The sequence below is a fragment of the Bufo gargarizans genome, chromosome 7, assembly GCF_014858855.1.
Source record: "Bufo gargarizans isolate SCDJY-AF-19 chromosome 7, ASM1485885v1, whole genome shotgun sequence".
Lineage (NCBI taxonomy): Eukaryota > Metazoa > Chordata > Amphibia > Anura > Bufonidae > Bufo > Bufo gargarizans.
Genome location: NC_058086.1, coordinates 3,608,186 through 3,752,364, shown reverse-complemented (window position 1 = coordinate 3,752,364; position 144,179 = coordinate 3,608,186). Strand labels below are relative to the sequence as shown.

The window sequence follows — 144,179 nt, the reverse complement described above, 5'->3', positions numbered from 1 at the left end:
GTGAGGAGAGGAGGGGAGTGCTAGTGAAGGCAAAAATGGGAGTAGTAGGTGTTTAATGAGTAATGTTCATGCAGAAAACTCCATATTCCTATAATTTTAGAACTGAAGCAGCTGCAGAGCTGTGGGCTGCACCCCCTTCAGTTCTTCCCTGCACAATGATTCCAAACTAGGTGGGAATGGGTGTACATGGACAGGGAATGAGTGAGATTAGAGACAATGTAAAAAAAAATGTGCGCAGTACTTGTGTCTCCTACATTTTTCATTTTATATGACAGTTAATTAAAGTAACATAAAGTAGCACATTGGCAAAACCTGAACTGGAGGAAAGTCTGCATAACCTCTCCACCCTGTCCCACATGTACAACTTTTCTCCCTTGTTTTAAAAGTGCCATTGCTGTGGCTGAGGTAAATCTGTATTAGGCTAGGGCTACACATCTGTCGCGTGACAAAAAGGGTACAACTACACTGTGGCATGTTTTGCGCAACATCTTTTGTAATGATAGTCAATGGTGTTGCACTGCGAAATACTGTAAATGCAACACGATAGTCGCACAAAAATCCAACTATAATTACAGAAAAATGTTGTTGTGTAGCCGTACCCTTAAACTTCTAGACTACTTTCACATCTGCGTCTGGATGTTCCAAAAAATAGGAATTAGACTTACCGGTAATTCAATTTCCACAGATTGCCTCATGACAGCACCACAGGAGGTTGTTCCTCTTTGACCTTCTTGGGACAGGAAATAGAGAGGTTAAAAAGGTGTTTTCCAGATTAGGCTACTCTCACCCTAGCATTTTAGTTTTCCGGTATTGAGATCCGTCATATGAGCTCAATACTGGAAAACAACGCTTTAGTTTTGTCCCTATTCATTGTCAAAGGGGACAAAACTGAACTGAACAGAACCGAATGGTTCAAAATGCCTTCTGTTCTGTTGGGTTCCCATACCGGAGAGCAAACCGCAACATGTTCTAGTCTTTCCGTCCTGGGATGCGGAGCAAGACGGACCCGGCATGACCCCCAAATGACCCCAAATGCAAGTCAATGGGGACGGATCCGTTTTCTCCGCCACAATAGAAAACGGATCTGTCCTCCATTGACTTACAATGGCGTTCATGACAGATCCATCTTGGCAATGTTAACTATAATACAACCATAAGAAAATCTTATATGCAATATTTACATAGTAGTTAGTAAGGGAGGGAATGTACGGGTGCTGTCATGAGGGAATTCCTGGAAATTGAATTACCGGTAAGTAGTGTTGAGTGAGCACTGCTGTTCGGCTCGAGCATCGCTATGCTTGGCACATGGCGGTACTTAGCTGAGTACCGCCATGTGCTTGAGCGCCATGCTCGAGTCTCCTTCCCGCACATTTTGTGGCTGCTATGCAGCCAATAAACACGCAGGTAAGTACTGCCATCACTGTAATGCCTGAATGGGAGAGGCAGGTGGTATTGGGTGTGAGGGGTGAGCCTGGGCTAGTGTTGGAATAGTGGTTGGCAGGGGGGGACAGGCTGGGATGTTGGGAAGGGAATGTGGCGTGTAGAGTGATCAATGGATCAAGTGTGAGATCTGCAGGGGTGGGCGGGGAGGATGGTGTGGACTGTTGGGAGGGTTGGGATGGAGGAGCCTGATTTTGGAGTGAGGGAAAGGAGGTCGGGGGAAGGTTGAGAGGTGCGCAGTTGGACAAAACATCTGGATCAAATAATTCCGTTGTGGTTTTGGAAAGTCCAGGAGAGATGTTGTCCGTGGGGGGGGGGGCTGTCGGCAGAGCGTGTGTCGGAACTGGTTTAGATTGTGAGATACTGGCTGGAATTGGTCTGGATTGAGAGGTGTTAGCCAGAGGTGTATAAAAGGCAAATTCTGGTGAGGTGGGAGGGTTAGGGGTGGTGGACCCAGATGGAAAATGGTTATGGGTTGGGTTTGGATGTGATTTCTTGAGAAGAGATACCTCAGGAACTGGCGGTAGAGATGACGCAACATCATCAGACTCCTCCATCCCAACCCTCCCAACAGTCCACATCATCCTCCCCGCCCACCCCTGCAGATCTCGAACTTGATTTATTGATCACTCTACACGCCACAGCCCCTTCCCAACATCTGAGCAAGCCCCCCTTCCCCCCCGCCAACCACTATTCCAACACCAGCCCAGACTCACCCCTCACACTCAATACCACCTGCCTCACTCATTCAGGCCCGGTTTCGTTTTTATCTCTTCCTCCCATCCTCACACCCACCAACATATATCCCATATTAAAGAGCCCCAACACAGTCGCAATAACCAATTATTTCCAATCATTGGGGAAAAGACCAGCCAAAAGAAAAAATACAGAAGGGGCTGCAGGGGAGGTAAGAGCAAAATGAAAAACATAGGACATTCAAACCCAACAGTATCAGAAGTCAAAATCTTTAACTTAGCCACACATAAACTCAACCCTGAGGAGACCTCATTGTTATCTAGAGGTCTCTCTTTTTGCCCTTCTTTAAACGTCAAAGGTTTCGACCTATTCCTAGACCTCCATCATTTCACCAGAAAATTTACTCTTAAAAGGCACTTCAATATCCTGGAGAATTTGAGCAGGAAAACAGATAAGAAGTGTATGGATGTCCCTTCCACCTCAGGAGCCCCCACATATATTTCCAGCGGCTTAAAACCTCCATCAAACTTCTACCCCACTCAACATAGGGGCATTGACATCTTTTACAATTTAGTTCTGGAAGACTTCCGGACTATCCACCAAAAACCAATACTCAACAGTAACCTAAACCCCAGTGAAAAGTTGGCAGTCAAACATCTACAAGAAAATACTGAAATTGTAATCCGAGGTGCAGATAAGGGTGGAGGTGTCGTGATTCAAAACAAAGAGGATAATGTGAAAGAGGCACTTCATATTCTTTCTAATACAGATTACTACCTCAAAATCCGCAAAACATATATTAGACAAGAAGGAACAAGAATACATTCTAGGTCAAGACTCAACCATCGCCACCTTTTATCATCTACCAAAAATCCATAAGGACAAAGAAAACCCCCCAGGCCGCCCAATTATCTCAGGTATCTCATCTCTTACCTGTAATCTCTCACATTACGTTGATGTTCTCCTACATAAGTATGTCATTAATTTACCATCATACTTCAGAGACTCTTCCTCCTTGATACAATCACTTAAGGAGATCAGATGGGAAGGTACTTACAGGTTGATGACATTAGACGTCACGGCCCTATATTCAAACATTAAACACGAGTTGGGTATCAGTTGCACCAAACAATATCTGGACAATGACCATCTTATGCCCACTGATCAGAAATCCTTTATTCTTGAATCCATCAGGTTCATTCTTACGCATAACGTGTTTCGTTTCCAGGACCAGCTTTATCTGCAAACTAGGGGGACCGCCATGGGTAAGCAATTTGCACCAAGTTTTGCAAATCTGTTTATGGGGGCCTTCGAAACCAGATTCAGATATGATTCCAGTTTTTGGGTGAAAAACATAATTTTTTAGCGACGGTATATTGATGACCTTTTATTTGTATGGAATGGTGACATTTGTTCTATCAATAACTTAATTTCACATCTCAATTCCACCGACTGAGGTATCACTTTACCCGGAACTCATAATCAGGCAAAAATTGAGTACTTGGATCTGGAACTCAACGTCATCAACAATAAATTAGAAACATGCACTTTTTTCAAAAAGGTGGATTGCAATAGCTACCTGGACTTCACCAGCTCACACACCACAAAAAATGAAAAACCAATATTCCCTTCGGCCAGTTCAAGCAAATAAGAAAAAACTGCTCCTTAGACAAAGATTTCATTACCCAGAGCTAAATCATCCGCAAGAGGTTTATACAAAAAGGCTATCCATTCTCCATTATAGAAGTGGTCTTTAACAAAGCAAAAAAACTCTCACAGGAAAACTGCCTACCTATCAACAAAAACAAAAATGCAGATACAAAAAAAAAAAAAAAAGAAATCTGAAAATTACTGAAGAACCAATTTTATCACCACATACAGAAACAATCATAAAGACATTAGGAGCATCCTCTCTAAACACTGGCACATCCTTAGAAGTGATCCATTTTTATCAAAATCGTTACCTATCCACCCCCCTCTGACGTTCAGGAGAGCTAAAACACTAATAAAATGTACTAGCTCCAAGTAAACTGGGTGCCTATGGACCTGATCATAATCCCTCCACCCCCACTGGAACACATCCCTCTGAACCACCAGGTAGTTTTTAGATGCAACCAGCCCAAATGTCTCTGTTGTACCGCTATAAGGGTCTCCACCTCATTTCAAGGTAGAGCCAATGGGGGAAACTTTTCTATTAGACATTTGGACTGTGGATTGAAGAATGTCATCTATCTTTTAGAATACCCCTGTGGATTGCAATATGTTGGGCGGACGATCCAAACCCTGCGAAACAGGCTTAACAAAGACTGGTCCAACATTAAAAAGAGTTTCTTACAGCACAGCGTGTCTAGACACGCAGCCATCCGCCATTAGGGCGGCTAGCCGCAATCACATGATCGGGTTCTGTGATAGGGTGACCTTCCCTTCAGTACGAGAGATCCCGTACTCAGGGACGCCGTCTTAGTGCTGCAACTTCGTCATTTTCAGTATAAACACTACACCACCAATGTTATTACTTCTCCAATGAAACCTTCATTTTGATCATTATATCAGTCCACACATTCTGGGGACCCATCTCCACAAACGACTCCCCCTCCAGCCCTGCCCCTCTTGTTTTGCTGTTTTTTTGAATGTGTGTATATTTGCTGTGTGTTTGTTTAGTTTGTATGCACTGTTCTGTACCTGATTAAGGGGAGTCACTCCCCAAAACGCGTTGTACTTCTGCATTAAAGATTTATCCTTACCATTACCATCTGGATTGGATTGTGGTCGGCTTTCTTGCGCCCTGGGAAATTTTATTTTATTTACCTTTGGAAATGCAGTGACTAGTGACATCTGTCCAATACCTTCTGTGTGTCAAGGCCAGAGATTGGAGAAATATAACTGAAAAATACTATATTTTTTGCATCATTTTAAATAATTTTCATATAGAGGGTGTCTGCAGTGACATCTGTCCAATACCTTCTGTGTGTCAGGGCCAGAGATTGGAGAAATATAACAGAATAATACTATATTTTTTGCATCATTATAAAAAAAAATTATATAGAGGGTGTCTGCAGTGACTAAAGACATCTTTCCAATACCTTTTGTATGTCAGGGCCAGAGATTTGAGAAATATAACTGAAAAATACTATATTTTTTGCATCATTTTAAATAATTTTCATATAGAGGGTGTCTGCAGTGACTAGTGACATCTGTCCAATACCTTCTGTGTGTCAGGGCCAGAGATTGAGGAAATATAACTGAAAAATACTATATTTTTTGAATCATTTTAAATAATTTTCATATAGAGGGTGTCTGTAGTGACTAGTGACATCTGTCCAATACCTTCTGTGTGTCAGGCCAGAGATTGGAGAAATATAACTGAAATCTATTTTCCTTTTTCCTTATACTGTGCTTGCTGTGAACTGTGACATCCATGCCCCATCTAGTGTGTCAAGCGTGAATATAACATTTAATATGCGCAAGGTGAGCAGTAAGGGACAGGGAAGTTGCTGCCAGAGCACAAGAAAAACAATCATCCACGATACCTAGCTTCATGTCCCAGTTTGCAGGGCGTTGCAGGACAAAACTCTTAAAGTCGGACCAGTGCAACCAGGTGGTCGGTTGGATTGCAGCGGATAATGCTTCCAGTTGGTTAATCACCACCCTGTCTTCAACCAAGTCCAATCTCAATAGCCAAGAGTCTGGTCAACAGAATCCTCTCCCTTATCCTCCTTCCTCCCACCATGGAGATCTGGCCAAACAAGTAATCCCACACTCGGAAATTCTGAGGAGCTTTTTTCATTGCCATTACTTGATTTGGCCCTCTCGCCAAGCACGCTTGAAGAGGATCATGAGATCTTGTGCCCTGATTCCAAACCTCTTGAGCATCCACAGTCACAAGAACATGATGGTGGGGAAGGGCAATTAGTGTTTAATGAGTTGGATGATGATGAGACACAGTTGCCAATGAGTTAACTGCAATTACTGTCTCAAGAGGTTAATGAAGAGGATGAGACACAGTTGTCAATCACTGAGGTTGTGGTTAGGTCAACAAATCTAGAGGATGATTAGAGTGAGGAAGTGGACGAGAAGGTGGTGGGCGACAAGGTCACTGACCCAACCTGGGAAGGTGGAAAGCCGAGCGAGGACAGCAGTACAGAGGGGGAAGGATATGCAGCACCGCAACAGACTGGAAGAGGCAGTGGCGTGGCAAAACTGAGAAGGCAGGCCACACCAAACAGGCCCACAACTGTCCCACTGAGCACCCCCTTGCGTAAATTTCCCTTTGCCAAGGGGTAGGTGTTCTGCAGTATGGCGCTTTTTTGAGAAAAGTGCGGACGACAAAAGAATAGTAGTTTGCAACCTGTGCCACACCAAAATGAGCCAGGGCGTAAACACTAGCAACCTCACCACCACCAGCATGATCCGCCACATCCAAGCACCGTAATAAATGGGACGAACGCATGGGTCCACAATCTGTGTCTGCGATTCACACCACTGTCTTCTCTTCCCCTATGGTATGTGCTGGCCAATCACCTGTCAAAGGCGCAGGCGAGGATGCCTCCCGCCCTGCACCTTTACAAGCACCATCAGCGACCACATCCACTTCCCTGGCCCAGCATCCAAATGTCATTACCCCAGGCATTTGAACGCAAGCGCAAATACACACCTACACACCCACAGGCCATAGCACTAAATGCGCACCTTTCAAAATTACTAGCTCTGGAAACATTGCCATTTAGGCTTGTGGACACTGAGGACTTCCGCAGCCTGATGTCAACGGCCGTCCCACGGTGTCTCCAGCCGCCACTATTTTTCGAGGTGTGCCGTGCCCGCCTTACACCAACATGTGTCCCGAAACGTCACAAGTGCCCTGACCAACGCAGCTACTGGGAAGGTCCACTTAACCACGGACACATGGACAAGTGCATTTGGCCAGGGACGCTACATTTCCCTGACGGAACACTGGGTGAACATTGTGGAGGCCAGGAGTGAGTCATACCCTGGGATATCACAGGTGCTACCGATCCCGAGGATTGCAGGCTTAATTACATCAGGGTTTCTGCCAGCACCTACGTTAGTGGCTCCAACCCCCACTTCTCCTCCTCCGCTTCCACCCCAGAATTATCCGATTGCAACACCAGTCAGCCATCAGCCGGTAGCTTGAAGCAGTTTAGCACTGCAGTGGGGAAGCGTCAACAGGCTGTGCTGAAGCTGATATGCTTAGGGGACAAACAGCACACCGTCGCAGAGCTGTTGCAGGGGATAAGAGACCAGACTGAGCTGTGGCTCTCGCCACTCAACCTATAACCAGGCATGGTTGTATGTGATAATGGCCGACACTTGGTGGCGGCTTTGGAGCTCGACAAGCTCACACACATCCCATGCCTAGCCCACGTCTTAAACTTTGTGGTTCAGCGGTTTCTCAAAACCTACCCCAATTTGCCTGAGCTACTGGTGAAGGTGCGCCGCATGAGTGCACATTTCCGAAAGTAATTGACAGCTTCAGCCGGTCTGTCAACGCTGCAGCAGAGCTTGAAATTGCCAGCTCACAGGCTGTTGTGCGACATAAGCAGGCGCTGGAACTCCACGTTACACATGTTGGCCAGACTTTGCGAGCAGCAGAGGGCAGTAGTGGAATACCAGCTGCAACATGGTCATCGCCTTTCCAGTCAGCTTCCGCTAATCAGAAGCAAGGAGTGGGCATGGATGTCTGACCTCTGTGAGGTTTTAATAAACTTTGATAAATCAACACAGATGATGAGCGGCGATAACGCTATTATCAGGGTCACCATTCCACTTCTGTGTCTACTCAAACGCTCGCTGCTCACAATTAAGGACGACACTTTGCATGTGGAAGAGGTGGAAATGGGGGAATAAGACATTACACAGGGTGATAGCCAGACCACCCTCCATTCGTCTTCTCAGCGCGAATTGGACGATGAAGAGAAGATGGAGGAGCAGGAGACGGTTGCCTCCGCTACAGAGGGTAGTACCCATGGAAGTTTAATTCCATCTGTTCAGAGTGGGTGGGCAGAAGAGCATGAGGAGATTGAGAGTGATCCCCCTGATGACGACACCGAAGTCTTGCCTGTTGGTACTCTGGAACATATGGCTGACTTCAGGGTAGGCTGCCTTTCCCGCGAACCGCGCGTTATACTCATTTTAGACAACACGGATTACTGGGTGTTCACCCTTCTCGACCCCCGCTACAAAAAGAACTTGTCATCTCTCATTCCTCAGGTGGAGAGGACGAGCAAAACAGTGCAATACCAGAAGGTCCTTGTTTTACAGGGTCAGCTCAACTGCAGGCCCTCGCATATAATGTTTTACAAGGTCAGCTCAACTTCAGGCCCTCACATATAATGTTTTACAGGGTCAGCTCAACTTCAGGCCCTCGCATATAATGTTTTACAGGGTCAGCTCACCTGCAGGCCCTCGCATATAATGTTTTTCAGGGTCAGCTCAACTGCAGGCCCTCGCACATAATGTTTTACAGGGTCAGCTTAACTGCAGGCCCTTGCATATAATGTTTCAGCTCACCTGCAGGCCCTCACCTACAATCTTTTACAGGGTAAGCTCACCTTCTGATGATGACATCGAAGTCTTTGCTGTTGGTACTCTGGCACGCATGGCTGACTTCATATTAGGCTGCCTTTCCCAAGACCCGCACGTTATACGCATTTTAGACAACACGGATTACTGGTTGTTCACCCTTCTCGACCCCCGCTACAAAGAGAACTTCTCATCCCTCACTCCTCTGGTGGAGAGGACAAGCAAAACGGTGCTATACCAGAAGGTCCTTGTTGAAAAATTGCTCCAAAGTTAATAGGGCAGACATCTGAATGATTCGTTGTAGTCATGGGGACATGCGATCGCCTAGAAGTTATCTAGAGTCAACAAAGTGACAGCAGGCCCTCACCTACAAGTCTCAGTAGTCAAGAGTCTGGTCAACACAATCCTCACCATGATGGCACACTGGGTGAACGTTGTGGAGGCCAGGAGCAAGTTGGCTGCTGGCACCAGACTTGCCCTCCAATAGATCCTCGTTAACTGAAAGTGTACTCATTCCAATAACAGGGCTGCTTAGGAGTGCTGTATTATTATTTATAGTCACTACCTCCCCGAGTCGGGAGTGGGTAACTGCCGCGTGCCTGCTGCCTTCCCTGGATGCTTGTGCTTTAATAACTTGACCCATCCTCTCTGGTGGTTCACAATTAGTAGAAAAAAAGAGGCAAGGCAACAACAGCCAATCAGATTTCAGCCATTGACCTCCCTTGGATGTGGTAGCCCTTTCTCAGGCTCCCTCTGCAGCATCGAACCCTGATTGCCCGTTACCCGTGATCACCATGGTAGGCGCAGAAAAGAACATTGAAAGTTGATAGGGGAGACATCCGAATGGATCGTTGCCATCACGGGGACATGCAATCACCCAGAGGTTATCTAGAGTCACCAATGTGGCAGCAGGCCCTCGCCCCTAATGTTTTAGATGGTCAGATCAGCAGGCCCTTGCTCCAAATGTTTTTGAGGGTCACCAGCAGGCCATCAATCATAATTTTTCAAGGGTGTGTATGATGCCCTCCTTTATGTGTAAAAAAAAAGGTGTTTTGGAGTGCCGGATCCTTGCAATTTTTGGCAGCCCTTTCACTTAGGCATAGGCTTTATTAGTGTAGGAATCCCACTACCTGAACTATTATACCATAAAGTGAATAGGCCCTCCATTATGTGATAGACAATTTGTATCGGAGTACCTCTTCCCTGTAATTTTTAGCAGCACTTGCAATTTATATGCAAGTAAATATACAGGAAAGAATGTTTCTAAACAATTTTTCCTCTAAAATTGATTTTATTTTCCCGGTTTTGTGCATATTATTGTCAGTCTGTAAAAGTGGAGTACTACTCAGACAACATGGTTCCCAGCAGCGACCTGGGAGTCAAAGATGCATCAAGACATGCTCCCCATGCTGTTCCCAAACCATTTCGGTGGTGTTTCCATAAATTTCTGACCTTTTCCTATGAACCAGGCACCCTCCCCTCTTCAGAGCAGGGGGTGCTTGGTTTAATGCTCGGGTTCTCCTATTGACTTTCATTATACTCGGGTGCTCGGTAGAGCACCCGAACATCCCGATGTGTTTGGCCAGAGCACACGAGCACTTTGGTACTCGATCATCACTACCGATTAGTCTCATCCCTCATGACAGCACCACAGGAGAAGTGCCAGATTATAACCTGTATGACAACCTGTGTTCACACTTCTGCTCCAGCCCTTCACAGTGCAGACTCACTGACAACCTGTGTTCACACTTGTGCTCCATCCCTGCCAGTCTCTCTCCTCAGGCAGCATGTCCTGTGTAGAAGGGGCATGTTTGAGTCTCTGCAGCAGCTGGTCTCATGTGACTCAGAGGGCCCACCAAAGGGGTACTGCGTAAGTGAAATGATAGCAATGAGAGCTTCCATCTGTATTATATCTGTAAAGAATAAATCAAGGCAACTGGACGTACTGTAGATTTCTTGAAAGCGTTTCACTCGTTCTTCCAACGAGCTTTCTCAATTCTGAGTGATTGTACAAAAATTCACCCAAAAGACCCAACGCCTAAACACAAGATGGACAACATTGTGTATGCAGTCCAGTGCAATGAGGAATGCTCAGAACTGTATATCGGCGAAAAAAAACAACAACTACATCAGCGTATGGCTCAGCATAGAAGAGTCAAAACCTCTGGTCAAGATTCAGCCGTGTACTTACATCTAAAAGGAACAGGTCACACCTTTGAAGACAGTCAAGTACGTGTTTTGGATAAGGAGGCCAATTGGTACAAACGAGGTGTGAAGGAGGCCATCTACGTAAAAATGGAGAAGCCAAGCTTGAATAGAGGTGGGGGGGGGGGGGGTTAGACATCTATTGTCTGCCACATACAATGCTGTCTTGACACCTTTTTCTGGGAAGTCTTTATCACCTACTGACTCCAATTAGGATAATGGAATCAACACCTTTGACCCAATGCTGGGTATAATTACCAGATGTGGATTCAGTTACATATTTATTCCCAGAATTTTTGTACAATCACTCAGAATTGAGAAAGCTCGTTGGAAGAACGAGTGAAACATTTTCAAGAAATCTACAGTACGTCCAGTTGCCTTGATTTATTCTTTACAGATATATACCATGACCTGGATAAATGAGAACCTTCACAGACATCTTCCACCTGTATTGATGGAAGTGCTCATAGCAGCTCAGTGGGCCCCCCAGGAGCATTGGGCCCCATTACTTGCCCGGGTTTGCAGGGTTATGACACTGGTCCAGCTAAGATATATGTAAGAAGCTGAGCCAAACTGACAGCACTGGCGCATGGCAGGCATGGACATCAATGTTGAGGTAACCGAAACTGTACCATTAACTTCATACCGCTCCAGGACAAGCTCGGAACCCCGTACCAGGAGGTGTTAGTATGAACTCAAGGGAGAAAAAGGGAGAAAGAACCCTCCTGATGAAACCAGGCCAACTGAGAACCCACCTGCCCATATAGCTTCAAGGTCAGAGGTGGTCTTATGGGTTTCACAAGATCTTTACATAGCACTAGCCAGAAGACACAGGAACTGAGGAGTGGCAAGAAGTTACAGGACCTATGCAGCGTACATAGCTGCAGCTTATATGTGTGAGCATGGCTGCAAGTGTGAATGTGGACAAAGGAATGCACAGTCTCTTATTGACGTTTTGTAGCTCCCTGGGTTGGCGTGCAGTGAGCGTAGTCTCCTTTCCGTGGCGATAGAGGTGCCCCTGATGTTATGGGCATCAGGTGCAGGGAAGGCAGGGTCCCTAATATTGTGACACCAGCACCCGTAGGTGCAAATAGATATAACATAGAGAAGAGTTTAGATCCTTTAACTTCAGGCTGACCCATACTATCTATCTCCAGGTGTAGAGTATACTATACTCTATAATTTATATGACCAGTATATGTCTTGTACTCCTTGAGTTACTTACAATTTTCATTAATATTGTCCACATTGTTCAAGGAGGAATGTGGCTCCAAATATAGCTTTGCGCTAAACTGTAGATCGTAATTAGGCACTGTAGACTACACCCATTCACCAAATGCTAGAAGAGTCCATCGATTGAATTACAAGTCATCTCCACTAGGTTTTCCCTAATCTTTCTGTCAAACTCGGTCCTTACCTGAGTTTCTTCACCTTAGGATACCTTTGGTCTACGCATTTCCCCGAGGAAAGTGGCAGCTGTCCATGCCGCGAGGCACGTGGCAGCAGGCCACGCACAAAAGGCACGTGGCAGCAGGCCATGCACAGAAGGCAAGTGGCAGCAGGCCTTGCACAGAGGCAAGTGGCAGCAGCCTTAGCACACAGGGCCCATTAAACAATTCCAGACATAGCAGCAACAAGCCAGGGACAGAGGCCATGAGGCAACCTGCCAGGCACTGAAGCCATAAGCGGCCCGTCAGGCACAGAAGCCATGAGGCGGCCCGCCAGGCAAGGAAGCCATGAGGCGGCCCGCCAGGCAAGGAAGCCATGAGGCGGCCCGCCAGGCAAAGAAGCCATGAAGAGACACACCAGGCACATAAAGCCAAGCCCATGAAGTACAGGGCCATGTCAGGAGCCCACTCAGTATAAATTTTTCCTAGATAAAGGAAAACTAAGAGAGTTTGCTAGACCTGAAAGCTTTGTCAATTGAATGCAGCCTAAAAATTTTAAATCCACAGCCAGTCTTCATTAAAGAAACAGGTGATAAAACTATGGCCTGAGTACCCAATTAGATCTACACACAGATTCTCAATTAAAGTAATTAAAACTGTTGAGGTAATCCAGCTGGTTAAACACATACATGGTTTACTTACCTGACAAATAGTTTGCATGGTTTACTTACCAATTTTGGAGTATGTGCTGCCAAAACAAGCACCAATATTGTCATGCAGCTTCTGCCAACACTTGCATACGAGGCGTTGGTAAAGAGGAGAAAATGGCCCCATTCCAGATGCTGACTGTTTCAGGCACACTGTGGCTTGATCCTGCTGAACTATACCCAAGGAACAGCGGATCTAAGCTCCATGAACCCATAGCCATCCATAGTGAGGTAACCACCAGCTGTATTACTCACTTCATCAGGGTTAGGAGCAAGCCAGAGGAACTCCACCTAGGAGGTACTGGCATGGCCACTTATAGGGTAGGAATGATGAGGATGAATCCCCAATCGAACCCAGGCCATCAGAGAACCCACCTATAGGCTCTGACACCGCAGGTGGGTTCTGGGCAGCTAAGGGACCTCTACCTCGAGAGGTATTAGCAAGGCTATTCAAGAACTGGAAGGAGAGGTCATACACCCCCTGATCCTAGTCCTAGCCTTAGGCTCTGAAAGTTTTAGAGCAGGGCACCTCTCTGCATTTATCCCAAGTAGGAACAGGTGGGAGGGACCTTTTTTACTTGTCTGTTTCCTGTCCCAAGAAGATCAAAGGGGAACAACCTCCTGTGGTGCTGTCATGAGGGATGAGCTGGAAAACGCAGTTTTTGGCTGTCTGATTCTCTGCATATTTGCCGGGTCTCTGCCAGACCCCATTATGGTCAAAGGGGTCCAGAGGGAAGGTGGTAGTATCCAGCAATGCGAGATCCAGAGATCTCTGACGCAGATGTAAAACTAGCCTTAGTGTTGCGTTCACATTGGCTCTGCTGGATCCATCATATAGTGGGTACTAGCAGCCGCTATAAACCACATTGACTTATAGTCGGGTCCTTTGGGGTTCACAGATGTCTTCTGTCATTTTGCCAGAAGCATGCTTACTGAAAGATTAATATGGACTGGGTGCTATATTTACTTCACTGCATCATACAATGCTTGATACAGTATAGTGCTTATTCCAAACTGTAGAAAGAGACATGGATTTCACATCCACATGTCATGCATTGCAGTAGTTTATAAATATGTACATGTGCACTTTGTATATGTTTTGATCAAAATGTATAGGCCCACTCACATCACAGTGGCCTCATTCAAATGGGTCCTTACAGTAATTTGGCGCAGCACCACATGACAACCACTGCCACCGCAACAAACCACTGGCCCAGCACTAAAGCAACAACAGCCACCATGAAGCACTGCACCACGTGAATAGATCTAAAAAGCTCACCTTTCTATATGGCCTCTAAAGCCAGACTAATAATTATTTAATATAGTTGGATGTAGGGTTGTCACCCAGCCAGTAAACCACTGTCCCAGCCAATATTTACAACCAGAGGCCAGTGCTGTAAAATGTTAACTGTCAGTAATTTTCTGTGGCACCTACTTCAATTGAATCTGTGGTCCTCAGGATGCGGATACAGCTGTGGTGCAGTCAGCTCCCTGATATACTATTCCCCTGCAAATGGTAGTTAATGCAGTGACATCACCATGCCAACTAAACCAGAGCAAATGTGTATTTGGAGATCTGTTTCAGTCTGCACCGTGGCACCATGAATGGATGAATGGTGGAGCAAGGAGCTGACAGCTCCCTGCTTCAGCTTTGCACTGAATGTAAGACTAAAGGGATAGACTCTCAAGGTGATGCAAAGATAGTCTTAGGCTTCTTACACACGAACACTGCGGATTATGTGAGGATCTGTTCAGGGAAAATTGATGGTTTTGCACACAAGTTCAATACGCTTTTTCTGTGTTTATACGTTTTCATGCACATAAAGAAAATTAAATAATAACTATCTACATCTCCTAGCCACTATCAGTAAAAAAGACATCGCATCCGGAGGCTTTCCATTTTTCATGCAAGCCCGCCTGATTCACTTCTATGGAGCTAGAGCTTCATGAAAAGTGCTAAATATAGAACATGCTACGACTGTACAACTGTATGTTCGGCCTGCATTCGCATTTTTTGTGGATTGGATTCAGACCCATTCATATGGACCGTGCTGTCTGCATCCGTATGTCCGTTCTGCAGCCCCACAAAAAAAGAAAGAACATGTCTTATTCTTGATCATTTTGCAGAAATTAAATAGCAGCATACACTCACTCAGTCAGTCTAATTCTAAGGGCTCATGCACACAACCATAGCTTTAATCCGCTTTTTTGTGAATGGATCAGATGTGAACCCATTCATCTCAATCTCAAAGGATGCAGACAGCTCACCCATGTGTGGTCCGCATCTGTATGTCTGTTCTGTGGACAAAAAAAGGAGTAAAAAAAAATTACATTGGCATGCTCTCGGCTTGTATCAGTGTTTTGTGGATCAACAATTTGCGGTAGGCAAGATTGATTTTTAACGGGTGGGTGCCTGGATAGATCACACTCTCGGACAGGCAATTATTGGGTGCCAGGGGAGTAGCTATAGGGGTCTCAGCTGAGACCAAGCCCACAGGGCCCCCTTTGCCAGTGGCGCACCACCAATTATGTATCGCTGTCCTCAGGGCAGCAATAGTTAGGTGATGAGGCAGGGCAAAGGAGTGATGTCTATCTGCCCCACCTTTCCATCTCATAGGCTTCAGGAGTGCCTGTAGCCTATCACAGCCCAACACAGGTGGCACAGTGACTTAATCACTATTGCATTGCTTGAGCTGGGCAGCATACAGGGTAGGACACAGGCTGGAAAAGGCCAGCACCACATCGCTAACAGCCACATGGAGGTAGGTATTTGAGTTTATTGTGAGCATGGCTCACACATACCTTCCATCCATGATGATTCCAGGTACCTTCTTACAATACATATGTACTGGGATATATATATATATATATATATAAACCTATACCCCTACTGGCCATATAGGGCCAATATATATTTATATATAAATATATATATATATATATATATATATATATATATATATATGTATATATATTACACTCACCGGTTATCCGGCTTCCTGGAAGTTTCCATGACAGCACAACCTGAGATTGACTTCCTCTGATAGGACAGGAAAAAAAAACTGAGAGGTTAAGAACCCCACCCCTTCCTCTCATCACCAGTGTATTTTAACAGAACCGGGAAAGGGAAAAGGAACTATTAAAGGAATCCTAAACCAATAAAGAAAAAAGGGTGGGATATATGTGTGCTGTCATGGAGACTTCCAGGAAACCGGATTACCGGTGAGTGTAATACTCATTTCCCCAGTCGTCTCCATGACAGCAGAACCTGAGAACTAACAAAGTAACCTTATTTGGGGGGGACAACAGCACCCAGGACCTTGCGCCCAAAGGTCATGTCCTCATTAACAAAAACATCTACTCTGTAATGTTTAGTAAAGGTATGGGCCCCCTTCCACGTGGCTGCTCTGCAAATCTCCTCTAGTGATGCAGAGGCCCTCTCAGCTCAAGAGGTGGAAACAGATCTTACAGAATGGGCTTTGAGAGACTGAGGTGGCTCCCTGCCGGAAGCTATGTAGGCCTCAGAGATGGCACACCTGATCCAACGGGATATAGAGCTTCTTGCTGCCTTTTTTCCCTTATTGGGGCCACAGAACTGCACAAATACATTTTTATCAATTCGCCAACTTTTTGTGACCTTCATATAATGAAGAACACATCGTCTAGGTTATGATACTTTACTTCCTGATCATTCCTAGGACTGGGAAAAAATGAGGGAATAACAATATCCTGGGACCTGTGGAAGGTGGACACCACCTTGGGGAGGAACCCAGGGTCTAATTTAAAGAGGAGTTTGTCCTCTAAAATGGAAAGAAAGGGTTCTTGAATCGACAGGGCCTGAAGCTCACAAACTCTTCTTGCAGAATAAATGGCCATTAGAAAAATGGTCTTGAGGGTGAGACATTTAATGGATAGGGAATCCAAAGGCTCAAAGGGAGTATCTGATAGGCCTGATAGTACAGTGTTCAGGTTCCAGGGAGCGACCAGGTTTTTAGCTGTGGGTCTCAACCTATCAGCTGCCTTTAAAAATCTAGACACCCAGGCATTCTCATAAAGACTGGTATTGTAAAGGGCTCCTAAGGCAGAAATCTGTACTTTAAGAGTATTAGGGGAGAGGCCCATATCCAACCCATCCTGGAGGAACTCCATCTGGTGAGGATTGGTTAAACTTTGAATTCGCCCAGGCAGCAAACTTCTTTAAGGTAGGTATTTTCCTACTAAGGCCTCATGCACACGACCGTTTTTTTTTTAAGGTCCGCAAAAACGGGGTCCGTAGTTCCGTTATCCGTGACCGTTTTTTCGTCCGTGGGTCTTCCTTGATTTTTGTAGGAGCCACAGACATGAAAAATGAAAAAAAAATCTAAGTCAAGTTTGCCATTGAAATGATAGGCAAAAACGGACATGGATCACGGACACGGATCACGGACGCGGATGACAATCTTGTGTGCATCCGTGTTTTTTCACGGACCCATTGACTTGAATGGGTCCGTGAACCGTTGGCCGTGAAAAAAATAGGACAGGTCATATTTTTTTCACGGCCAGGAAAAACGGATCACGGATGCGGCTGCCAAACGGTGCATTTTCCAATTTTTTCCACGGACCCATTGAAAGTCAATGGGTCCGCGAAAAAAAACTGAAAACGGCACAACGGCCATGGATGCACACAACGGTCGTGTGCATGAGGCCTAAGTAGGAGAGTATCCACTACCGCTCAATTAGCATTAGATCGATAAGATGGGTATCACCCCAAAGTATGGTGTCCACATGGAGTCCCTCCTGGTTCCACAGTTTCCTTGCCTGGCTCCATACCGTGTCCATCAGCTCAAAGGGCGGTAGCTTGTTTCTACTCAAAATTCCAGCTTCAATTAGTTGAGATATATTAAATTTCTCTAGTCTTTTATTTATACCTGCAACCATAGGCTTATATCTTTGCGTATTACTCCACATTATCATGTTTTTTAATTGTCTGGAAATAAAATAAAGTTCTACGTCTGGAACTGATAATCCGCCCTCCCTCTCATATTTGTGCTTTTATGTTTTTTCTCTCGCCAGATCGAGTCCATTAATATACTAGTTATTATTTAAAATATTTTTGGGGAATTATTATCGATGAGTTCCATAGGATATAATTAAGGGATGGTAACAAGCACATTTTCACCAAAGATATACGATCTTCCATCGAGACATACAGGGCCAGAGTTATCATTAGCTCAGGTCAAAATAATGGAGTGAAAAAGTCCCCCAAAAAGTCCCAAACGCTAAAACTGCGCACAAATTTGGGACTTTTTTCTGCTCTGCACTATGCTCGCCAGTTTTCTGAAAGTGGGCGTGTTTTTTTATGTAAATGAATCTCTAGACAGATTTACTATTGGGACTATTTAAAAAGTCACAAAAAAGTCGCAATTTCACTCCAGTGAGGACCATGCTTATCTTATGAGACTTTTTAATAGAACATGCGACTTTTTCATAAAAACCTGCAACTTTTTCGTAAAGATGTGCGACTTTTGTAAAACTGCTACCGTCAAACCACATTTATTACAGTCTTAAAGGGCCGATCATAAATCTGACTTGGCTAAAACTGACTTTAGCCATATGTTAAAGTGGAGTGAGCTGTCAGAGTCATGATAAATCTGGCCCACAGTCTTTTCCATATCTCAATCTTTTTCTTTATTTCTTTTATCTTTGGGGTCACATTCAACTGAATATAATCCTTGGGGTTCGGGGTTATTTGAATGCCTAGATATTTAACTGGTCCGTTGTTATTCATTATTTGTAGTGGACCTGGAATAAAATCCTTCAAGGGATCAATCGGGACGCATGCTGACTTTTTATCTTAAGCCCGGAATATTCTCCATATTGATCAAAGACCTCAAAGATCCTTGTCAAAGATTTATGTGAACCAACAAACAGCATAATGTCATCCTCATATAAAGAAATGTTTTCCTCATGTTCACCAAACCTGAAGCCCTCAATTGCTGCATCTTGCCTAATCATATCCGCTAACGGCTCCGTAGCTATAGCAAAGAGCAGGGGGGAGAGAGGACATCCCTGTCTAACCCCCCTTCAGATGCGTATATTATCAGAGTATTCACCATTCAGTTTTACTTTTGCTGAAATTTCCGTATATAATAACGCATGACATTATCCGTTTTGGTCTTGCCCGACGTGAAGCCCGTCTGGTCCTCATGTGCCAAATCCGATGCCACACTTCTAAGTCTAGTTACCAAAATTCTTGCCAATATCTTATTGTCAGTATTTATTAACGAAATGGGGGCGATATGAGTCCGGAGAGGTTGGATTTTTCCCCAGTTTTAAAATCAGTGTAATTAATGCCTCTCTCATTGAGTCTGGCAATTTCCCTAGCTTTCTTGATTCATTCCACATAGTCAACAATTTTGGAGCCAGCACTTCCCTGTATTGAGCAAAGACCTCAAACGGAATGCCATCTGTTCCTGGGGATTTATTTTTCATAATATTAGATAGTATTTTATCCACTTCCAGGGCATTCAGAGGGGTCTCTAGTTTCTCACTTTGCTCTGTTGTTAGCATAGAGGTAGTTATTAGCTCCAAAACCTGTTGAATCTGCGCCGGGTTCTGATTTGTCTTTGTGTTAAATAAATCTTTAAAATATTCTTGAAGCAGATCTCTTTTCGCCTCATGTTCAGCAATTTTATTTCCTAGATTGTCTACTAAGCAATGTATATAATTATTTTTTTTGGTCTGCGTCGCTACTAGGGCCGCTAACTTTTTTCCCGGTATATGCGTATAAATATAGTTGTCCCTCACATAGTTTTCTTTCTGTTGTTCTGCTATTAAAAGGTGCCTATCTTCTAGTTTTGATGCTTTCTCTCTCCAGACCTCATCATTACTTTCTATGGGATTCTTAATATATTTTTCCTCATACTTTTTCACCTCTTGTTGCAATTAAATTATTTATTCCCTTATCCCTTTCTTATATATTGCCGTATTCTTTATAAAAATCCCTCTCATATAGGCCTTAGCAGCTTTTTATAGACCAGGTTGTCACGGATGAGGCGATACCTACCTCATTTTTTGCAGAATGAGATGACGGTTTGATTGGCACTATTTTGGGGTTCATATGACTTTCTGATCGCTTGCTATTACACTTTTTGTGATGTAAGGTTACAAAAAATTGCTTATTTAGCAGAGTTTTTATTTTACATTTTTTACGGTGTTCATCTGAGGGGTTAGGTCATGTGATATTTTTATAGAGTCGGTCGATACGGACGCGGCAATACTTAACATGTATACTTTTTTTTATTTATGTAAATTTTACACAATAACAGCCATAGTTTTTTTATTTTTTAGGCGATTGTCTCAGGTAGGGGCTAATTTTTTGCAGGATGAGGGGATGGTTAGATTGGTACAATTTTGGTGGGCAAATGCCTTTTTTTTTTTTAAACTGTCATGTTTTATTGATTTTTCAGCATAAGGAAATTAGACAGTAAATATGTCACATGCATAAGCCGAGACCATGCTAAAAGTTTCAAAGTACAACTTTGACATTCGTATTGTGATATTACATAGTTAAACCAACATAAGAATGCCAGATAATAAATGTCACTTGTATAGTCCGGCACCTATTTCAAATATCTGCAAAGCATAGTTATGACATATACAGCAGATTGTAACATAGACAATCCAAGAACATAACTAATAGACTAAGTCCAGAACTCGCGATCCATTCCTGAAATATAATTTATTCTATACGTTAGTGTGTCCCTATATGTGTTTTACCTTATACCTTTATCCGCTCACCATCCTCCATCCACCGTTCTCTCCCGCCACGTACATACATCATATCTTTAGTTACTACAGAGCCAAACAGTCAATCTTAACTGCAAACGGGGAAGAGTCCCATAATTCCCATCTTTTATGAGCCCTTAAGCGTTCCGAATGAGAATCTGCATATATATATTCATGTTGCATATACTGGTTAACTAGTGAAATCACATCAGATATCTGAGGAGTAATGGGCATCTTCCAGGAGGTCGCAATAAGCTTCCTTGCAGCCGAGAGAATGCCCATCACAACCGATCTATGGGAATGAGGTAATCTTCCTATTCCGATGGACAGCACAGCTAATGGAGGGTCGAGGGGGATCTGGAAGCCCGCCACTGTCGAGATAAGGTCAAAAATCTTCCTCCAAAAAGGGAGAATAATAGGGCACGACCACCACATATGTGATAAACTTCCCTTTTCCCCACAGTTCCTCCAGCAGTTTGAACTATATTCGGGATCCATGTGAGCTATACGAGCTGGAGTCAAGTACCATCTAAGTTGTATTTTCCTATTTTGTTCAATGTGGTTAACGCATTTGGCAGTAGCTATCGTCCAGTGGAAGGCATCCCTCCACTCCTCGACCGACCAAGAGCTTTCAAATTCTTCTTCCCACTTCACCATAAAGTTCAGCTTTGTTTCTAGAGTAGAGTCTAGAGCATGATATGCAGTAGCCAAGCCCTTCCCCTGACCTGTCGTACTAGTGAAATATTTACCAAAGGGGGCATTTTTATTCAATGAAATAATAGGAGGTCTTGTTCTGTGCAGCATATGTCTAACTTGCAGGTATTGATAGAAACAAGTGTTAGGTATACCATAGCTTTGATGCAAGGTCTCAAATGTTTTCAAAGTGTCACCTTCATACAACTGACCTAAACGCATGATACCTGCTTTCTCCCATTCCTCTAAGGAGAGGTCGGGGACCCCATACGTAAGCGCCACTAGTGGGATCTCAGATCTCTTAGGTGAGAAAAGCAACCCTTTCTCTATATAATGGCACCAGGTCCAAACTGCCGCTTGCATAGTTAAGAGAGGGGGTGAAGATTTAGGCTTTTCCAGGGAGAGGGCGGCAAGAAAGCCTGTGAGAGAACCCCGTTTTGCGTAGGAGGATTCTAATTCATGCCATCTCTGTAGTGAGGAAGGCGCCCACCACTCTTTAGTCTGCTCAATGAGGTTCGCCTTGTAGTAACGACTGAGGTCCGGGACCCCGAGGCCCCCTTCTCTCAGCTTCGGGTATAGGGCTCGACGGTCCACTCTAGGTGTTTTGTTACCCCATATAAATTTTATAAGGTCTGACTGCAACAATTTTAATATTTTTTGTGGAATGATAAGAGGGATACATCTAAGTTTATAGAGGATCTTAGGCAGAATCATCATTTTTACCGCATTAATTCTGGCCAACCATGATAAAAACAGCTTAGAGTACTCAGCATAATCTGTTAGTAATTCTTTCCTCAGGGAGTCAAAATTACTTCTCACCAAATTTAGTATACGAGGCGTTAATAATATGCCCAGGTAAGTTATGCCTTCCTCTGCCCACTGAAATGGAGCTTTCGCCAGGAGCTCCCTTTTGAGAGGTTCTTGGATCGCAAATGGGAGAATATGCGATTTTGTAACATTAAGTTTGTAGAAAGAGGCTTGTGCATATTCTTTTAAAACTGTCATGACGTTGGGGAGAGATATCTCTGGATTCGTGAGTGATAACAGGACATCATCCGCGTACAGTCCTATTTTATGTGATGCCTTACCCACATGTATGCCCAGAATACCTGGGTCCAACCGAATTCTTTCTGCCAGGGGTTCCATCACCAGCGCAAAAACCAACGGTGACAAAGGGCAGCCTTGTCTGGTACCGTTCGTTATATCAAAGCTTTTGGAATAAAAGCCAGATGCTAATACTCGGGCTGATGGGAGGGAGTATAGATTTAAAATAGCTGACAAGATAGGTCCCCGGAACCCAAAATGATTTAACACCTCCGTCAGAAACCCCCAGTGCACCCTATCAAAAGCTTTTTCAGCATCAAGCGATATAAATATTGTGGGTGCACCGGAGGTATCCGCTATTTGGAGCAGATCAATTACTCTACGAGTACCATCTCTACATTGACGGCCAGGGATGAAGCCAACCTGGTCCGTGGAGACCAATTTAGGAAGAAGGGGCTGTAATCTCAGGGCCAACAGTTTGGAGAATAGTTTCAAGTCATTATTTAATAAAGATATGGGCCGGAAGTTTGCTGGAGTATCATGAGATTTCCCTGGTTTAGGGATTGTTGTGATAATAGCGCATAACATCTCTTTGGGTATAGTACCCGGGAGAAGGAATGTATTAAAAAGCCGCGTAAGGTATGGTAGTAAGCTTGCTTTAAAGGATTTATAATAGTCCCCCGAAAAGCCATCTGGGCCTGGAGCTTTATGTAGTTTTAATGATCTAATAGCTATATCTACTTCCCGTTCCGAAAAGGGGGCATTGAGCAATTCCAAATCTTGGGAGGCAACACTCGGAAGAGATACTGAGTTTAAAAAGTTCAGTATGGTATGTGAGGTAGGTTGTGGGATGTCGCCGTCCTTTTTCAAATTGTAAAGAGAACTATAGTAATCTGCAAACGCATCCGCAATATCTATTGGATGTGTGGTTATCTTTCCATTATTTTGCTTCATTGAATCTATACGGGAGGCTATCTCCCTTTTTTTCAGTCTGCGGGCTAGCATAGCCCCGGCTCTATCTCCTAAGTGATACCATTTTGCCTTTGATCTGGTTAGGGCCTTTTCAAACTTGCAGAGCAAGAGAGAGCGTAATTGAAAGCGCAAGTCTGTGAGTTGAACTGATAACGTATCTGTAGGGGTCTCCTTAAATCGCGCTTCTACCTCCTCTATTTGTGCTAAGATATCCTGCATCCGTTTATCCCTTTGTTTTTTAAGTTTAGACGCAGTCTGAATGAAAAGGCCTCTCATGAAGCTTTTATGGGCACACCATAATGTGGAGACGCTGATATCTGGCGTGTCGTTAAGAACAAAATATTCGTCCAGAGCTTTAGAGAATAATTGGTGCCGATTTTTATCCCTCAGTAAAAATGAGTTAAGGCGCCAGAGCGGTGGATTAGGATTAGGGTAATTATCTGAGATGTGTAGGTAGATTGGAGCATGATCAGACCATGTAATATTGCCTATGGCTGTGTGAGTGGTTTTATGCAGAAGGTCTTTGGAGATAAGGAAGTAGTCAATTCTAGATTGGGAGATATGAACCTGAGACATAAAGGTATAATCCCTTTCTGTCGCGTGTTGGTACCTCCATATATCATGTAGGGGAGTAGTTTTGAGAAGCTTACCCAACGCAGGCCGATGACTCCCCGTTTTTTTGGAGCAATCCATCAAAGGATCAATGGGCAGGTTAAAATCTCCTCCTAAAATGATGGAACCCCTGGCAGAATTCAACAACTTCTTAAAAAACCTCGTAAGGAAAGAAACTTGGTGAGAGTTAGGTACATAAACATTAGCTATGGTGTATTCAACATGGTTGATAGAGCAAAGGAGGATAATATATCGTCCCGCTTGGTCAATAATAGTTTGATGTGCTTTAAATTGGACCGAACGTCTAACCCCTATAAGAACCCCAGCTTTTTTAACTTCTGCCGAAGCACAATAAAGATGCGGGTAGTGCCTATTTGAGCACTTACCAACAACCTTAGTCAACAAATGAGTTTCTTGAGCTAGCACTATATCACACTTGGTCTTATTGGCATCATTCCACAGCGCAGAACGCTTGTAGGGGGAATTTAGACCCCTTACATTTACAGACATTAGGTGTAGTACCATTGTGGTTTTGTGGGGATAGGTAAGTACTTAGCGTTAAACTGGAGAGAACGGTGGATTTCAGACGGCGTAACGGACACATCGGATTCAGGATCACATTGAGTCTGGAAGAAATAACATGAGTTAACAAGATTACAAAGTAAAACTAGGCAAACATGCCTATATTGGTACACAAACCAGAGATAAGCGCCCATGAATTTTCAGGAGCGCAAAAGTTTCCCAATTGAACAGAAAGATCCTGACAGGATCACCTTAATCAATAAGAACCGTAAGTAATTTTGAGGTTAGAGTATTCAAGAAAGAAAAGAGAATTGGCATAGCAACTACAACAGTGGAGGTGTTACCCATTCTCAGCTCACTCTACCGACATTGAAGAAGAAATGTTAGGGGTTAGGGGTTAATAATAGATCAAATACAGAATAGAAGAACGTAAGTGTCCCCGTTTAGGATACATGAGAATTCCCCCATCATAAGAAAATTGGTACAACAGAACACATTCATGTTATCTCCTCATCAGGTTGTTTAGGAGACAACCGATCAGTCTTTCTTTTATTACTTCTCCCATGCCTGCCAGCTTGTGCAGTAGACCACGGAATCGGAGCTGGTATTACTGGGAATGCCTGTAGATTTTGGACACTGCACCAATCTTCAATGGAGATCATGGGGTCACCCAATGCTGACAAAAGTTCCGTAAGGTCCTCATGTCGACGGATAGAAAATCTTTTCCCCGCTACCATAGTGGAGAGTCCAAACGGAAACAGCCAACGGTATAATATTTTCCTATGTCGCAATAAATCTGTGAGAGGTTTCAGTTGTTTCCTTTTGTGCAAAGTTATAGGAGCTAGGTCTTGGTATAGCACTAGTTGGTGATCTTCAAAGGACCAAGAGGGGGATACCCTAGCCTTTCCTAGCATGTCTTCCTTGACTCTGAAGTCCAGAAATCTACAGATGATATCTCTGGGGGGATCATTAGGGTTGGGCCTAGGTCTCAATGCTCTGTGTGCCCTCTCAATTTCAATGGAGAGGGGATAATGATCTCCCAATAAAGCAATGGCAATCTGTTTCACCGTTGAAAGTAGAGATTCCGGAGTGTACGTTTCAGGAAGGCCACGGATTCTTAAATTATTGCGCCTATTGCGATTATCTTGGTCCTCCATTTGAATGTAAATCTGGTTCAGATGATCTTGACATGTTTGAAAATGAGTGGCAACTTCTCTAGAATGATGGCAGAGTTCTGCAGTGGTGTCCTCCAAACTATCTACACGATGACCAATATGGTGTAAATCTTGTTTAATTTCTTGCAGATTCTGTGCAAGAGGCGACAGGGCATTGGTGAGGGTTTGCTGAAAAAAGTCCCTTGATAGAGGGAGATCCGTCTGTGCTGCCGTTTGTGGTTCATCCTGCAGCGTGCCACTTAAAGATAAAGGTAAATTCACAGGAGCAGAGGTTTCCGCACTTGCAGACGCTTTCGTGATAAATTTTTCCATATTGCCTTTGCCATGCAGAGTTTTCTGAGGCATATTAGGATCTCTAGGGAGAGGCTGGCCGTATTTGACCATTGCGAGATAGACGGTTTAAGACCCTTAGTTGCTGGAGAAGTCACTTATGGGTGCTATGCCGTTATGTTCTGTAAATCCTCACATATGCTGTAAAGGTGTCCAGTCAGGAAAGATCATAATTAATGATCCGAAAACATTGAGCCTGTGGCTCTAATACGTGGAACAAAGAGACCTCCTCTCACAGAGTAAAAGAAGGGACTTTTAAAACATTAGGACTCAGTCCTCACACTAAATCAGTCCAGAGATAACTGGGGAGACCAGATGCGATATGTGCTAGTGGCGCTTCACTTTGAAACGGAAAGTGGAGTCCTTAGAGGCCTTAGTAATAGCGCTGGTTCCTCCAGTATAAATTGCAAAGATACAGACACAGTACCTTCGAATGCAAAGCCCGAAAAGGACCGAACAGCAGGCCTCCTTTCACCTCAGAGAGCCTCAGCTCCGCTCAGTGCAGGGTAGATCTTTAATCCTCCACCGGCGATGCCCCCTTTAAGATGGCGCCTTACTTCAGACGGTTCTGCCACGCGCCGCTAACACTCCGCGCAGCGGGACTCTCACCCCACACTGCACAGGTTCTTTATTTGCAGCGGGATCCCATCCAGGGAAGCTCCGATAAGCAGGGAAGCTCCGGTGTCTGCTGGGAGGCTTGTAAAATCAATGTCCCGGTCTGTGTGCCGGATCCGGGCGCCGCCTGTTAGCTAGGCCCCGATCACATCCCCGGCTCACCGGCACTCACAGAGCTCCAGGTAGGGTCAAATTGTAGCTGGCGGGTTACAGCTTTCCAAAATGAGTGATCTGTGGCTATAGAAGGCGGTTGTACGACAGGATGGCAGTAGATACAAGATCGAGTGGACAGAGCTCCCTCACCACACGTCTCTTCCTGTCCGCGGCAAGCCACGCCCCCCGGCAAATGCCTTTTTGATCTATTGCTGTTGTACTTTTTGTGATGTAAAGTGACAAAAAAATGGTTTATTTAGCAGTTTTTATTTTTTACAGTGTACAGCTGAGGGATTAGGTCATGTGATATATTTATAGAGTCAGTCGATACCTAATATGTATACCCCCCCCCCCCTATTTTGTACCAATTTTTTTTAACTTTATTTGGGGAAAATTACGTATTTGTTTATTTTTACTTGAAACTTATTTTTGGGGGGGGGGAACTTTTTTTTTTTACTTTATTTTTTTGTCCGACTTTGGGACTTGAACTTTTGGGGGTTGCATCCAATACTTCTGTACCTCATTTGTCCTCAAGTACCAGGACAACATGCCGTACTGGTACTGTCACCGCCAGTTCTGTGTGAAGGTCTGGCAGACGTTTTTCTCTACCTCTTGTATGATGTTCTTTGTTTTGGTTTCACTTTCTCATCTCTTTTCCTTCTGCCAGGTGTCACTTATTTAGACTAATCATCTTCCTTTATAGTCCCATTACCCATTCCTTCCCGTCCTTGGACGCATCTGTCCATGGACTTCCTTACGGACCTGCCTCGTTCCTCGGGGAAGAGTGTGATTCTGGTGGTAGTGGACCGTTTTAGCAAAATGGCACATTTCATTCCCTTTCCTGGGTTACCCAATGCTAAGACGCTGGCGCAAGCGTTTGTTGATCATATTGTTAAATTGCATGGCATCCCTTCAGACATTGTTTCTGATAGGGGCATGCAATTTGTTTCCAGATTCTGGAAGGCCTGTTCTCGCTTGGGGGTTCAGTTGTTGTTCTCTTCTGCTTTTCACCCACAGTCGAATGGTCAGACCGAACGCGTCAATCAGAATCTGGAGACATATCTGCGCTGTTTTGTGGCAGAGAATCCGGAGGATTGGTATTTTTTTTGTCCCTTGCTGAGTTTGCTTTAAATAACCTGTTGCCTACCGTCTTGATCTTCCTCAGACTTGGAAGATCCATAATGTTTTTCACAAGTCCCTAACAAAACCTTATGTCCAACCCACTGTACCCTCCTCTTTGCCTCCTCCTCCGATTATTGTTGATGGTAATCTTGAATTTCAGGTCTCTAGGATTGTGGCTTCTCGCATTATCCGCGGTTCTCTTCAGTACCTCGTTCGTTGGGAGGGTTATGGTCCTGAGGAGAGGATGTGGGTCCCAGTAGCGGACATTAAGGCCACTCGTCTCATCAGGGCTTTCCATAGGTCCTATCCTGAGAAGGTGGGCTCTGAGTGTCCGGAGACCACCCGTAGAGGGAGGGGTGCTGTCACCGCCAGTTCTGTGAGAAGGTCTGGCAGATGTTCTTCTCTACCTCTTGTATGATGTTATTTGTTTTGGTTTCACTTTCTCATCTCTTTTCCTTCTGCCAGGTGTCACTTATTTAGACTAATCGTCTGCCTTTATATTCCCTCACATACTGCCTCACTTTGCGGTTTATACTACTTCCTGGATGAAGTGTTCACTGCTGGAGGCTGCTTCTGTTGTTTGCTCAGATAAGTCCTTTACTTTATTGTGTTTGCTGGCTTGATTCTAGGTGACCCTGACTCCGTCCGTATAAAGTGCAGGGAGCCAGTGGTCGTGTCCCCTCACTATTACAGGATTTTCAGGTGTCACACAGGCTTAGGTATGCAATCGTCTGCCATCAAGACCCTTGCATGTGCATAGCAGTCGGAGAGCTCTTAGGGTTTTATAGGGCTCACCTATAAGCTCCTTAGTTTGGGATCAAGCCAGTCGCTCGTTTATTTAGCTCCAGCTATCTGCAAACTTCATCCATGACAGGTACGTCATATGTCCTGAAGAGGTTAAAGGGGGGGGGGGGGGCGCTGTAGATGTTACTGTTAAAGGGGTGGTGTACTGTAGATGTCACTGTTATGTTAGTAGATACTGTCGAAATCTTTTAATGACATACACAAACATTAAATGAAATAGATGAAATATACCTGTGCAAAGCTGGGTTCTTCTGGTAGTATGTATGTGTGTATATTAATATATGTATAAATATATATATATATATATATATATATATATGTATATACACACACACTATATACTAAACTAATAATTAACCCTTCCGCTACCAGCACCGTACATGTAGAGGCTGAGAGCATTGAAGCTGCACTTTTTTATTTTGGCCACCGGGTGGCAGGCCAACGTAAGAAATGAGCAATAGCCAGTAATAAATGCATTTAAAAAATCCATGATTGTTCAAAATAAAAAAACAACGCATTTTGTACACTCATATGAGCTTCAAAATCATTACAAAAAAGTTAAAAAACTGTAAAAAATATAAAAATAATAATAAAAATAAAAAAATAAATACATACATAACAAAAATCTAAACATCATGGGTATCACCGCGACCGAAAATACCCATAATAAAAACCTATTTTTCCAATATGGTGAATGGCATAACGGAAAAAAAAGGATCAAAATGGCTAATTTGCCATTTTTTTATTGCTTCTCATACCCAAAATAATTTAACAAAATGTGATAAAAAAAGCCACACACACACACTCCAAAATGGTATCAATAAAAACTACAGATTGTCTAGCAAAAAATTAGCCCCCACAGAGCTCAGTAGATATAACTATTTAAAAAAAGTTATGGGGGTTAGAATATGGTGACGTAAAAAAACATTATTTTCAAAGTTTAAATGTATTTTTAACTATATAGACATAAAAAAACCTATACATATGGGGTATCATTGTAATCGTACTGACCCGGGTAACGAATGGAATGGATCCGTTTTGCCGCAAACGGAGCGCCGTGGGAACAAAAACCATAAAACAGTGGAGCGATTGTTTTTTTTTCCCAGTTCCACCCCATTTAGAATTTTCTTCCCGCTACCCACTACATTGTATGCCATAATTAATGGTGGCATAAGAAACTGCAAAAAACAAGCCCTCATACGGTATTGTAAATGGAAATATAAAAAAGTTATGGCTCAAGGAATATAGGGAAGAAAAATGAAATCGCAAAACCCTCTGGTATCCTAAGGGTTAATAACTGAAGAAAGTTAATGTATTTCTACTGTATAATGAACGCCATAAAAACAAATCCTAAATCTTTTTTTTCCTTCCCCTCAGAAGCGAACCTATGGCTTTAGTTATCAGATGTGACGGTAAATGACAGGTCGCTCTAGTCGCCACAGCCTCACACAACGTGACAGACAGGGAGCCGAGACACAAGGGCGGGAGACGAGGCACAAAGAGGCGTGTGAGGGGCTGGAGCCGTGCGTGACACCCCGCTGACAGGAACTGAATGTGTACACAATAGGTACTGGTTTACATTCGCCCCCCGCACATGACGTCGTGCGGTATAGAGGCAGTTTAGGAGGCAATAAGCCAAGTACAGCCTTTTCCTGCAGAAGCAGCGTCTCCCGTCTTCCCCCTCCCCGCCCGTTCAAACCGTCCAACAAGGAGCGCGCTGCCGCCCTGAGTGACAGCCGGGCAGACCAATGTGCGGCCAGCGGGGGGTTATGGCAGACAGCTGCATCCTCAGATGACAGGACGGTGCGTGTTGTGTCCCTGTCACCTGCGCACACACGGGGTAGGCTGCTCTTCTTCTGCCTCTTTGTTCTGTAGTCCGCCTGGCATTGTGGCGCCCGGCACTTCTGCTCCACTTCATCCCAGACCATGACTTGCCTTTGTGATTTTATGGCCTCTTCAGCCTTGTATTGTATTGTAGATGATACTTTCAGGAACTCGTTCACACCTGCTGCGTATTCGCTGTGTAGAATGGTGTAAAATCCATTTTATTTCTGCAGATTGCTCACAAAGGACTTTGGAGAACATTTGGTGCCACCCATTGACTGGTCAGGTTGAACACAGAAGAAAAGTTGGAGGTCTTCCTTACCTTGTCTTTCTACATCAGGTATGTAATGGCCCTGGAGGGTTGTGGGGCCCGTGTACTAATATAATGATGTTAAGAAAGTTCTTAAAGGTACGTTCCATACGCAGAATTGCGGCTGGAAAATCTGCACCATTTCACAGTAGCAGGAAAGTGGGTGTGACGTACAAAAATGTCATCAACACACGGCGGGAAAAATGTGCGCAGACACTGACCAGTCAGGTGGATTGTAACCCATACATTTTCTTATAGTTTATCAGTATCTGATCGGTGGTGGTCCGACACCCCAGACCCCCGCTGAGAAGGCTCCTCCTGTGAGCGTTGCAGCCTTTTCTTTGCTTTCCCTAGACCAGAACGTGTCGTTCATCGGTCACGTGGCCTCGGAGCAGCTCAGTCCCATAGAAGTGAACGAGGCTGAGTGCGATGCCGACCACGCCAGCTATACAATGTACGGCGCTGTGCTTGGTGAGCTGCCAGACGGTGGAGTGACACTGCCTTTTCAAACCAGCTGATCGAGTGTCGCTCTGGATAGGTCATCAGTAAGAAAAATCCTGGAAAACCCTTTTTATGACCAGACACTATTTTGTGATTTAGCGCACGTGGTGGTTTAACAGTTGTAACTTTTGTTATTTGTCGGACTATCCCAATTGTGGAAGATGCACCTGGCAATACATTTTTCCTGCTACAGCCGACTGTGGAATACATAGACCAACTGGGACATTTTTCAGTTTCGTTGTGACGGCCATTTTTCAAAAGTCGCAACAGGAGGTGTAGCCACATTGGTAGTCACTAGGGATGAGCGAAGCGAGCTTCAGATGCAAGATCCGAAGTTGCTTCACTCCAAAATTTGTTTTACTGCTGTACGGAGATCCGTCTCTGAACAGCATTAAAATGTATGCGCTCTAGCGAGGCGTCGGTCAATAACTCCGGGATTTGATTATTAAACTTGAAAACCAATTTAAAACAGGTTTCTGAAGTCGGCTTTAGTGCCGATTGGTACTGTGGTTTGGTGCTTCGAAACCAAGTTTTAAAATGGTTATCAAGTTCACGAGACTCACTTAGTCCCGCTGGAACGCATACATTTTAATGCTGTACAGAGACAGATCTCCGTACAGCATTAAAATACATTTTGGAGCAAAGCAGCTTCAGATCTTGCATCCGAAGCTCGCTTCGCTCATCCCTAGTAGTCACCTTTTTATTGAGTGACTTAATTGATAGATGACATGATGACAAAACAACAACTTGTGGACCTCAGCATAAAAACATGAATGGTTAGCGTACTAAAATAATTCTTCAGGAAATGCATAGGTGAACATTGCTTTGCTGTTAGTTTTGTGTTAGTGACAAGTGGGGTGTGTGTCGTATTCATGACAGACATAGGTAAAAGTCCTCTCTACTGGTCTCCACCCAACAAAACTCATTCATATCAGTACAGGGCATAAAACATAATCATCAAAGGCAGCGGTTACATAGAATAAACGTCTCATTAAAGGGAGTCTTTCACCTAATCTGAGCGTTTTAGACCGCTCAGATCAGGTTATAGACTCTTTAACCCTCATTACGATCATACCTTTCTCTTATGTGTCCCTCGCCCAGATAATGAAAATAACACTTTTTTAACTTATGCAAATTACCTTCTGAAGGTGCCCAGGGGCGGCGTTACTGGGCGATGTGCCCAGAAAAACACACCTCCAGCCGGCGGACGTCACGAGCGGCACCAGAGGACGGCGGGCTGGGAACTGGCCCGCACCTGCGCACTGCTCTGCCCATTATGGGCAGCGGAACATCCTTTCATATTGCGCATGCGCCGGCCGGCTGTCTTTAGTTGGCCGGCGCATGCGCAATATGATAAACTGTTCATCTGCCCATAATGGGCAGAGCAGTGCGCTGGTGCGGGCCAGTTCCCAGCCCGCCGTCCTCTGGTGCCGCTCGTGACGTCCGCCGGCTGGAGGTGTGTTTTTCTGGGCACATCGCCCAGTAACGCCGCCCCTGGGCACCTTCAGAAGGTAATTTGCATAAGTTTAAAAAGTGTTATTTTCATGATGGTAATGAGGGTTAAAGAGTCTATAACCTGATCTTAGCGGTCTAAAACGCTCAGATTAGGTGAAAGACTCCCTTTAAATGTTACTACAAATATGTTATTTTTGGACATTGCATTCAACCTTAGACCAAGTTCACACCTCAGTCATTTGGTCAATTATTGGGAGCCAAAACCAGTAGTGAAGTCTACACAAAGATAATGGAAAAGATCTGCACCTGTTCTGTGTTTTTGACTCATAACTGGTTTTGGCTCAGAATAACTGATGGAAATTACTAACCGAGTAACTGAAGTGTGAACTCGGCCTTAGTTGTGCTTTAAAAATTGTTTTAGCCCATTAATTCCAATAACAGGCTTTTAGTCTAAATAACATGCATAATGTCATACTATACTGTAATGGTATAGTATAGGGTTGTGCTTTGTACATTGACAACTTTGCCCCTTTAAAGGGAATGTGTCTTCAGAAAATAACTCCTGATTAAATCATGTTTTTATGTTGAATTTGTTATGTGTTTTTTTTTTATTTGCCATGTCACTATATTTAAAAAAAATAAATACTAAAATTGTACAGTTTTTGCACTGGCCTTTAGGCCTAACAATATCTGAAGACTGTCTGTTCTGTACAGATAACTTTTCAGCAGTCATCTCATTATCACCATAGGCATGATTACAATGACAGATAACACCTTTGTGTAGATCAGTGTTTCCCAACCAGTGTGCCTCCAGCTGTTGCAAAACTACAACTCCGAGCATGCCCGGACAGCATTTGGCTGAGCGGGCATGCTGGGAGTTGTAGTTTTGTAACAGCTGGAGGCACACTGGTTGGGAAACACTGGTGTAGATAATACACGATCCACCATTCACATTAGGTGATATCACAGCTTATCAGCTCCCTCCTCTGCACAGGTCATAGAGTCCTCTCTGGTCTGTTGTGTCTATGGCCCATGCGGCTACTCTCATGAAGTCCTGGCATATTTTAGGCCTAGTGGCCACTGTGAAAAGTGCAGGATATGAGGATATTTTGTAAATAAAGTGACATGTTAAAGGGGTTATCCCATGATTAATGTAAAAAATGAAAACCCGACATCTAGGGCTGCAGCTAACGATTATTTGAATAATCGATTAGTTGCCGATTAATTTCTTCGATTAATCGATTAATCGGGAAAAACGACAAAATTACAAAACAGAGGTTTATATGATCTTACTTGAAAAATTATGTTCAAAGGCCATATTAAAACAAATTGTGGGCGACACTATTATGGGGGATCTGTGGGCGACACTATTATGGGGGATCTGTGGGCGACACTATTATGGGGGATCTGTGGGCGACACTATTATGGGGGATCTGTGGGCGACACTATTATGGGGGATCTGTGGGCGACACTTATGGGGGATCTGTGGGCGACACTTATGGGGGATCTGTGGGCGACACTTATGGGGGATCTGTGGGCGACACTTATGGGGGATCTGTGGGCGACACTTATGGGGGATCTGTGGGCGACACTTATGGGGGATCTGTGGGCGACACTATTATGGGGGATCTGTGGACGGCGTAGTTATGGAGAGGGGGATCTGTGGACGGCGAAGTTATGGAGAGGGGGATCTGTGGACGGCGTAGTTATGGAGAGGGGGATCTGTGGACGGCGTAGTTATGGAGAGGGGGATCTGTGGACGGCGCAGTTATGGAGAGGGGGATCTGTGGGTGGCGCAGTTATGGAGAGGGGGATCTGTGGGTGGCGCAGTTATGGAGAGGGGGATCTGTGGACGGCGTAGTTATGGAGAGGGGGATATGTGCACTGTTATGGGCATAACAGTGCACAGATCCCCCTTCCCATAGCAGTGCCATACACAGACCCCCCCCTCCTCCCCATAGCAGTGCTATACACAGACCCCCCTCCCCATAGCAGTGCCATAGACAGATCCTCCCCCCTCCCCATAGCAGTGCTATACACAGACCCCCCTCCCCATAGCAGTGCCATAGACAGATCCCCCCTTCCCCCTAACAGCCCCGGCCCCGATGCTTGCATCTTTATTTTACCTTTTTACAATGACGCTCCCGCTCCTGTAACAGCCAGGCAGAGCGGACGGCGGCGTAACGTCACTCAATCACGTGACGCGCCCGCTCCGCCCACTTCATGAATGAAGGAGGCGGAGCAGGCGTGTCACGTGAGTGAGTGACGTTACGCCGCCGTCCGCTCTGCCTGGCTGTTACAGGAGCGTCATTGTAAAAAGGTAAAATAAAGATGCAGCGCCCGCCCGCCCGAATAGCAACGAATCGGCGATTATTCGATAACTGGATTCGTCGACAACGAATCCAGTTATCGAATATAATCGATTACATCGATTAATCGTTGCAGCCCTACCGACATCGTATAGTAGAGGGCAGTCTCTTTCTAACAAAGCTAGAACCAGCCCTGTACCTCACATGGACCCAGAGATCTCCTCATTCATTGCGCTACTAGATTTGTATCAAGCTGACAGCTCAAGAGGCGTGTCCTTTCTGCTGCAGCTAAGGGGGCGTGTCCATGCTCTCCCTATCACAGCTCAGGATGCAGTTGAAGGATGAAACAGCATGTGCGCCCATCTCAGTGAGCAGGTCAAAGAAATTAGAAAAAAACAGCAAGTGGCGCTATACAGATACATGTTATTGAATAACTCAGTGGCTATACTAAATTTTTAATTACATGCATTTATAAATGTATTCCGATTCAGGAGCTGGCCCTTTAAATTAAAATAAAAACAGGTCGTTTTCTGATGACACATTCCTAGGTTTAATTTTAACGGTGTGACTATTTTCAGAACAGGCTTTGTTGGGGACTTGAAAAGTAAATTGATGGATTTATGACATTCCTTTGTTTTCAGGATCTAAGGTGTAATGATCCGCACAAATCCTGTAGCAGGCGTGAGGGAACGATACTCTTTTGTTCCCGACGCATAGATTGCTGACTAGCCGTGCAGTAACAAGCCTTGCTGTTAAGTCATTTACTAATAATACAAAAGGATCTTTTCACATCTGCGTCATGGCGGCCGTTTCCCAAATGATAGCATGTGAGGCAGAGGCTCTGAGTGAAGCCTCCGCTACAGATGTGCGCAGATCATTATGTCTATCCAGCCAGCAGGGTAAACAATAGGTGTTTTCATACAGGTTGATAGGACTACGTTGGAAATCTCATACGTGCTGTATTGCCACTGTAGCTGTTTCTTTTACATGTTTTACAAATGCCAAGTAACTTTTCTTTATCAGTACAGACTATTAGTGAAGTTGCGCAGCTATGATGATCAGAATGATAACACCCATTATTTAGATTACGGACCTGCATTCAGAGAACAGGAAATGATGCACAACAGTTTGGTGGCTACTTTTTTATTTCATGAACAACCCTTTATAGAGAAAAGGGTTAATAGCACCTTTTAAAGGCTATGTACAATTTTTTTTTTATGATTGCATTTTACTCATTTTGGGATAAGAATATTTTTTTAAATTATTCTTTATGTTGAGCTGTTCTGTCACAAAGGGTTAACTGTCTTTCTAGATGTGTGAATGTACTTTTTACTTTCACTTTGTGCAGGTGCTCTAATAAACCTTGTTTTTAAATTACTAAAAGGTAAAAACATTTATCTAAGCCAAATTCTTATCATTAAGATAAGAACTTAGCTATAATGAGTGTTTGTAAGGTCAGAGATTGGAGCCCCTCAGCAACAGAGTGAAATTCCAGATCCTGCTACTAGATAAACTCAAGGCTACAAAGAGACAGTGGTTTGACATAAAAAAGATTTTTAGTTCAAAATGAGTGCAATGCAATAATAAAAAAAAAATAGCCCCCAAAGGTGTACATAGCTTTTAGGCTAGGTCTACAGGCCAACATTTGTCGCGTGACATTTTATTGCACAATGTTGCGCAACAATTTTTATAATGGCAGTCTATGGTGTCGCACTGCAACATGCTGCAACTGGGACGCAACAGTCACAGAAAATCCATTCGAGATGGATTTTTCTGCGACAGTCGCAGCATGTCACATGTTGCAGTGCGACACCATAAACTGCCATTATAAAAATTGTTGCGCGACATTGGTGCAACAAAATGTTGCACGACAAATGTTGCAGTGTAGTTGTGCCCTATCTGTAGCACGACTTATTGTCATCGTGTAGACCTAGCCTTAGGGTTCAGAAATTGTGCTATTGTAAGGTTACTAATATACTGGGGCTGGAAGAGGCAAGTCTGACTTTAGAAGCCACAAGTAATTAGCTGTTATCGCTAGGAGAAGCCCTGTTCGGTCATACATTACCCCTTTAGAAGCTGCTAAGGGCAGGGTCCCATTAACCCCTTAAAGGGGTTCTGCAGTTTGTTCAAACTGATGATCTATCCTCTGCCATGTTTTGAAAGTCGTGTTTTACTTGAATGGAGCTTAGCCGCGCCCACGCTAGTTGATACTAGTCGTGACGTCACTGGGCCTGCAGTAAACAGTGAGAAGGCCGCGGTGCTCCTGGAGCGCCGCTGCCTTCTCAAACAGCTGATCGGCGGGGGTCCCGGGTGTCGGACCCTCACCTATCAGATGCTGATGATCTATCCAAAGGATAGATCATCGGTTTGAACAAACTGCAGAACCCTGAGCTTTAACACAGAATGACATTGGAGCACAATACCATATGACTTGAATGGAAGTCCAGCTGTTACAGTCAGACTTGTGCTACAAACATAACTTCTATCTTGGCCCTTTAACTACTTATATGATGCAGTCACAAGTGCCCTCTGTCTATTGTGCCCGATGGGGTGACAGAGGGATTGCATTGTATTATAGAAGTTATGAAAATTATGCTTGTTCAAGCCTCCTAGTGGGACTTAACAAGTGTAAACAAAATCCATAAAATATTAAAAAATGTTGGGGGGAAAAAACGCTTTACAATGTCAAAAAAATAATAAGAACAAAATTGGTATTGCTGCATCTGTAACAACCCAACCTATTAAATCAACCCATTATTTAACCCGCATGATGAACAATGAGAAAAAAAATACAAAATTGTTGGTTGTGTTTATTCTGCACGCCTCGGGATGTGTAAAAGCTCAAGTTCTCATGACTCTCGCGAGAACTTGAGCTCCTTCTCCCTGGCTAAGAGCGCGGCGCTCTGATTGGATGCGCTCTTAGCCAGGGAGAAGAAAACCGCGCCCTGTACAAATTCTAGTCACCGCCTACTCAAACCGAATCGCCTCATTAGCATATGAGGCGCCAGAACTACCGGAGACCACAGCAGACGAAAGGGGGGGTCCTCTGAAAAAATATTATCAGAAATACATCACTGGGGGCCGCACTATTAGGTAATGTAACTGTTTCTATATATGTTTTTTGGTGAAAGGTCCTCTTTAAGCCTATATTACACTGGCCGATTCCGCAAGCAATTGTTGGGAGGGAAGCTTTCCTTCCAGGCAATTGCCTGCTTGCTAGAGGAGGAGACCACTACTATTACATGCAGCGATCTCCTCTGCACCTATCGCTCATCCCCATACTATCTAGTGGTTTGCCAGCGGCGTTCACTATTAGACAGCACGATCTGCCTCCGGCAAGCTCTGATTTTTAATCATGCTTAAAAATCTGAGTTGCCCAATGAACGAGCGTTTGCTCCTTCATCGGGCAATTAGCAGCAGTATTACACTGCAAGATGATCGCTAATCAGGGTTCATGCTTTTTAGCGATTATCGACTGAAAAAATCAGACAGTGTGATTGCAGGCTTTACAGACACACAGGAGGCTCCTATAATCTTCAAAGGCTGTGCATTTTTTTTTTCTACCAGGCTCAGGATCTCGGCTAGCTCTGACCCCCCCGCAGCAAATTAGGTGGAAGTGAGAACCCTAGTGGCCGTGACTTTATAGCAGTTTTTTCAGGTGGATGCAGGCATACTTTTTAACTAAAGTGATTTAGAAATTTGCTGGTTATACTATCCTCTATTAAATGAAATTGTGTGAAAATATAGTGACTTATTATAGGACTGTTCTTATAGGTGAACATGTCAAGACGCAGCAAACGCCTCGGTGCCATTGATCTGGAGGATGACAGAATCAGCACCAGCAGCTTGGAGAGCCAACACCTATACAGAGATAGCCCTGTCAGGTCAGTATATACTGGTACTTAGAATTTTTATGTGGTAGTCTAAAGCACACTGCTGACAATATATAATGTGGGCACAAGACAGGATTCTTTATGTTTTTTCAGAACCATCTCTAGGATATCATTGTTTGTTCATGGAACTTCAAATCAAAGTCTAGCCTGTTAATGTTTTAGTACAACCCTACCTATCCATTTTTAGCATTTACAAAATTTTCAAACTTTACATTTCTAAATAAGTGTTCAATTTAACATCCGATTTATCTAAGGAGTCTTAATAATAGTAGTCTGTTTGCCATATTCTACTCCGATTTCATAGAGAGGAAGATTATTTCTTCTCTAATTCATAATAATAAAATTGTGCCATTTTCCATTGAATGCCATATTGTGTAGATTTACTGTACTAGAAGTATAATATCTCCATAATGAAAGCTAGAGCGCCGTAATCTCGCGATGTGCGAGCTAGCGCATGCGCAGTGTCATCATAGTGTTCCTTCCCTGTGCTGGCATCAGCCTCAGGGAAGGAACTGCGCATGCGCTAGCTCGCGCATCATGAGATTACGGCGCTCTAGCTTTCTGACGTCGGGGAGCAAGGAGGAGATTCTGAGGATGCGGGGTGGTGCTGGGCTCCTTCACGCTGGACTCATCTCAGGGACAGGACTCTTCTCAGGTTAATTTGCATATGTATCAAATCTTTTTTTTTTTTTTTACACAATATAAGCACACAGAGCTATGGGGACTGGATATTGCGGATGTTCTAGCGGCCATGTAGCAACCCATGTCCTCAGCTCTATACACAAAATCCCGGTGACAGGTTCCCTTTAAAAGGTGAAAATAACATATGAGATAGACTCATTACATGCAAAGCGAGATATTTCAAGCCTTTATTTGTTATAATTTGGATGATTATGGCTTAGAGCTTATGAAACCCCAAAGTCACAATTTTGAGGTACCCTTTGCTCAGTGGATATGTATTAATTAGCTGACTAGAGTGTGACACTTTGAGCCTAGAATATTGAACCTTTTCACAAAATTCTAATTTTAAGCTGCATTAATGCAATTCCTTATTTTTTTTAATCAGATCTTTTTTTATTAATATTATATGGACAGTGCAAATACACCATATAACAAGCGAAAATGCAATATACAGTGTTACAATTGAAATAACATACTTGGGTAAACGGAGGTACGGAGTATATGTGCAACCATACATAAATAAAAACAATGAATTGCAATTTCTTTTAATTTGCATTACTGAAATAAATGGACTTTTGCACTATATTCTAATTTTTCAAGTTTCACCTGTAGTGTAGCGAGTGTGCTTGGTATTGCAGCTCAGACTCACTTGAATGGTGCTAAGCTGCAACTAGGCCCTATGAGGAATTCTAGCAGGATTGGCTAGATTGCCTTCAGAAGTATAAACAATCTAAATAACCTGCAGACTAATTCGGACAGTATGGGGACGAGCGATGCATTAGCGATAACTCATCCTTGGGGCTGATGCACACTGCCATTGTTTGCGGTCCCCAATGCACGGGCAACATCCATGCAGCGGATTTAACTTCATTCAAGAGTATAGCTGTCACATGACATGAAGTCTCCTGATCTATGCAAAATGCAAAAATTCTCACCTTTTCTGAACTTTTATCTAAGTATGTGCAAATAAAAATTTGTCATATAAAATAACATTTGAGCAGCACTTCTTCACTATTATTTGCCCTTTTCTGTTTTGTATATCTACCCGTTGAGCTTTTTGCTTAGGTGTGTTTGTGTAACATAACATAGCTGACTGTTTTAGTCAGTGACGGACTCTGAGATGCGCTGGCTTCACATTGTCACATCCTGTGGTGTGCAGAGAGGAAACAGCATTGATACAGGAAGCTGCATGTTCTTAGTTACTTATTGTGCCTTGATGAAGAGTGCAAAAAATGTCTGAACATAACTTAGGCTACTTTCACACTCTCATTTTGGCTTTCCGTTTGTGAGATCCGTTCAGAGCTCTCACAAACGGTCCAAAGCGGATCAGTTTTGCCCTAATGCATTCTGAATAGAAAAGGATCCACTCAGAATGCATCAGTTTGCTTCCGTTCCGTCTCCATTCCGTTCTGGAGGCGGACAGCAAAACGCTGCCTGCTTGACGAAACTGAGCCAAACGGATCCGTCCTGGCACACAATGCAAGTCAACGGAGACGCATCCGTTTTCTCTCTGACACAATCTGACAATAGAAAAACGGATCCATCCCCATTGACTTTCAATGGAGTTCATAACGGATCCGTCTTGGCTATGTTACAGATTATACAAACGGATCCATTCGTGACGGATGCATGCGGTTGTATTATTGTAACAGAAGTGTTTTTGCAGATCCACGATGGATCCGCAAAAAAAATGCTAGTGTGAAAGTAGCCTTACCTTTCAGATGGCTAAAATTTATCTTGGAAAAAGTATAAAATGTCCAGTGCTTATATTCAAGCAGTTTAGAACAGTTTGGATTTTGCTGTGTTATGGAAATGTTCTCCCTTGGAAGTAATGCTTCTTTAACTTTGTAGTACGACATCGGATAAGGTACAGTTTTTTTTTTTTCAGCCAGATTTTGTAAACCTCCATGTGCAGGGCTCCAGATGGCGACCAAAATGCGACTTAAAATTGCTAAATGGCGACAAGACTTTGTAGTCTTGTCACCATTTGCACCTAGACCCGCCACTGCTCTGCTTCTCACACACTAGTTGAACTGACATGGGACGCGCTGCTGTCAGCGCAGGCCATGTTCTTTATGACAGCACAGGGGAGAAGGAGGCAGTACCTCCCCCCTGCACCGCTGCTGCCGCTGCCACCAATGGGCTGATAGAAGTGAGGAGGAGGGGAGGGGCTGAGGGCACTGCGCCACCAATGAATATAGTTTATGCTTAATACAAACGCAGGCTGCGGGTGCCGGCTATATCCCATACCCGGCACCCAGCCTCTATGACTGAGCGCTGCGATCCACCGCTATTAACCCCTCAGGTGCGGCATCTGAAGGGTTAATAGCGGCGGATGGCAGCGCGCAGACGTAGAGGCCGGGTATGGGATATGGCCGGCACCCGCAGCCTGCGTTTGTATTAAGCATAAACGATATTCACTGGTGGCGCAGTGCACCAAACCCCCCCATTCCTCCCCCAACCCTAGTATTATAAAGCAAAATCATTGGTGGCACAGTGCGTCCCCCCTTCCCCAAGTATTATTGTCATTGGTGGTGCAGTGGAAGTTCTGATCGGAGCCCCAGCAGTGTAATCCTAGGGCTCAGATCGGTTACCATGGCAGCCAGGACGCTATGTGCACTAAGTACAGGGCAGCAGGGAGAGTGTAAAGTCCTATTCACCTCTATCAGGGTGAATAGGACAAGGGATGAAAGTTTCCAGGTTCTAGCCCCTAAGGGGGGAAATAGTTCTTAAATAAAAAGTAAAAAAAACAAACACGAAAATATTAAGTTTAAATCACCCCCTTGCCCAATTTTACATATAAAATATATAAACCATAAAAAAAATACATATCGCCACGCCCGAAAAAGTGCGAACTATTAAAATATTTTAAAATATCTCCTATGCGGTAAACGCCATAACAGAAAAAAAAAAAACGTGCAATTTGCCTTTTTTTTGTCACCTTGTCCCAACAAAAATTAGGTTAGGACTGTTCTATTATGGTCTAGACCAGGGGTGTCAAACTCATATTCATCGGGGGCCGCATCAGCAGTTTGGTCACCCTCAAAGGGCCGGTTGTATCTGTAGGACTATGTGGCCACTCTTTATTATCATAAATTATTGTCACTGCATTCAATTATTACTGTTTTGGTGGGTTTTTAACTAATTGTGGTCTGTGGGTGACGCACTGTTATGGGGGATCTGTGGGTGACGCACTGTTATGGGGGATCTGTGGGTGACACTTATGGGGGATCTGTGGGTGACACTTATGGGGGATCTGTGGGTGGCTCTTATGGGGGATCTGTGTATGACAGTTATGGGGGGGATCTGTGGATGACACATATATAGCATCTTATGCTATGTGTCATCCACAGATCCCCTCCATAAGTGTCCCTGTAGTGAATGACCCTCAATACACGGGCTAGGGGCCGGCATCTGCTTTTATAATGACAGCGGGGCCCGTGCAGTGACTATTCTGCTCACTGTATAATCGTATCTCTAATAGTTAATGGTTACCGTATGTATATAATCGCATAAGGAGCGCTGTGTATTACCGGTACTTACAACTACAAGCGCTCGCCGAGAGGAGGGAGGAGGCAGGCCGGGAGGACAGGTGCTGGCAGCGTGAGTCATATGTCATGCGCCCACGCCCCCTGCTTCATTCATAAAGTGGGCGGCGCAGGCGCGTGACGTATGACTCGCACTGCCAGCGCCCATCCTCCCAGCCTGCCTCCTCTCGGCGAGCGCTTGTAGTTGTAAGTACCGGTAATACACAGTGCTCCTTATGCGATTATATACATACGGTAACCATTAACTATTAGAGATACGATTATACAGTGAGCGGGGCCCGTGTAGTAGAATAGTCACTGCACGGGCCCCGTTGTCATTATAAAAGCAGACGCCGGCCCCCACCCGATACAGGAGTCGGGAGGAGCGGGGGCCGCCTGCAGGAAGTGATAATAAAAGGTGAAGGCTGGCGGCTACGCGGGCCACATGACGAGGTCTGGCGGGCCTTGTGTTTGACACCCGTGGTCTAGACGTTCCATAAAATCTGGAATCGAGTATCGCAATACTTTTTTATGGTATCGAAATTGAGTCAAAATTTTGGTATCGTGACGTGTTTGTTTTTGCTTTTTGTTTTTTTTATTATACCATAATTATATGTATTTTAAATTTGACGACTAAAAATTTTAATTTGGCTCCTACATTTTTCAGGTTAGGAGCCAATGGCTCCTTGATATTTTTTTGTTTTGTTTTTGTCTGGAGCCCTGATGTGGAATCGGAGGCACAGTTGGACCCTATAGAAGTCTATGGGTGCCATATTGCACAGCTCTGAGGTTGATTTTCCTGCTCCAGCACCCTAGCAATATAATTATTAAGTTTGTTATTCTTCACCTTGTATCCCTTTATTTGTTAATAATATCATTTTGTTAGTTAATTCTGCAATGAAAGAGCAGAAAACAAATCAAATAAAAGTAATTTTTAGTAGTAATTTGGTAGTATGGACATATGACCTCACTTAATTTGTTCAGTCAACATGCAATAACATTTTCTTAACATTCCTGGTGAGAAGCCAGCCACAAGCTGAGAGCTGCAGTCCTGAGCTGTGACGCCTTCCCTGCAGATGATGGACAGCTCTCTTCCTGTACTGTGTATAGGATGGAAGCTGACAATTAGCACGGTTAAGGAATGGCGGGATAAAGATGAGTGAATCCATTCGTTCATCTACAACAGCCCCCCCATGTGCTGGACCCCTCTGTGGGAATATACTTTCCCCGCTGCTTCACCCTGTACACGGATGAAAATATCCAATGTCGGGGGCGGGGGGGGGTTGGGCAGCCAATGGCAGACGGGGATGAGCCTCCCTAGTACACACAAAATATGCATCGGCCAGAGTAAGAAAATATTAAAACACACCAGTAAGAAGGTGTTTGATACTGTATGTATGTAATAAAGTATATTACCATCAGTCTCCTTTCTCCTTACAGGAGTACTAGAAGGAAAGTGACCACCATCAGACGCGTTCCCACCTCGCAGAAGACGACTGAACACACATACTACAGTGAAACATCAAGCTATTATAGCCAAGACAAAAGTGGTTTGCCTGCAGCCCTGGAAGAAACAAGCTATGGAGGAACCACATGGGGTAAGACAAATGGAGTATAAAATGTTACTATAAAAGTAAGAGTCATCTCGCTACTTTCATCCTGCATGTTTCAGTGCGTTAATAAAGTATGTGCATCTTTATATGAAATGACACCAACTTTTTCCATAGCAGTGAAAGTCTTCTACATTATTTTCTGTAGTTAAGGTCATTTGTCAACGTCAAAATCTTCCTTTTAAAAATTCTTAGATCTTTCTTCTGTCTATTGACATACCAATAACAAGTACCAATTAATGATGTACAAGTTGATCTGTGCACATTTAAAGAACCTTTTACACAGCCTAATGCAAAATGGAAGGGGAGGACAAACATTGGTTAGAATTTTTTGTCTTCCATTGACATTTTTTGCATATGCTCTGCCGATAAATGAGGGTTTTTGGTGCTGCATGAAAGATGCGACCACCCGACAGTCTAGTGTTTGCTTGTTTGGTGTGTGATTGGCAGCACCAGTTATTGTGACTATGCATTCATATGCACATAATTGGCCCAATTCGCAGCCTGTGTAACGGGGAGCTAAGTCCCTGTTCATATCTTGTTAGAGATATACATCAGGTATATTTCCCTGAAGTATAGCTCGGATAAATGGTGGATCACGCCTTTAAGGCTGTGTTCACTTTGCTAGTTGTGGCAGTTTTGTATGGGAAGAATAGTGCTACATGCAGTGCTGTATATATGACAACAGAACCCAGCTGGCCCCATTGTAAATCAGTGGGGGATGTTAGGCGCAGTGGTGTCTGTTGCATGGCGGATCCACCAATACACAGTGGTTACTGTTATCAGTGGAAACCACAACACACATGTGAACAGAACCTTTCTCTTCCATAGATAGCCAGGGATGTTCACATTAACCCTTCCACTATGAGTGACCCAGCCACTACCATTTTGAATAGATTTTATGCTGGGGGAAGAGGAAGTTGTTGGGGCACAATTTGCCTTATCTGTCTAGGACACCAAATTGCTTTGTTCTGGTCCTATTCCCCCCGGTCAGCTTCTCCCCTGCCTGAAATATCTGCTATAGTATTATATTATATTATATATTTAGGTTTCGTGCCTCATTCACATATTCACAACACCAGTGGCGACTTTGTCTTTGCAGGAGAAAATGATTTGGTACGTAAAAGGATGGGGACAGATATCTCATATAATAGCAACAAGAACGGCTTCTCGGAAATACAGACGACGTACGACAAATCTACCTCATCTTCTGGATATTCCTCTGAGGAAGACAACACCAGTGAGAACCTTTTTCCCCATTTTATTCTTTATTATAGCCGCAGTTATAGAGGAGCTGTTGCCAGTCCTGACATGCTTGTTTTAGCAGATATCAGCATTTTCCATACAATTACAAGCCTGCAGATTCTTTTCTTTCGACTCTGCATTGTACCATTGGTGTTTTATCCCTCCTGAACATGTACCTGAATTTTACCATTCTACTTGTTAATGGGTTATGTCCCTGTCAGCTCTTAGTGGACAGTTTCCAAAGTGTGTAGTGATGCACCTCAATTTTCAGTTCATGCTTACTGTTTCCAGGAAGAATAACAGAGGGACGGCACACAGTTATAGGAAAAGATGCTCCAGAACTGAATAATTGGTTATATTGTAAATATTATTAAATGGGGAACTCGTGTATTTGTTAATACAGACAGGTCAGGAGTGGGAAGAATTACAGACACAGAATAGCTATTACCAGGTTAGCAGATACATTTGGAAACAAAGAAGATTACTATGGAGAACTGTTATTAATACCGTTCTCACGTCAGTAATCCTATTGCATAGCAATTGTGGATAATGTAGACTTTAGATTTAGTGATCAGATAATTTTGTAAAGCTGTCTCATTGACGCCGTGACACCAGCCATCTGTCTGACCTCAGAATCCCTGCTGCACCATCAGTTGCTGATCCTTTCATCTTTAAGAAAAGGGAGGGATGGATTCAATCATATTTGCTTCTAAATGAGCAATCAGTTTGCTGTTTTCCTGACTTTAATGCTTTTAATAATATTTGTAATATTATTTAATATAATTAATATATTTGAATCACTAAAGACAGATCAAACCTATACCGTTCACATCTGTAACGTTTAGACGAAAACGGTTGTTGGAGCTGTCAGAAACAAAAACGAAATAAAAAGTATACAGATGATGATCTTATTGCTTTGTGAGTCTGTGGAAGGAAATTGGTTAAAGTCCTGTTAATGCAGCAGCATTGGCTCTGATTATAACAACTATTCCCTGCAAAGTGATGGTGCCGCAGCTCTTCTGTATCTGTGACATAGTAGACTATGATAGCAATTTCCTGTTAGTGAATTAGGAGGGAGGAGCGGAACCCTGAAGGCTAGAGCTGCACATGAGTAACTAACCGCACGGTGAACAGGAGATATGGTATGCAAAAGTTCGGGCACCCCTGTTTGAAATTACTGTTACTGTGAACAGTTAAGCAAGTTGAAGAGGAAATGATCTCTAAAAGACACAAAATTAGAGATGAAACACACACTTCAACATTTTAAGCAATATCACTTTATTATTTTGGTTTTGTACAATTTTAAAATGGAAGGAGTAACTTTCAAAAGTATGGGAACCCAGGGAGATTTGAGCTCTCAGATAACTGTGACCGAGGTCTCAGACATTAAAAAGCCTGTTAGAGTTAAAGGGTTTCTGTCACCTGAAAAATGGGTATTGAGCTGGCTGACATTAGCGATGTGCCAATGTCAGCTGAACATACATATATTAGTGCCATCTCACTGCCTGAAGCCTTTATTGAGAAAAACAAACTTTTATAATATGCTAATTAGCCTCTAGGAGCGGGGGGAGGGGGGGGGGGTTGCACCTGTTCACGCTGCTCTCCTCCCGCTGGCCGTGTCTGCAGTGTAAATCTGTGAACAGTCCTTCCCTCACTGCGCCTGCACCGAATACTGAACGGCGCGAAATTTACACTGCAGACACAGCTGGCGAGAGTAGAGTAATACCCATTTTTCAGGTGACAGAAACCCTTTCAGGCTTGTTCACAATCACCGTTGGGAAAATCCAGATGATGGTAATTTCAAAGGTTTATTAATACCCAGAATCCTATAAATCTTGCCCCAATAAACGGCAGCCATGGGTTCTTCTAAGCAGCTGCCTAGCCCTATGAAAATGGTTGGTTGATGCCCACAAAGCAGGAGAAGGCTATAAGAATATAGCAAAGTGTTTTCAGGTTGCCATTTCCTCAGTTCAAAATGTGATTAAGAAATAGCAGTTAATGGGAACAGTGGCGGTCAAGAGAAGAAGAGAGGAGATCTTGAAGAACAAGAAAAAATCCAGAGACAGCTGCTCATAGTATTGCTAGAAAGGCAAATTGGAACCCCTGTCTGACTACAGAAATGCTTTGTGAAGATTCAGCAGACTCTGGAGTTGTGGTACTGTTCAGCAACACCTTCACAAATATAGCCTTCATGGAAGAATAATTAGAAGAAAACCTCTCCTGTGTCTTCACCATAAAGTTCAGTGTCAGAAGTTTGCAAAAGAACATCTAAACAAGCCTGATACATTTTGGAAACACGTCCTGTGGACCGATAAGGTTAAAGGGAATCTGTCACCTAGATAATCAATACTAAACCAAAAGTATGTCCTTACCTTCTTACCATATTTTTTTCTTTGTAGCTCATTTTATGTATTCATAAAATCCACCCATATCCATATGCTAATGAGGCATTAAAGGGGTTATCCGATCTTAGACAATGGGGGCATATCGCTAGGATATGCCCCCATTATCTGATCGGTGCGGGTCCCACCTCTGGGACCCGCACCTACAAGAAGAATGGAGCCGGGGAGAGTTGCAGCTCTCCGCCTCTCCCATCGAAGTGAATGGGAGCGCACTGCTCATGCGCTGCCATCGCTCCCATTCATTTCTATGGGGCCGACGGAAATAGGCTATTTTCGGCGGCTCCATAGAAATGAGTGGAGGGCGGCTGCGCATGCGCAGTGCGCCCTCCTCAACTTTCTCCTTGTAGGTTCGGGTCCCAGAGGTGGGACCCACACCTGTCAGACAATGGGGGCATATCCTAGCGATATGCCCCCATTGTCTAAGATGGGATAACCCCTTTAAGGTTCCCAGAGGAGTCTTATTTGCATTTAAGGGTGCCCAGGCCTGCCCCCCTACAGTGAACAAGCACACCTCTCCTCTGCTCATTCACCAGACACCATCACTACCAGCTGATATCCCCACCCTTTCCCTTTAGCGCAGCCAACAGGCGTAGTGCCGAACACTGCCTGCGCTTTTCCAGCTCAACTGAGGGCATCAGGCTCATCTGTTTCACTGGGCATTTGCTGAGCCCAGTGACATTTTTGACCAGTGAAATAGTTGAGGCTGATGCCCTCAGATTAAGGGTCCATTCTAACGTCTGTAGTGTTTTGCGGAACGGATCCGGACCCATTCCACGGACGTCTGAATGGACCCTTACTGAAAGAACACAGGCAGTGTTCAGCAGTGCGCCTGTTGGCTATGCTGAAGGGGAAGGGTGGGTGGAGTTATCGGCTGCTAGTGACGTAGCCGGTGGGGCGTAGTGTATGAGTGGAGGAGAGGCCTGCTTGGGCTCTATAGAAAAACATATGGAAAGAAGTTATGAAGTGCTGTAAGGACATACTGGTGGTTTAATATCTATTATTTAGGTGACAGATTCCCTTTAAAATAGAACTCTTTGGCCACAATGAACAAAGGTATGTTTGGAGAAAAAAGGGCACTTCACAAGTGTATGAAGCCGCCTGCTTCCAGCTCTGTACACTGTAGCAATATCATGACTGCGCCATTGCTCTTAGTAGCGTACAAGTGTATGAAGCCGCCTGCTTCCAGCTCTGTACACTGTAGCAATATCATGACTGCGCCATTGCTCTGAGTAGCGTGCATGCACAGTCGTCATATGTGATGCTCAGGTAGCAGAAGAGCCTCTGCACTTGCGCCGCTAATCGGAGCAGTGGCATTTGCAAGATGTTTGTCATGGGGGAATGCGAAATCTCTTGAGCAGCAGGGCTAGCCCCTCGCTGCAAAATAAGTCTGATTTTATGAAAAATTCGACACATACGAATTGAATTAGTTAATCGGTAATTCTGAGTATAGGTTATCAATATCTGTAGCTCCATAAATCTGATATAACGTATTTCTTCATCTAGGACATTCTTGTTCCCAGAAAGGTCACATTCACTTGTCTCAGTGGAGAAAATGGATTCATCAGTTGTTTTCCTATCCAGGTAGAGATATTTTATTACTGCAGTTATAATTAAATAATATGGCTGCCTAAAAAATAGGTTGTTCAGTTTCTACTGAAGCCTAAAAAATCTTTACGTACTTCTGCCCATCCCAAGACTTGGTGTGGAGAATACTGTACAAGACAGTAGCAAAAAAGTGTTATGTGGCAACTTTCTCCTCCGTGTCACTGGGAGAAACAGCAAAGACCTTGGATATAGCTGCTGCCACTAGGAGTCGGACACGAATATTTATCATTAGCTCAAGTCAAAATAATGGAGTCAAAAAGTCGCAAAAATTAGCGACTTATTGGCTCTGCGCTATGCTCGCCAGTTTTCTGAAAGCGGGTGTGTTTTCTTATGTAAATGTATCTCTAGACAGATTTACTATTGCGACAATTTAAAAAGTAGTAAAAAATTGTGCAATTTCACTCCAGTGAGGACCATGCTTATCTTATGCGACTTTTTAATAGAACAAGTGACTTTTTGTAAAGCCGCTTACTGACGGATAAACTGCTACCATCAAACCACATTTATCACAGTATTAAAGGACCATTAATAAATCTGACTTAGCCAAAAGTGACTTTGGACATATATAAAAGTGGAGTAAGATGTAAGTGTAATTTTGTCGCATTACCCCCCCACGGGTGGACTATTTGCAAGAGATGGTACCTGCTATTGCTTTTACCCCCCAACAGATGGCATATTGGCACTACCACTGAATACTGTGGCTACTATTGCACTATCCACTTCTTTGGATAGTGTGCTGGTGTTGAGCACCTCCGTAGCAGAATCTGCCTTTCCAGACCCCCACAACATTAATTTTCCTCGTGCCTTGAGTCCCTGTAAGGCGAATGCACTACTATGTTAGTCATTGACACCTTCAGTAGGTGGAGCATCTGCTCGTGTTGCCAGCTTTCCTCATAGAGTATTGACTTGCGCTAGCCCTAGATACTAAGATTACTATGGTATTGCTACTACTGTATGACCCCTTCTGAGGTGGTGTATTGAGTCACCGTAAAAATTGTGACAACAAACACATTCTTTGTGGCCTGATCCCGGACCCCCAAGCGGTAGCGACAGCCATTCTCTGGCACAGGTTCATACTCCAGTACATATTCTGGCACAGAATTCATACTCCAGTACGTATTTTTCCCCCTGCCACTGGCGTCCAGAGGGCATCCCAGCAATCATCATCGTTCTGGATTGACCCAGATGGTCGTGGCATGCTGATCTGGTTACTGTGCTAGCAGACGTTCCATGGCCACTACCTCCCAGGGAAGATCTCCTCTCCCAAGTTCCGTTCTTCCACCCGCATTCAGAGACATGCTTTGTTTGACAGCATGGTGGTGGAAACCACCATCTTAAGGGACTGTGTTTTTTCGGAATGCTGAGAGCACTGCTAAGGCTACTTTCACACTAGCGGCAAGACGGATCCGACAGGCTGTTCGGACTGCCGCTCCATCCCCATTGACTATAATAGGGACGGAGCGGCGGCACGGCAAAATAGTGGTAGGACGGATCTGACAGGGTGAGCAGCCTGTCGGATCCGTCCTGCCGCTAGTGTGAAAGTACCCGAAAAGCGAGGAAGCTGACTTCCTCCATGATAAACTATCATGTACGTAGGTCTTTCTTTAGCTGATGTGAGAGTAACCACCTTCATCTTTTTAGTTCTTCCATTCCTCGCATTCTCACCTTTCTCCAGGAAAGCTTTGATTTGGGGTCAGCCCTAAGCTCGCTGAAAGGCCAGTTATCGTCCCTTTCTTTCAGCGCCTCTTGGCTTACATCCAGTGGTGTATATAGAAATCACGGGGCCCCATGGCAAGAATCTGAATTGGGTCTCCTTGTGAGTGACCCATCGCACCCCTTAGGGTACATGCACATCTGCTGCAGAGGTTCCAGCAGAAGCCTTTGTTGCAGATTCTAGCAAAAATAAAGGGCAAAACAATCTTGAATTGACCCCATTATTGTGAATGGGATCTGGCAGGTGTCAGCAGTGTTTGGCATGCTGGTGATTCTGGAATTCTGCTGGTATGCTGGAACAGAATACCGAAATCTGATCGCAAGTGATTACCTAGCCTTACCCGATGAATTGTGCCCGCTGCTGCTACTTTTCTCGCCCATATTCATTGGGGGACACAGAGACCGTGGTATAGCTATGTCCTCTAGGAGGTGTTGACACTAGTAAAAGCTGTTAGCTGCTCCCCTGGCAGCTATACCCCTCCAGCCTGGAGAGAGAGCTTCAGTTTTTTCTAGCCTCAATAGGAGGCAAGATCTCCCTGCTCTGCAGGGATCTCCTGAAGATTTTTTTTGTTTTCGTTTATTTTTTTTCCCCTTCTTTTTCAGACGGGACAACAGTGGTCGCCTCGCCTCCCTGTTCTCCCGGGGTCGAGTTGCGCCAGTGCCGGTCGTCCGCACTGCTGCCTCCCCCACAGAAGACAAGGTGGACCAGGGCAGACTTGCTCCCCTGCATCCCACCAGCCAAGGGGTTACCTAGGTCCGCCAAAGAGAAGACCCTCCCGATATACCAGACTCCTGCCACTCCAGTGCCAGTTGCTGAGGAGGTGACCCTGCTGGAAAAAGGTACCTTATGGGCCCACTCAGAGAGGGTGAAGAGAAGAGGAGGAAGATAGGTGAGTACGGGACTAGGTGAGTATGTTAACCCCCTCCCCCCCCCCTTCCTATTAAAGGGTTCTACGGAAAGGCTCCCTCTTTGGCCAGACAAGGGCTTCATTTGTCACTAGCCCAGCTCCAACAGTCTTCCTTCCCTCCCCCTCTGTGACGTTGATATTCGGGCACATAAGGAGGTTAATGGCCAGCTCCCCGCAGGCGCTATTAGATGATACAGTGGGCTCCGTGCGCACTGCTTTGGTCGGGTGTGGAACATGGATGCAGAGTGCCTGCGCAACTAACACTGACACAGGGGTCGTTTATAACTTTTATGCTCCCCTGTGATATTCATCCCTGGAAGCGGGCGCCTAAGTGCGCAACGCTCCAGGAACCTAACGCCAGCTTGGCTCCGGACACCATTTATCTGGCTCCGCCTTCACTCCAACTTGCACTCCCACATTCGGGCGCATTTATCTACAGTCTGGCGCCATTGAAAAGCGCTACCTGCACTTGCAGCGATCGCTGGTGTGTGGTACGCGCCGAACCTTTTTTACCTGCGCATTCCGATTCGGCCGGCCACGGTCATACACCGTTATCCCCACAGCCCTCGGTGCGCCTGCGGTACAGTCGGCCGGGTTCCATAACTTCAGACCCCAGCTTGCGGCCTACTAGCCCACAATTCTTCTCCGGGGAGGGGGGCGGTCTGGCGTGAATTCTTCCCGCCTTGCCTTCCCCTCCCCCTGTAGCTCGCAGAGCCTGCCCTCGGTCCTCAGGCAGTTAACCCTTCCTGGTCAGCCTTCTCCTGAAGCTGACACAGAGTTATATGGGGTTCTGGCTGAGGGGCTTTACTGTTGAGGGACTTATCTCCTCTGCCTCTTGCTCAATTGAGGTGAGCATCCCAGTTAAAAAAAAATAATTAAATGAACACAAATAAGTTTATTCGGGTCCTCCCCCTAAGTCTGTGTCAGACTGGGCCTGGGTCCTATCATGGTCAACAGAGGACCCTTAATTTTTTCCATTCACCCTCCGGGTCGCTTTGGTTAACAAGCGCTGCTTGTGCAATCCAATGGTAGATCTCTGTCTTTCCACTCACCCTCTGGGGCCGTGTGGTGGCCATGCGCAATCCAACGGTGTACATACGGACCTTCCCATTCACCCTCCGGGGTCGCTTTGTTGATGGGCACCACCTGCGCAATCCGACTGTGTACATCTGGACCTTCCCAATCACCCTCAGGGGTCGTTTGGTTAATAAAGCGCTACCTGTGCAAATCCAATTGTGTTCATCTGGACCTTCCCATTCACCCTCCAGGGTCAGTTTGGTTGTTAAAGCGCTGCCTGCGCAACGCAATGGTGGATCTCCGGATCTTTTCAATCTCTGGACTTTCCCAATCCACCCTCCGAGGTCGTTTGATTGAAGAACTGCCGGTGCAACCCAATGGAGGACCTCAGAAAATTCCCAATTCACCCTCCGGGGTCTTTTGGTTGATGTGCCTCCACCTGCGCAATCCGGTGAGTGAGCCTCTAGACGTTGCCATTCCACCCCAAGTAATTTGGTTGATGGATTCCACCGGCGCAGTCTCGGCTGCCATGGGCGTATTCTTGTGAGGCAGAATTGCACATAGTGGGCCATAGCGGGATATATTCCCCCTCGGTCACCTCCACACCCCCACCCTTCCTCCCTGGGGTCATGCTCAGACGCACCCTCCCTCCCTGGAGAGGTTCTGTCTGAAGGGGGGGATCAGTGGTTCGGTCTCTGCCGTGATTCCGGTGCGATCTTTCAAGATGGCGTCCGAGGTAGACAGCAGTACTTGTCGTATGCATTACCCCCTATCCCCAGGCGGAGTATTTGCACTACTACTGGATGCAGTACTCCCTTGTTTGTTACCTTCCTCTGTTGGGGTCTAACCGCGCTAGCACGGTTTCAGTGCTGGCAGTAGCTGTTTCCCCTAGGGGAACTGTTTTTCCCACTGGGGACAGTACTTATGGTAGGCATTAGCCTTTTGCATAGGTGGCGCTATGGCATTGTCCCTGGTTCAGTGTTTACTATATGTATTACCCCTTTACGTGGGTGGGGTATGGATACGGGACTCTCCTTATGCCTTTCCCTAAGGCATACTCTCTCTACTTGGATTGTGTTCCAGCTAGATGCATTACTGCATCACCACCCTCATGATGGAGTATTTGCACTACCACTAGTGTAGTGCTTGCCGTAAGCATTACCCCCTTTTAAATGGTGGGATAATTGCAACATTGCCCTTTCCACGACTGATCCACTACCGTGGGGAATGAGTACACATCTTGGATGTTGCACTTCAACTATGCCACTGTTATAGTTGTCTTGGCTTCTTTTACAAGTGGAGCGTAGAGAGTATCGATACACGCTGGTGCCCTGTACTCTACTTCTCATGGTATTTCGGTGCCGCCAGGGATACTGTGGCTGTTTCCACGTTGTGTCTTGTCCTTGGTGCCGTTTTAGGGGATGAGTATGGCAACATCTTTCCAATATGGGTCTTCAACAATCTGTAGTGCGTACACCATGGCACGTAATGTTGTGATTCCGTTTCAGCAAGTCGAGTGTTACACTGACTCTATATTCCTTATCCACCATTTTTGATATGGGAAGTAGTTGTGCTGGCACTCTGGTTTAGCATGGCAGCGTGTTCTCCTCCGCTGATGCAGATTTTTTTTTTTTTTTTTTTTTTATGCTGATACTAGCGTTTGCGGTCGCTGCAGTGGGTCATTCCCTCAGGTAGGGATTCTACCCTGACGCTGGCTTGGCGGTTGTTCCGGTCTAACGCCCTTCCCTGGTGAAGTATTTAAGGTTAGCTCTCCGTCCTGAGGCAGTATAATGGCCTCTACCGGATCGCTCTAGTCTGCCCCTCAGCTTGTGCTGGCGGCGCACTGCGGCTACTACAGTACGGGGGTCCTGGAGTAGCCATTACATACTCTGGCTCCTCCTACACGGCTCCTCCGTCAGGTCACGAATTCTTCTATCTCTAGATTCGGTGGCGTACGCTGCATAGCCCCCTCCTTAGGCGGAGTGTGGCACCGCCACTATCATCCGGTGGCTATTTCGGTGTAGTGCTAGTCTCAGATGGGGAATGGATTTCGCATTGCTATTTTTTCTTCCGATTTTCTTTTCCTTTTCTGGCTCAGGGTTCACAGCCACTCCGCAAACCTTGGTAGCTTCTGCGTTACTACTTCCCCTCATCTAGTGGATGCAGGGTATTGGTTCTGTGTTTTTTTTCTTCCAAGCCCTGTTTCGGAACGACTGTTGGGCTGTGACGTTTTTTCCAACTCCTACCCGTTGGTCCTGGGTGTACTACCAGTATCTACAACTACCTCTCAAGACTTGACTAGTGACTGCCATGTCAGTCCGATGTAGTCATGCCTTTTCACGGCACGTTCCGTGACTAGACTACGAGACTCAGCACGCCAGGCTGAGCAGGGGTGCTGTCTTAACTGTTGATAGAGTTTCGTTTCTGGAACGGAACACCCCTTCTTTTCTTCCTCTTCAAGGCAGGAGCTTTTTTCTCTCGTCTTGGTCTGGTTCAAAATTTCCAAGCAGTGTTGTTACTCAGTTAATACACGGTTGTTGACGGAACTCCACCGCCGGTGATTCTCATATGGTCTCTGCTTTTACCTAGCCAATGTGTTGTTTCCTGGGCACATGCGGTTCCTCCATACCGTTCTCCTTTACCGCCTTGAGATTTGACCTTAGTCCTTTCAGCGCTCCGGAATTCTCCCCTTGAACCCTTGCCGAACAGGTCTCTCCGACTCTGGTTCTGGAAGGTGTTTTTTTTCATGTGGCTATCACATCCATCAGATGGGTGTCCGGGTTGGGGCGCTCTCTTGCAGAGAACCTCCTGGTTCTAACAGGGATAAGCGGTTCCCCGGCCCGTTCATTCTTTTCTCCGACGGTGGTCTTTGAGTTCCATTTCAATTAAGAATCTGTCTTTCCATCACTGTGTCCCTCCCCTTCACCCCCTAGGGATAGGGAGTTAGATCATTTGGAAGTCGTCAGGGTTCTGACAATTTATTGCTAGCCTCCAGTTCCTTCCGTGGTACGGACACTCCTTTTTTGTCATCACGGAGGGTCCTCGCAAGGTATTGGCGGCCTCCAGGGGGCAATTGCACATCTACATTTGCTTAAGCGTACTGCACCCGGGCAGGGTCCCGCCCTTTGGTGTCACGGTTCACTCCACCAGAGCGGTGGCGCTCTTGGGCTCGGAGGATTCATAGTTCGGCCGCGCAGTTGTGCAGGGCGGCTACTGTCCTCCTTGCACATATTCACAAAGGTTTGCCAGATGCATGCTTATGCTTCGGCGGACACCGGCTTTGGACCACTTGGTCTTACAGGCGGCAGTTCTCCATGGGTCTGTGGTTTTCCCTCTCTGTGGACTGCACTAGGACGTCCCACGTTCTCTGTGTCCCCTAATGAATATGGGCGAGTAAATAAGATTTTTGTAAAACTTACCTGTAAAATCTCTTTCTCGCTCTTCATTGGGGGACACAGCACCCACCCAGTATTGTTTTTCGACCACAGTTGTGGCTGTTGCTGGTTAGAACCTGGTTCGGTCCTTCGCATTGTTGCTGTTCCACGTTTTTTAGTTGGTTTACTTGCTTCTCACAAACTGAAGCTCTCTCTCCAGGCTGGAGGGGGTATAGCTGCCAGGGGAGGAGCTAATAGCTTTTACTAGTGCCAACGCCTCCTAGAGGACTTATCTATACCACGGTCTCTGTGTCCCCCAATGAAGAGCGAGAAAGAGATTTTACAGGTAAGTTTTACAAAAATCTCGTTTTTCTACAGTGTGTTATCCTTCCCCATGGACGGTGCCTGCTCCTGCTTCACCTCTTCCCCAAGTAAAACAAGTAAAGGACAATGTTGTTGAGAAGTACAAGTCAGGGTTAGGTTATAAAAAAAAGATCAAAATCTTTGATGATCCCCAGGAGCACCATCAAATCTCCACAGTGCCCAATGTGCAATCCACAGTGCCCCAGTGACATCCAGTGCCCCATGTGCCATCTACATTTCCCCAATGTACCATCCACAGTTCCCCAGTGACATCCAGTGCCCCAATGTGCCACCCACAGTGCCCCAGTAACATCCAGGGCCCCCATGTGCCATCTACATTGCCCCAATGTGCCATCCTCAGTTCCCCAGTGACATCCAGCGCCCCCATGTGCCGTCAATAGTGCTTCCAGTGCCCAATGTGCCATCCACAGTGCCCTAGTAACATCCAGTGCCCCCATGTGCCATCTACATTGCCCCAATTTGCCATCCATAGTGCCCCAGTAACATCCAGGGCCCCATGTGCCATCTACATTGCCCCCATGTACCATCTACAGTGCCCCAATGTGCCATCCACAGTTCCCCATTGAAATCCAGTGCCTCCATGTGCCATCAGTAGTACTCTCATTGCCATCCACAGTGCCCCATTTGCCATCCACAGTGCCCCATGTGCCATCAATAGTGCTCCCATTGCCATCCATAGTGCCCCCATGTGCCCCAGTGACATCTAGTGACCCCATGTGCCATAAACAGTGCTCCCATTGCCATCCACAGTGCCCCCCAATGTGCCAGTCGATGCCCCAGTGAGATCCACAACATAGCGATCAGCCACTGTGGATTATCACTATGCTGTTACTCCGCACAGCGCTTACATCACGCTGTGCAGGAGTCAGTACAGGCTTCACATAGAAGCCTGTACACTGCAGGGAGTGGCCGGCAATCCTGCGCATGCTTTGTGAGTGAGGACGGCCAGGCGGAGCTTTCTTGAGCAGGAGGCGGTGACGTCATTCATGACGATCCATCTCCTGCTCAAGAAAGGAAGAGAAAAAGACTGAGACTCACCAGAAGACCATAAAGCCTTGACAGGGGCAGTCACGTGACAGGGTAGTGGATCTTGGAAGGGGCTGCGCTGTGGAAGGTAAGTACCAGCCCAATATTCTTCCCTCCACAGGTTAGTATTTTGCCCCAATTTTAGGTTTAGCCTGGAGAACTCCTTTAATTCCAAGTTGTGAGGCACCAAAACACGGAAAAAGTCAAGGGGGGGGTGAATACTTTTGCAATGCACTGCATATCTATATTCATTTATTACAGATTTGTAACCACTACTCCATTGGATTTTATATCCAGTAGATACATAGTTGTTTTGTATCTACTAGATACTGCGTTGATCATTTGATAGATTTTTTATTTTACCTATTTACTATATTCTGGTATATTTTATTGTTAATATCCTTCTTCAGTAAAAAGTGTAACAAACACCTTAATAGCTCGCCTATTTGTTTTTATCTATACACTACCAACAAAAAGTTAGGGATGTTTGGCTTGAGGTCTGATATTTTTCATCAGACCTCATATCAGATACTCGCATCAGACCCCCAAATCAGGACCTCGCATCAGACCCCTATCTCAGGAACTCAGTTTAGACCCCCATATCAGGACCTCACATACGACCCCCATCGGACCTTACATCAGACTTCCATACCAGACCTCCATGTCAGACCCCCATCAGACCTCAGATCAGACTTCCATGCCAGACCCCTATCAGACGTCAGGTCAGACTTCATGTCAGACCCCCATCAGACTTCCATGCCAGATTCCTGTCAGACCCCCTTCAGAGCTCAGATCAGACTTTAAAAATAAATAACTTCACTTGCCTCTCCAGGTCCGGCGGTTTCTGCAGAAGTCATGCACTGCAGCGTCAGGTCATAGTGCACGCACTACGTTCTGACACTGTACGCAGTCAGGACCTGTGTTGCATCACGGCACCAGAGAAGAAGACCAGGGAGGGTACAGGAAAGGCTCATTGTGCCTCATTCCCTCGGTCTCTGCACCTAATGCATACTAGTGAGGAAAAGGTGGGGGAAAAGGTGCATCTTTTAAATCGAAAAATACAGTATTTTAAAACATGTTGATACAATGGGAAGACCCCTTTAAGAGATATGATTGTGTGGATAGATAGTTGTGGATTTGGGGAGGTATGATCAGAGAGTTTTAGAACAAACTACTGAGATATTGTATAATATGTTTTTGTATATGGAATAATTTAGTTAACTGATTTTAATGGTTTCATTTCAAATTTGTAGGCCGTGTGTTTGGACTATTGTACTGGTGGATTGGTACTACATGGTATCGTCTTACAACAGCCGCTTCCCTGCTGGATGTCTTTATCTTAACCAGGTTAGGCAAGCAAATGCATTCATAGTTGGTGGACTTTTAAGACAAATTATTTATTTGGGCAGCACTGTGGCTCAGTGGTTAGCACTATGTTAGCTTGCAGCGCTGGGGTCCTGGGCTCGAATCCCACCAAGGATGCACAGTGTTTTTATGTTCTCCCCATGTTTGTGTGGGTTTCCTCTGGGTACTACAGTTTCCTCCCACACTCCAAAGACATACTGATAGGGAACTTAGATCTTGAGCCCCAATGGGGACAGAGTGATGCTAATGTCTTTTAAACGCTGCAGGATATAACATAAGTGAGTATAATAAATAAAAAATATTATAAATATATACAGTATCTCACAAAAGTGAGTGCTCCCCTCACATTTTTGTAAATATTTTATTATATATTTTCATGGGACAACACTGAAGATAGGACACTTTGATACAATGTAAAGTAGTCAGTGTACAGCTTGTATAACAATTTTAATTTGGTGTGCTCTCAAAATAAATCAACACACAGCTATTATTGTCTAAACCACTGGCAACAAAATTGAGTATACCCCCAAGAGAATATGGCCAAATTGTGGCCAAAGTGTCAATATTTTGTGTGGCCACCATTCTTTTCCAGCAAAGAGGACCTTTCATTATTATTTATTAGCCTTCATCAAATTCATTTTAATCTCGATTACATTTTTGTTCTGGGAGGTCAGATAGACGTTTAACCAAGTGCTGCACTCCGTGGAAGCAATGATCCAAAAAAATCTAATTTCCCATCCAATACTTTTACTATACATCCTTTACTATAAGTGGTATACTGTATTGTAATACCATGGCAACTTGATACTATATTTGTGGTCAAGGCTCCGGGGGGAGTGTGGGAACGAAGGAGGAGACACCGGACGTGGTGGGACCTAACTGGCTGGTGGTGTGCCTTTAGCCAAGTGACGCGGGTAGCCAAAAAAGGGGGCTAACCCGGGGAGTCTGAGTTGAGGGTGAGACTGGAGATGAGGGAGGGTCGGGTGGGGCACTGCACGAGCCGCGATGCCGACACCTGGGAGGAGAGCGTGGGGCCGGCTAAATACCCTACGCCCCTCCCACAAATGCAGGCTGGGAATCCAGCCTGCCATACTTGTGGTCAAGGCTCCGGGGGGAGTGTGGGAACGAAGGAGGAGACACCGGACGTGGTGGGACCTAACTGGCTGGTGGTGTGCCTTTAGCCAAGTGACGCGGGTAGCCAAAAAAGGGGGCAAAACATGGATTTAGGCTGTTTATTGAAATGAGAATTTATAAGACCAAACTGGAGAAAGCTTTGGCGATCTCGACCCGTGGATGTGGGATGTAACGGGAGAAACATGTGGATTGCCATCGTCCCATCTTTCGTATGACGTGAGCGGGAACGCCATGTTTGGAAGCTGCGGATGCGGCCCCTATCCGGAAAGAGTGGCCGGAGATGGAGGCACCATGGAACCCCAGACCTGAAACTATGGAGCGAATGTGCTTGATGAATTGCGCGGATGTCATTGGAAGCACGGGAAAAGGCAGTAGGGGGCTGTCGGGAGTTCTCTCGTGGAGAATGGAGAGTAGCTGATTGAATACCGACACTGGGCACCAAGGATTGGACGAATTGAAATACTCGATCTGGACCGGTGGACCGACTTGGGAGGTTTTGGAGGAAAGTAGAGAGAGGGTGAAGTGGTCTGAACTACGGCTTAGCTGGCTGATTGCTGGCCCTGGGTTCTGGGCTGAGGTGCAGCAGAATTCCCCAGGCCTGAGGAACCCATAGAAGCTGAGATAGAGGGCAGCTTTGAGGATCAGACTTCGGAAAGGGCCAAAAGGACTGCCATCTAGGGCGCCAGAAATTTTTTGGAATAAGTCCCCTGTGACTGGTTGTCTGGAGGGAGTGGGAGGAGAAGAGAGCTTCTGGATGCCTCTCAAGGCCGCCTTGACCGCCTGGGAGGAAAAGAAAGAGGTATGACTGGGGTGACTAATCATGTGGTGGTGCTGGATGCCTGCTAGGTAAAGTCTGATGGTGTTGTGGGACAATCGGAGCTCTTTGTGGCAGTATGCCAGGAAGGCCAGGATGAAAGAGACTCTGTCCCTGTCCCCCCTGGGATGAAGGTGTGCGAACCGCCTGAAGGTGTTCCACCCCGTGAGATAGTTGCGGGCTGAATTGACCGAGAGGGACCTGCGGATGAGACCGTGGGCCGCGGAAATGTATTCCTCTAATCCATGATCAGGGCTTCGAACCCTGGTGGGTTGATCCCGACTCTCTGTGCTCCCGGCATGACCTGAAAAAACAAATTGAAATTTAAACGGGACAGAGCATCGGCTGCGGTATTTTTCTTTCCCTCTATGTGTCTGCAGGTGACATGAAAATTGTACTGGAGAGACAGCCAGGTGAGCTTACGGACCAGACGCATGACCTTCGGTGAACTGGACCTACCCCTGGCGAGGATGTCGACGACTGCCTGGTTGTCGGTCATGAAACGCACCGGCCTATTGCTCCATGACTGCCCCCAGATGAGAGCGGCTGCGACTATGGGGTAGACCTCGAGTAGGGGCGAGGACCTGGCAGCCTCCTGGTCCGAAGAGACCTGCGTGGGCCAAGGGCCCGCAAACCATTGATCCCCGCAGATGGCCCCGAAACCGAGAGAAGCCGCAGCATCAGAGAAAACCAAGGGGGAGGCATCGTCCCACTGAGGAACGAAGAGGGAGATGCCATTCCAGCTGGACAAGAATAGGGACCACATGGCCAGATCTGCCAACGCATCGCGTCCGAGGTAAATGAGGGCATGCTGATCAGAGGCTGTTGGGAGGAGTCTGAGCAGGCCGGCGGTGAATGATCTGCCCTGTGGCATGATCCTGGCGGCAAAGTTGAAGGACCCCAACAGAGACTGGAGCTCCAACTTTGACACCGTGCGGGTACCCACAAGCCTGGCCACCGAGTCCTTTAGCCTGCTTAGTTTGTCCAGGGGAAGGCTGGCCTCCATTTTGACTGTGTCCAGGGTGATACCCAGGAAGGTGATTACCCTGGAGGGGCCTTCCACCTTCGCTGGGGCCACCGGAACTTTCAGGCGATCGAACAGGCTGAGGAGGCTGACCAGCCTGTCCGGGGCATGCTCAGGCTGCTCAATGAGCAAGAAGTCGTCCAGATAGTGGATGACCCTCGGGCAGTGGACGTGATTGACCAGGACCCAGTGGAGAGCTTGGGCGAACTGGTCAAAGAGCCAAGGACTGCTCTTTGACCCGAACGTCAAGCGGGTGGCAAAATAATACTTTGCCCTCCATTTGATGCCGTAGAACTTCCACAGGTGGGGCAGGATAGGCAGTAACTTGAAGGCATCGGAGATGTCCGCTTTTGACAACCAAGCTCCTGCCCCGACCTGTAAGATGAGCTCCACGGCCTCGTCCAGTGAAGAGTACTGCATGGAGAATTCGTCCGACGGGACCAGGGAATTTAGGCTGGGGATGCTGGACGCATGAGGAGCGGACAGGTCGTAGATCAATCTCTTTTTATTAGATGATTTTTTGGTCACCAAACCTATGGGGCTGACTCGGTACACCGGGAAAGGGGACTCAGCGAATGGACCGATCATGAAGCCCTTCTGTAACTCCGCCTCCAGCAGTTCATCCACCGCTCCGGGATCCGCAAGAGAAGAGAGAAGGTTGGGGCACTCATGAGTGGACTGTGGAAGGGTGACTAGCCCTGTATGGAACCCCTCCGTGAAACCCTGTTTGAGGAACAGGACAAAACTGGGGTCATGATGTTGCTGGAGGAGGGAGAGTAACAGGTCGATGTTGACCCCGCCTAGTCACGGGCGTTTGGCCGTGCGTTGGGAACAAGAGGACTGAGGGTGGGCCCTAAAACAAATGGAGCAGATGTGCAAGGCTTTGCACTTATCGAAACTGCAGAAACCCAGGTTGAAATTGTTACAGATTTGATTCTTCCCTAGGAAGGTGATGGGACGACCTAGTTTGTCCGTGGCGGGGTTGGGTTTCTGCGCTCCGGAGCTGAACAAAGGCCTGGCCGGGGATGGGTTAGGGACATGGGGGCACCAGTCAGACGAATGGAGAACTGACTGGCAACCGGCACAAGCAGGGGATTTCAGCCCGGCGAAATGCCTGCAAAAGATCTCCATGTCCAAGACCGCCCAGTTGGTGACATGCTGGTGCTGGAGGAACGCTGCTGCCGCTTTGGCGGAGAAGGACCGGTGGTATTCATAAAAAGCGGAACCGCCATATTTGTATCCCAACTCAGTGACCTTGTACATGTATATGTCCAGTTCCTCCCTGCGGTGGGGATGAATGGAACACACGATGTCCCGGTACAGGCTGAAGGTCAGCATAAACTCAGGGATGGTTAGCTTCTTGTTTAGGCGGACGTCCTTGGACCTCAGTACCACTGACACATCACCGCAGGCGATTGTCCGGTTTTCGACCGTGTCATGTGTGGAGATCAGGATGGCGGCCAAATTGATGTCCTTCCCTGCCAGGATATCCCGCCTGATGTTTTCTGGAATGAAGAAAGCGGGGGCGATGTCGGGCGAAGCAAGGCTCGTACCTGGGGTGTTGGCGTAGGAGGTTGACGGAACAGCTTCGGGCTCAGCGGGAGGAGGAGGTGTGGCAATCGTGTTCTCGACGGCCTGGAGCCTTGAGTCGATGTGCGATATGGAAGATGCCAGGTTGTTGATGGTTGCTTGGAGTTGAGTTAAGGAGAGCTGAATCGTTGACATGGAGACCAGGTCTTCAGTGGCTCCGGGTGGTTCGGAAGCCCTGGGTGACTGGGGAAAGAGCAGGCGATACAATTCCGCCTTTCGCGCTGATGCCGAGTGGCGGATCCCTTTCCTTTTGAGCTCGGCGACCAGCCTGGGGACGGTCCAGTGTCTGTAGGACGCGCGGCTGGCTGCCTCGGAGACCGCTGATTCAGGAATGGACATTGAGTCCTCAATGTCCGAAACGTGGGACATGGTCTCGGGGAGAGGGCACGCCGTTTGGGTCGGACCCTTGGGCCCAGCGGAACTTGGGGTGGAAAAGGGGAACCTGGGAATGAGCAAGAAAGAACCCGGGAAGGTCCGCAGGGAGGGTGAGACTTGCACCTCGTAACCTGGGATTGGTGAGCGAGGAGGAAATTTAACAGGTACCTGCGTGGAGAGGTATACCAACAAAATTTCTGAAAATGGAACTTACGCGGATGACGATCAGGAAAAGAACGAGACCTGAATGGGGGAAGAAAGAAATGACAACCTGAGCGGGTCAGGAATTACACGAGAGTGATGGAACGTGCCGGCTGATCGGACTGAAGACCCCATGGTGTGCCAGGAGATGGGTTGCTGGAGAAGAAGAAGACGGTGCCATGGCCGAGTGGCCCTTGTGAAGCCGTGATGGCAAGATAAAAACGAGAATGAAGGTAAGTGAAAGATGAAACATGCAAAACAAAAAGGCCTGCGTGCGTGAGGAAAAGAAGAAGCAAGAGCTGGTTGACAGGTGACTGGAAGGAGTTGGGTCCCGTGAAACAAACCGAAGGCCGAGATGCCCCTGGTGATGAGGCCTCAAACGTACGCCAAAGTGGACTCCTACCAGAGCGACGGCCAGTGAGGCGACATGACCCGCGCATGGCAGCAACGGAGAGCCACACGGGACCCGCGTGTGAGAGGTGAAGAGCCTGACCGTGATACGTATACCTGAGGCAGGAAAGGCGGCGTGGCAGGATGGTGAGAGACAAGTTGAAACGTGGGTGTGACAAAGACAGGTGAAGGCCCTAACGGGGATGGCCATGGAAGTGAGTGAGTGTGGGAGTGTCAGGCAACCGGCCCTGAAAATCCGTGCGTGATGGGAAGGAGACAAGAACGGGGCCTGACAGGGCAGGTGGACATGAAAACCTGAACGTGCCAGGTGAACAGGACATGAAGAGTGACGGAAAACGACAAGAACCTGAACGTATCAGGTGACAGGACATGAAGTGAAACCGAACGTGACAGGAGACAGGACATGAAGCGAACCTGAACGTATCAGGTGGCCGGACATGAAGGGTGACCTGGACAGGAAGGGAGCCTGGATTCAAGGTGACTGGACAAGAGGAAAACCTGAACAAGTCAGGTGACAGCACACAAAATGAACCTGAACGTATCAGGTGACGGGACATGAAGACGAGCCTGAACGTATCAGGTGACGAAATGAGGAGAACCTGACATGATGGGTGACCAGACACGAAAAGAACCTGAACGTATCAGGTGACTAAAACACGAAACGAACGTATCAGGAGACTAAAACACGAAACGAACCTGAACGTATCAGGTGACCAGACACGAAACCAACCTGAACGTATCAGGTGACCAGACACGAAACGAACCTGAACGTATCAGGTGACAAGACACGGAACGAACCTGAACGTATCAGGTGACAAGACAGGAACGAACCTGAACGTATCAGGTGATAAGACAAGAAAACGGACCTGAACGTATCAGGTGACAGGACGTGAAGAGTGAAAAGGACATGACGAGAACTTACTCAGGTGACAGGACACCAAAGAGAAACATATCAGGGGACGGACACGGATATTTTACACGCCCCGGCGCGGAGCCCGGCTGCAACCCCCACAAGGCCGGAGGGCGTCACTTAGTGGAATGCATCCGGGCTCCCAGTGGGGTGCTCCCGGGCGTCGGAACGCGCAGTCAGCCCCCCGAGAGGAAAGGCGCGGCAGGGGTTAAATATGGCAGAGACGGTGCGCCTCCTGACGAACGGCTCAGGGGCGCCCAGTAGTCCGAATGTCTGTGCCGGACAGAGTTCATATCTGCTGACATTCCCCGGCGCTGCAGGGTCTGCCAATCTGGGAAGTTTATTCCTGATGCACACATACACAGGGCAATTATGTGCCACAGACCCACAATGGACACCCAGACTGCCCTGCCACGTGTTCCCAAGACCGGACCCCCACGCCCGAGCGGGGGGAGTGATGAAAGGGACCGGTCCCGAGAAGCGGCGCAGGAGCGGGCGGGAGATGGGCGGAGAAGGAGGCGTGTCGTTCCGGCCGGTTTGGAATGTGAGGCAGCGGGTGGTCATGCGCGATGCGGGCGGCAGTAAGCGGCGGACCCCTCAGGCCCGGAGGAATGCGTGGAGGCGCGCGGCAGACTGCGGCCGCGCAAACACCCGACCTGTAAAGGAACCGAGGCACGGAGCCTACTTACCAACGCCGCAGAGGAGATGGACGAAGCCGGGAGACGCGGTCGCCGCTACACGCAGGAGCTGGGAGCCGGAACCGGAAGTCGCACAGGTAGACGTCACACTGCACGAGCCGCGATGCCGACACCTGGGAGGAGAGCGTGGGGCCGGCTAAATACCCTACGCCCCTCCCACAAATGCAGGCTGGGAATCCAGCCTGCCATACATATCCTGTATATACTGTATATACACAGAACAAAAATATAAACGCAACACTTTCGGTTTTGCTCCCATTTTGCATGCGCTGAACTCAAAGATCTGAAACATTTTCAACATACACAAAAGACCCATTACTCTTGAATATTGTTTACAAATCTGTCTATTACAAACGATTTAAAAAAAAAAAAAAAAAAAAAGAGGACCTTTCATGGTTTTTGTTTATTCTAGATAAATACCTTTACTTGCGCGGTAGCCCCCTGCTGATGCTGCCACCCTGCCTGTTTTTTTCAAATATCGCTACGATGCCCCGCTGTGCTCCCTGTAGTTTTCCCGCTCAGTATGTTAATACTGAGCATCGGTACAGGGAGAAGGAGACGCCAGGGTTTCTCAATGGGCGTCTCCTTCTCCCTGGCTGTGACACTCTCCGCTGTGATTGGATTGCGGCACAGCCAGGGAGAAGGAGATGCCCATTGAGTAACCCTGGCGCCTCCTCCAACTTGTACCAATGCTCAGTATTAGGGACCATTCACACGTCCGCGTGTGTTTTGTGGATCCGCAAAACACGGACATTGGCAATGTGCGTTCCTCATTTTGCGGACTGCACATTGCCGCACTAATTAGAATATGCCTATTCTTGTATTCAATTGCGGACAAGAATAGGGCATGTTCTATTTTTTTCTGGAACGGAAATGCGGACCCGGAACTGCAGGTCCGCATTTCCAGATCCGGTCCCCACATCGTGCAGCCCCATAGAAATGAATGGGTCTGTAATTCCGTTCCGCAAAATGTGCATGTGTGAATGGAGCCTTAACATACTGAGCGGAAAAAATACAGGGGGGCACAGCAGGCGTAGGAGCGATATTTTTTAAAAAAACAGGCAGGGTGGCAGCATCAGCAGGGGGTATGCCGCAAATAAAGGTATTTATCTAGAATAAACAAAAACCATGAAAGGTCCGCTTTAACTCTCTTGGGCATGGAGTTCACTAGAGCTTCACAGGTTGCCACTGGAATCCTCTTCCACTACTCCATGACAACATCACTGAGCTGGTGGATGGTAGAGACCTTGCACTTCTCCACCTTCCGTTTGAGGATGCCCCACAGATGCTCGATAGGCTTTAGGTCTGGAGACATGCTTGCCCAGTCCAGCACCTTTACACTAAGTTTCTTTAGCAAAAGCAGTGGTCGTCTTGGAGATGTGTTTGGGGTCGTTATCATGTTGGAATACTACTCTGCGGCCCAGTTTCCGAAGGGAGGGGATTATGCTCTGCTTCAGTATGTCACAGTACATATTGGCATTCATGGTTCCCTCAATGAACTGTAGCTCCTCACAGCCGGCAGCACTCATTCACCCCCAATACCATGACACTCCTACCACAATACTTGACTGTAGGCAAGACACACTTTGTCTTTGTACTCCTCACCTATTAGCCACCACACACACTTGACACCATCAGAATCAACTAAGTTTATTTTGGTCTCTTCAGACCACAGGATATGGTTCAACAGTAATCTATGTCCTTAGTCCTTTTTTTCGAAGAGGCCTCCTTCTGGGACGAAAGCCATGGAGACCAATTTAATGCAATGTGCGGCATATGGTCTGAGCACTGACAGGCTGACCCCACATCCATTTAACCTCTGCAGCAATGCTGGTAGCACTTATATGTCTATTTTGAAAAGACAACCTCTGGATATGACGCTGAGTACGTGCACTCAACTTCTTTGGTCGACCATGGCGAGGCCTGTTCTGAGTGGAACCTGTCTTGTTATACCGCTGTATGGTCTTGGCCACATTGCTGCAGCTCAGTTTCAGGGTGTTGGCAATCTTCTTATAGCCTGGGCCATCTTTTTGTAGAGCAACAATTATTTTTTCAGATCCTCAGAGAGTTCTTTGCCATGAGCTGCCATGTTGAACTTCCAGTGTGAGAGTGATAACACCAAATTTAACACACCTCCTCCCCATTCACACCTGAGACCTTAGAAGACTAACGAGTCACGTGACACGGGGGCGGTAAAATGGCTAATTGGGCACAATTTGGCCTTTTTTTTTTTTTTTTTTTTTAAACTTAGGGGTATACTCACTTTTGTTGCCAGCAGTTTAGACATTAAAGGGGTTATCCCAGCCTGGAAATGCCCTCCCATATGCCGGAACTTCTCACACTGATTCTGCTTACATGGCTCCCCGCGCTGCTCCTGGTCCCCGCACAGCCGCCGCTGCTTCTCCCCATGCGCTGATGAAAACATCTGGTTCGGGAAGCAGCCAATGTCAGGCAGTGACGAGCCTCCCTAGCTTCACCCACGATGCTAGGCAGGCCCGTCACTGCCTATCATTGTCTACCCTCCCATTAAAGGGGTTATCCGAGCCTGGTAATGCCCCCCATATGCCCGTATTCCTCACACTGATTTTACTTACCTGCCTGCCCATGCCGCTCCTGGTCCCCGCACGGCCGACGTTGCTTCTCTCCGTGCATGGATGAAAACATCCGGTGTTGGGGGGAGGGGGGTAGCTAACGGCAGGCAGTGATGGGCCTACCTAGCATCATTGGCTGCCCCCCAAACCAGATGTTTTCATCCGTGCACGGAGAGAAGCAACATCGGCCATGCGGGGACCAGGAGCGGCGTGGGAAGCCAAGTAAGTACAATCAGTGTGAGGGGCACAGGCATGTGGGGGGCATTTCCAGGCTTAGATAACCCCTTTAATGGCTGTGTGTTGAGTTTTTTTTGAGGGCACACCAAATTTACACTTATAGGCTCCATTTACACGTCCGCAATTCCATTCCGCATTTTGCGGAACGGAATTGCAGACCCATTTATTTCTATGGGGCCACACTATGCCCTTCCCAGATCCGGAAATGCGGATCCGCACTTCCAGATCCGCAATTCCGTTCCCCCAAAAAATAGAACATGTCCTATTCTTGTCCGCAATTGCGGGCAAGATTAGGCATTTTCTATTATAGTGCCGGCGATGTGCGGTCCACAAAATGCGGAACGCACATTGCCGGTTTCTGTGTTTTGTGGATCCGCAAAACACATACAGATGTGTGAATGGACCCTTATATGAGCTGTATACTGACTACTTTACATTGTATCAAAGGGTCACATCTTCAGTGTTGTCCCATGAAAAGATATAATAAAATATTTACAAAAATGTGAGGGGTGTATTCATTTTTGTGACACTATAAATATATACAGTACAGACCAAAAGTTTGGACACACCTTCTTCTCATTCAAAGAGTTTTCTTTATTTTCATGACTATGAAAATTGTAGATTCACACTGATGGCATCAAAACTATGAATTAACACATGTGGAATTATATACATAACAAAAAAGTGTGAAACAACTGAAAATATGTCATATTCTAGGTTCTTCAGCCACCTTTTGCTTTGATTACTGCTTTGCACACTCTTGGCATTCTCTTGATGAGCTTCAAGAGGTAGTCACCTGAAATGGTCTTCCAACAGTCTTGAAGGAGTTCCCAGAGATGCTTAGCACTTGTTGGCCCTTTTGCCTTCACTCTGCGGTCCAGCTCACCCCAAACCATCTCGATTGGGTTCAGGTCCGGTGACTGTGGAGGCCAGGTCATCTGGCGCAGCACCCCATCATTCTCCTTCATGGTCAATTAGCCCTTACACAGCCTGGAGGTGTGTTTAGGGTCACTGTCCTGTTGAAAAATAAATGATGGTCCAACTAAACGCAAACCGGATGGAATAGAATGCCGCTGCAAGATGCTGTGGTAGCCATGCTGGTTCAGTATGCCTTCAATTTTGAATAAATCCCCAACAGTGTCACCAGCAAAGCACCCCCACACCATCACACCTCCTCCTCCATGCTTCACGGTGGGAACCAGGCATGTAGAGTCCATCCGTTTACCTTTTCTGCATCGCACAAAGACACGGTGGTTGGAACCAAAGATCTCAAATTTGGACTCATCAGACCAAAGCACAGATTTCCACTGGTCTAATGTCCATTCCTTGTGTTCTTTAGCCCAAACAAGTCTCTTCTGCTTGTTGCCTGTCCTTTAGCAGTGGTTTCCTAGCAGATATTCTACCATGAAGATCTAATTCACACAGTCTCCTCTTAACAGTTGTTCTAAAGATGTGTCTGCTGCTAGAACTCTGTGTGGCATTGACCTGGTCTCTAATCTGAGCTGCTGTTAGCCTGCGATTTCTGAGGCTGGTGACTCGGATGAACTTATCCTCCACAGCAGAGGTGACTCTTGGTCTTCCTTTCCAGGGGCGGTCCGCATGTGAGCCAGTTTCTTTGTAGCGCTTGATGGTTTTTGTGACTGCACTTGGGGACACTTTCAAAGTTTTCCCAATTTTTCGGACTGCCTGACCTTCATTTCTTAAAGTAATAATGGCCACTCATTTTTCTTTACTTAGCTGCTTTTTTCTTGCCATAATACAAATTCTAACAGTCTATTCAGTAGGACTATCAGCTGTGTATCCACCTGACTTCTCCACAACGCAACTGATGGTCCCAACCCCATTTATAAGGCAAGAAATCCCACTTATTAAACCTGACAGGGCACACCTGTGAAGTGAAAACCATTTCAGGTGACTACCTCTTGAAGCTCATCAAGAGAATGCCAAGAGTGTGCAAAGCAGTAATCAAAGCAAAAGGTGGCTACTTTGAAGAACCTAGAATATGACATATTTTCAGTTGTTTCACACTTTTTTGTTATGTATATAATTCCACATGTGTTAATTCATAGTTTTGATGCCTTCAGTGTGAATCTACAATTTTCATAGTCATGAAATTAAAGAAAACTCTTTGAATAAGAAGGTGTGTCCAAACTTTTGGTCTGTACTGTGTGTGTGTATATATAATTATTATTATTATATTTTTTTTTTATTTATTTTTTTGAGACTGACTCAAATTTTGGTTTCACGATGTTTACTGCTTCTGGGTTTTTAGATTTTGTTGTCAGATGTTTATGTGTTTTAATTGTGATAAAATACAAGCACTGATTAGGCAACAATGGGTTGCTATCAATCAGGTTTTGGCCAAGAAGCTAATATCCAGTATGCGAATTGCAGAAGTCTTAAAGAAGAACTTCCTCCAAAAATGTTATTCTCTGACCTGTTAGAAAGGTACATGATATAATTTGTAGTGAATGTAAATTTCTTACCAGTGGCTTTATTACTAGGTGCTTCTCACCTGTGTTATGTGACCAGCAATCAGACTCTCCAACTGACACAGCATCTTATGTGTGGACAGGAAGTCAGTTTCTCTGTATTCCTATGTGAACCACACTTTCAGTCTCAGAGGAATGAATAGAGAAATAACTGACTTCCTGTCCTGTGTCAGTTGGCGATCAAAGAGTTGGTCACATGACATGACATCTAGCAGGTCAGAGAATAAACATTTTGCTGGGAGTTCTCCTTAACCCCGGGCCATTTTTCACAAATCTGACATGTGTCACTTTATGTGGTGATAACTTTAAAACGCTTTTACTTATCCAGGCCATTCTGAGACTGTTTCCTCGTCATATATTGTACTTCATGACAGTGGTAAAATTGAGTCAATTTTTTTTATTTTTGTTCATAAAATTCCAAATTTACCAAAAATTTTGAAAAATTATCAAATTTCCAAATTTCAATTTCTCTACTTTTATAATAGATAGTAATACCCCCAAAAATAGTTATTACTTTACATTCCGCATATGTCTACTTCATATTTGGATCATTTTCTGAATGCCATTTTATTTTTGGGGGACGTTACAAGGCTTAGAAGTTTAGAAGCAAATCTTGAAACCACCCAAAAATTACCCCATTTTAGAAACTACACCCCTCAAGGTTTTCAAAACAGATTTTACAAACTTTGTTAACCCTTTAGGTGTTCAACAAGAATTGATGATAAATAGTGATAACATTTCAAAATGTCACTTTTTTTGGCAGATTTTCCATTTGAATCCATTTTTCTCGCCCATATTCATTGGGGGACACAGAGACCGTGGGTATAGCTATGTCCTCTAGGAGGCGTTGACACTAGTAAAAGCTGTTAGCTGCTCCCCTGGCAGCTATACCCCTCCAGCCTGGAGAGAGAGCTTCAGTTTTTTCTAGTGTCAATAGGAGGCAAGACCTCCCTGCTCTGCAGGGATCTCCTGAAGATTTGATGGGACAACAGTGGTCGCCTTGCCTCCCTGTTCTCCCGGGGTCGAGTTGCGCCAGCGCCGGTCGTCCGCACTGCTGCCTCCCCCACAGAAGACAAGGTGGACCAGGGCAGACTTGCTCCTCTGCATCCCGCCAGCCAAGAGGTCACCTAGGTCCGCCAAAGAGAAGACCCTCCCGCCATACCAGACTCCTGCCACTCCAGTGCCAGTTGTTGAGGAGGTGACCCTGCTGGGAAAAGGTACCTTATGGGCCCACTTAGGGAGGGTGAAGAGAAGCGGAGGAAGATAGGTGAGTATGGGACTAGGTGAGTATGTTAACCCCCTCCTATTAAAGGGTTCTACGGAAAAGGCTCCCTCTTTGGCCAGACACAGGCTTCATTTATCACTAGCCCAGCTTCCAACAGTCTTCCTTCCCTCCCCCTCTGTGAGGTTGATATTCGGGCACATAAGGGGGTTAATGGCCAGCTCCCCGCAGGCGCTATTATATTATACAGCGGGCTCCGTGTGCACAGCTTTGGTCGGGTGTGGAGAACAAACGCAGAGTGCCTGCGCAACTAACACTGACACAGGGGTCGTTTGGTTGATAACTTCTGCTCCCCTGTGATATTCATCCCTGGAAGGGAGCTCCTAACGCCAGCTTTGGCTCCGGACACCATTAATCTGGCTCCGCCTTCACTCCGGCCTGTGCTCACACATGCGGGCGCATTTCTCTACAGTCATTCAAAAGTGGTACGCGCCGGACCTTTTCACCTGCGCATTCCGATTGGGCCGGCCGCGGTCATACACCGTTGTCCCCACAGCCCTCGGTACGCCGGCGGTATAATCGGCCTGGCGCAAATTCTTCCCGCCTTGCCTTCCCTTCCCCCTGTAGCTCGCAGAGCTCGCCCTCGGTCCTCAGGCAGTTAACCATTCCTGGTCAGTCTTCTCTTGAAGCTGACACAGGGTCATATGGGGTTCTGGCTGAGGGGCTTTACTGTTGAGGGATTTATCTCCTCTGCCTCTTGCCCAATTGAGGTGAGCATCCCACTTTTTAAATAAAAAAATAAAAATGAACACAAGTCCATTTGGGTCCTCCCCCTCAGTCTGTGTCAGACTGGGCCTGTGTCCTATCGCGGTCAAAAGAGGACCCTTCAGTTTTCCATTCACCCTCCGGGTCGCTTTGGTTAACAAGCGCTGCCTGCGCAATCCAATGGTAGATCTCTCTGTCTTTCCACTTACCCTCTGGGGCCGTGTGGTTGCCATGCGCTGCCTGCGCAATCCCAAGGTGTACATACAGACCTTCCCACTCACCCTCCAGGGTCGTTTGGTTTATAGGCACCACCTGCGCAATCCGACTGTGTACATCCGGACCGTCCCAATCACCCTCCGGGGTCGTTTGGTTGATAAGCCGCTACCTGCACAAATCCAATTGTGTACATCCGGACCTTCCCAATCACCCTCCGGGGTCGTTTGATTGATGAGCACCACCTGTGCAATCTAATAGTGGACATCCGGACCTTCCCAATCACCCTCTGGGGTCGTTTGGTTGATAAAACGCTACCTGCGCAAATCCAATTGTGTACATACAGACTTCCCAATCACCCTCTGGGGTCTTTTGGTTAATAAAGCGCTACTTACGCAATCCAAATGTGTACATCCGGACCTTCCCAATCACCCTCCGGGGTCAGTTTGGTTGATAAAGCGCTGCCTGCACAATCTAATGGTGGATCTCCGGATCTTTCCAATCACCCTCCTGGGTCGTTTGTTGGGATATGCACTGCCGGCACAATCCAATGGTGGATCTCCGGACTTTCCCAATCCACCCTCCGAGGTTGTTTGATTAAAGAACTGCCTGTGCAACCCAATGGAGGACCTCTGAAAATTCCCAATTCACCCTCTGGGGTCTTTTGGTTGATGTACTTCCTCCTGCGCAATCCGGTGAGTGAACCTCTAGAAGTTGCCATTTCACCCCAAATAATTTGGTTGACAGATTCCACCGGCACAGTCTCCTCTGCCATGGGTGTGTTCTTGTGAGGCAAGATTGCACATAGTGGGCCAGAGCAGGATATATTCCTCCTCGGTCACCTCCACACCCCCACCCTTCCTCCCTAGGGTCACGCTCAGACGCACCCTCCCTCCTTGGAGAGGTTCGGTCTGAAGGGGGGATCAGTGGTTCGATCTCTGCCGTGATTCCGGTGCGATCTTCCAAGATGGCGTCTGAGGTAGACAGCAGTACTTGTCGTATGCATTACCCCCTTCCTCAGTCGGAGTATTTGCACTACTACTGGATGCAGTACTCCCTTGGTTATTACCTTCCTCTAATGGGGTCTAACCGCACTAGCGCGGTTTCAGTGCCGGCAGTAGGTGTTTCCCCTTTTATTAGGTGGGGGAACTGTTTTCCCACTGGGAACAGTACTTATGGTAGGCATTAGCCTCTTGCATAGATGGCGCTATGGCATTGTCCCTGGTTCAGTGTTTACTGTATGTATTACGCCTTTACGTAGGTGGGGTTTGGATACGGGACTCTCCTTATGCCTTGCTCTTTCCGTAAGAGGCGTACTCTCTCTACATGGATTCAGTTCCTGCTAGATGCATTACTGCATCACCATCACCACCCTCATGGTGGAGTATTTGCACTACCACTAGCTTTCCACGACTGATCCACTACTGTGGGGAATGAGTACACATCTTGGATGTTGCACTTCAACTACGCCACGGTTATAGTTGTCTTGGCTTCTTTTACAAGTGGAGCGTAGAGAGTATCGATACACGCTGGTGCCCTGTACTCTTCTTCTCATAGTATTTTGGTGCCGCCAGGGATACTGTGGCTGTTTCCATTTTGTGTATTTGTCCTTGGTGCCGTTTTAGGGGATGAGTATGACAACCCCTCTCCAATATGGGTCTTCAACAATATGTAGTGCGTACACTATGGCACATAATGTTGTGATTATGTTTCAGCAAGTCGAGTGTTACACTGACTCTATATTCCCTATCCACCATTTTTGATATGGGAAGTAGTTGTGCTGGCACTCTGGTTTAGCATTGCAGCGTGTTCTCCTCCGCTGATGCTGATTTTTTACGCTGATGCTAGCGTTCGCAGTCGCTGCAGTGGGTCATTCCCTCAGGTAGGGGTTCTACCCTGACGCTGGCTTGGCGGTTGTTCCTGTCTAACACCCTTCCCTGGTGAAGTATTTAAGGTTAGCTCTCCTTCCTGAGGCAGTATGGTACCATGGCCTCTACTGGATCCCTCTAGTTTGCCCCTCAGCTTGTGCTGGCAGGCGCACTACGGCTACTACGGTATGGGGGTCCTGGAGTAGCCATTACATACTCTGGCTCCTGCTACACGGCTCCTCCGTCAGGTGACGAATTCTTCTAACGCTAGATTCGGTAGCGTATGCTGCATGGCCTCCTCCTTAGGCGGAGTGTGGCACCGCCACTATTATCCGGTGGCTACTTCGGTGTAGTGCCAGTCTCAGATGGGGAATGGACTTCGCCTTGCCATTTTTTCTTCCTATTATCTTTTCCTTTTCTGGCTCAGGGTTCATGGCCACTCCGCAAACCTTGGTAGCTCCTACGTTACTACTTCCCCTCATCTATGTGGATGCAGGGTATTGGTTCTGTGTATTTTTTTTCTTCCAAGCCCTGTTCCGGACCGACTGTTGGGCTGTGACTTTTTTTTCCAACTCCTACCCGTTGGTCCTGGGTGTACTACCCGTATCTACAACTACCTCTCAAGACTTGACTAGTGACTGCCATGTCAGTCCGATGTAGTCATTCCTTTTCACTGCACGTTCCGTGGCTAGACTACGAGACTCACCACGCCAGGCTGAGCAGGGGTGCTGTCACGACTGTTGATGGGGTGTTCCGTTCCAGAAACGAAACTCCGTCTTTTTTGTTTCTCTTCAAGGCAGGAGTTTTTTTCTCTCGTCTTGGTCTGGTTGAAATTTTCTGTCAAGCAGTGTTGCTACTCCGTTAATACACGGTCGTTGCCGGAACTCCACCGCCAGTGATTCTCATATGGTCTCTGCTTTTACCTAGCCAATGTGTTGTTTCCTGGGCACATGCGGTTCCTCCATACCGTCCTCTTTTACCGCCTTGGGATCTGACCTTTAGTCCTTTCATTGCTCTGGAATTCTCCCCTTGAACCCTTGCGGGAGATATCTCTCCGACTGCGGTTTTGGAAGGTGTTTTTTTCTTGTGGCTATCCCATCCATCAGATGGGTGTCCAGGTTGGGGCGCTCTCTTGCAGAGAACCTCCTGGTTCTAACATGGATAAGCGGTTCCCCAACCCGTTCATTCCTTTCTCCGACGGTCTTTGAGTTCCATTAAAATGAAGAAACTGTCCTTTCATCCCTGTGTCCCTCCCCTTCACCCCCTAGGGAATGGGAGTTAGATCATTTGGAAGTTGTCAGGGCTCTGACAATTCATTGCTAGTGTCCAGTTCCTTCCGGGGTACAGACTCTCCTTTTTTGTCATCACGGAGGGTCCTCGCAAGGCATTGGCGGCCTCCAGGGGGCAATTGCACATCTACATTTGCTTAAATGGTGTCACGGCTCACTCCACCAGAGCGGTGGCGCTCTTGGGCTCGGAGGATTCAAAGTTCGGCCGCGCAGTTGTGCAGGGTGGCTACTGTCCTTCTTACACACATTCACAATGGTTTGCCAGATGCATGCTTATGCTTCGGCGGGCGCCGCTTTTGGACCACTTGGTCTTACAGGCGGCAGTTCTTAGTTACCTGCAGGGTCAGTTACTTGTGGACTGCTCTAGGACGTCCCACGGTCTCTGTGTCCCTCCAATGAATATGGGCGAGAAAACAAGATTTTTGTAAAACATACCTGTAAAATCTCTTTCTTGCTCTTCATTGGGGGACACAGCACCCACCCACCCAGCTAACATCTTTTGCTAGTGTCAACGCCTCCTAGAGGACATAGCTATACCACGGTCTCTGTGTCCCCCAATGAAGAGCGAGAAAGAGATTTTACAGGTAAGGCTACTTTCACACTTGCGTTTGGAGCGTATCCGTCTGGTGTCTGTACAGACGGATCCTCTCCTATAATGCAAACGCTTGCACCCGTTCAGAACGGATCCGTTTGCATAACTGTTTTTTTTCAGATCTGATTTTTCACTTTGTGAAAACTCAGATCCGACAGTATATTCTAACACAGAGGCGTTCCCATGGTGATGGGGACGCTTCAAGTTAGAATATACTAAAAGAACTGTGTACATGACTGCCCCCTGCTGCCTCGCAGGTGCTGCCAGGCAGCAGGGGGCAGACCGCCCCCCCTCCCCCCCCTGTTTTTAACTCATTGGTGGCCAGTGCGGCCGGCCCCCCTCCCTCCCCCCCCCCCCCTGTTTTTAACTCATTGGTGGCCAGTGCAGCCCCCCCCCCCCCCCTCCTAATTAAAATGACCGACCCCCCATCATTGGTTGCTGCAGTCCTGGTTGCCATGGTTACTTAGCAATATTAGATACATCATACTTGCCTGCTGCGCTGTGACCGGCCGGGAGCTCCTCCTACTGGTAAGTGACAGATCATTAAGCAATGCGCCGCACAGACCTGTCACTTACCAGTAGGAGGAGCTCCCGGCCGGTCACAGACAGTGCAGCAGGTACGTATGATGCTTCTAATATTGCTAAGTAACCATGGCAACCAGGACTGCAGTAGCATCCTGCTTGCCATGGTTACCGATCGGAGTCCCAGCGATTAAACAGGGACTCCGATTGGAACTCTCCGCTGCCACCAATGATGGAGGGTCGGTCATTTTAATTAGGGGGGGGGGGCCGCACTGGCCACCAATGAGTTAAAAACAGGGGGGGGGGCGCCCGCATTGGCCACCAATGAGTTAAAAAACGGGGGGGGGGGGGGGGGGCCGCCCGCACTGGCCACTAATGAGTTAAAAACAAGGGGGAGGGAGGGGGGGCAGTCATGTACACAGTTCTTTTAGTATATTCAATCTTGAAGTGTCCCCATCACCATGGGAACGCCTCTGTGTTAGAATATACGGTCGGATCTGAGTTTCATGATCTAACTCAAATCCGATGGTATATTCTAACATAGAGGCGTTCCCATGGTGATGGGGACACTTCAAGTTAAAATATACCATCGGATTGGAGAAAACTCCGATCTGATGGTATAGTAATAGGGACTCCTGACTTTACATTGAAAGTCAATGGGGGACAGATCCGTTTGCAATTGCACCATATTGTGTCAACGTCAAACGGATCCGTCCCCATTGACTTGCATTGTAAGTCTGGACGGATCCGTTTGGCTTCGCACGGCCAGGCGGACACCCTAACACTGCAAGCTGCGTTCGGGTGTCCGCCTGCTGAGCGGAACGGAGGCCAAACGGTGCCAGACTGATGCATTCTGAGCGGATCCGCATCCACTCAGAATGCATTGGGGCAGTACGGATCCGTTCGGGGCCGCTTGTGAGAGCCTTCAAACGGAACTCACAAGCGGAGCCCCGAACGCAAGTGTGAAAGTAGCCTAAGTTTTACAAAAATCTTGTTTTTCCAGTTACAAAGCAAAGGTTAACAGCCAAACAAAACTCAATATTTATGGCCCTGATTCTGTAGTTTACAGAAACACCCCATATGTGGTCGTAAACTGCTGTACGGGCACACGGCAGGGCGCAGAAGGAAAGGAACGCCATATGGTTTTTGGAATGTAGATTTTGCTGGACTGTTTTTTTGACACCATGTTCCATTCGAAGCCCCCCTGATGCACCCCTAGAGTAGAACTCCCAAAAAGTTACCCCATTTTGGAAACTATGGGATAAGGTGGCAGTTTTGTTGGTACTATTTTAAGGTACGTAAGATTTTTGGTTGCTCTTTATTACACTTTTTGTGCGGCAAGGTAACAAGAAATAGCTGCATTGGCACTGTTTAAATTTTTTGTTATTTACAACATTCATTGTTATTTACAACCTACAGGTTAGGTTATGTGGTATTTTTATAGAGCAGGTTGTCACGGACGCGACAATACCAAATATGAGAACTTTTTGGGGTTGTTTGTTTCAGTTTTACATAACAAAGCTTTTTTTTTTTTTTTTTTATGATTTTTTTGTGTCTCTACATTCTGAAAGTCATAGTTTTATTTGTTTTTTTAGGCGACTATCTTGTGCAGGGGCTCATTTTTTTCGGGATGAGATGATTACACTTTTTGTGATGTTAGGTGACAAAAAATGGCTTCTTTTTTTTTTTCACAGTTTTTATTTTAATTTTTTTACAGTGTTCATCTGAGGGGTTAGGTCATGTGATATTTTTATAGAGCCGGACTATACGAATGCGGCGATACCAAATATGTGTACTTTTTTTTTATTTACACAAGTTTTACACAATAACAGCTTTTTTAAAACAAAAAAATTATGTTTTAGTGTCTCCATATTCTGAGCCATATTTTTTTTTTTTTTTTTTTTTTGGGGGCGATTGACTTAGTTAGGGGCTCTTTTTTATTATAAAATAAGGGGAAAGGGGCTTTTTTTTTTCCTTTTTTTACTTTATTAATTTTATTACTTTTTCTTTCTTCGCTTTATTTCTGATGTTCACTTTTGGGGGTCTGATCCCCTCTGCAATGCATTACAATACATTTGTATTGTAATGCAATGCCTGTTCGTGTACTACAGTGAGTAGTACACAGACAGGTTGCCTAGGAGACCCAGCCTGAGGCTGGATCTCCTCGGCTCCCGTAGAAGGCAGGTCCCGATGCCGTGCAAGGCATTGGGCAGCCTCTGCACGGCATTGGGCTGCTTTCTGAGACATAGAGTCCCCACCACATCAGCGCTGGGACTTGATGCGCTCACTCAAACACAAACCCCTTCTATGCCGCGGTCAGTGGCATAGAAGTGGTTAATCCGCAGCCATCGACAATACAGGGGGGCGGTCACAGGACCCCCTCCCCCCCCCCCCCCCCCGGCATTGACCTACCCAGGATGCTTGCTGATTGATTTCAGCAGGCACCCAGTTCCGATCACTGCCCGTACAGGTATGCCCTGTGTCCTTAAGTACCTCCCTATGTCCCCAAGAGGTTAAGGACCCTTACATTTGGACGTGACTTAAGGACAAGTGACGTACATGTACCGCAGGCTAATCGGGCGGGTGCAGGAGCTGCGCCCGCCCGATCAGCGGCATGGGTCACTGCTGCATATGCCGGCATTGGTGAAGATACCAATACCGGTGTATTAACCCGTTGTATGCCACAGTCAAAGCTGACTGCGGCATGCAGAGGGTTTGTGGAGGGTTACGGGTGTCCTCAGCATCTCCATCGGGTACCCGCGCTGCAGTGGCAGGGACGTGATGGCAGAGAAGGCAAGCCCGATGTCTTCCATAGGCATCGGGGCTTGCCTCCTATGGAAGCCTGTGAGATCCAGCCCTTAGGCTGGGTTTCACAGGCAGGCTGTCAGCATAAGGCCGAATGCACTCGCGTGTTCCGCGGCCGAGAGCGGTCCGTGGTGTCCCGGGCTGGATTCCTGTTCAGAGCAGGAGCGCACGGCGTCATTGGTTGCTATGACGCCGTGCGCTTTATGCCGCCGCTGCTGTACAGTAATGCACTCGAATATTGTATTACTGTACAGCAGCGGCAGCATGAAGAGCACGGCGTCATTGGTTGCTATGCTCTGAACAGGAATCCAGCCCAGCACACCCCGGACCGCTCTCGGCCGCGGAACACGGCCGTGTGCATTCAGCCTAAAAGCTAACAGCCAATGCATTACAATACGGGTTGTATTGTAATGCATTGCAAAGGGGATCAAACCCCAGAAGTTGAAGTCCCATAGTTTGACAAAAATAAGTAAAAAAAAAAAAAAAGTTAAAAAAGTGTTTTTCATAATAAAAAAATACCACCCGCTCTATAAATATATCACATTATCCACCTCCTTACTTGAATGCCGTAGAAAAAAATAAAATAAAAACTGTGCTAAAACAAAAAAATGTTTGTCACCTTACATACCTAAAAGTGCAGCACCAAGCAATCAAAAAGGCGTATGCCCCCCAAAATAGTACCCATTAAACAGTCTCATCCCGCAGTCTAAATCTCATCCCGCAAAAAATGAGACCATACATAAAACAATCGGGAAAGAATAAAAAAACTTTGGCTCTCAGAATATGGTGACGCTGTTGTGTAAAACTTAAATAAATAAATAAAAAGTATACATATTAGGTATCGCTGCATCCGTAAGAACCTGTTGTGCAAAAATATCACATGAACTAACCCCTCAGTTAACCACCGTAATTTTTTTAAAAATAAAAACGTTGTTAAAAAAAGCAATTTTTTTTGTCACCTTACATCACAAAAAGTGTAATACCAAGCGATTAAAGACTCATGCCCCCTAAAATAGTACCAATCAAACTGTCATCTCATCCCGCAAAAAATGAGCTTGTACATAAGACAACCGCCAAAAAATAAATAAATAAACTACGGCACTCAGAATATTGAGACGCGAAAACATGATTTTCTTTTATTGTGCAAAATGTAAATAAATAAAAAAGTATACATATTAGGTGTCGCTGGGTCCGTTACAACCTGCTGTATAAAAATATCACATAAACTAACCCCTCGGGTGTGCACCGTAAAAAAATATAAATAAAAACGGTGTAAAAAAAAAATGCTATTTTTTTGTCACCTTACATCACAAAAAGTGTAAGGCTACTTTCACACTAGTGTTAATATTTTCCGGTATTGAGATCCGTCATAGGGGCTCAATACCAGAAAAAAAGCTTCACTTTTGTCCCCATTCATTGTCAATAGGGACAAAACTGAACAGAACTGAATGCTCCAAAATGCATTCCGTTCCGTTTAGTTGCGTTCCCATAAAGGAGAGAAAACCGCAGCATGTTGTAGTTTGCTTTCCATCCTAGGATGCGGAGCAAGACAGAACCGGCATGACCCCCAATGCAAGTCAATCGGGACGGATCAGTTTTCCCTGCCACAATCTGCCACAATAGAAAACTGATCCGTCCTCCATACAACGGATGCAGATGGTTGTATTATCAGTAACTGAAGCGTTTTTGCTGAACCCTGCCTGATCCAGTGAAAGTAGCATTATACCAAGCGATCAAAAAGTAATATGCACCCCAAAATCATACTAATCAAACAGTCATCTCATCCCGCAAAAAATGAGACCATAACTACTACCCATAGTTTCCAAAATGGGGTCACTTTTTGGGAGTTTCTACTCTAGGGGTGCATCAGGGGGGTCTTCCTTTGTGACATGGCAACTTAAAAGTATCCCAGTGAAATCTGCCCTACAAAAACCAAAATGGCGATCCTATTCTTCTACGCCCTACCGTGTGCCCGTACAGCAGTGTACGACCACATATGGGGTGTTTCTGTAAACTACAGAATCAGGGTAATAAATATTGAGTTTTGTTTGGCTGTTAACCCTTACCTTGTTGCTGGAACAAATGGATTAAAATGGATTAAAATGGAAACTCATTTCGTCTCCATTTTCTTTTAATTCTTGTGGAACGCCTAAAGGGTTAACAAAGCTTGTAAAATCAGTTTTGAGTAACTTGAGGGGTGAAGTTTCTAAAATGGGGCTATTTATGGGTGGTTTCTATTATGTAAGCCCCACAAAGTGACTTCAGACCTGAACTGGTCCTTAAAAATTGGGTTTAGGAAATTTTCTTAAAAGTTTTAAGATTTGCTTGTAAACTAGAAGTTTAGAAGCAAATCCTAAAAAATCTGTCCCAAAAAAAAAGAAAATGTAATTTACAAAATGAGCATGAAGTAGACATATGGGAAATGTAAAGTAATAACTATTTTAGGAGGCATCACACTATCTGTTTTGAAAGCAGAGAAATTGACATTTTAAAAAGAAAATGTGGTAAAAAATTTTTTATTTTTTATAAATAACAATTTTATATTTTGACTCCTATTTACCACTGTCATGAAGTACAATATGTGAAAACAATCTCAGAATGGCTTGGGTAGGTAAAACTGTTTTAAAGTTATCACCACAAGTGACACATGTCAAATTTGCAAAAAATGGCTTGGTCCTTAAGATGAAAAATTACAGGGTCCTGAATGGGTTAAAAGAAGAGTTAACACTGGAAACATTGAGTCTTTGCATAACTTGATGTGCTTGTCAATAAAATTTACAGGGAACCTGTCATCAACTTTATGCTGCCCATACTAACGGCAGAATAAAGTAGCGAAAGGTGTGTTGATTTCAGCGGTCTGTCATTTATAAGTTAAAAATCATTGCAGACTGGGCCTGGAAAAGAGTCCCGGCCACCTGAGAAGAGTCATGGTTATTCATGAATTCCTGCTCTCCCGCCCACCTGCTGATGACTGACAGTCTTCTACCTAGTTTTCTCCCTTTGTCTCTAGGAGAGAACTGCCAACCATCAGCAGATGGTCGGGGAGAGGAAGAGATTATGAATAACCAGGACTCTTCTCCGGTAGATTTGACTCTTTTTGAGGCCTGGGCTGCAATGGTTATGATGCTGGTTCTCGGCAGCCACTTACTTTTAGCTCATGAGTGACACACCGCTGAAATCAGCATTTCTGTCACTAATTTAATCTAAAAACACTGAGGCAACAAACTTTTTGAAAACCAAATTTTGTGTCAGTCTCAAAACATTTGGTCATAACTATATATTCCTTTTCAAGAAACTAGTAATCGAAGGCTAATCTAAATTACAGATGATTATATAACTAATGTTTTCCCAATAGAATAGTTGCTTTAAGTCACTTCTAGCCTATTGGAAGTAATAGAAATATACAATGATGACCACCCGAGGTTGGTCTACTCACAGAAATTTGCCAGTATGCATAGTATGTGGTGGAATTGAAAATCTGAAGACTACTCAATACAAAGTCTATAATTGCTTCTCCAGCAGCAGTTAAGGCTCTATTACACTGGCAGATAGAGCAGACGAAAGTCGGAAGGGAAGAGGTCACTCCCGTCACTCACCTGCTTCCTAGAGGACGACACTGCTGCTCTTATATGCAGTGATCTCCTCCTCAGTGTACGGATAATGCATCGCTAGAACCTGTACTGTCTCATTGTTTGCCAGCAGCAGAGCGCCTATTACACAGCACGATCTGCCACCAGCAAACCAGGATTTTTTTAACATGTAAAAAGATCTTGATTACCTGATGACCGAGCATTTGCTCGTTAATCGGGTAATCGGAGGCAGGATTACACTGCCAGATGATCGCTATTGAGCATTCATACGAACACTTGTTAGCGATTATTTTAGCAATAATCTGCCCTTGTAATAGGGCCTTTAGTCTTCCTCCTTCTGAAGGTCCAACTGGGTTTTAACAGTTGGGGGAGGGGTGTCTGTGCACAGTCTGACATCGGCAGCACTATTTAGTGTCATACTGTGCAAGGACACCCCCCAACTAGTAACACCCATCCAGACCTTCATTAAAAACTGCTAGTAATTCATATATACATTCTAGGAGGAATAATAAAGGAATGGTACATGACAGTTATAACAATATATGGTCAAAAATTGTTATTAAAAGGGGATGCAAGTAGTTATTAATAAACATATCAAAAGAGATGGCAGGTGGCCATATCATTATACACTAATGGAAAGGATCAGTCAAGTTGTATTTTTATTGAAGACTCTTGTTTTCCCAGATACTTCTCTCAGTGGAAAGTAGATTAGACTTTAAGATAACATGTATGCAGTCAGGAGGATCAGGAGTTGACCACTGTCTGTAAAGTTATTAATGGCCTATAGTTATTAATGGCCTGTTGATTTAAAAAACAAAAGTTTATACAATTTTTTTTTTTTTTTTATTGCATTTAGTTTCCAATAATTTCCATTTGCTTTTAGTTACACTCAAAATGTGATCTGACTCATATTTGCAATTTATTCATTGTTTGAAATAATGGGAGTTTTGCATTTATTGGCAAATGTTTTTACAGGCATTACGGTGTTCTAAAGAAAGTGCTGAAGATTCTGTTGTTACTAATTTTCTTGGCACTGATGGCAACAGGTGGGTACCATGGAGGGATTCTTCTTTTTTGTTTTTAAAGAGTATAACAAAAACACCTAAAACCATGTACAAAGAGGGAAAACAAACTGCACTCCTGAAAATCGCTAATGGGTGGACAGATTGTAAATAAAGCCATAAGTATTGCTTGTAAGAGAGTACGGTATATTTTTGGTTGACACATCTATATTATAGGATAAAATTATTAATAATATCACATCTTCTGAATATAGTGAAATGAATGCAATTATTATAATATATAACTGCAGATGCTTATGTCGTTCACTAGCTTCTTTTACATCCTTTACCAGGAATGTGGTATTTCTATCCGTTTGGACTCCAAGACTTATTCGTTCCAAAGACAACTATTTCTGGGACGGAAAAGTCCACTAAAGATCAGGAAAGATCATTTCTGAGGAAAGTGGATCCAGAACCACAAAATGTGCCTCTGTTTCTGCAGGTTTGTGACCTAATAGTATAGTGTGCAATACTTGTACTTGAAGAGTACAGAAAAATACACTAATCACTAACTGAAAATATACAGCCATAACTTTATTTTCTCACCCATTTTCCTTGGGGGACACAGAAGACCTTGGGTATAGCTCGGCTCCCTAGGAGGCGTGACACTAAGTGAAAACTGTTAAGCCCCTCCTCCAGCAGCTATACCCTCAGCCTGGAGAGAGAGACTGCCAGTTTTTGCTTAGTGTCCAAGGAGGCAAGACACTCCCTGCTCGGCTGTTTTATCCTTGTTGTTTAAATTTAGATTTTTACTTTTTTCTTTTTCTTCCAGACCATCAGGGACAAGAGACGCAATAGACCTCTCTGTTTCTCCCGGGGTTGAGTTGCGCCAGTGCCGGTCCCCCGCACTGCTGCCTCCCCCACAGAAGGGAAGGTGGACCAGGGCAGCCCAGCTCCCCTGCATCCCGCCAGCGCAAGGGTCGCCCGCACGCCAAGTCCCTCTTCCAGCGTCCTGCCACTATGTTGCCAGTAGCTGAAGGGGTGACCCTGCTGGAACGGGCCGAGGGTGAAGACGGCTGATGGTGAGAGAGTGGCTTCTCCAGCCCTACGTCAACAAACCCCCTCCCCCGGTCTCCTGCGTGCCTGACCCCCATACTGGTCCCTGCCGGACCTAGGCTGGCCCCTGGGGTGCCGCAGGTGAACAGCCATTTTCTGGAATCATACACTCCAAAGGCTGTCTTCATATCCTAACCTCCATCAACTGAGCTATAATCATATTAGCTTTGTTTTATTTAGGGCTTTATCCCACCGCTCCTGAAGGCAGCTGCAGAATGCAACAGGGCCCGGAGGCCCGTACCTAGCTGCAGGACATGACGGAGGGGTTATGCTGGCGTCCCTGTCACGCCTCCTAGGGAGCTGCCTCTATCCTCACGGGCACCCGGTCTCAGGGGTCCCCCCCCCCCCCCCCCATAACCTTACCGGTGTGCTGCTCAGGGCCAGGGGCCCGCTCCTGACGGCTGAGGTGCAGGGCTCTCGTGGGTACCCGCGGCCCACATGGACTGAGTGATGCTCCAAAAGACCCCGGCCGACCGTCGGTGCATTCCGGTCACCACAAATTTTGACCCAGGCTTCGCTGCTTGCTGGGCCGCAATTCCGGCGCTCCTTCCCGGGCCCCCTGACTCTTCTGGCCTGCGGGGTGGGCACCCGCGGCTGGTATGTGCATGCGCCACTCCGGCTCCCTCCAGGTCCCGGCTGGTACCTCCTGGGTGCCGCAAAAATTTAGGCACCGTCTTCGTGGCCTACTAGGCCGCAAAATTCCGGCCTCGATTGGAGGTGGCGGGAACTTCTCCAGGCGCAAATTCTTCCTGCCTGGAGGTTCCGCCGCCCCCCAGGCCGGAATCCCTGTTAACCTTTTGGGTACCGGCCAGCTCCCATCTGGAGGAGACCCTAAGACGGCTGGCCCCCTTCCTGCCTCAGAGAGGCTGTGTTTAAAAAAAAAAAAAAAAAAGAGAAATAACAGAATTCTTGTTGGCTGTGCAGGACGCTGCAGCCTGATCTCAGTAGTGCTGGCCGTATGCATGCCCCCCTTCCATAGGCTGCATGTCGCGCTCCCTGGCCGCGGCGTGGCCAGGTGCATGTTCCCCTTCTGGGCGGACCCTTACCCTCTCCCGGGATACGGCGCTGGCCAGGTGCAGGCCACCTTTTCTATAGGCAGAATTCGTCACCCTCTCCAGTTACGGTGCTGGCCATGTGCATGGCCCCCCTTCCTAGGCTGAATATTGCACTCTCCCTGGCTGCGGGCTGGCCTTGTGCATGACCCCCTTCTGTAGGCGGAATACTGCACTCTCTCTGGATTCGCTGCCGGCCATATGCATGACCTCCTTCCATAGGCGGAATGCTGCACTCTCACTGGATTTGCTGCTGGCCATGTGCACGACCCCCTTCCATAAGCGGTATGCTGCGCTCTCACTGAATCCACTGCCTGCCATGTGCATGACCCCTCTTCCATGGGCGGTGTGCTGCACTCTCACTGGATTTGCTGTCGGCCATGGGCATGCCTCTTTTCCTTAGGCGGCATACATACATTCTCACTGACTTGCACTCTCACTGGATGCGATGCTGGCTATGTGCATGACCCCCCTTTCTGGGCGGAATACTGCACTCTCACCAGATACGTTGCTGGCCATGAACATTGCCCTCTTCCACGGGTGGAATGCTTGCACTCCCATTGGATACTGTGCTGGCCTTGTGCATGACCACCCCTCATTCCATGGGCGGAATTTTGTACACTCACGAGACTCATGGCTGTCCTTGTATTTGCTGTGCTGGACTCGTACATGTTCCCCTTCATTGGCAGAGTAGTTGCACTCTCACGGAATTCGGTGTTAGGGGGATTATTGCACAATCACTTAATGCTAGGATAACCCTGTGCATGTCCCCCTTTCACTAGGCGGACCTCCTGCGTTCCTGCTGGATACTGTGCGGCCATGTGCATGGTCCTCTTCTGGGCGAAATATAGTATGTCCTACTTCTCTGAAGTTGGTACTGGCGATGGGCATCACCCCCTTTTGGGGCGGGCCTTTGCACTCTTGTCGCCTGCAGTGTTTGCCAGGTACATTTCCCCCCTTTCTGGGCGGACTGCCTGCGTTCCATCGCATGCCGTACTAGTCTTGTGCATAACTCCCTTTCAGGCTGCACTTTGCACTTCCGTAGATACTGTGGGACTCTGTGGCTGGCCCCCTTCGCTGAGTGACTATTTTGCAGTGAGCGGACGTTCTTGTGCGCTCTGTGCGTTGTTTGGGCCGTGTATGCCTTCTCCTCCCGTAGGTGGGTTGGCCTTCTCACTGCTTCTGGGGCTGCTCGTACGTATGCCTCCCTTCCTCCTGCGACATATTTGTTTCTCTTGGGATACGATGCTTGCCGCAAGCCTTGCACTCTTCTCTGAAGAGATCATTCTGCTTCCACCTGACCCAGACGGGCTCTACTTGCTCTCTACTGCACTGAGCTAGGCGGTACTCGTTCTCGGGTTTGGATTGTATATTGCGGTTCCGTTGTGACGGTATCCGCCCTGTTTGTTGGCCCTTCCACCTAGGGAGTGTTTGTGGTTCCTAGATGCGTACCCATTTGTCCTCCTGTGGCATTGCTTTCCTGCGCAAGCGGTCACATGGACAAGAGTGCTGTCTGCAGTGCCCCTCGAATTCTGCGTTGGCTCTGGCGGGACTACGGTTCCCTCGCCTACTACCATTTCCTCCTCTTTGGATGCAGTGTGGTATGAGTCCTTCCTATGCGCTTCAGTTCTGCTCTGCTACCAGGTTCGGGCTGCTCTTCTCAGGAAGGTGCTCGATTATCCAGGTCCAGGGGACCTCCACTTTGGGTTCTTCAGGGTATTCGCCTTCTGCGAGGCAGTGAGCCGGGCGTCTCACAGAGTAGCGGGTGTTCTGCCTTTGAGCTGTCATACTATGACTTCCCTGTTGCCCACTCCTCCTTTCGGTTGGAGGGTGTTATGCCGGCCTCTGCTTTTTCTCGCCGGCTCTGTTTTGGCTCCCGCTCGGGGCATATCACTCTGATGTGGCTTCTGCCCCAGCCAGGCTTCAGAGGCTGTTCCTTCACTGCCCTCCCCTCTGGGGAGAGCATGGTTGTTCACTTGGATGGTTCTGGTGTTCCTTGTGGCCTCGTACCGTCTCCCTCGTTCACACTGGCTGTACTAGCTGTGCGCCCATTTACCGGGTCTACCGCCTTCTGTCCTCCCGCTTGGGTGCAGATTGCGTTTTCCATTCCAGGCGATGGTCCTGCTGTAGACTTACCATCTCGGTAACTTCGGAGGACTACCCTTCGGTCCAGATAGTCCTTAGATCTCCCACACCAGGACTATAGAACCCCTTCCTCTGGTGGCAACATCGACATGGACTTTAGCCTGTCTTGTCCTGGCATCTGTCGGATGCTGGGTGGACCCTTTCAGTTCCTTCCGTCTGTCCTTCTGCTCCCCCACTCCGGGTGGGTACGGGACGACGTTGCTCGGGGTCGACTGGACCAGTTTTGCCGGACTCTTCTGACCGTGTTACTGGTCTGCGCCTGATCACATTGGGTTTTTTCCCTGCTTGCCCAGGCGATTCCAGCGGGCACGCTAGTGTTCGCTCCCGGCCATGCTTCATCCAGGATCTATTATCGGACTTAGAGTTCTTACCTGGGGTGCTGTGGGAAGCTGGGCATTTCCCAACTCTGCCTTCTCTCCCCATAGTTGTGTCCTTCTCCAGTCCGACCTGGGACTGGGACTCTGTTCCTTGAAGGGTCAAGTGTCGGCGCTGTCCATCATCTTCCAGCGTTCCTGGCCCCTCTTGGGCCTGTCAATACCTTCTTCCATGGAGTGGCTCATTGGTTCCTCTGTACCGTCCCCGGTACCGCCCTGGGAACTACATACTGAGCTCTCGGTGCTCCAAGCTTTCCTTTAGAACCGTTACAGAAGTTCTCTCTACTCCTTCTGTCCTGTACTGTTGTTTTTCTGTAGCCATCGTGTCTCTCAGATGGGTGTCTGAATGGCGGCCCTTCTTGTTCCGAGCCTTCTGTCCTTCCCCAGGACAGGGCTGTTCTTCATCCCGTCCCTTCCTTCCTTCTGAAGGTGGTATCTGCCTTTCATCTCAACGAGGCTATCGTCCTCCCCTTCCCACCCCCGGGAACGGACACTTCACCGATTGGACGTTGTTCGGGCCTTGCAGTTTTACTTGGAGATCACCGGCTTTTGTCGACGCTCGGACTCTTGTGTTTCCAGGAGGTCCGCGCAAAGGTTTGACGGCCTCCAGGGTGGCTTTCCCCCGCTTCATCAGAAGGCTATTGCTGAGGTTACCGCACCAGGGGAGGGTTCCACTTTCGGTGTCACCATTCATTTCACCAGAACGGTCGGTGCATCCTGTGCCACGTCCCAAGGTCTTCTGTGTCCCCCAAGGAAAATAGGCGAGAAAACGAGATTTTTGGATAACTTACCAGTAAAATCTCTTTCTCGCTCTCCCTTGGGGGACACAGCACCCACCCATTCATAGTTTTTTTTCTACGTGGTCTCCGGACTTGGTTTACCCCGTTGGGTAGTTGGCTTGTTGGTTCCTTGGTTCCACTTGTTGGACATTGCCTTTTCTCACTACTTGGACACGCAACTGGCAGTCTCTCTCTCCAGGCTGAGGGTATAGCTGTTGGAGGAGGGGCTTAACAGTTTTCACTTAGTGTCACGCCTCCTAGGGAGCTGAGCTATACCCAAGGAAGAGCGAGAAAGAGATTTTACTGGTAAGTTATACAAAAATCTCATTTTTTAAAGGGTTTCTGTCACCAGAATTAACCCTATTTAAGCTAGCTGACATTAGCGATGTGCTAATGTCAGCTGAATCTAACTAGCCTATTCCTACTTTTATCTATGCCCCCGTTACTCCAGAAATATTATAATATGCAAATTATCCTCTAGGTGCAGGGGGGGCGTTGCCCAAAACGGATCCGTTTTGGGCTGTTTGTGAGAGCCCTGAAATGGATCTCACAAGCGTCCCCATAAACACCAGTGTGAAAGTAGCCTAAACTAATAACACACAATCAGTTGTACTGTTCATGTCTTTTATTAAGCACACTAAATAAACATTCACAGAGCAGGCAGAAAAAGCAAGTGAACCCTTGAATTTAAAGGGATTCTCATTACAAGAGTGTATCTTGTATCCACAAGACAAGGGATAATTGTCTGACTGGTGGGGCCCCCACCAGTCATGAGAACGGGGTCTGTGTTTCCCCATTTGACTGGAGCGGTAGATATGCTTGCGTGTCCATCGCTCAATTTAACGGGATGGGACTGCTGGAGATAGTTCGGTACAAGCACCCAGTTATCTCTTGCAGACCCATAGTTGAATGGAGTAGTGGACGTGCATGCTTGTCTGCCACTCGAGTCAAACACAGACGTCCATTCTAAAACTCTACCAGTCAGACAATTATAAGTAAATTATAAGTTCTCGTAATGGGACAACCCCCATAATAACCTGTATCTAGAGTTGTCACGATACCAAAATTTTGATTCGATTTTGATGACATAAAAAGTATTGCGATACTCGATACCACACAAAAAAAATAAAACACCAAAAAAGCTGCGTGCATTCCGCATTTTATGCAACATCCGACCCATAATTGAACAGCCCTATCCTATTTTTGGGGGGGACAAGGTGACCAAAAAAAAAATTGCGAATCGCACAGTTTTAAAGAAAAAACAAACAAAAAAAAAACATTCTGTTACGGCGTTCACCGCATTGGAGATTTTTTAAAATACTTTAATAGTTTGGACTTTTCGGACTTGGCGATATGTTATATGTTTATTTATTTTTTGTTAAAAATTGTGTTTTAAAATTGGGAAAGGTGTGATTTATAGTTAATATTTTGTTGTGTTTTTTTTTGGTTTTTTTTACTTTTTATTTAACATCATACACTAAACAAAAGACCACTGCTGCCCTAAACAGCGGCCACTTGACGCTGCCATAAACAGCGGCCGCCTGACGCTGCCATAAACAGCGGCCGCCTGACGCTGCCATAAACAGGGCCCGCCTGACGCTGCCATAAACAGGGCCCGCCTGACGCTGCCATAAACAGGGCCCGCCTGACGCTGCCATAAACAGGGCCCGTCTGACGCTGCCATAAACAGGGCCCGCCTGACGCTGCCATAAACAGGGCCCGACCTCTGTGACAGAAAGCTGCGATCAGCGGCAGTGCCGCACCTGAGGGGTTAGCTGACGCTGATCAAAGCGCCTTGTCATAAAGGCTGGATGCCGGATATGTGATTCTGCTGCCGGCATCCGCCTCCTGTATTTGTATTGATGGGTTACTTATCTTAATTGGTGGCACAGTGGCCACAGCCCCTCCCCTCCTCCGTCCCTCCCTCCTCTGATTGGTGGCAGCAGCAGCACAGGGGGAGGGAGAGACTGCTTCCTTCTCCCCTGTGCTGCTGAGGGCACATGGTGCGCTCTCAGAGCACCGCGTGCCATGTTCTGTGATACTAGGCTGCACAGTCTAGTATCGGTAAAAGGCAAATCCCGGTATCGAATCGATACCAGTACGAAAGTATCGATTTGGGTATTGATAATTCGATACCCGGTCAACCCTAGTTGTATCTTGCAAAGAACAAGCTGTATGTCAACACGATTCAGAAACACAGCCATCTTTTCTGGCAAAATGGAAAGCTGTTCTGTGGTCAGATCAATCAACATTTAAAATTCTTGTTGGAAACCACGGGCGCCGTGTCCTGCGGACTGAAGAAGAAAAAGACCATCCATTCAAAGTGCAGTGATCGCTCTGAGATTCTTGCAGAACGGCTCCCATTTATGATATTCAGATATTGAGGACCTGTCCTAAAGAAGGTTATCAATATCAGGAGCCTGAACAACCCCTTTCAGGTATCTTTCTTTTTAGTGCTTTCAACATGGAATGTCACTGCTATATTTAATTTAGTTCTATAGTTATTTAGTTCAGTGACAGTCTATGGATCATGTCATGCAATGGATTGTGCTGCTTATCTGTGTATGTCACAATAACACCAGATTGATGGCTTCTCTATATAAACCTCCCTGCACTCCATGCAAGGGAACTCCTCTAAGACACCAGTACTACATTCAGAAAGGGGTGTCTTCATGTGACAACCCCTTTGTGTTAAATGGTATTTGTACTTTATTTCCCAAACTAGGATTTTGTTGTAAGGAACATTTTATAATGTTTTTTTTTTTTCTTTTTCTTTTCTCTTGTGCTCTGAAGAACGAATTAGTGTCTCGCATGGAATCGCTAGAAAAGAGATTTCAAGGTCTTGAAAATGCACAGAAATTGCTGAAGCATGATGAAAAAAGTTCAAAAACAATCAGTGGGCTCAGTCGTGATGAGGCGATCCAGGTCTTCAGAGAGTTGTCTACCTCCAAAGAGGCTGCATTGAAGGAAGTGATCATGCAAGAAGGTGCAGCCAGAACAAAGGTAAAGCGTAAAATAAAAGTGATTTCCACTGACATGCAATCACAGCAGTATACTGTGCTCTGAATGGATTTGTTATGGTATATATTCTAGATGGAACTGAAAGCAGTAAAAGAAAAGCAAGAGCATGGTCTTCAGGACATTCATCAAAAAATAAATCACATGTCCAAGGTAAGTAACACACTGTAATAGAATGATGCCTGTGTAGAATAAAACTCCTTTAATCTGGCGGTACAGAAATGCTGCTAAAGGGGCATGTAACAATAACAGTCTCATGTTGGAGTAACAGGAATTTACATTATCGTCCCCTTTGGTGGTTCCATTTTATCCCTTACAGTGGTTGTAATGTAATGATGAATTATTGAAATTTTACTTGATATCTTTTGTATTTTGTTTGCTGCATTTATTTTACATCTATTTAACCGCTTTCACTGCTTTCATGCATATATGAGGGTGTTTAAAGATGGCGCTTGCTTAGCTCCTGGTTAGCCAGTGGGTTACATGGCACTTACTTAGCTCCTAGTTAGCCAGTGGGTTACATGGCGCTTATTTAGCTCCTGGTTAGCCAGTGGGTTACAGAGGTTACACAGCTGATACCCGTGGGCAGTGTCCATGATTAGAGATCACAGACACTTAACCTCTCAGATGTCATAGTCAATGGCATCTGAGCAGTTAGGGCTCATGCACACAAGCATGCTAGCCAGGCCCGTATTGAGACCTGCAAACAGCAGGTCCTCAGTGTAGGGCACCGGCCGTGTGTGCACCGTATCATGTATCATCCATTTACTCTTTGCGGTGCGGAACTTAGTGGAAGCCCATGAAAGCATTACGGATTGCTTCCGTGTGTTTTCTGTCCATGCCTCCGCACCCTGCGGACAGTCGGATGTGGATCACAGACCCCATTCAAGTGAATGGGTCTGCAGACGGTGGGCACGCAGTCGGTGTCTGTGCATTGTGGACCTCAATTTGCAGCATGAGTCTGGCTGGCACGCGTTCGTGTGCATGAGCCCTTAGAGGTCATCAATATCTGGAGCCCTTTAACCACTGACTGGCTGCCCTTTGACTGTGTACCTCTGGGTGGTCGGCATATATATCTACACGGACGCTTTAAAACACTTGATTAGCATGCAGCTGCGAGAACAGAGAGTCTGCTGCTGTCAGTAATAGCAGGGCTCCCAATAGAGAAGGCAGGGATGTTATTTTTTACTGTCCCTGTCTTACAGATTGCTCAATACATAGAAATTAAGAAGCAGTTATGCCTCTTCCTGCTACAGTCCCAGCAGTCATGGGGCTGCTGGGAGTCTGCACCAGTCTTAGAAGACCCAAATCAGCTCTGTAGTGTACATGGCTGTACAACCTATGTGGGGCTGTAGTCCCATCAATATATATCAATATAAAAAATTTTTAAGTTAAATGTCCCTCAAATGTCTCATATGATATTATGGGGACACAAAGTGAAAAATAAAATTTACACAGTAAAAAAAAAAAGCCATAGAATTATAGCATCTAGCCTCATCCCCATCAAGCATAGCCCATACATCCCATATATCCAAACAGCCAGTATGGAAAGGAGAAATAATAACAAAAAAAATATTCTAGTTGTACATTTCTCGCCCAATTTCCTTGGGGGACACAGAAGACCTTGGGTATAGCTCATCTCCCTAGGAGGCGTGACACTAAGTGAAAACTGTTAAGCCCCTCCTCCACAGCTATACCCTCAGCCTGGAGAGAGAGACTGCCAGTTTTTGCTTAGTGTCCAAGGAGGCAAGACACTCCCTGCTACTGCAGGGCTGTTTTCTCCTTGTTTAAATTTTGATTTTTACTTTTCTTTTCTTTTTGTTCCAGATCATCAGGGACAACAGAGACGCACTAGACCTCTCTGTTTCTCCCGGGGTTGAGCTGCACCAGTGCCGGTCACCCGCTCTGCTGCCTCCCCCACAGAAGGCAAGGTGGATCAGGGCAGCCCAGCTCCCCTACATCCCGCCAGCGCAAGGGTCGCCCACACGCCAAGTCCCTCTTCCAGCGTCCTGCCACTACGGTGCCAGTAGCTGAAGGGGCGACCCTGCTGGAATGGACCGAGGGTGAAGACGGCTGTGGTAAGAGAGTGGCTTCTCCAGCCCTACGTCCCCCACCCCCCACCCAATGGTCTCCTGCGTGCCTGGCCCCCATACTGGGCCTCTGGACCCTTCTGTCACTACTGAACCTAGGCTGGCCCCTGGGGTGCTGCAGGGCGACATTCTACTCCCTGCTCCCTCTCCTCCTCCGGGAGGTCCGCGCTAAGGTTCTTCCTGGCCTTCATGGGACATTGCAGCCCCCACGCTAGCTGCAGAATGCTGCAAATAGGCAGCCACATCGCCTCCCTTTACCTATCAGCGTCCCTCCTGGGAACGCTGTACTCTCATCTGCACAGGCACCCAGTCTCGGGGTCCCACCATCCCCTTACCGATAGCGCTCCTTCCCGGCCTGCTGGGCCGCACCTCCAGCGCTCCTTCCCGGCCTGCTGGGCCGCACCTCCAGCGCTCCTTCCCGGCCTGCTGGGCCGCACCTCCAGCGCTCCTTCCCGGCCTGCTGGGCCGCACCTCCAGCGCTCCTTCCGGCCTGCTGGGCCGCACCTCCGGCGCTCCTTCGGCCCCCGACTGTTCTGGCCTGCGGGGTAGACTCCCGCGGCCGGCGTTTGGCCTGAGCACGATGCTCCACCGTTTCCGGCCGGCCGTCCACGAATTCGGTCGGCCGGGCGCCGCAAATTTTGGCCCAGGCTTCGGGCCTACTGGGCCGCATTCCGTCGCTCCACCCGGGCTCCCTGACTCGCCGGTCCGCGGGGTGGCTTCCGCGGCCGGTATGCACAGGCAGTCCACTCCGGTTTCCTGTGCGGCCCCGGTCAGCCGGGTGCCGCAAAAAATTTAGGCCCCGGCTTCACGGCCTACTAGGCCGCAAACTTCCGGCCTCTGTTGGAGGGGGCGGGAACTTCTCCAGGCGCGAATTCTTCCCGCCTGGAGGTTCCCCGCCCCCAGGGGATCGGCGCCGCCTCCTCCCCCCTCCCCAGGTCGGATGTCTGTTAACCCTTCGGGTACCGGCGGCTCCCGATGGGCCTGTATGGCTGCGCCCCCCGTTTTTTCCCCTACTTCTCTAAGATGCTGGGCACCTGTATGGTGGCCCCTCTTTCTGCCTCAGAGAGGCTGTTTTATTTAGAATTAAATAAAATGGATAACTAACGGATTTCTGGTGCGCGGCCATGTGCATGAGACGCTGCAGCCTTATCTCAGTAGTGCTGCTGTATGCATGCTCCTTCCGTAAGCGGCATGGTGTCGCACTCCCCGGCTGGTGCATGTTTCCCTTCTTGGGATACTGCACTCTCTCGGGCTGCGGGCTTGCATGGTGCATGGTCCCCTGCTTAGGTGGAATACTGCAATCTCACCGAATACGGTGCTGGCCATGTGCACAGGAACGCTGCACTCACTGGATTCGCTGCAGGCCATGTGCACATCCCCCTTCCATAGGCGGAATGCTGCACTCACTGCCAGTCTTGTGCATGTCCGCCTTCCATAGATGGAATCTGCACTCTCACCAGTTACGGTGCTGGTCTGGTGCACGACCCCCTCCCATAGGGGAACGCTGCATTTTCACTGGATTCGCTACCGGCCATGTGCGTGATCCCCTTCCATAGGCGAAACGCTGCACACTCTGGATTTGATGCCGGCCATGTGCATGACCCCCTTCCATAGGCGGAATGCTGCACTCACTGGATTTGATGCCGGCCATGTGCATGACCCCCTTCCATAGGCGGAATGCTGCGTTCACTGGATTCGCTGCCGGTCTTGTGCATGACCCCCTTCCATAGGCGGAATGCTGCACTCACTGGATTCGCTGCCGGTCTTGTGCATGACCCCCTTCCATAGGCGGAATGCTGCATTCGCTGCCGGTCTTGTGCATGACCCCCTTCCATAGGCGGAATACTGCACTTCATCGGTTATGGTGCTGGGCATGTGCACGGCCTCCTTCCATAGGGAAAAGCTGCACTCACACTGGATTCGTTGCCGGCCAGAAAGCACTTTCCGTAGGCGAAATTCTGCACTCTCACTGGATTTGCTGCCGGCCATGTGCATAACCCCCTTCCATAGGCGGTATGCTGCATTCTCATTGGGTTCGCCGCCGGCCTTGGGCATGCCTTCTTCCCTCAGGCGCCATGCATACACCCTCACTGACTGGAGTCGTTCTCTCGCCGGTATGTTGCTGGCCGTGTGCATGACCCCCTTCCATGGTGGGGTGCTTGCTACTCACTGAATCCGCTGCCGGCCATATACATGTTCCCCCTTCCGTGGGCGGTGTACGGCGCTCTTACTGGATTCGCTGACGGCCATGGGCAGGTCTCCTTTCCTCAGGCAACATACACACACTCTCACTGGCTGTGTTTGTTCTCTCGCCAGTATGCTGCTGGCCAGGTGCATGACCCCCATCCATGGCGGGGTGCTCGCATTCTCGCTGGTTGCAATACTGGCCATGGGCAGGGCTCCCCCTTCTGGGCAGCATACTGCACTCTCACTAGATACGTTGCTGGCCTCTAAGATGGGTGGAGTACTGGCACTCCCATTGGATACGGTGCTGGCCTTGTGCGTGACCACCCCTCATTCCATGGGTGGACTTTTTGTACGCTCACAGGACTCACAACTGTCCTTGTATATGCTGTGCTGGACCTGTACTTGTCCCCATTCATTGGCGGAGTAGTTGTACTCTCACGAAATTCGGTGTTTGGTGGATTATTGCACTCACTTAATGCTAGGATAACCCTGTGCATGTCCCCATTTCACTAGGTGGACGTCCTGCTGGATGCTGTGTGGCCATGTGCATGGCCCTCTTCTGGGCGGGATGTGGTATGACCTACTTCTCTGAAGTAGGTACTGGTCTTGGGCATCACCCCCTTGTGGGGCGGGCTTTGCACGCTTGCTGTCTGCAATTTTTTGCCAAGTACATTTCCCTCTCTTCTGGGCGGACTGCTTGCGTTCCATCGCATGCCATACTAGTCTTGTGTATATCCCCCCTTCCGGTTGCACTTTGCACTTCCGTGGATTCTGTGGGACTCTGTGGCTGGCCCTCTTCGCTGAGTGACTATTTTGCAGTGGGCGGACGCTCTTGTGCACTCTGTGCGTTGTTGGGCCGTGTATGCCTTCTCCCTCCGTAGGTGGGTTGGCTTTCTCACTGCTTACGGGGCTGCTTGTACGTATGCCTCCATTCTTCCTGCGACATACCGTTTTTTCTCTTGGGATACGATGATTGCCGCCAGCCTGGCACTCTTCTCTGATGAGATCTTTCTGTTCACCTGACCTGGTCAGGCTCTATTTGCTCTCTACTGCAGCGAGCTGGGTGGTATCCATTCTCTGTTCGGAGGGTATATTGTGTTTCCGTTGTGACGGTCCACCATGTTCGTTGGCCCTTCCGCCTGGGGAGTGTTCGTGGTTCCTAGATGCGTACCCATTAGTTCCCCTGTGGCATTGCTTCCCAGCGCAAGCGGTCACATGATCGAGAGTGCTTTCTCCAGCATCCCTCGAAGTCTACGTTGGCTCTGGCGGGATTGCGGTTCCCTCGCCTATTGCCATTCCTCCTCTTGGATGCGTTTTGGTGTGAGTTCTTCCTGTTGCACCCTCCGTGCTTCAGTTTGTTTTGCTACCGGGTTCTAGCCGCTCTTTTCGAGCGGGTCGCCCAACTTCTCTTGGGTGCTCGATTACCCAGGTCCCAGGGACCTCCACTTTCGGTTCATTAGGGTATTCGCCTTCTGCGAATTGGTGAGCCGGACATCTCGGAGTAGCGGAGTTCTGCTTTTGAGCGGTCCTATGGCTTCCCTGTTGCCCACTCCTCCTTTCGGTTGGAGGGTGTCATCCGTCTTCTCTGCTGTTTTTTTCTCGACTGCTCTGTTTTGGCTTCCGCTGAGACGGTTTTACTCCGATGTGGCTTCTGCCCCAGCCAGGCTTCAGGGGCTGTTCCTTCGATGCCCTCCCCTCTGGGGAGAACATGGTTGTTCATATGGTTGGTTCCGGTGTTCCTTATGGCCTCATACTGTCTCCATTGTTCACACTGGCGGTACTAGCTGTGTGCCTGTTTACCGGGTTGCTGCATTCTGTCCTCCCGCTGGGTGCAGGTTATTTTTTCCATTTTGGGCAATGGTCCTGCTTGGACTTGCCTTCTCGGTAACCTGGCGGGACTACTTCTTCTGTCAAGATTGCCCTTCAAGTCCCCACTCTGGGACTGTAGAACACCTTCCTGTGGTGTATAATGACAGGGACTTTAGCCTGCCTTGTCCTGGCGTCTGTTGGATGCTGGCCGGGTCGCTTTCGGTTCCTTCCGTTTGTCCTTCTGCTCCCCCACTCCTGTGGATACGGGACGGCGTTGCTCGGGGGGCCGACGGGACCAGTTTTACCAACCTTTTTGCCCGTGCCACTGATCTGCGCCTGCTCGCATTGGGTTTCCTCCCGCCTGCCCAGACGAGTCTAGCGAGCACGCTAGTGTTCGCTCCCGGCCGTGCTTCGTCCAGGTTCGGTTGTCTGATTTCGGATCTTACCTGGGGTTCTTTAGGAAGCTGGGCATTCCCCCACTCGGCCTTTCTCTTCCCATGATTCTGTCTTCTCCAGTCTGGCCTGGTCCTGCGACTGGGACTCTGTTACTTGCAGTGTCTGCGGTTTTTTTTTTGCTTGGACTTCTCCGACTCTTGTCGACGCTCAGTCTCTTGTGTTCCGGGAGGTCCGCGCTAAGGTTGACTGCTCCTGGGTGCTTTCCTCCGCTTTAACCAAATGGCTGTTGCTGAGATTGCTGCATCAAAGTCAGGGGTTTGTTTTTGGTGTCACCGTTCATTTCACCGGAGCGGTTAGTGCCTCCGCGGCTGGAGGCATTGGGCTTCGGCCATGCCATTGTGCAAGGTGGCCACGGTCTTCCTAGCACTCCTTACCAGGTTCTCCAGAGTGCGTACTCTGGCTTCGGCTGCTGCCTTGGGCCGCCTGGTTTTGCAGGCGGCATTTCCTTGCTGCCTTCGGGTGCTTCGCCTTGGTGCTGTGGTCCCTCCCCTCTTGGACTGCTTTTGAACGTCCCAAGGTCTTCTGTGTCCCCCAAGGAAATTGGGCGAGAAAACGAGATTTTTGTATAACTTACCAGTAAAATCTCTTTCTCGCTCTTTCCTTGGGGGACACAGCACCCACCCATTCATTGGTTTTTTTCTGCACGGTTTCCGAGTTTTGTTTACCCGTTGGGTAGTTGGCTTGTTGTTTCCACTTGTTGGACTTTGCCTTTTCTCACTACTTGGACACGCAACTGGCAGTCTCTCTCTCCAGGCTGAGGGTATAGCTGTGGAGGAGGGGCTTAACAGTTTTCACTTAGTGTCACGCCTCCTAGGGAGATGAGCTATACCCAAGGTCTTCTGTGTCCCCCAAGGAAAGAGCGAGAAAGAGATTTTACTGGTAAGTTATACAAAAATCTCGTTTTTTCTATTAACAAAGAAATTCTCAAAATACTAAAATAAAAATGACATAAAAATAAAGCCCCACGTTTGACAGAAATAAGGTGCAAACATTTACATAACTCAACAGAAAAAAAAATGATTGCTTTCAGTCACATGTCCTTGCCTGGTCAGGAAGGGGGGTAAATGATCAGAAAGTAGTTATGGGAAGATATCACAAGCGCCACAGTATGCAACAATTTAGTATTGCAGTGTACAATTTAGTATTGCAGTATATTGTATAAGCATGTTCAAGTTCCCTAGGGAGCTAAAATTTAAAGTGAAAAAAACTTGAAAAAAAAAAGTTTTAAAAATTCTAAATTATTTTCTTATTTTTAGTAAAGTAGCCATAATTAGCATTAGAAAAATCCAAGCTATTAAAATATAAAAGTATTTATCCTGCACAGTGAAGTCCATAACGGAAAAAATTCTCAAATATCTGTTTTTGGTCACCCAACCTACTGAAAAAATGGAATAAAAAGGGATGAAAAGGTTATCTTTACCCCAAAACAAGTCTTCACACAGATGTTTAGATGGAAATATAAAAAGTTGGGTGTCAAAGAAAAACTTGTTTTCACTAGTAAAGCATCGGAAAAAGTACTGTATTTTTTGCTCTATAAGACATACTTTTTCTCCCAAAAGTGGGGGGGAAATGGCAGTGCACCTTGTGAAGCGAATACTTAATGAGCGCTTCCATTATGGAGTGACATCACGTCACAGTGCTGCTCTGCAGGAAGAGCGCACTGGATCTCCCGAGTAGCGATGCTGTTCGAAGCAGGAGAGGTAAGTTCTTTTATTTATTTTATGTCTGATCTGGGGTCTGATCTCATGAGGGCTGAGGATGTGATCAAGATTGAGGGTCTTATTTGAAGTATGATAAAGTTTAGGGATCTGATGAAAAATATTTTGTCTTATTTTCATCCTCTAAAACCCAGTTGAGTCTTATGATCAGAGGTATATTATGAAATATCATGGCACTTTAGGACTTAAAAGCTAGATAATCTGTACCCGAGTGCCGTGATATTTCATATTTTCATTACTTGTGGATTACCCTATCATTGAGCACCGGGATCCAACCACTGGAGTGGAGTGCCAACCATTTCCTTTTCTTCACCTTATGGTCAGATGTGTCTAAGGCTACTTTCACACTTGCATTGTTGTTTTCCGGTATTGAACTCCAGCAGGAGAAACAGGAAAAAAAACATTTGTTTGGTCCTCATGCATTCTGAATGGAAAGAGATCTTTTCAGGATGATTCAGGATGTCCTCCATTCCAGCAAAACCTCTGCAAGCTGCTGTTTTGTGTCCAGTCATAAAAACGGATCAGTCACTATAAACAATGTATGTCAATGGGGACAGATCAGTTTTTTAGGAGCCTAAAATACTGGATCCGTCACCCATTGACTATTGATTCACTTAGTGACTTATCAATTTTTTTCAGTTTTAGGGTACTTTCACACTAGCGGCAGGGGACTCCGGATCTGTCCTGCCGCTAGTTCACATGTGCCCCCGGACTGCCGTTCCATCGCCATTGACTATAATACCTTTAGTCCGGCCGCCTCTGCTGGATCTCAAAACCGGAATTAACAACACAAGTGAAAAATATGGTATATACATTTACATATGGTATATACATAGCTGTAATCGTACTGACCCAATAAAGGTAGCATGTTAGTTTTAGCGCACAGTGAACTACGTAGAAACAGAACCCAAAAAACAGAATTGTGGTTATTTTTTTCAATTTCCCTTTTTTCCCTCATTTCCCTTTTTTCAGTATATGATGTGGCTAATTAAAGAGGACCTTTCATCGGTCCAAACATTGTGAACTAAGTATCATGACATATACAGCGGCGCCCAGGGATCTCACTGCACTTACTATTATCCCTGGGCGCCGCTCCGATCTCCTGCTATGCCCTCCGGTATGTTCGGGGACTTGGTTATAGTAGGAGGAGACTGCCCTTGTTCTCCTGGGTGTCTCCTTCTCCCAGGCTGTAGCGCTGGCCAATCGCAGCGCACAGCTCACAGCCTGGGAGAAAAAAAAAAGCTCCCAGGCTGTGAGCTCTGCACTTCGATTGGCCAGTGCTACAGCCTGGGAGAAGGAGACACCCAGGAGAACAAGGGCGGTCTCCGCCTACTATAACCAAGTGACCGAACATACCGGAGGGCATAGCAGGAGAACGGAGCGGCGCCCAGGGATAATAGTAAGTGCAGTGAGATCCCTGGGCGCCGCTGTACAGATCATGATACTTAGTTCACAATATTTGGACTGATGAAAGGTCCTCTTTAATGGTGCCATTAAAAAAATACAACTAGCCCCACAGAACAAAAAACAGGCTCTTTGAAAGATGGGGAGGAAAAAGAAAAAGCCCAAAAATGAAAATTTGGGTTTAAGAGGTTTTCCATCGGGAAACAGTTACATGTCCTATTCAGGCAATTGAAGGAGAATCCTTTGGCTGAATCCTAACCAATCAAAAATTTTAAGACTTTTACATTCAGGATATCAAAGTTTGATTGATTAGGGGGTCCGACCTTCAAATCCTTGGTGAACAGCACTATGAAAGTGCTGAACCCCATTTTGTACAAAGACACAACAGCTCATCTTGCTGGTAGCCATGCCTTTTATTACCGTGTATCCTATTCAGTAGAATAGAACAGATTACAGTACCAAGCACAGACACACATACAGATGAGCTGCTGTGCTTGTGTACACACTGAGGAGTGCATGGCGCTCCCTGGGGTACTTTGGTCCCTTCATTGTGCTAATCCCAGTGGTCAGACATTGAAGTTTAGTCATCAATGTTGCCTATGCTAAAGATAGGTCATTGATACTAAAGTCCCAAAGGACTCCTATACTAGTCATGATACACATGATAAGTGTATTTTATTTTTATAATATTGTGTCAGTTTTTGCATACAATGGGATGCACCGTATTAATGGAGGTTTGTGAATTAATATTTATATTTTGAAAAATATATTATTTCTTCCTTCCCTTAGGATATAGAAGGTCAGATTGTGCAGCTTAGAACAGAAGTCAAAAGGTAAGTTTGAGATGCAATGAAAAACTAGTCAGTCCATACAAACATAGAAATTCATAATTAAATCTTTTAGATGATTAAATAAAATAAGAATTGTTTATATTAAATACATAGAGTAATAGTATTAGACCAGGAAATGCAGTGCAGTCTGTAGACAGCATGTTATAGAGCAGGAGGAGCTGAGCAGATTAATGTATGGTTTTGTTGGAAAACATTCAGCAAAACGTGTACCGGTAATTTATACATTTAAGCCTCCGCTCTTTCTCATCTTAGGAACAACCCTGTGCATATCTGTCTGTGACTGACCGCAATCTATTTATTCACACTAAAGGCACACATACACATTAGTGTATTGTCGACCAAACCCACCGAGAATGGAGGGTTCAGCCAACAGTGTCTTGTGTACGGGGAGCTCTCAACTCTCCCAGGACAGATGATGTCGGAAGAGAGAAGAATCGGGCAAAGTGATTATACTTTTGTTCTCCCAGGAGATAAGCCACTACCCAAAAGTGTCTGACAGTGGCTTTCTCCTCTGTCCCCATTGAATACACATTTGCCTGAGCCAAATGTGTATGGTGGAGTCAGGAAAGATAGCTGTTGACAGCCATTGAAGGTGTATGAGCGGCTTTACACAGGGAATGCTATTAATCACTGATAAGACAGCCCCAATGTACAACTCAACTCAGAAAAAGCAGAGATTTAAATGTGTAAATTACAAGTTTTACTGAATACTTTCCCAAAAAACTATATATCAATCTGCTCAGTTCTAAAACCCTTGTATGTGGTAATCTGCAATTACTCGGTTTTGTTAGGGCTCTTTCACACCTGCGTTATTGTCTTCCGGCATAGAGTTCCGTCGTCGGGGCTCTATGCCGGAAGAATACTGATCAGGATTATCCTAATGCATTCTGAATGGACAGTCCGTCCTTCAGGATGCATCAGGATGTCTTTTGTTCCGGAACGGAATGTTTTTTGGCCGCAGCAAATAGCGCAGCATGCTGCGCTTTTTGCTCCGGCCAAAAATCCGGAACACTTGCCGCAAGGCCGGATCCGGAATGAATGCCCATTGAAAGGCATTGATCCGGCCTTAAGCTAAACGTTGTTTCGGCGCATTGCCGGATGCGACGTTTAGCTTTTTCTCAATGGTTACCATGGCTGCCGGGACGCTAAAGTCCTGGCAGCCATGGTAAAGTGTAGTGGGGAGCGGGGAGCAGCATACTTACCATCCGTGCGGCTCCCGGGGCGCTCCAGAGTGACGTCAGGGCGCCCCAAGCGCATGGATGACGTGATCGCATGGATCACATGATCCATTCGCATGGGGCGCTCTGACGTCATTCTGGAGCGCCCCGGGAGCCGCACGGACTGTAAGTATACCGCTCCCCCGCTCCCCACTACTACTATGGCAACCAGGACTTTAATAGCGTCCTGGGTGCCATAGTAACACTGAAAGCATTTTGAAGACGGATCCGTCTTCAAATGCTTTCAGTACACTTGCGTTTTTCCGGATCCGGCGTGTAATTCCGGCAAGTGGAGTACACGCCGGATCCGGACAACGCAAGTGTGAAAGAGGCCTTAGTGATGCATGTTTAAACTGGACAACTTCTGCCCTTATATGCCCGGGTGCATGGCTGCTTAAATGCTTAGTGCAGTTAAAAAATCTGTGCCGCTGTTTACTGCCAATTTTGATACAAACAATATGTTTAGTTATTTTTTTGTTGGAATTGAGACTAGTGTAAAGTAGGCACTTAGGCTACTTTCACACTAGCGTTGTTTTAATCCGGCGTTCAATTCCGACACTGGAACTGCCTGCCGGATCCGGAAAAACGTGTGAAAACGGATTACATTTGAATCCTGATCAGGCTTTCGATCACAATGGAAAAATGCATTGGAAAAAACGGATCCGCCATTTATGGACTTTAACTTTTTTTTCACATTTTTCGGGTTTAACATGCAAAAGCCGGATCCGTTTTGACTGAACACACAGGGCCGGATCCGGCGTTAATGCAAGTCAATGGGAAAAAAGCCTGATCAGGCGTTCAGTCAAAGTGTTCAGGCTTTTTGGCCGGAGGTAAAAATACTGCATGCTACGTTTTTCTGAAAAGCCTGATCAGTCAAAAAGACTGAACTGAAGACATCCTGATGCATCCTGAAGGACTGACTCTCCATTCAGAATGCATGGGGATAAAACTGATCAGTTCTTTTCCGGATTTGAGCCCCTAGGACGGAACTCAGCGCCGGAAAAGAAAAACGCTAGTGTGAAAGTAGCCTAAGCTGTCTTCCTTCTTTATAGTTCTTCTCAGAATATGAAAGAAATATTTGCACAAGATGTTGGAAAGCTGGAAACAAAGCTTTTAAGTCTCCAGCAAGAATTGGAGACTCTGAGAAAAGCTCAATCTGAACTTTCCCAGCAAATGAAAACCGTCCCTGGACAAATAAGAGAAATGAAGGATGACGTGAGTGTTTATGGCTTTCTTCCTGTGTGTACGTACGAATTAATTTTGACACCAGCTGCACCAGGATTGTCACTTTAGCACAATTAGTTTTGTTACTGTAATGTTTTTTGTTGCGTTATTAATATTGATGGGGGTCTGACTAGCACCCCTGCCAATCAGCTGTTTGAAGAGGCTGTGGCACTTAGGTGAGCGCTGCAGCCTCTTCTTAGGCTGGTGACATCACGTTCTTTGGTCACATGGCCTAGGCAAAGCACAGTCCCATTGAAGTGGTCCTGGGCTGCAATACCAAACACAGCCATTATTCAGTGTACGGCGTTGTGTGTGGTAAGTCAAAGCAAAGTGACCTCTTCAAACAGCTGATCAGCTGGGGGTGCCAGGAGTCAGACCCCCACCAATTATATATTGATATCTCGGGATTGGTCATCAATATCTAACTCCCAGAAACCCCCCTTTTAAGGGGTTTTCAGGCTTTTAATATTGATGACCCATCTTCAAAATAGGTCATCAATATCAGATCAGGCGGGGTCTGACACTCGGCACCCTCGCCGATCAGCTGTATGGAGAGAAGGCACGCGCCGTGGGCACATGCAGTCTTCCTGCTTGCCATAGCAGCAGCGATCAGGAAGAGACACACAGAGTGTGCCTTCTCTTCATACAGCTGAGGATAGGTCATCAATGTTAAAAACCTGGAAAAACCCTTTAAGGACCCATGACGTAGCTGTCCGATCCCTAAACATGGTGCCTGCTCGCACGTGCAGTGGGCGCCTTAGCCTCAGGGTTTCTGCTATTTTAAATAACTGACACACGCGGCACATGTATGCGATCAGCAATAAGGTGATGCCTTCAGATGCCGTGGTCAAATGTGAAGACTGGAACTGGAAGTCCCACTCTTCCGGTCCGGTAACAGCTTTCCCCGGCTGAGATCGGGGAATCTGTTACCTTGCGCTAATTGACCGAAGCCTCAAGCAGGCTTCAGAGTCAATGAGATGTATATATCAATACAGGCCACTAGGTGGCAGACTTGTATTGATATAGTGCATTTAGCCATCACTGAATACTATTGCCAATCGAATGATTGCCAGTTATTGTCACCCAAGGTGACTTAAAAATAAATAAAAGTTTCTACAAATATAAAAAAAATAAAAGTTCAAATCACCCCCCTTTCCTTAAAATAAAAATACTTAACCAATAAGAAAAGGCCCATACTATTAAAATTATACAATATTAATGGAATACAGCAAATGGGGTAGCGGGAAAAAAAAAACCCAGCCAATTTGCCATTTTTTGTCACTTCAACTACCCAATAATTATTTTTTTTAAAAGTAAACAAAAAGTCCCACACACTAAAAATCGGTATTACTAAAATGAACAGATCGTCCCGTAAAAAATTTGCCCTCACACAGCCCCGTACACATAACAAAAAAAAAAGTTATAAGGGTCAGAATATGGTTATGAAAAAAAATAAAAAAAAATTCTCAGTATTAAAACGCAAGAAAAATTATACAAGTGTGGTATCGTTGGAACTGTACTGATCTGGAGAATTAAGATAACAAGTCAATTTTACCGCATAGTGTACAGTGTAAAAAAAAAAAAAAAAGTTATCATAATTGCGTTTTTCCCCAATTCTACCCCATTTGGAATTTCTTTCCCACTCCCTACTACATGGTTTGCAATCGTAAATGGTGCCATTAGAAAGTACAACTTGTCCTGCAAAAAATAAGCCATCATAAGGCTATGTGAATGGAAAAATAAAAAAGTTAGGACTATGGGAATGCGAGGACTGAAAAACGAAAACGCCAAAAATGTAAAATCCCAAGGTCCTTAAGGGATTAAAGAATACATGCTACTGTTATACTTTTCCCAAGGTGTTGCACTATATTACAATAGTAAAGGCATTATCCAACTCAAGACAGTGAATGCCTGTTCACTGCATGAATGCACTAGAAACTCAGTCACCTTGAGTAAAATGCTATATAAAACAAGCAGGAGAGACATAATGAGCAGTGGGAGGTGATTGCAGATGGTTATAACCTGGGAAATGCCATCACTTTCTGATGGATGACGGTCCGGCTCACCTTATGTAGAGAACTACAGCACAGTCCCATTTCCTTAAAGTGGAAAAGCCAGGAGGGCTGGGAAAATAGACTTTTAATACACAGGTAAGGAAATGAGCCTACACAGGCGTGTTTTAGACAGAAGTAATGTAAATCCCTGGACTTTTTTTTAACTCGCATAGTTGTACTATGCTAGGAATTAATCACTGGGATTCTGTTGTAAAAAAGTCAAAAAGTTTGGCAAACACCATTTTTGCACAAAACATTACCGCTCTTTGTGATCTTATGCCGGTCTTGATACTTTTTAAAATAGGTGAAAATGTGGACGTAGTTAGCTATGTAAATTAGGTGTACGCTAGATGTATCAACTGCAACTTTTCAAAAAGCCATAAGTTGCACTCCAGTAGGGGGTGGTGTAAAAACAGTAACATCTCTAGAACAAAGTGCTGTTTGTAAATTTCAGCCAAATTTATCAAGAAACGCGTGACGTTGGCACAAATAATAGCAATGCAGACTCGGGCAAAACTGACTACCTTTCATGATAACTCTCCCCCATATGTTTGTTTTGTCAGGTTCAATTGCTTTTTCCAGCTTGGCTCCAAAGTAATACAGAAGCAAAGAATAGCGGGTCAGCATCTCTTTCTGAGATTTTCCTACGCCGTGATGAGTTAGAGAAGTATTTGCTGGAGTTAGAAAGGAAGATTCTTGCAGGAGTGACTGCAGACAGAAATCTATGGGCGTCTCAGGCACATGTAAACATAGACAGAGAACTGCAGGCAAGTGGAATATCTGGAGTTTCTCGGGAGGTAAGAATGTATTCAGTTTCATTGCATTTCATAAGGAACTCCGCTTTTAGGTGGTTTGTATAGAATATATATATATATATATATATATATATATATTTCTTGGACGTCCTACGGCTGCCTACTCGCCACAGGAAATTAAAAATTTCAGGTGAATAAAGTTTTTTGTTTTTCTGGACGTCCTACAACAGCACGGTCATGAAAGCTGTGCTGCCATAAGACTGCAGGAAATGAAAATTTCAGGTAAATGCATTTTTGTTATTTTTGCCTGGTCTTCGGTGCCCACCTTCCCTGTGATATCTGATTTACTAGGTAACTTATTATAAAACAATTTTGGAGCCACTTTCTTTTGGCTCTGCATTTTACTATTGATTTGTTATACCTACTAGATGGATGTTACCAGTTCAATAATCAGGGCTGCCAGTGTAAGTTTGTGTACGGACAAAGCTTTGACAATAGAAAGCTAATACTAAGTTGTAAATTTAGTCATATTTAACAGGGTAATGGCACAATGCAGAGCTCTAGGAAAGATGCTCTAGATATTTTTATGGTAAATACAAATATTTTTTTTAAACAGACATGCCAGGACCTTACTAATTATAATAAAGTACGCTTAGTACTGATGCTTGCATCTTAAAGGGGTTGTCCAACTATTAACTTTTATTGTAATTTCTCTGAGGCTATGAGAGACAATCAACTATAACAAGAATGTATCAGTAATATCTACAGACAAGGGCATTTTTTTTAATATTTGATTTTAATAGTGATCTAAAGGAGAAATATTGAACCATGGGACAAGCCCTCTAAATGGAATCTGTCATCCCGATTTTGGAGTATTATCTACAATAATCCAAATGTAGTACTGCAAATAAAAAAAGAGTATTTTATTACTGACATTTCATTTGCTGTTGTGTAGAAGAAATAACACCTTTCTATATGTTGTACTCAGTAATTTCATTGTATTAGAGCCACTGTAAAAATGTGTTCTTGGTCTAATGGAGCATGCTCAATAGACACACGAATAGATATGACTACCGGGGAAATACGCAGGAATCCGTATACAGTGGGCAAAATGGCATGTCCTCCATATTGGAACACGGAACACGGCACATGTTACTGGTGTAATTTTGCATAAATACATATTGCAAGTTACATAGTTAGTATGGTTGAAATGGCACATGAGCCCTTTAAAGTTCAACCAAGGGACGGGTAGGGATATGAATTAAGGAATGGGGATGAGAAAACAGACTTCTACACATTTACATAAGTGTTAATGTTATTTAATTCTAAGATTCTAATTTATCTAAGACTACTTTCACACTAGCTTTAATATTTTCCGGTATTGAGATCCGTCATAGGGTCTCAATACCGTAAAAAAAAAAAAAACTCTTCAGTTTTCTCTCCATTCATTGTCAATGGAGACAGAACGGAATGCTCCAAAATGCATTCCATTCCGTTCTCATACCGGAGAGCAAACCGCAGCATGCTGCTGTTTTCTTTCCATCCTGGGATGCGGATCAAAACTGAGCCGTCATGACCCACAATGCAAGTCAATGGGGACAGATCTGTTTTCTCTAAGGCTACTTTCACACTTGCGTTCGGTGCGGATCCGTCTGGTATCTGAACAGACGGATCCGCACCTATAATGCAAACGCTTGCATCCGTTCAGAACGGATCCGTCTGCATAACAGCTTTTTCAGATCTGAGTTTTCACATCGTGAAAACTCAGTTTTAAATTCATTGGTGGCCAGTGCGGCCTCCCTCCCTCCCCAGTATTAAATTCATTGGTGGCCAGTGCAGGGCCCCCCCCCCCCCCCCCAATTAAAATCACCCCCATCATTGGTGGCAGCGGAGAGTTCGATCGGAGTCCCAGTTTAATCGCTGGGACTCAGATCGGTTACCATGGCAGCCAGGACACTACTGCATTCCTGGCTGCCATGGTTACTTAGCAATTTTAGAAGCATTATACTTACCTGCGCTGTCTGTGGCCGGCCGGTTGCTCCTCTTACTGGTAAGTGAAAGGTCTGTGCGGCGCATTGCTTATAGCACAGACCTGTCACTTACCAGTAGGAGGAGCGCCCGGACGGCCATAGACAGCGCAGGTAAGTATAATGCTTCTGAAATTGCTAAGTAACCATGGCAGCCAGGACTACAGTAGCGTCCTGGCTACCATGGTAACCGATCGGAGCCCCATCGATTAAACTGGGACTCCGATCGGAACTCTCCGCTGCCACCAATGATGGGGGAGGAGGGTGATTTTAATTAGGGGGGGGGGGGAGGGGAGGCCGCACTGGCCACCAATGAATTTAATACAGGGGAGGGAGGGAGGGTGGGCCGCACTGGCCACCAATGAATTTAATACTGGGGAGGGAGGGGGGCCCCTGCTGCGGCACCTGAAGGGTTAATTGTGCTGATCACAGCCCCCTGTAAGAGATCGGGTGCTGCCAGGCAGCAGGGGGCAGTCATGTACACAGTTCTTAGTATATTCTAACTTAATGTGTCTCCATCACCATGGGAATGCCTCTGTGTTAGAATATACTGTCGGATCTGAGTTTTCCTGATCTAACTCAAATCCAATGGTATATTCTAACATAGAGGCGTTCCCATGGTGATGGGGACACTTCAAGTTAAAATATACCATCGGATTGGAGAAAACTCCGATCCGATGGTATATTAATAGGGACTCCTTACTTTACATTGAAAGTCAATGGGGGGTGGATCCGTTTGCAATTGTACCATATTGTGTCAACGTCAAACGGATCCGTCCCCATTGACTTGCATTGTAAGTCAGGACGGATCCGTTTGGCTCCGCACAGCCAGGCGGACACCAAAACGCTGCAAGCTGCCATACTGGTGCCATACGGAGCCATACTGATGCATTCTGAGTGGATCCGCATCCACTCAGAATGTATTGGGGCCGTACGGATCCGTTCGGGGCCGCTTGTGAGAGCCTTTAAACGGAACTCTGATGCAGATGTTTGTATTTTCAGTAGCGGAAGTGTTTTTGCTGAACCCTGCCGGATCCAGCAAAAGCGCTAGTGTGAAAGTAGCCTAAGCCTTTTTTTGCCACATCCTGAGGTAGACTATTCCACAGAGTCACAGTTCTTATGGAGAAGAAGCCTTATCGACTTTGTAGCAAATTATTGAGTGCAAAAAATGCATAAGTACTAAGGTATACATAATCCATTTTATTAGAACAATAACGCTATTATTGTTTTAGTAAACCTAATGACCCCTACATATGGCTGTAATGTGGATCTATGATGCTCACCGTGGCCCACTGAGTGATTGTGGCTCAGTAATATGAAACCACATGGATTTCATGTGCTGTCGTACAGGTTTTGCTGTGTGAATGAGCTCTTAATCACATGCAACCCCTTCAAGAAAAAATAAAAAACCTCCTCCTTTAAAATCTAGAGACATTATCAGGAAAATGAACACCTATAGGAAATGCCTGAAATAATTTGGATCTTGATCTACTTCTTTCCAGGAGGTGTATGAAATTGTTAACCGTGTCCTGCAGAAATATAGTGAGGACCGGATTGGGCTTGTGGATTATGCTCTGGAGTCATCAGGTTAGTGCTTCTTTGTTCAATTTACCCATAATTGTAATGATAAACTAATTTTATAGACACCTTTGGAACATTTTCTATTGCTGAATTCTACTTAGCTTGGACTAATTTTTATTCTCCAATTGGTCTTTATTAAAGGGGTTGGCCACTTTCTGGCTACTTGTGACGAATGTGTAGGTAAGATGACTATATGGCACTTACTAATATAGCCTTTGTTGGTATTCTGTGCCGTTTGTTAAATGTATGTGCCATGTCACCTTGATGGGCAAATCTTCTGTGCTGTCCACATAGAGGTCCTGTCCATAGGATGGCTGCTAATTGAGGCTCATGTGACCAGATGCATCACTCAGCCTCCTCCATTCCAACACATTGCACCTGCAATAAAGTCCCAACAGTGAAGTGTAAATGGAAGATGCAGTGTATTTGAATGGAGGAGACATCACATGGAGGTGATTTACCTGGTCACATGACCCTCCATCAGCAGCAATTGACTTGGCAAACAAGGGGACATACATTATGAAATATAGAAAATGGTACAGAATTTCAACAGAGGCTATATTAGTAAGTGCCATATAATCATGTTACAAGCACATTGGTCAACAGTAGCCATAAAGTGGCCAACCCCTTTAAAGGGCTTCTGTCACCCCACTAAACTCAGTTTTTTTGGGGGGGCTGCTACCAGCAAATAGACGCCCTACTTTCTGGTAGACAGGTAATTAGCATATTATAAAAGTAAGTTTTTTGCCTTATCTACAAAACGAAAATGATTATTAACATAATGTATAGATATATCGCAGTATAGGGATTATAAGTACCCAGAAAGAAAAAAATATGAGTTTAGTGGGGTGACAGAAGCCCTTTAAAGATTTTCAACCCTATGTCTTCTACAGCCTTCAGCTTTCACTGTCTCTGTAGACTGTTCCTTCTGCTTTTCACTGAAATTCATCAGAGAGCTGCTCTGTCAGCTTGATCTGTAGCCATTATAGCTTCACACTTTATCAATTTGATGAGAATTCAGTTTGACTGTTTATGAGCTGTTAGAAAAGTTGATATCAGAGCAACAGATTGAGCCGACAGAGCAGCTCTCTGATGGATTTTGGTGAAAAGCAGAAGGAACAGTCTTCAGAGAGAGTGAAAGCCGCAGGATGTAAAAGACAAACGCTTGAAAATTGAAAACAATTTTTAGTAGAATGCAATAAAAAGAAATCCCCAAAGGTGTTCACCAACTTTGTTTGTAATATATTCTTTGTGTATAGGTGCCAGTGTCCTAAATACAAGATGTTCTGAGACATATGAAACAAAGACTGCTTTAATCAGCCTGTTTGGGGTCCCCCTTTGGTACCAGTCACAGTCACCACGTGTAATACTTCAGGTAGAAGTTCTAATTTAAGGAATTTAACATGTTTCACAAATGTTCTAAATTTTTTCCATGCAATTTGAATGTCAAGTATTTTTTTTAAAGCCGGATTCAAACCCAGGCAACTGCTGGGCATTCAGAGGTTCTCAAGGCTACGCAGTTATCCGCCTTTCTAGTAGAATCAGACCAACAGCAGTGACGCTGGATCATATTCCTCGATCCTTGTCACCAAAGTCCACAATTGCAAGTGCACCTAAGGATTTCTCTGTTTATGTAAGTAACCTTTCTTAAAATCAACTGCTGTGTCTATGTCCCTTACATTGATATATATGTACAATATTAGTTAATCAGGAAAAAGTGGCATCTTATCACTGGGCCTCACTAAACATGTGTCTGGTACTGCCTATATATGGACTATTGCTACTGCATTTTTCCCAGCCTGAGACCCCGAAGTGATGGCTGTATGCTCCCTAGCTGCTGGACACCTGCTCTTTTGGCCTCATATACTACTACAAAGTAAAGACTGAGAAAAAGAGCTGGTTGTGTGAGAGCAGCTCCATGGAGCTTCTCATTGCTGATGAAGCTTGGGGATCTGATCTGGGACTGGTCTGAGGTCTGATGGAGCTTGGTGGTCTGATCTGAGGTCTGATAAGAGCTTGGGGGGGGGGCTGATTTTGGGGTCTGATCTGAGGTCTGATTGAGCTTGGGGGTCTCATTTTGGGGTCTGATCTGAGGTCCGATGAGGATTGAGGGTCTGATTTATTTATTTATCTTTCTTTCTTATTTTCGTCCTCAAAATCCTAGGTGCATCTTATAGTCCAAAAATACGGTAAATAAGGGCAGCTACCAAAATATTTTTGTAGGAAGTGTGTGCTTATAGAGGCGTATGAAGGAAATCTTATTATAGTCTGGCTGTTATCAAACATTTTGGTCTTAAGGTTGTATTAAACTGACTGATTTTTCGGCAGATAATCACTAACGAACCTTCGACGGCAGTGTAATACTGCTGACAATTTCCTGATAACGCTCGATTCCTGGGCAATCCAAACATTTTGACATGTTAAAAAATTTATCATTTGCAGACGGCAGATTGTGGTGTCTGATCATAATCTGCTTTGTAGGAGATCACTGCTTGTAATAGCAGAGGTCTCCTCCGCTAGTGAGCAGACTATTATCCTCCCGGCAATCGTCTGCAACATCAGGCTGTGTAATACAGCCTTTACACACCTATTTCACTTCCCGGATAATTTCCAATTTTATCACTTAAAGGCAGTTTATCAGTAGTCTTGACCATGTTAAACTTTTAACAGCACTAGGTAGGGGCTGGGGAGAGCGGTACAAACATAACTTTTGTGGAGCTTTTCTCATCAGGAGTAGTGAATATGAAGTTTTATAAATTTAATAGACTGCTTTTGAAAGTGCCCTGGGTGCAGTGGTTCACAGTTCCTCCCCTCTGCTGTGAGTGACAGCTGTAGCATCTAACCAGGAGACCAGCACACCAGTCAGCCAGAGGGGAGGACCTGTGAAACAACCCAATGCAGAGAAAACTTCAAAACTTCAGTGAAGCTCCCATTTGCTTGAGCGGAATTTTCAGAATAAAACTTCATATTCACATTATCCTGATGAGAAAAAAATCCTCAGCCCCTAGCTAGTGCTGTCAACAGTTTAACATGATCAAAACTGCTGACAGGCTCCATTTAACCGCCTCAGGACCGCCGTACGCAGGATTGCGTCCTGGCAGCGGCCCTGCTATTCTGGGTGGACGCATATACGCGTCCTCTCGCGATAGCCGAGATTTCACAGGATCGGAAGGTAAGCGAGTGGATCTCCAGCCTGCCAGCGGCGATCGTGGATACATGGATCGGATCCGCAAAACACATACGGACATCTGAATGGAGCCTTACAGGGGGGTGATCAATGACAGGTTGGTGATCACCCATATAGACTCCCTGATCACCCCCATGTCATTGATCATCCCCCTGTAAGGCTCCATTCAGACGTCCGTATGTTTTTTACGGATCCACGCATACATGGATCGGATCCGCAAAACACATACGGACGTCTGAATGGAGCCTTACAGGGGGGTGATCAATGACAGGGGGGTGATCACCTCATATACACTCCCTGATCACCCCCTGTCATTGATCACCCCCCTGTAAGGCTCTATTCAGACGTCTGTATGATTTTTACGGATCCACAGATACATGGATCGGATCCGCAAAACACATACGGACGTCTGAATGGAGCCTTACAGGGGGGTGATCAATGACAGGGGGGTGATCACCTCATACACTCCCTGATCACCCCCTGTCTTTGATCAACCCCCTGTCATTGATCACCCCCCTGTAAGGCTCCATTCAGACGTCCGTATGATTTTTACAGATCCACGGCTACATGGATCGGATCCGCAAAACGCATACGGACGTCTGAATGGAGCCTTACAGGGGGGTGATTAATTACAGGGGGGTGATCAGGGAGTCTATATGGGGTGATCACATCCCCTGTCACTGCCAGGGCAGTATAACTACCCCACAAGTGACCCCATCTTGGAAAGAAGACACCCCAACGTATTCCTTGAGGGGCATGGCGAGTTCCTAGAATTTTTTATTTTTTGTCACAAGTTAGCAGAAAATGATGATTTTTCTTTAGATTTTTTTTTCTAACAAAGTCTCATATTCCACTAACTTGTGACAAAAAAAAAAAAAAATCTAGGAACTCGCCATGCCCCTCACGGAATACCTTGGGGTGTCTTCTTTCCAAAATGGGGTCACTTGTGGGGTAGTTATACTGCCCTGGCAATTTAGGGGCCCTAATGTGTGCGAAGTAGTTTGAAATCAAAATCTGTAAAAAATGGCCAGTGAAATCCTAAAGGTGCTCTTTGGAATGTGGGCCCCTTTGCCCACCTAGGCTGCAAAAAAGTGTCACACATCTGGTATCGCCGTACTCAGGAGAAGTTGGGTAATGTGTTTTGGGGTGTCATTTTACATATACCCATGCTGGGTGAGATAAATATCTTGGTCAAATGCCAACTTTGTATAACAAAATGGGAAAAGTTGTCTTTTGCCAAGATATTTCTCTCACCCAGCATGGGTATATGTAAAATGACACCCCAAAACACATTCCCCAACTTCTCCTGAGTACGGCGATACCACATGTGTGACACTTTTTTGCAGCCTAGGTGGGCAAAGGGGCACACATTCCAAAGAGCACCTTTCGGATTTCACCGGTCATTTTTTACAGATTTTGATTTCAAACTACTTCTCACGCATCTGGGCCCCTAAAATGCCAGGGCAGTATAACTACCCCACAAGTGACCCCATTTTGGAAAGAAGACACCCCAAGGTATTTCATGATGGGCATAGTGAGTTCATGGAAGTTTTTATTTTTTGTCACAAGTTAGTGGAATATGAGACATGTAAGAAAAAAATAAAATCATTTTCCGCCAACTTGTGACAAAAAATAAAAAGTTCTATGAATTCACTATGCCCATCAGTGAATACCTTAGGGTGTCTACTTTCCGAAATGGGGTCATTTGTGGGGTGTTTGTACTGTCTGGGCATTGTAGAACCTCAGGAAACATGACAGGTGCTCAGAAAGTCTGAGCTGCTTCAAAAAGCGGAAATTCACATTTTTGTACCATAGTTTGTAAACGCTTTAACTTTTACCCAAACCATTTTTTTTTTCTTTTTACCCAAACATTTTTTTTTTTTATCAAAGACATGTAGAACAATACATTTAGCGAAAAATTTATATATGGATGTCGTGAAAGTGAAAAATTTCATTTTTTTGCAAAAAAATCGTTAAATTTCGATTAATAGCAAAAAAGTAAAAATGTCAGCAGCAATGAAATACCACCAAATGAAAGCTCTATTAGTGAGAAGACAAGGAGGTAAAATTCATTTGGGTGGTAAGTTGCATGACCGAGCAATAAACGGTGAAAGTAGTGTAGTGCAGAAGTGTAAAAAGTGGCCTGGTCATTAAGGGGGTTTAAGCTAGGGGGGGCTGAAGTGGTTAAAGGATGGAATACACTAAAATTCATTATTTAAAATCCTACAGGGTTTGGAAGAAGAGACACAGAAAGAAGGGGTACTTCTTGGGAACTTCACTTACAATCAAAATGGAAATCCAATACAGACTTTTTCTTTAAAGGTAATAAATATATTTTTGCTTAGCTGTTTAAAAGTCCATTAAAGTGACTGTCCAGTCATTTTTATAATATTTCAGAGGCTGATTGAAGAACATACAGAAGATTTCTTGTTAGATTATAGATTTTCAGATATAATTGCAATATGAGGCGATATAGGTTTAAAGAAAAGGTGGTGATTAAAGGGGTTGTCTCATTTGAGCAAATAGCATTCATTGTGTTGACAAAGTTAATACAAGGCACTTACTAATGTATTGTGATGCTCCATATTGCCTCCTTTGCTGGCTTGATTCTTTTTTCCATCGCATTGTACACTGTTAATTTCCAGGTGTTACGGCCACCTCTGCAGCACAGAAACAAGGTGGCCAGGACAAGAGCTGCTGCTGCACATGCATATATCTATGCACGGCCCCGACCACCAGAGTGATCGGCACTTTTTCCTATAGTGTTCAGGAATGGCCACAGCTGCTGGATTGTAGGGTGGTTGTAACACCGCAAACAAGCATGTGATGGAGAAATGAATCAAGCCACCAAAGAAGGCAATATGGACAATCACAATACATTAGTAAGTGTCTTGTATTAAAAGAGTTATCTAAGACTTAAAAGAAACCACAGAGAGTGGGGGACCCTCAGTAGGGTTCATATTTACCTGGTCCCCACCACTGGGTTCCAGCTCCATTGCTCCCTGGCCGCCTCTGCAGCTCTGCAATGCTCTGGCATCAACATCCTGTTGAAGGGCGACACATGACCACTGCAGCCAATCATTGGCTACAACTGTGATCTGTCATCCATGCACCATGTCACTGAGTCATGTGCTGCATGGGTGACAGGTCACTCCTGCGTCCAGTGATTTGCTTCAGCGATCATGTGATGCCCGTCAACAGGATGTCGATGCCAGAGCATTGAGGAGCTACAGAGACGGCCAGGAAGAAATGGAGCCTGAACCCGGCGGAGGGGACCAGGTAAGTATATATAAAAGGACCATACAAAAAATATCAAAGGAAGCTATTCTGTGTTAAACCCCCTAAATAAACAAGGGGCCACTGGAGCCTACGATTGGAGAAAAAAATATTAAGTCATAAGAGGCGACAAGCATTGTTTACAGCAAGATATGTGAATCTGTGGAATAGCCTGCCGCATGAGCTGGTCACAGCAAATACAGAAAAAATGGCTTCAAAAAAAGGTTTTGATTACTTTTTAATTCAAAATAACATTGAGGCTTATGACAATGTGTAGAAATCTTGTTCTACACACCCCTTCCCTTTGGCTCAACCTCTTTTCTCGCTCATTTCATTGGGGGACACAGGACCATGGGTATAGCTGCTTGCTGCCACTAGGAGGCGACACTAGACTGAAAAGTAATAACTCCTCCCCTGCTGGCTATACCCCCCCCCCCCCCCTCCCCCAGCCTGGAGAGAGCATATCAGTTTTTAGCTTAGTGTCGTAGGAGGAAGGGTGGCTCTTTTGATTTTTTTTCATTTTGTTACTTTTTACAGGATTTCCTGGATGGGGCACAGGAATGCTTGGCGTCCCTGTCTCCCTGGGAGGCTGGCCAGTGTTGCTTGTTCCACCGCCCTGCCTCCCCCAAGAAGACAAAGCGGACCAGGGCAGCCTCGCTTCCCTGCTTCCCACCAGCAAGAGGTCCACCTCCTCTCCAGCCCTTCTCTGCCCGGACCCCTGATGCCTGGTGCCAGCGGTCGTGGGGTGGCCCTGCTGGTACAAGACTAAGGGTGAAGACCACAGATAAAGACAGGTGAGTATTATTACCCTCCCTGTGCCGCTCACACCATGGCCCCTTTCTTAAGGGGGGGATCGAATCCTCCACCCGTCGCCCATATCACCTCACAAATTGGGCAATGAAGGGGTTAATCTCAAACCCGGCAGGCATCTTAGGTTCCTTCTCCCCACCCCCCTTCGTTCTAGACGTGGCGCATATCAGGGCAGGGGACATTCAGCAAACTACAAACAGGCGCCTTCTGCGCTACATCCTGTGCACCTGCTAGTGCCGTTCTGGGTTCCTCTGTTTCCCGGTGGCGGATTGAATATCCCAGTCAGCCGGGCGCCACAAAATCTAGGCCCCGGCTTCATTTGGGCCTACCAATTTCTTCTCTGGGCCGCGCTGTTTTCTTTCCGGCACACGGGGTGGGCACAGGCGGCCGCATTCTGTGCACTGATCCAGATACCGCTGTGTCCCGGCTGGCGGAGAGTCCCGGTCGGCCTGCGTAAAAACTTTAGTTCCTCAGGTATGGGGGGCGGGTCCATCTTTCTGCCGCAAATTCTCCCCGGGAGCCAGCTGGCTCCGCCCCGGTTCTTGGGCAGTTTAACCCTTCCTGCCCCAGCCACCTCTTTGAGGCCGGCCCCAGATTACCCTGGGTTTCTGTCTACAGGCACAATGTGCCTTAATATTGCAGTATTCAGCCCTTCCTGCCTCTTGTCCATTTGAGGCTAGGTCCTCACCAAAAGAAAAAAAAAGAAAAATGTAAAGTACGCCCATACAGATCCTGCCCTCCTCAGCCCACATCACCGCAGGATCACCCTGGCTGTGTGTACCAACTGGGTCTGTGCACTATCCCGGACAGTGGAGGATTTCTCAACAGTTTGGTTGATAATGCTCCAGCTGCGCAAATCCAGTGGAGTACATCTGAAGGTTTCCCAATCCGTCCTCCGGGGCCGTTTGGTTGATAATGCTCCACCTGTGAAAATTCAGTGGAGTACATCTGATGGATTCCCAATCCGCTCTCTGAGGCAGTTTGGTTGATAATGCTCCAACTGCATAAATCCAGTGGAGTACATATGAAGGATTCCCAATCCGCCCTCCAGGCCGTTTGGTTGATAATGCTCCACCTGAGCAAAGCCAGTGGAGGACAACTGAAATTTCCCAATCCACCCTCCCGGGTCGTTTGGTTGATGAGCCACCGCTTGTGCAATCCGGTAAGTGGACCTTTAGGAGTTCCATTCCACCCCCAGGGTAGTTTGGTTGTTATATCAACAACGGCGCAGCCTGCAACAACCATGGGCTAGAGGCTGAGAGGTGGAACTGCTCATGAGCGGGCCAGAGAAGGACATAATTCCTCCTGGCTCACTTCCGCACCCCCACCCTTCCGCCCTAGGATCACGCTCAGAACCTTCGCTCACTGGAGGGGTTAGTTCTGGGGGGAGGGGGGGATCAGTTATTCGGACTCTGACATGAATACGGTTCAATCTTCCAAGATTGCTTCCATGCTATCCAGCGGTACTGGTGTATGCATTACCCCCTTCCTTAGGCGGTATTTGCACTTCTACTGGATACAGTACTTACCTTAGGTATTACCTCCTTCCTTAGGTGGAGTGACCGCACTAGCACTGGTCTCAATGCCAGCCATAGGCATCCCCCGTTCTTTGGTTGGCAGAATTGTAGTTCCACTCGGCACAGTACTGTCAGTATGCATTAGCCTCTTGTATAGGTGGCATTATGGAATTCTCACTGCCGTTTTACGTATGCATTGCCCCCTTACTTGGGTGAAGTAATTGCACTTCCCACCGGGTACAGACCTCGTCATATGCAAGTTCCTGCTGTGTGCGTTACCCCCTTCGATAGGTGCTGTACTTGCACTACCTCGGGTTACAGTACTTGCTGGATATGTTACTCCCTGTCATAGGTGGAGTGATTGCACTGTCACTAAGTGCAGTACTTACCATAGGCATTACCCCCTCTCCATAGGTTGGGTAATTACACTTCCGTGGATTGCCGTTCTGACTATCGCGCTACCCCGTTCCTTAACCAGAGGATTGCGCTACCACTGGATGCTATTTCATCAGTCATTTGCCATCACATCCTTCCTGTGGCATTACCCTTTACAATGATCCATTAACGGGGGAATCACTAAGCATCTTTGCATGCTATAATTCAACTACTCCACAACACTAGATGCCTTGGCTTCCTTCACAGGTGGTCCGTGGCAACAGTCGGTACTCTCCATCTAGTGGCATATGGATACGGCCACTGGATACTATGGCTACTTCTATATTGTATCCTTCCTTTCTTACGGCACTGGTTTGGGGCACAAAAATGTCGACCTTTGTGCTCTCAGGGGGGTCACCCAGCAACACTTATGTGTCCTGAGACCCTCCATCCCCGTGGGCTTCCACCGTTCAGGTCAGTCACATTACACAGAATACTGTGATCACGATCCAGCAAGCAGAGTATTCCACTGACTCTGGATTCTTTGTCCACCACTCTTCCTTATCTAGGTGAGGGTGTTATGCTGGCACTCTGCAGTGACTACTACAATGGGTTTTCCTTTGCAGGGGAAGTCTTCACGCTAGGGGTAGATGATCGTTGTCGCTGTAGTGGGGCAGCCCCCCTCAGGTAGGTGTGCTACCCTGGCACTGCTTCGGCAGTTGCTCCTGTTCAGCGCCCTTTTCAGATGGAGGGCTTAAAGGGAACCTGTCACCAGCATTTTGGGTATAGAGCTTGAGGACATGGGTTGCTAGATGGCTGCTAGCACATCCGCAATACCCAGTCCCCATAGCTCTGTGTGCTTTTATTGTGTATACAAACTGATTTGATACATATGCAAATTACCCTGAGATGAGTCAGAGCTTGAAAAATTACTTTTCTCTGGTCACACAAGTAAGATGTGACTCTTTTATGTTAATCTGCATATGTATCAAATAGTTTTTTTACACAATAAAAGCACACAGAGCTATGGGGACTGGGTATTGCGGATGTGCTAGCGGCCATCTAGCAATCAATGTCCTCAGCTCTATACCCAAAATCCCGGTGACAGGTTCCCTTTAAAGTTAGCTCTACTAATTGGAACAGCATGGTACCATGACTGGATGTCCTCAGGCCTCCCCCTCAGTTTTACACTGGCAAGGCATGCGGTAGCTCCTACTGCACAAAAGGGGTGTTTGCGTCACCATTACATGCTAGGGTCCCTACTGCACAGCTCTTTCGTCAGGTGACTGATTCTTCTAACACTGGAATCAGTGGCCTCTACGGTGTGTGGCCTCCTCCTGGCGTTAGCATTACTCTTGTGGCTTCACTCGTATAGCATCCTCTTCAGGTGGAGTATTGCATTACCACTAGATTCTGTAGAGCACCAGTCTCAGATGGGAATGGGCTTCAGCTCTGGCCTCTTTCGGGGGTGGACTAAGAGTCTTCCCACGACGGTTAGAGCGGGTGTCTGTCACGCCTTGCCACCGCCAGTAGGGGTTTCGTCCCTGGAACGGAACACACTTTTCCTTCCCTGTCCATCCTCGAGCTGGATAACTGATCACCTTCTCCTTCTGTCTAACTGACCAGTAGCCATGGGTTGTACGACTCTGGAAGCCCATCTCTTTTTTTTCCACGTTCCTTGTCAAAGCTTGACGGCCTCCAAGGGATGTTTTCCAGGTATATCTGTTTAACAGTTGCGCGGGCATTCCACTTCCAGGGTAAGGCACCGCCCAGCTGAGTCTTGGTCCACCCTACCAGCGGTCGGCGCTTCTCGGGTTCATCTCAGTCATGCAGCAGCTTTCCAGTTGTAGAAGGCAGTATGTTGTTCTTCCGGGCACACGTTCACCAAGTTTTACCGGGTGCCTTCCTAGGCATCGGCGGATGCTGCTCCAGGCAGCAAGGCCTTGCAGGCGGCAGTGGGTTGCGCATCCTCGAGGGCATTTTTCTCCATGGGCGTGTTATTTGTTTCCCTCCCCGTGGACTGCTTTAGGACGTCCCACGGTTCTGTGGCCCCCAATGATACGAGCGAGAAAACCAGATTTTTGTGAAACTCACCTGTAAAATCTCTTTATCGCTTAGTTCATTGGGGGACACAGCTCCCACCCAGTAATTTCTGTTTGCCGTAAATGATGGTGGTTGAGGAGCCAGTATGGCCCTCAGTTCTGGTTCGATCCGACTGGCATTGGTCAGTTATTGGTTGTTTACCGTATGTTTTTTTTTTTTCTCCTACTCCTATTGCTTGGGCACAAACTGATATTCTCTCTCCAGACTGGAGGGGGTATAGCCTGCAGGGGAGGAGTTATCACTTTTCAGCCTAGTGCCGCCTCCTAGTGGCAGCAGCAGCTATACCCACGGTCCTGTGTCCCCCAATGAACCAAGCGAGAAAGAAAATTTACAGGTGAGTTTCACAAAAATCTTGTTTTTGGAAGGAAAATGGACATTGATTCAGGGATCCATCTGTGGATCGAAATAGCAGGATTACAGGTTGGACTTGATGGACTTTTGTCTTTTTTCAACCTTAACAACTATGTAACATATTTGTAAATAATATTTGGTGGTTATTTTGAATTTTCCATGTCAATATTTATAATACAAAAACAATAAAATCCTCCAGTTTTTACAATGGCCTTTAAGCCTAATAACGCACTTCTTGGTCTGTACAGATCACTTTACTGCAGATATCTGCTTATTACAAGCAGGATTAGAATGACAGATATCACCTATCTATAGAATATACAGGATCCATCATTCTCAATACTTGATATCACAGTTTATCTATCCCCCCGACCTCCGTACAGGTCACAGATCATGCCTAGAAAACTATCCCATAGAAGTCAGTGAGGTCCGCTCCTGTACATTGTATCTATGACTCATGGGGCTGCCGTAAAGCAAATTTCTTAATGCTTTCTAAATGTTGTTAAGAACAGTTCAGGCAAGATGGCCGCCCCCATAATCATGTTCAAGAAACAGAATAAAAAATCTGCAATCAGAAAATAAAAAGGAGATGTGTTACTATCTGGTTTTAACTGGCAGATAAAATCTTTGGTGTCACATTTCCTTTTTTGTCTTGGATAACCCTCTTTAACTTTGTCTAAATGATAAATGCTACTTTCTGAAGTGACACATCCCCTTTAAGGAAGGAACTGCTAGGATTTCATAAAATTTATACCACAATTCATTTGAAATGGGCATGTGTCTCGCTAGTCCATTCAGAGTCTATGGCATTGCTGCAAACAGCCAAGCATAGTGCTTGTCTGTTCCCATGGACCAATAAATTGAGCAGCAAGATGAATGTGTGACCACCGCTCCATTCACGCTCCTCCTCACTGTGGTCATGCAGTGTGGAGGAACTAGAGGCTCAAGACCCCTATCTAGTGTTTAGTGGAGATCCTACCAGTATGGATAGGTAATGAACGTTCTTTGTGGGGCATCCCTTTTAATTCTGAAGGTATCTCAACTATTCGCTTGTGCAATGGATTTTTGAATCTGTAGCCGGTGTAATAATCTGAGCTTTGTAACTTATTCCATGAATCTTAGTTGTCTACAGCAACTCACAAACATTTTTTGCTCTCCTTTTCATTATAAGTCTCCTTACAACTGAAATATTGTTGCATGTAGGTAATAATGAATGTCAACAGAAGTATATTTGTACCATAGGTTTCGTCTGTCTCTTGTATTTGTCCATTTTGATCTTATTTATTTATTTTTATTAGGGAGAAAATATTTCTTCCTTTGATTTGGTAGAACTGAGAATACAGAGCAATTGGGGACATCCAGAGTACACCTGTATCTACCGTTTTCGCGTGCACGGTGAGGCTGAACCGTAGCAGATTATGATACGGTTATGGATCTGAAATAGGATCACAAAGTAATGTTACATCACTGGGCGGCCATTCTCTCTTGGCTGCTTGACTGGATACAGTATTACGTATTATTGCTTTACAGCACCCCACATATGCTGCCGAACAAGAGCTATGACAATATTCTGCAAGGGGATCTACCCAATGGTTTAAATGTGCTGACTATTTTGCTATACCTGATGAATTGCATTAGTAATCTTAGCACACACAAGAGAAATTGCAGTATAGCTAAATGATTACCTACCTTGTAATATTAAATACAGTTAGGTTGATTCCATAACATTTCTAAATACAACATTTTACCATTTTTGGTCTTTGATCCATATTCATTTAAGTGATGGGCATAAATTTTATTACCCATGTACAGTATAATAAGGCATGGAATCTGATCTGGGAAATTTCCCAATTAAACTAATCTGCCATGTTTATTTAAACTGTTTAAATTATTTTAATACAACGTTATACTGCCTGTACGATATTCTGCTCGTTCTCTTGTGTATCCTTAACATCAAGGATAGCTGGAAACAAATTGTATACTAAACTGTATATAGTTCTTTTTGCACTTAACTGCCTTGAATTATGCACTGTTGATACCATCTACCTGCTTATCATCTAAAAGGCAGTATTTAATTCTGTAAGTATTTTCATAGAACCTATTGTACTCTTTTAACCTAGTTTTTTTTTTAATGACTCATGGTACAGGATGCCTATAGTCATGGTTAATTTAATCTTAGCTATTCTTCAAGACTCTTCCACTAATCTTTGTAGCGGTAACATAAGGGAAATGCATTGCCTTGGTTTATTCATAAATCATTCTACGGTACATGTTGGATATCAACACAGGAGGGTGCAGTCAGTTCCTGGATGTGTACAATGAGATTATGGACTAATTACCCTATAATACCCAGTGATGAGCAACAAAACAGATACGATATATTATTAGACCATTTCCAAAAAAAGAATGCACACTGATCGCAGCAGAAAAACATGTTAACACATACGTTTTGCATTGCAGTAGTGGTTCAGCTTTATTAAAATCTGTCCCAGTATTATAAGCAAACACATTCATATAAAAAAGTCATGTCAGATTTTAAAAGGCTTGTGTGTTGGTTTAGAAAACTTTTGTGCAAAGAGTTGTCCCTTTGCACAGGATCATAACTGAGCGGATCAGACTTCTGGGACGCCCAGCAATCACAAGAATAGGGGCCCTGTGTACCCCCTTTTGAATAGAGTAGAGGTCACACTTGTGCGCCACTGCTCCATTCAACTCCTTGTGACTGCTGTAGAGAACCAAGTCCAAGTACTGGGCTAACGCCAGCAGTCCCATGGGTTTGAATTCCGTTGTTCGCATGTGTGACCTCCACTTCATTCAAACGGGAACACAAGGAATCTGTTCTCGTTAATAGCTGGGGCCCATATGGTCGGACCCACACCAATCAGACACTTAACCCGTATCCTGTGGTGTTTGTACTGGAATAAATGCCCAGGCATTCTTACTTAGAATATAGTCCTGTAGTCAGCGTTATCTACTTGTCAGAACAGAGAATGACTAAATAGAGCCTTCCATTCTCTGGAGGAACTTGATTATACATCAATTTTACATACAGTACCTTGCAAAAGTATTCACCCCCCTTGACTTTTTTCATATTTTGGTGCCTCACAACCTGGAATTAACATGGATTGTTTGAGGATTTGCATAATTTAATTTACAGAAAGAACATGAGCACAACTTTGAAGATATTCGTTTATTTTTTATTGAGAAGCAAACAACAAATAGGACACAATAACAGAAAAAGTTAATACTTTTTCCCCCCAAAGTAAATAATTTGTAGAGCCACCTTTTGCAGCAATCACAGCTCCAAGTCGCTTTGGATGAGTCACTATGAACTTGCCACATCTTACCACTGTGATTTTTGCCAATTCCTCCTTGCAAAACTGCTCCAGCTCCTTCAAGTTGGATGGATTGAGCTTGTGAACAGCAATTTTTAAGTCTGACCACAGATTTTCTATTGGATTGAGATCTGGGCTTTGACTAGGCCATTCCAACACATTTACATGTTTCCCCTTAAACCACTCAAGTGTTGCTTTAGCCGTGTGTTTGGGGTCATTGTCCTGCTGGAAGGTGAACCTCCATCCTAGCCTCAAATCACGCACAGAATGGTATAGGTGTTACTCAAGAATATCCCTGTATTTACCAGTCCCGGCTGCTGAAAAACATCCCCATAGCATGATGCTGCCAACACATTTCACTGTGGGGATGGTGTTCTTCGGATGATGTGAGGTGTTGGGTTTGCACCAGACATAGCATTTTCTTTAAGGGCAGAAAAGTAAAATTTTAGTCTCATCAGACCAGAGCACCTTCTTCCATACATTTTGGGAGTCTCCTACATGCCTTTTCACAAACTCACAATGTGCCTTTTTTGTTTTTAGCTCAAAGTAATGGCTTTCTTCTGCCATAAAGCCCAACTCTATGCAGCGTACGGCTTATTGTAGTCCTATGTACAGATATTCAAGTCTCTGCTGTGGAACTCTGCAGCTCCTCCAGGGTTACCTTAGGTCTCTAATATTTTTTTTATAACCTAACCCTGACTTATAACTCTCAACAACATTGTCCCTTACTTGTTTGGAGAGTTCTTTGGTCTTCATGGCAGTGTTTGGTTAGTGATGCCTCTTGCTTAGGTGTTGCAGCCTCTGGGGCCTTTCAAAAAAGGTGTGTATATGTAATGACAGATCACGTGACACTTAGATTGCACACAGGTGGACATCATTTCACTAATTATGTGACTTCTGAAGGTAATTGGTTGCACCAGAGGTTTTTATGGCTTCCTAACAAAGGGGTGAATACATATGCACATGCCAATTTTCTGTTTTCTATTTCTAAACAATAGTTTTATTTATATATTTTTATTCTTTTATTTCACCAACTTAGACTATTGTGTTCTGATCCATCACATAAAATTCAGATTAAAAAAAAACAAAAAAACATTGAACTTAAGGCTGTAATGTAACAAAATACGAAAAAAGTCAAGGGGGTGAATACTTTTGCAAGGCACTGTACATCCCTACAGTTGCTGCGTTCCTGCAGAGGAATCGAATACTTGCTGCCATGCAACGCTTTGCGGTACCTTTCTAGAAAATTGGGATTGTGTAGAAGCATTGGCAAAGATATGGCAGTTAGAGCCCACCTGTCCTGTTATGTTTTGTTTTAGTAAAAACATGCATTTGAGAAATTTAAAGTATTTGAAGTATGTTTCACTAGTTTTATACATTCTGCTGTTCCTGTGTTATTACTGTTGAATATTTTTCAGTAAATTGACACCATTCCCCCTGTCAATGGGGTATGTCCATACACAGTCTGCCACAGTCAACACTCATTGGACACAATCATAAAACAGAAACACCTCGTTGTTAGGTACTCTTAAATTTGTAGGAGGAATAGCAGATGAACACCACAATACAGAGTTCCAGGAGAGCTGAAAGATTCTTTTTAAAGTGCTCTGTGGAGGTTGCACCAATGTGATCTTTCATTTCAGATCATTTCGGCTGTTCTTTTAATTTTATGTGCAGTGTTTATGGTGGCAATCCTTTCATGTACTTTTATAATTATTATTTTTTCATATTTAAGCAGTATTTTGTCCAAAAATGGCTAATACCTGTAAGTATTATATACTTGGGTGCATTTTCTCTTTAACCGTTACTTACACCAGCTATTCCAGTAGGACTTTTCATTGGACTTTAAATGTCCTGATGTTGTGTTTTGATGTGTCGGCTATTAAGGCATCCAGCACCCTAGTTCTTGCACTTGTGTGGTAATTGTCATGCTAGTATTATTTTGAAGAATGTATATGTTTTGTCATAATTTACAGGAATTGCATTATTCATTTAATGTATTTAAATACATGCTTCTGTATTAATTTATCTTCTTGATGTAATGGTTGTTCCACTAGTTATAGTGGAACTACTAACATGTAAACGGTGAGAGCCTTGTTTCATGTAGAAGGCGAACAGCACAGTGTTACTGGAGTCGTCTTTTATTGTTTGTGTTATTAAAGAAAATCTGCACTGCCCCATGTTGTAATTAAAAGCCTTTAATGGTATTCAGCTCCCCGACATCTGCAAATGTAATTGTGCGACATTGTGTTTTTTACACTGATCAGTAGAAAAATACGTTTTAATTTTAAGTTGAAACAAATATCTACATAGATGTTGTCATTATTTCTATTAAACAGGGTTTTCCAGCAAGAATTATTTTTTTTTTGTTGTGTGTGAAATGTGTATATTTACGGATATTCCGTATTGCTAAAAGGTGTATCTTCCACTGTCAGCCATGGTTCTAGGTCCCAACAGTTTCACTTTCTGCTTGTGTAATGTCTACATAGTAGAGAGTTTCCTGAGTCGACACATGACCAGTGCGGTGAGTGAAGGCACTTGCTGACTAGCTCATTTCAATAGTTAAGCCAGACTCTTAATGGCCGATGCAGAGACTTTTATTAAGGGTTAATATTAGTGGCTGTCTTGCTGAAAATAAATCTCCCATGCTGCAGACTGCAGCAGTTTATTTTGTATTGCTGCATTCATTTTGCCCCCTAGCTTAAACTTTGTTGCTGTACTTTAAAGGGGTTGTCCAGACTACAGATATTGATATACTATCCTCAGAATAGGTCATCAATATATCAGATGGGCAGATGTCTGATTCCCAGCACCCCCGCTGATCAGCTGTTTGAACCGGCTGTAGCTCTTTTGTGAGCACTGCATCCTCTTAAGTGTTTACCTGCACGCCGTCTGCCTTGTAGTGGTACAAATAGCTGTACATACACTGTACCTCCGCTACAAGTGTAATGGCGTGCAGGTAAGCACTGAAAAGGATTCAATGCTCTCAGGAGCTCTGCAGCTCATTCAAAAAGCTGATCGGTGACAAAACTAGGAGTCGAAAACCTTCCAATTTGATATTGATTTACCTATCCTGAGGATATATCTTCAGGATAAAAATAAGTTTAAATCTGCAATGCCTGAATTGTCATTTTTTTGGTCCCCTCTCCTTCCAAAACATATTGAATAAAAAAGTAATGAAAAGGTTGCATGCATCTCACAGTGGTATCAATGAAAAGTACATTACACCCAACAAAAAAGAAGGCTATGTCGATGGAAAAATGAAAAAGTTATGGCTTTTGAAATGCAGAAATCAAAAAATGAAAAAAATAAAATAATGATCAATAAGCTTTAAAAGGGTTGTGTACTCCTTTTATGCTAATAGACTATCTTCAGGAGAGGCCATCCGCCTAGGTCATCAATATCTTGAATCAGATCATTTTTATTAGTTTTATATGCACATGTTACAGAAAGTAGAAGCATCGTTCAATAAAAGCACAACAAGAAGCAATTCTCAATATATGTAACGTTACATGTAAATTTCTATACATTGGTTGCATACAATACTCCTCCCTGAACCTAAAATATCTCCCCCCACCAACCCCTCATTCCGGTATCAGCTGCACTTTTACCCCAAAATATTATTTGACCACATATACGCCTGCCATGGCTCCCATAGTTACTCATATTTGAGGGGACAATCCCTTTTCTGCAAGACAGCCTTTTCATATACTAACATGTTATTAACCTTACTCCAAAACTCTCCAAGTGTCGGAGGGTCAGCTTGATCCATATATAGCATATTTTCAGTTTTCAACTCTGACACATAACCCAAAATGCACACCTTAGGATCCTGTGGTATATGTATTGAGAAAGCTTTCTGTATGACGTTAAGTATCTCTCTCCAGAATACATTTAATGCTGTACGTTGCCATAACATATGTATCAGATCCGCTGACTCCATAGAACACCAAGGACATTGAGCATCGGATCTGTAGCCCATCCGATGTATAAAAAAATTGGTATTTTGTACACTCTATAAACAATAAATAATTGCGAGAGCTTTCCACTTTCATCCAAGGAAGACATAGGCACTGCTTCTCACTCAAGGAAGACATAGGCACTGCTTCTCACTCAAGGAAGACATAGGCACTGCTTCTAGTATATCAGACCATTGTTCCTGTGAAAGTGCACCTACATCCTGTTCCCATTTGTTCTTACTAGTCAAGGGATGGAGTGCTAGGAGTTTGTTAAGCAACAACCGGTATACCAGGGATATCATCCCTCTCCTCTCCGCTCCTGAAACTATAAGGTGTAGCTCTGTATGTCGCTGTGACACCACAGTACTGTTCCTAATCATAGTGTTGTAAGCATGCCGTATTTGCAGGTATTGATAAAAATGTTGTCTAGGAATGCCATAAGCGTCTTGGGAAGCCAGTAAAGGCTCTAAATACTCCACCCCCTGACAACTGATCAAACCTATTAATGAGGGACATATCACAGCAAGTAAGGACAATGATGTGTCACCCAAAAACAGCAGAGTGTCATCTGCATACATCGCCACCTTATTATGCACTGTACCATACTAAAGCCCCTGTATAGCAAGAGAGTTATGCACTGTGGCAGCCAGTGGCTCTATCGCCAATGCAAACATCAGCGGCGACAAAGGGCATCCCTGTAGAGTGCCACGTTGCAAGTGAAAGCTCGTGGACATGCCCCTGTTTGCCCTGATCTTTGCCTTTGGGCTGGAATACAGTAATTTCACCCATGATATGAAGCATTGCCCGAATCTCATATGATTAAGCGTGCACCACAGAAATTGCCACTCCACTCTATCAAAGGCCTTGGCTGAATCTAATGAAAAAATTGCCCTATCTCCCATATTATCCGATTGTATCTGTAAACTAGCAAAGACTCTGCCCTCTGGAATCTGTCAAACTTGTAATACAAGTATTTCCCTGCTGCTCTTTAGATATCATGGAAAGCATGTGCCCCACTCTTTCCCCTTCAAAGAACTTCTGTTTGTAAAAGAGGCGTTTCGTCTCTGCTGCCTGTAAAAGATGGCATTGCAGTGCCTCCTGCGGAGTGCACATTTTAGCACTATTCTCTATGGATAGATCTTGAGTAAAAGCGACTTTCGCCGCCCTGCATGCATCCAGACATCCACCTCCCTAGATCTGGACTTAATCCTACTAATGGATTTCATTAATAACCCTCTCAAATAGCCCCTCATGGCCTCCCATACTGCATGCACTGAATCCGAGCCCTCATTAAACTCAAAGTATTCCTTTATCACAGCTTTAACCTCCTCCATATCTCCCATGAGGGTCAACCAAAAGGCATTAAGACGCTACTCTAGGCCCCGGTCTGGCATCTCTGGACAGGTCCAACTCAACACTCAGAGGTGAGTGAGCCGACAGTGCTCTGGGTAAAAAATTGGATAGGCGCACTAGTGGGTACATAAGTGAGTTTGTCAATCCCAGATCTGTACTAGAGAGGAACATATAGGTAGATGAACAACAAGAGTACCGTCTCTTCCCTGGATGTCTTTCCCTCCATACATCCGTCAGTCCCACTTCCCGAAACAATCTACCGAAGGGGGTTTCAGTCCCATTCATAGCTCCCATTGTCATCTACATCTACCTACATCTGTCCACTTCTTAATTCACTACAATCAAGCCTGGAATATCTGGATATTCAGCCATGAACTCCAGCACCATTCGCAGAGGGATATAGATCGCCACCAACACCAGCCGCACCCCATTAATCGCACAATAAATGCAGACAAACCTGCCTTCAGAGTCCACAAATTCTCTCATACATTGAAAATGAATATTTTTGTTAACCAATACACTAACTCCCCTGGAATGCGCGGAAAAGAGTGCACAGAATAGCCAACCCAAGGTTTCCGAAGCATCTGCACTTTTGATTTGATCACGTGTGTTTCCTGTAGGCAACAGACGGCAGGCTGGTAACGCAATAGATACTGAAAAATACTATGTCTTTTATTGACCTCTGAAATTCCCCGCACATTCCAACTAAGTACCCTAACTGGAGACCCTATCATATTCCTTTAGTTTACTTAGATATCTGTCAGGCGTCCATACTAGTCCATCACTGTAGTATCTCATCTTTGTTGTTTGCATGCAGACACAGAAATGCACCCACCCCCCTTAAAGTATAATCAGAATTCGTAATAATACTATCATAATATAGGGCTAACAAAAACGACCAAGCCCAAAATTGTTTACAACATACTCCAGTCCAGATCAGTTGCAAGCAAAAGACTAGTACCAGAGTGTAGATAGTGTCCATTACTTATGCTCCTGTAGTGAGACATTCCCAGCCACATGCCCGAGATGTCCATACTTAGTCTACTACTGCCACGGCAGGTGAACTAACCACCAGAAGTAGGCCCATAATGTGTACACAGGATAAGTGAATCCTTTCAAGTGTCCAGATTGTGGCTCCTGAGCTGCTTTTCATTCATTTCCAGCCACTGTAGCGCAGAATCCGGGTCTTCAAAAAACAGCATAGATCCTAAGGCCACCACCTTCAGCTTCGCTGGAAAAATCACAGAATATTGTACTTGCAAGCCATGGAGTCGTCTATTTATATCCAAAAAGCGGGCTCTCTTATTCTGTACTTCAGATTAATAATCTGGGGGATCTTTACCCCATTTATCGTGAGCCCTGGGTGATCCCAGGATTGCTTTAGTATAGTGTCCCTATCTTTAGTGTAGGATCTTCACAAGAATCGGACGGGGTGAGCAACCAGGAGCAAGCGGTCTGGTGGGAACTCTATGAGCTTGTTCAACTGCATATAGAGAGGAGAGTCCTCCATCCTGAATTTTTTCAGCTAGCCACTTTTCAATTAATTCCATGGCATTCAGGCCTTCTGCTTTTTCTGGCATCCAGACAAGCCTGATTATTCTGACGTGACCGGTTTTCTAAGTCATCTGTTTTAGCATATAATGCAGCAATATCTTTTGCAGTGATTTTGGATGCCTTTTGAAGAGGCTCCATCTTCTAACTCTGAAACCCTATGCTCCACCTCAGTAGTGCGTTCCGCCACTTTATGCAGGTCATGATGCATTATAGAAAGGTCCTCTTTAAGGCTCCCGAATTGAATATTCAGACTCTTAAGTGTGGAATTGTAACTCACTATTGCTGCCATTACATCTTTCAAAGTAGGCTCTGCAGTATTATTCTCCTGGCCTTGTTTCTTATGGCCTTTGCTATTGTGCTGATTGTGGGCTAACTGTGACCCCTGATCTGGCAGCTCCTCATCTGAGGATATATCATTGCCATCTGAGGCAGATTGGGCTCCCTCTGAACCTCCCCACTGCCCCTGCACACTTGTCTGTGTTTTATGGGCAAACCCTTTCAGCCGCACAACTTTATCCTGGCGCGCTGCGGCCGGCATGGTTCCTTCCTCCTTTTTCGCAGCGCCATGTTGAGCCCGCGCCTCCCACTCTGGCTTCAGCGGTGTTTTGCCCTTCTTTGGCATTTTAATGTCAGAGGCGAGGGGCCCACTGTTCTGTACTTCTGGAGACAGTGATAGGTGAGGGTTTGCGGCATTAGTGGCAGGCGTGTTCAGGAGGATTTAGAAGGATAGTGGCCGGACCACTGGGACACGTGTCTCACTCCATGCTCCGTCAGGCCCTGCCCCCTTTAGGGCATCAATATCTGATCAATAAGGGGCAGATACACTGTAACCCCTCCAATCAGCTGTTTTGGAGCAGCTTTGATGCTGGAACTACACAGCTCCATTGTGAAGTGGACAGAGCAGCTTACTGCAGCACTGCTGTAATTTACCGTATTTTTCGCCCTATAAGGTTTTTTAAAGGGAAATAAAAAATGTATATATTTTTCATCACAGCTCAGACCCCCAATGTTAATTAGATCTTAGCTCAGATCCCCAATCAGAAACCCAATGTTAATCAGACCTCTGAACAGACCCCCACTCTTAATAAGACCCCCAATCAGACCTCAGATAAGGTCCCCAATCAAACCTTGGATCAGATGCCCAATTTTTAAAATTCCCCCCCCCACCCCCCCCATCAGACCTCAGATCACACCTCCATGTTAATTAGTCCCCCATGTGAAGCAGACCTTCGGACACCGCCAGCGCTCTTCCTGGTGTTCCTGCTGCACTGTGACCCAGTGCCGCAAAGCGTGGGGTCACAGTATGCCAACGTCCTCAGAGCCTGCGGAGCACTGCATTCACCACTTCCCAGTCCACCTGTACTAATGAGCGCTTTCATAATGGAAGCCCTCATTATTATTCACCCAATAAGACGCACTGACATTTTCCCCCCACTTTGGGTAGAAAAAAATTGTCTAATTGGGCAGAAAATACAGTACTTCAGTGGGAGCAGTGCTGCAGTAACCAGCCCCGTCCACTACACAACAGACAGAGCAGTGTATCTTCGGTGCCTACGTATTACTCCAGAGCTAATCCTGAACAGCTGATCTTGGGGGTTCCAAGTGTTGGATGCCCGCCAATGTGAGCATAGGCAATCAGTATCTGTATTGAATCGCATTAAGGGGTTAATAACTATAATGACTCAATAATTATCAAGTTGTAATAAATTTTCAAAATTACAATCTGTTTCTTTTAATCAGTTTCAAGAAAAGGCCAATGAAATTAAATGGGAGCTGTCTGAGTTTAAAGTGGTTTTCTGAGATCAGAATATTCATGGCCAATCTTCAGGATTGTTGGGGGTTCATTTGTCATTCAAGTGAATAGGATGAAGCTGTAGTACCCTGAACCACCATTACTAAGTAGATGGTGTGCATGTAGATGGATTGATGTAAACAGCCTAAAACGAGGCTGCTAAAAATCAAACCTCAAATGATATAATTTTCCGATTTTAGAAAAAAAACGTTAGAGTAGTTTCATGGTGTTTTCTGCGCTTTTGCATTTTTTCCTGCACTGGTGGTTTTTGACGCATTTTTGTGATAAAAGGAACAGCTCCAGATGTTAGCTGAAGAACTATGGGTAATAGAAATGATGACCACATAAGCCGTTTTTGGTACTGGTGTCTTTGTTTATTGCTTTTTATTTTCCTTTTTTTTTTTCTAAAAACACAGCATGCCGAAGCTTTTTACATTTGTTCAGGCATTTTGACAACATTTTCTCTATAGGGAAAAAGCACCATGAAAACGCTAGCGGTAAAACACTTCTGTGTGCAAAAATAAAAAACACTGGTGCCAAAAAAACACACATTAATTTGACTGTAAAAAAAATCACCTTTAAGAACCTTTAAGGAAATGTTATAAAAATAAAATAAAAATCACTCGCTGTTTAAATCCTCCACCGATCCAGCAACAACACTTTCCTGCAGCGATGACATACCATACATCAATGTGTTCACTGCAGTCAAGTCACATGGATGTACGCCATCTCATCACTACAAAAAAATGAGCATGGAACCAGTGGCGCTGGAGTAGTGGGGAAATTAAAGGTGAGTAATTCATTTTTAGTTTTTTTAAATAACATTTCCTGCTGTTGGGGTCATTTTGTAAACTCCTGGAACACTGCATTTGACATTGAAGAAACTCAGACAAAAATAGAGTTTTAAAGTGTGGCTTCACTTATGAGCACAGTCATGTCTCCTACCATAAGTTTAAAGCCAGCTGAGAAAGTGGATGGCCCAGTTGTGTAGTAATCTGTCCAAAGCCAGTAGCTTTGCCTGCAATGGCTTGTGAGGAGCATTGTACAAATGCTTGAGTGAATAGACTATCCGCTCTGTCACCGATACTTTTAAATATCTGGCAGGAGACAAAGCTGCACAAGTCAGTTGAGCTACCGTTTTAACTTGTACAATACATATTTTTCATTGCTTATGCTAAGTTCTGAGTGTGGTGGTTTATTCATGATTTTCCCAACTGTATCGTATTATAAATTAATTTTCAACATTATCATTAAAAAAAGTTGAAACGCAAATAGACAACTCCTTTAAATTAACAATATTCATCCTCTAATTGAAAAGAATGTATTACTGTTATATTCATTGTGTGTCAGTCATTTAAAAATATTAAGATTATCCTTTTTTGGATTATTTTATCTCTGTGGCTTTGGCATTGTTTTTTGTAATTTATAAATAAATTGTCTGGTTTGGTAAAGTGGTGTTAGTGTATTATTGCTTGTTATTGTTGCATATTAATCATTATTGTGTTTAAATAGCAGAGATGTGATGGGAGCACTGGACCATGTTTAACCTTTTCGAGACCTGATCCAGGGTTGGATTTGGGTGCCTAGGGCCTACCAAGGTTCCCACTGTAAGGCCTCTTTCACATGGCCGTGTGCTGGCCGGGCCCATGCTGCGGGGCAAATTGTGGTCCGCAATGCACGAGCACCGACTGTGGGGCAGCCGCATGCGGATCGCGGACCCATTCACTTGAATGGGGTCCGTGATCTGTCCGTTCCGCAAAAAGATAGAACAAGTTCTATATTTTTACGGAACACGACGGGTGCACTCCGTAGTGCTTTTGTGGGGTTCCGTTCCGCACCGCATCTCCGGATTTGCTGACCCATTCAAGTGAATGGTTCCGCATCCGTGATGCGGAATGCACATGCATGGTGACCCATGTATTGCGGAACCACCGTATGCGGCCCGCAATATGGCCACGGGAGCACTATGGCCGTATAAAAGAGGCCTAAATCAACATGCAAATATTATCTGCTCACCAAGCATCTGTACTGCACGTTTGTCATGAAATGGCACAGATGCAAGATTTCAGGTTGAGGCGGATGACAATGCAGAAACCTTGGCCTGTCAAGTAAGGAGAGGGAGGAGTTGGAAAAGGAAGGCAGTGGAGTTAAAGATGCACTGAGTGACTTTGGCCTGCCCTGCACTTAACAGCTCATTTGCATGACAGTTAAAAAAAGTTTTTTGCTGGGAATGCAGCTTCGGATCAAAAAATAAGGGTAAGATTATATGGCACTGAGCTACCTCTACCAGGCATTGTGCCTTAGTGATTTTCCTAATGACAGACTCCCTGTAAAAAGTTTCCACTAACCACCTAACTGTTCTGCCCGAGCTCGGGCTGTGGGAAAAGTACTTAACTGTTCTGCCCAAGCTGAGCTCTGGCAGAAGGTGGAGGTGGGAGGGCTGCTTTATCTGCTGATATCTCCTGAATGGTAGCAGCTAGAAGCCTGAAACTGATCTTGCTTTCATTTAGGACTAAAATTACAGTTAAAGTCCAAGTAACAGAAGAGTAATCACTGTTAGAATTCGAGTCAGGAATAATTGCGAGTAAAACCTACTTTTACTTTTACTTTCACTTTCAGCTGTATTCAATGCATCCCGATTTCTAACAATGATATCTTCCCATGTACTAAACATATCAGTGTCGTTCTGTTATTGTCTGAAAGCTTGTATCTCTAGCTGGTACAAACCAGAGATATCAGCAGAAAAAGCACCCCCCTGTCAGTCTGGAGGAGGGGCAGCAGTTGGAGAGAAACAGGCAACAGGAGGAGAGAAAAAACTATAAATAGATAAATATAGAAATGTGGTATTACCATCATTGTACTGACCCACATAATAAAGGTATGTTATTTTTACCACTCGGTAAACACTGTAAAAAAATAAAATAAAAAAAAATGTAAAAATTGCAGTTTATCTTTCACCCTAAAAGTTAAATAATAAAAGTTATTTAATACACTATATATATCCCAAAATGGTTCCTAAAAAACCTACAACTAATCCCACAAAATAAAAAAGCTATGACTGCTGGAACACAAAGGGAGAAGCTTCCGACAAAGTAATGAAGAGGCGCATCCAGCACCAGTTCTAAATGTAAGACAACTTCCGAGCTGTCTTACATTTAGACCTTTTTCTACTCCTAAAACAGGTGTAGAAAATGGTAAATGAGACAGGCCTGTCTGTCCCATCCCCTTATTTTAGACCTGGTGTGAGCGGGTGAAAGTTGCAGATAGGAGTGCAATGAACTGCTGCGCTGCCATCTGTGCCTGAAATATGCCTAATTTAGGCATATTTCAGAATAGTAAATGACCCCCCCCCCCTCCCCTTTCCTGTGTTTACATGCAAGCACAAGAACTCATGGAGAGTGTCTGTAGCATCAAGCCTCTGCCTTTCCTTCCCCTACCAGCTGGAACATCACAGATCCAAGTAGGGTCAGCAGTCTTATTAGTATTTACTTCAGTGCAGTGCAGTGAAGCTGTGTTGGATATTTGTTAGGGGAGGGGCCCTCTTCCACCACATAGACTTTTATTAAATAAATTATTTGACAGGTCTTCATCAGGATTTGAACTCCAGAACTTTTATATGTTAGGCAGCAGAGTTACCATTACACTACAGACCTGCTCTGTTGGAAGGGCTAAATTTTCTGTGCTTAAAATGCTATTTTTTCCACAGGTGTAAAATTAAGCCAGTCCTTGACCAATTTAGCATCAAGTTTGCTGAGCTTTACAACCCCAAAACATAATCAGGAAACACAGTAAAATAATTAAACACATGTGGGGTCAGAATGTTCACTACATCGCCTGAAGGGGTGTAGTTTCCAAAATTGGCGTACCTGTAAGGATATCTCTTCAAATGCGACATAGTGGCTGAAAACCATTTCCGCAAAATCTACCCTCCAAAAGCCATAAATAGCTCCTTCTCGTCTGTGCCCTGCAGTTTCCCCATACAGCAAAGCCCTTCCTTCAAGCTACCATCTGTGAGCCTCCCAGATTGCCCTACACCTCATTCTATTATCTCTATGCCTCCTTGAGAGCAGTGACAGATCCCAAGCCACAACGGATCTCAAGAAAGAAGCGTCCTTCAGTTACATGGCTGTCTAAGTGCCTACTTATTATTCCTGTTAGTCTTTTGACTACTTAGTATGACATAATAAGTTCTTGAATTTTCTAGCTCCTGAGTTGCCTTACATTACAATACATGACCTTTAGGGTCTAAGGTTTTTTGGAGAGAGGCGGGAGCTACCCGCTGTTGGCCTCCTCTTCCCCCTAGTAGCGATGATGACAACTGCTGTCATTGCTGACAATTGTCACATTCTAGTCTTTATTTGCATTGTCTACTTTCATTTTACTTGCTCTTAGGCCCCTTTCACACTGGCGAGAATTCCGCACGGGTGCAATCCGGACCTATTCACTTCAATAGGGCTGTGCACATGAGCAGTGATTTTCACGCATTACTTGTGTGTTACGTGAAAATCGCAGCATGCTCTATGTTGTGCGTATTTCAGGCCCCATAGAAGTGAATGGGGCTGCGTGAAAATCGATTTTCACGCATGGTTGCTAGGTGACGATCGTTCAGAACCCGATCTTTAGGTTCAGAACCCGATCTTTATTATTTTCCCTTATAACATGGTTATAAGGGGAAATAAAAAGCTTTCTTAATACAGAATGCTAAGTAAATTAGGGATGGAGGGGTTAAAAAAAATATTATAATAATAATTAAACTCACCTCATTCACTTGTTTGCGCAGCCCGGCTCGTCGTCTTTCTTCTTCTTTGAGGACCTGGGAGGAAAAGGACCTTTGGTGACGTCACTGCGCTCATCACATGATCCATCACCATCACATCCCAGGTCCTTAAAAAAGAAGAAAGAAGACTAGCTGGGCTGCGTGAACAAGTGGATCAGGTGAGTTTAATTATTTATTTTTATTTTTTAACCCCTCCATCCCTAATTTATTTAGCATTCTGTATTAAGAATGCTATTATTTTCCCTTATAACCATGTTATAAGGGAAAATTATAAAATCTACACAACACCGATCCTACTGGTCTGGGTACCAAACATGCCAATTTTTCTCATGCGCGTGCAAAACGCATTAAAATGCTTTGCACTCGCGTGGAAAAATGACGCATTTTCCTGCAACGCACCCGCATCTTTTCCCGTAATGCCCGTGTGAACCCAGCCTTACTGTTTCAGTTTGTTCTATCCTCCTCCCCTTTCCTCCTGTTCTTCCTATCCAGTCCAGGTGGTTTCCATATAGTCATGTTTTTTTCCTTGACTCTCCTGGACCATGACTACCTTAATGTTTTCTTTGTTTAATACCAGGGCTCTGAACAAGCCGGGGAAAGTGAGCCATATATTGTGCCACCTTCATAAAGATGATGGTGGCCATATTTCAGGAGACTCGCTTTAAAGCATCCAGTAGTCCAAGCTGTCTCTCCTCCTACTACCCAAACTGATATCATTGCCCACACCCTAATCATAATGGAGTCTCAATAGTTTTCGATAAATCTCTTTGTTATGATGTTGTAGCCTCTGAAGTAGATTAAAAGGGTAGGTTATCATTTCCCAAAGTCTCCATTGCTAACTCCTTACTGAGACTTTTGCTTCCATTTACTTTACTAACCAGGATCCAGTGCGGTTTGGTTCATGGGTGCTGCATCCCCTAGCGAAATTTGCTGATGGCTCTAATATTATCCCGAGGGGCTGAATTAATCTTTGCCTTGACTCTCTATTTGAATTCCCTGTTTCCTTGTCATCTCTATGGCCGCTGACTACACACAAATCTACCTCTCTGGTCCAGACATCACCACCTTACTACCCACAATGTCTATCTTCTATATCATCCTTCTTCGCCTCTCGCTTTTTAAAACTTAACATGGATAAGACAGAATTCATAATCTTTCCCCCATCTTGTTCAAACCCCCCAACAGACCTATCTATCACGAACAATGGCTGCACACTCTCCCAGGTCAACAAAGTCCGCTGCCTTGAAGTGACCTTGGATTCTGCCCTTTCCTTCCGACCGTACATCCAAGCCCTTTCCACCACCTGCCGCCTCCAACTCAAAAACATCTCCCGCATCCGTGCTTTCCATAACTTTGAATCTGCGAAAATGCTTATACATGCCCTTATCATCTCCCGCCTAGACTACTAGAACATTCTCCTATGTGGCCTTCCATCTAGCACTCTCGCACCCCTCCAATCTATCCTCAACTCTGCTGCCCGACTAATCCACCTCTCACCCTATTACTCCTCTGCCTCTCCCCTCTGCCAATCCCTTCACTGGCTCCCCATTGCCCAACGAATTCACTTCAAAGTACTAACAAATACATACAAAGCCTTCCATACCTGTCTCCTCCCTACATCTCTGAGATACTTTCCCGATACATCCCCACACGCA

At 45.6% G+C, this 144,179-nt stretch overlaps 1 protein-coding gene across 2 annotated transcripts; it reads left to right on the top strand.

Annotated features, from left to right (window-relative positions):
- Nucleotides 1-30,526: 30,526 nt before the first annotated feature.
- Nucleotides 30,527-129,067, top strand: SUN2 (Sad1 and UNC84 domain containing 2). Of its 2 annotated transcripts, XM_044301238.1 has the most exons (19): nucleotides 30,527-30,625; nucleotides 30,843-30,949; nucleotides 38,959-39,068; nucleotides 44,726-44,883; nucleotides 45,998-46,135; nucleotides 50,046-50,123; nucleotides 59,823-59,916; nucleotides 86,253-86,323; nucleotides 86,632-86,780; nucleotides 94,538-94,747; nucleotides 94,838-94,915; nucleotides 105,216-105,259; nucleotides 107,547-107,709; nucleotides 110,336-110,569; nucleotides 114,057-114,141; nucleotides 115,395-115,510; nucleotides 115,601-115,768; nucleotides 119,552-119,644; nucleotides 127,053-129,067. In XM_044301238.1, exons 3-19 carry the CDS (start codon nucleotides 38,965-38,967, stop codon nucleotides 127,164-127,166), a joined length of 2,097 nt encoding a protein of 698 aa, XP_044157173.1. In that variant the 5' UTR covers nucleotides 30,527-30,625; nucleotides 30,843-30,949; nucleotides 38,959-38,964; the 3' UTR covers nucleotides 127,167-129,067. The 2 variants fall into 2 exon arrangements, with proteins under 2 accessions (XP_044157173.1, XP_044157175.1); XM_044301240.1 differs by lacking the exon at nucleotides 50,046-50,123.
- Nucleotides 129,068-144,179: the final 15,112 nt, after the last annotated feature.

What these genes read in the sequence shown, in the direction of transcription:
- SUN2 (XM_044301238.1), top strand. Translation starts at nt 38,965, where the DNA reads ATGTCAAGACGCAGCAAACGCCTCGGTGCCATTGATCTGGAGGATGAC. An exon ending in CACCACGTGTAATACTTCAG is followed by an intron (nt 115,511 to 115,600) that starts GTAGAAGTTCTA and finishes TTTTTTTTAAAG; the next exon opens with CCGGATTCAAACCCAGGCAA. An exon ending in TACAGACTTTTTCTTTAAAG is followed by an intron (nt 119,645 to 127,052) that starts GTAATAAATATA and finishes TATTTTTATTAG; the next exon opens with GGAGAAAATATTTCTTCCTT.